A 142,495-nucleotide genomic window follows, 5' to 3' on the forward strand; every position below is an offset into this window, starting at 1 on the left:
GGCGTTCAAGGAATAGAGTGAATTGGAACGATGTGGTATACCGGGGTCGGTCGACGTGCTGTCAATGGATTGAACCAGGGCATGTGTAGCGTCTGGGGTAAACCATGGAAAGTTCTGTGGTGCCTGGATGTGGAAGGGGAGCTGTGGTTTCGATGCATTATACATGAGAGCTAGAGACTGAGTGTGAACGAATATGGCCTATGTTGTCTTTTCCTAGTGCTACCTCGCGCACATGCGTAGGGAAGGGGTTGTCTTTTCATGTGTGGCGGGGTGGCGACGAGGATGAATAAGGGCAGACAGTATGAATTATGTACTTGTGTATATATGTATATGTCTGTGTGTGTGTGTGTGTGTGTGTGTGTGTGTGTGTGTGTGTGTATATATATATATATATATATATATATATATATATATATATATATATATATTTTTTCTTTCATACTATTCGCCATTTCCCGCATTAGCGAGGTAGCGTTGAGAACAGAGGATTGGGCCATTGAGGGAATATCCTCACCTGGGCCCCTTCTCTGTTCCCTCTTTTGGAAAATTAAAAAAAAAAGAAAAAAAAAGAAAAAAAAGTGAGAGGGGAGGATTTCCAGCCCCCCGCTCCCTCCCCTTTTAGTCGCCTTCTACGACATGCAGGGAATACGTGGGAAGTATTCTTTCTCCCCTATCCCCAGGGATACACATATATATATGTATATATATATATATATATATATATATATATATATATATATATATATATATATATATATATCTTTTTTTTTTTTTTTTTTTGCTTTGTTGCTGTCTCCCGCGTTTGCAAGGTAGCGCAAGGATACAGACGAAAGAAATGGCTCAACCCACCCTCATACACATGTATATACATACACGTCCACACACGCAAATATACATACCTACACAGCTTTCCATGCTTTACCCCAGACATTTCACATGCCCTGATTCAATCCACTGACAACACGTCAACCCCGGTATACCACATCGATCCAATTCACTCTAATCCTTGCCCTCCTTTCACCCTCCTGCATGTTCAGGCCCCGATCACACAAAATCTTTTTCACTCCATCTTTCCACCTCCAATTTGGTCTCCTACTTCTCGTTCCCTCTACCTTCGACACATATATCCTCTTAGTCAATCTTTCCTCACTCATTCTCTCCATGCGCCTAAACCATTTCAAAACAACCTCTTCTGCTCTCTCAACCACGCTCTTTTTATTTCCACACATCTCTCTTACCCTTACGTTACTTACTCGATCAAACCACCTCACACCACATATTGTCCTCAAACATCTCATTTCCAGCACATCCACCCTCCTGCGCACAACTCTATCCATAGCCCACGCCTCGCAACCATACAATATTGTTGGAACCACTATTCCTTCAAACATACCCATTTTTGCTTTCTGAGATAATGTTCTCGACTTCCAAACATTCTTCAAGGCTCCCAGGATTTTCGCCCCCTCCCCCACCCTATGATCCACTTCCGCTTCCATGGTTCCATCCGCTGCCAGATCCACTCCCAGATATCAAAAACACTTTACTTCCTCCAGTTTTTCTCCATTCAAACTTACCTCCCAATTGCCTTGACCCTCAACCCTACTGTACCTAATAACCTTGCTCTTATTCACATTTACTCTTAACTTTCTTCTTTCACACACTTTACCAAACTCAGTCACCAACTTCTGCAGTTTCTCACATGAATCAGCCACCAGCGCTGTATCATCAGCGAACAACAACTGACTCACTTCCCAAGCTCTCTCATCCACAACAGACTGCATACTTGCCCTTTTTCCAAAACGCTTGCATTCACCTCCCTAACAACCCCATCCATAAACAAATTAAACAACCGTGGAGACATCACACACCCCTGCCGCAAACCTACATTCACGGAGAACCAATCACTTTCCTCTCTTCCTACACGTACACATGCCTTACATCCTCGATAAAAACTTTTCACTGCTTCTAACAACTTGCCTCCCACACCATATATTCTTAATACCTTCCACAGAGCATCTCTATCAACTCTATCATATGCCTTCTCCAGATCCATAAATGCTACGTACAAATCCATTTGCTTTTCTAAGTATTTCTCACATACATTCTTCAAAGCAAACACCTGATCCACACATCCTCTACCACTTCTGAAACCACACTGCTCTTCCCCAATCTGATGCTCTGTACATGCCTTCACCCTCTCAATCAATACCCTCCCATATAATTTACCAGGAATACTCAACAAACTTATACCTCTGTAATTTGAGCACTCACTCTTATCCCCTTTGCCTTTGTACAATGGCACTATGCACGCATTCCGCCAATCCTCAGGCACCTCACCATGAGTCATACATACATTAAATAACCCTACCAACAAGTCAACAATACAGTCACCCCCTTTTTTAATAAATTCCACTGCAATACCATCCAAACCTGCTGCCTTGCCGGCTTTCATCTTCCGCAAAGCTTTTACCACCTCTTCTATGTTTACCAAATCATTTTCCCTAACCCTCTCACTTTGCACACCACCTCGACCAAAACACCCTATATCTGCCACTCTATCATCAAACACATTCAACAAACCTTCAAAATACTCACTCCATCTCCTTCTCACACCACCACTACTTGTTATCACCTCCCCATTTGCGCCCTTCACTGAAGTTCCCATTTGCTCCCTTGTCTTACGCACTTTATTTACCTCCTTCCAGAACATCTTTTTATTCTCCCTAAAATTTAATGATACTCTCTCACCCCTAACTCTCATTTGCCCTCTTTTTCACCTCTTGCACCTTTCTCTTGACCTCCTGTCTCTTTCTTTTATACATCTCCCACTCAATTGCATTTTATCCCTGCAAAAATCGTCCAAATGCCTCTCTCTTCTCTTTCACTAATACTCTTACTTCTTCATCCCACCACTCACTACCCTTTCTAATCAACCCACCTCCCACTCTTCACATGCCACAAGCATCTTTTGCGCAATCCATCACTGATTCCCTAAATACATCCCATTCCTCCCCCACTCCCCTTACTTCCATTGTCCTCACCTTTTTCCATTCTGTACTCAGTCTCTCCTGGTACTTCCTCACACAAATCTCCTTCCCAAGCTCACTTACTCTCACCACCCTCTTCACCTCAACATTCACTCTTCTTTTCTGAAAACCCATACAAATCTTCACCTTAGCCTCCACAAGATAATGATCAGACATCCCTCCAGTTGCACCTCTCAGCACATTAACATCCAAAAGTCTCTCTTTCGCGCGCTTGTCAATTAACACGTAATCCAATAACGCTTTCTGGCCATCTCTCCTACTTACATACGTATACTTATGTATATCTCGCTTTTTAAACCAGGTATTCCTAATCACCAGTCCTTTTTCAGCACATAAATCTACAAGCTCTTCACCATTTCCATTTACAACACTGAACACCCCATGTATACCAATTATTCCCTCAACTGCCACATTACTCACCTTTGCATTCAAATCACCCATCACTATAACCCGGTCTCGTGCATCAAAACTACTAACACACTCATTCAGCTGCTCCCAAAACACTTGCCTCTCATGATGATTCTTCTCATGCCCAGGTGCATATACACCAATAATCACCCATCTCTCTCCATCAACTTTCAGTTTTACCCATATTAATCGAGAATTTACTTTCTTACATTCTATCACATACTCCCACAACTCCTGTTTCAGGAGTACTGCTACTCCTTCCCTTGCTCTTGTCCTCTCACTAACCCCTGACTTTACTCCCAAGACATTCCCAAACCACTCTTCCCCTTTACTCTTGAGCTTCGTTTCACTCAGAGCCAAAACATCCAGGCTCCTTTCCTCAAACATACTACCTATCTCTCCTTTTTTCACATCTTGGTTACATCCACACACATTTAGACACCCCAGTCTGAGCCTTCGAGGAGGATGAGCACTCCCCGCGTGACTCCTTCTTCTGTTTTCCATTTTAGAAAGTTAAAAAAATACAAGGAGGAGAGGATTTCTGGCCCCCCGCTCCCGTCCCCTCTAGTCGCCTTCTACGACACGCGAGGAATGCGTGGGAAGTATTCTTTCATCCCTATCCCCACGGATAATACACACACACACACACACATATATATATATATATATATATATATATATATATATATATATATATATATATATATATACATACATACGCACATATACACACATACACACATATACATATATATACATATGAAAAATGTAAGAAATAATCTACAAAACTGAAACTTCTAGCTTGAAATGAAATGAAAAATGAATGTCACATAATGGTTCAACCTCTGGCTATGGAAAAAAGTGGAAATGTATAATTAATTTACACAAACGTCAATAGTAGTTTTCATCAATTTAACCACTGTATCATACTGCCTGGTCCACTTCTCTTATCATGAAACAGGAATATTGGCTTATGATGTTTCTCAATTTTCTTCATTACACAAAGTACAACCATATCTTGGATACATGAGGGTAGGTAGTTGGTCATCCGCCATAATAAAGCCTTGACAGACCATATATATATATATATATATATATATATATATATATATATATATATATATATATATATATATATATATATATATATATATATATCCCTGGGGATAGGGGAGAAAGAATACTTCCCACGTATTCCCTGCTTGTCGTAGAAGGCGACTAAATGGGAAGGGAGCGGGTGGCTGGAAATCCTCCCCTCTCGTTTTTTTTTTTTTTTTTAATTTTCCAAGAGAGGGAACAGAGAAGGGGGCCAGGTGAGGATTTTCCGTCTAAGGCCCAGTCCTCTGTTCTTAACGCTACCTCGCAAACGCGGGAAATGGCGAATCGTATGAAAAAAAAAAAAAAAAAAAATATATATATATATATATATATATATATATATATATATATATTGGAAAGGATCACAATTCAATTTTGCGCGTGATCAAGATATTCCTATGAGTCCACGGGGAAAATGAAACACGATAAGTTCCCAAGTGCACTTTCGTGTAATAATCACATCATCAGGGGAGAGACAAGAGAGAAATATAACAGTCAGTTGATATATATCGAAGAGACGAAGCTAGGACGCCATTTGGTAAACATGTGATTGTCCAAAGCATACAACGAGCGTTCATAAACTTATCATTTTACAAATCTTATCAACAATAAAGTTATCTAATTAATTAATTTAACCACTGTATCATACTGCCTTGTCCAATATAATATTAAGATTATAATTCTTTGTGCATTCAGTAATAGAACATTCAATGATATTTCTCTTGGTAATAGAGTTAATAATTGAGATGGCGTTACTCCAGTCAATACAATGATCATAGTTTTTAACATGATTAAACAAGGCATTTGATTCTTGTCCCGTTCTTATATAATATTTATTTTGCTTAAGTCTAACAGAAAGATCCTTGCCAGTCTGACCAACATAAAATCTATCACAGTTTCCACAAGGTACTTTATAGATGCAACCAAGAGAATTTTCTGGTGTATTCCTGATCAAGATATTCTTTATAGTATTACTGTTGCTAAAGGCAACTTTTACATTAAAGGATTTAAGCAACATGGGAAGCAAAGTGAAATTATTATTAAAAGGGAGAACTAAAAGATTCTTGGTGTCAATGGGAGGTTTGGGCTCTACTTTATAAAATGATTTCTTTGCTAACTTAAGGGATTGATCAATGAAAGATCTAGGGTACTTTAACTTAGATCCAACAGAATTTATCTTCTCAAACTCATCATCAATAAACTCTGGACTGTAAATACGTAATGCCCTAAGGAACATAGACTGAAATGATGATAATTTAACTCTGTCATGTTGAGATGAGCAATAATGGATATATGAGCATACATTGGTGGGTTTTCTGTATATGCTAAACTTAAACTTATTTACTTGTCTATGGATCATGCAATCTAAAAATGGTAACATACCATTATTTTCATTTTCTACATTAAATTTGATGGAAGGTACTAAATTGTTAAGTAAGGGCAGAAATATTTGTAAATTTTCATTTGTTGGCCAAACACAAAGAACATCATCTACATATCTAAACCAAATTCCATTAGAAGGTAAGATATCCTTTAGTAATTTTGTTTCAAAAAATTCCATATAAAGATTACTTAGTATAGGTGTAAGAGGGTTACCCATTGCCATACCAAATTTTTGAGCATAATAATCTCCATTAAATTGAAATACACAGTCTTTTATACACAATTTTATCAGTTCAATGAAATTAGACTTTGAAACAGGTAAATGAATATCATCCAAGACATCAAATAAATATTCTAAAAGGTCATCAACTGGAACTTTAGTGAAAAGTGAGGAAACATCAAAGCTAACTAGTTTCAAAGCAAAATTAACATTGATATTGTTTAGTTTGTTGACTAAATCTACATTGTTCATGATATTAGAATTTGATACCTTACCCACTAAAGGGCTTAATGAAGAAACTAACCATTTTGACAATTTATGTGATGGAGCCTACTGAACTCACTATAGGTCTTGCTGGAAAATTCTGTTTATGTGTTTTGATAAGTCCATACATTTATGGCAATGAAGGGGACAAAGATGACAAATTTTTGATAAGAAAAATGTTAACTTTCAACAACAACTTCATTTTTTTATTGAAGTGAGAATTAACTACTTCTAAGGGATTTTTACTAAGTTTAGAATATGTTATGTTATCATTTAGAAGATCATTCATTTTAGATAAATAGTTACCTTTGTCTAAAATCACAACAGTGTTAGCCTTACCTGCTTTAGTAGTATGTATATCCTTGTCTTTTTTTAAGGTGTTAATAGCCCTTATATATCAATTAGGGCAATTAGCTTCCACTGGTTTTGACAAACTGGGATACACTAAACCCTTACAGATATCAATATCATCATTACTTAAATTACTGTATTTTTCTAAATCACAAAAAGACTTTGTGTTATCAACACAGCTGGCTTCCCGGTTAGACCAGACAAAACTTAAACCATAGCCTAATGCACACAAGGAATCTTTATCTAGTTAATATTAGACAGGTTTACCACAAAAGATGGGTTAGTGTTCTTGGTCCAGTCACTGTTTTCAATAAGATGGTCCAGCTTACGGTTTAGTGACACTTGTGGCCTATTGCGTTCTTTTCTGAATTCACTGTAACAATAGTGCACCATCCGGTTGTTCTTCCAGAGTGTCGGTACTGCCATCTGAAAGGCACGTTTCTTCTCTCTTGAAATGCGAAAAGCCTCCTTCATTTCAAGAGAAATATCATTGAATCTTCTATTATTAAATACACAAAGAATTATGATCTTAATATTAGTGATGGTCTATACAAATTAGATAACTTTATTGTTGATAAGATTTGTAAAATGATAAGTTTATGAACGCTCGTTGTATGTTTTGGACAATCACATGTTTACCAAATGGCGTCCTAGCTTCGTCTCTTCGATATATATCAACTGACTGTTATACATCTCTCTTGTGTCTCCCCTGATGATGTGATTATTACACGAAAGTGCACTTGGAAACTTATCGTGTTTCATTTTCCCCGTGGACTCATAGGAATATATATATATATATATATATATATATATATATATATATATATATATATATATATATATATATATATATATATGTATATATATATCTTTTCTTTCATACTATTTGCCATTTCCCGCGATAGCGAGGTAGCGTCAAGAACAGAGGACTGGGTCTCTGAGGGAACATCCTCACCCGGCCCCCCTCTCTGCTCCTTCCCTTGGAAAAAAAAAAAAAAAAAAAAAAAAAACGAGAGGGGAGGATTTCCAGCCTCCCGCTCCCTTCCCTTTTAGTCGCCTTCTACGACACGCAGGGAATACGTGGGAAGTATTCTTTCTCCCCTATCCCCAGGGAAATATATATATATATATATATATATATATATATATATATATATATATATATATATATATATATATATATATATATATATCACTGGGGATAGGGAAGAAAGAATACTTCCCACGTATTCCCTGCGTGTTGTAGAAGGCGACTAAAAAGGGAGGGAGCGGGGGGCTGGAAATCCTCCCCTCTAGTTTTTTTTTTTTTAATTTTTCAAAAGAAGGAACGGAGAACGAGGCCAGGTGAGGATATTCCCTCAGAAGCCCAGTCCTCTGTTCTTAACGCTACCTTGCTAACGCGGGAAATGGCGAATAGTTTGAAAGAAAAAAAAAAAAAATATATATATATATATATATATATATATATATATATATATATATATATATATATATATATATATATATGTATATATGCATATGTATATATATATATATATATATATATATATATATATATATATATATATATATATATATATATTTTTTTTTTTTTTTTTTTGCTTTGTCGCTGTCTCCCGCGTTTGCGAGGTAGCGCAAGGAAACAGACGAAAGAAATGGCCCAACCCACCCCCATACACATGCCTTGATTCAATCCACTGACAGCACGTCAACCCCGGTATACCACATCGCTCCAATTCACTCTATTCTTTGCCCTCCTTTCACCCTCTTGCATGTTCAGGCCCCGATCACACAAAATCTTTTTCACTCCATCTTTCCACCTCCAATTTGGTCTCCCTCTTCTCCTCGTTCCCTCCACCTCCGACACATATATCCTCTTGGTCAATCTTTCCTCACTCATTCTCTCCATGTGACCAAACCATTTCAAAACACCCTCTTCTGCTCTCTCAACCACGCTCTTTTTATTTCCACACATCTCTCTTACCCTTACGTTACTTACTCGATCAAACCACCTCACACCACACATTGTCCTCAAACATCTCATTTCCAGCACATCCATCCTCCTGCGCACAACTCTATCCATAGTCCACGCCTCGCAACCATACAACATTGTTGGAACCACTATTCCTTCAAACATACCCATTTTTGCTTTCCGAGATAATGTTCTCGACTTCCACACATTCTTCAAGGCTCCCAGAATTTTCGCCCCCTCCCCCACCCTATGATCCACTTCCGCTTCCATGGTTCCATCCGCTGCCAGATCCACTCCCAGATATCTAAAACACTTCACTTCCTCCAGTTTTTCTCCATTCAAACTCACCTCCCAATTGAATTGACCCTCAACCCTACTGTACCTAATAACCTTGCTCTTATTCACATTTACTCTTAACTTTCTTCTTTCACACACTTTACCAAACTCAGTCACCAGCTTCTGCAGTTTCTCACATGAATCAGCCACCAGCGCTGTATCATCAGCGAACAACAACTGACTCACTTCCCAAGCTCTCTCATCCCCAACAGACTTCATACTTGCCCCTCTTTCCAAAACTCTTGCATATATATATATATATATATATATATATATATATATATATATATATATATATATATATATATATATATATATATATATATATATATATATATATATATATTCTTTTTTTCTTTCTTTCAAACTATTCGCCATTTCCCGCGTTAGCGAGGTAGCGTTAAGAACAGAGGACTAGGCCTTTTTTGGAATATCCTCACCTGGCCCCCTCTGTTCCTTCTTTTGAAAAAAAAAAAAAAAACGAGAGGGGAGGATTTCCAGCCCCCCGCTCCCTCCCCTTTTAGTCGCCTTCTACGACACGCAGTGAATACGTGGGAAGAATTCTTAATCCCCTATCCCCAGGGATAATATATATATATATATATATATATATATATATATATATGATCCCTGGGGATAGGGGATTAAGAATACTTCCCACGTATTCCCTGCGTGTCGTAGAAGGCGACTAAAAGGGGAGGGAGCGGGGTGCTGGAAATCCTCCCCTCTCGTTTTTTTTTTTTTTTTTTTTTTTTTTTCCAAAAGAAGGAACAGAGAATTGGGCCAGGTGAGGGTATTCCCTCAAAGGCCCAGTCCTCTGTTCTTAATGCTACCTCGCTAACGCGGGAAATGGCGAATAGTTTAAAAGAAAAAGAAAAAGATATATATATATATATATATATATATATATATATATATATATATATATATTTATATATATATATATATATTTCTTTCTTTCATACTATTCGCCATTTCCCGCATTAGCGAGGTAGCGTTGAGAACAGAGGACTAGGCCCTTGAGGGAATATCCTCACCTGGGCCCCTTCTCTGTTCCCTCTTTTGGAAAATTAAAAAAAGAAAAAAGTGAGAGGGGAGGATTTCCAGCCCCCCGCTCCCTCCCCTTTTAGTCGCCTTCTACGACATGCAGGGAATACGTGGGAAGTATTCTTTCTCCCCTATCCCCAGGGATATATATATATATATATATATATATATATATATATATATATATATATATATATATATATATATATATATATATACAATTTTCACATAAAAGAAAAAAAATCGGTCGTACAAATGAGTTAGCACCCACTAATTGTGCTGCAGAACACAATCTATAGCACTGCACACTTCAATGTTCTACAGAGAGTTCATCAATAACCTAAAATTTATCACGAAGCTACACATTTCACATTCTTCGATGAATGTTAAATATTACACATCGATAACGTACGTTTCCTTATGCCACTCTGTGCGTTAGGAGGCTTGTCCTATGGAAGAAAAATGAATTGCGTTCATTAATATTCTTACAACAGCAAACGCAGTAGCACGAGGGTAAATAATTACCATTGAGGACTAGGTTAGTTCATGCCATTCTCAGCCTGCTGTCAAGACTTGGCTTTCTTAGCGTGAAAAATCTTACCAAATCATTTTCCTTCACTCTCAAAAGCACACTCGTTTTATTTCATTTCTTTTTGTCTTATGAACTTCCAAGATGTTGAAAAAAAAGAAAAAAACTTTTCACTCTTGACAGCGTTACTCCCGCAAGGCACAATTTTTTCCATCATATTTGTCGTGCAGTTAAAATTACGTGGAAAGGCATTTTGACTTTAATCTTCTGCTTTTAACTTATGTCTACCCAATATAGATAATTCTTTTTAGGGTCATATCACAGTCTTCCCGGTTCTTAAGTGCTTGTATAGAAACACATTAACAAACGCACACAAAGCACAAAACATAAAAAGAGAGGTATTTGAATATACGTCCACACACACACGAATATCAACACGAATAAACGTGTTAACAGATCATTATCTCAAGTGAGGTACATATTGTTAGGGCCATCAGAGCCAGTCGTGGGAAACGGAGTCCTTAGAGCTAGTTAGAGGGGGAGGGGAAGATGTGCTCCTCACATCCCCTTGTTAAGGTCGGGGTGATGACGATGATTCCCGAAGGTGATTGCAGGAGATGGTGGTCCTCACGATGACCACAGTGTGTGGGCTGGGTGGGGAAAATGAAAGATGAATCACGCGCAAAATTGTGATCCTTTCCAATATATATATATATATATATATATATATATATATATATATATATATATATATATATATATATATATATACAACAATGTTGTATGGTTGCGAGGCGTGGGCTATGGATAGAGTTGTGCGCAGGAGGGTGGATGTGCTGGAAATGAGATGTTTGAGGACAATATGTGGTGTGAGGTGGTTTGATCGAGTAAGTAACGTAAGGGTAAGAGAGATGTGTAGAAATAAAAAGAGCGTGGTTGAGAGAGCAGGAGAGGGTGTTTTGAAATGGTTTGGGCACATGGAGAGAATGAGTGAGGAAAGATTGACCAAGAGGATATATGTGTCGGAGGTGGAGGGAACGAGGAGAAGTGGGAGACCAAATTGGAGGTGGAAAGATGGAGTGAAAAAGATTTTGAGTGATCGGGGCCTGAACATGCAGGAGGGTGAAAGGCGGGCAAGGAATAGAGTGAATTGGATCGATGTGGTATACCGGGGTCGACGTGCTGTCAATGGATTGAATCAGGGCATGTGAAGCGTCTGGGGTAAACCATGAAACGTTCTGTGGGGCCTGGATGTGGAAAGGGAGTTGTGGTTTCGGGCATTATTGCATGACAGCTAGAGACTGAGTGTGAACGAATGGGGTCTTTGTTGTCTTTTCCTAGCGCTACCTCGCACACATGAGGGGGGAGGGGGATGTTATTCCATGTGTGGCGAGGTGGCGATGGGAAATGAATAAGGGCAAACAGTGTGAATTGTGTGCATGTCCATATATGTATATGTCTGTGTGTGTATATATATATGTGTACATTGAGATGTATGAGTATGTATATTTGCGTCTGGGGACGTGTATGTATATACATGTGTATGGGGGTGGGTTGGGCCATTTCTTTCGTCTGTTTCCTTGCGCTACCTCGCAAACGCGGGAGACAGCGACAAAGCAAAATAGTTTGGGAATGTCTTGGGAGTAAAGTCAGGGGTTAGTGAGAAGACAAGAGCAAGGGAAGGAGTAGCAATACTCCTGAAACAGGAGTTGTGGGAGTATGTGATAGAATGTAAGAAAGTAAATTCTCGATTAATATGGGTAAAACTGAAAGTTGATGGAGAGAGATGGGTGATTATTGGTGCATATGCACCTGGGCATGAGAAGAAAGATCATGAGAGGCAAGTGTTTTGGGAGCAGCTGAATGAGTGTGTTAGTGGTTTTGATGCACGAGACCGGGTTATAGTGATGGGTGATTTGAATGCAAAGGTGAGTAATGTGGCAGTTGAGGGAATAATTGGTATACATGGGGTGTTCAGTGTTGTAAATGGAAATGGTGAAGAGCTTGTAGATTTATGTGCTGAAGAAGGACTGATGATTGGGAATACCTGGTTTAAAAACGAGATATACATAAGTATACTTATGTAAGTAGGAGAGATGGCCAGAGAGCGTTATTGGATTACGTGTTAATTGACAGGCGCGCGAAAGAGAGACTTTTGGATATTAATGTGCTGAGAGGTGCAACTGGAGGGATGTCTGATCATTATCTTGTGGAGGCTAAGGTGAAGATTTGTATGGGTTTTCAGAAAAGAAGAGTGAATGTTGGGGTGAAGAGGGTGGTGAGAGTAAGTGAGCTTGGGAAGGAGACTTGTGTGAGGAAGAACCAGGAGAGACTGAGTACAGAATGGAAAAAGGTGAGAACAATGGAAGTAAGGGGAGTGGGGGAGGAATGGGATGTATTTAGAGAATCAGTGATGGATTGCGCAAAAGATGCTTGTGGCATGAGAAGAGTGGGAGGTGGGTTGATTAGAAAGGGTAGTGAGTGGTGGGATGAAGAAGTAAGATTATTAGTGAAAGAGAAGAGAGAGGCATTTGGACGATTTTTGCAGGGAAAAAATGAAATTGAGTGGGAGATGTATAAAAGAAAGAGACAGGAGGTCAAGAGAAAGGTGCAAGAGGTGAAAAAGAGGGCAAATGAGAGTTAGGGTGAGAGAGTATCATTAAATTTTAGGGAGAATAAAAAGATGTTCTGGAAGGAGGTAAATAAAGTGCGTAAGACAAGGGAGCAAATGGGAACTTCAGTGAAGGGCGCAAATGGGGAGGTGATAACAAGTAGTGGTGGTGTGAGAAGGAGATGGGGTGAGTATTTTGAAGGTTTGTTGAATGTGTTTGATGATAGAGTGGCAGATATAGGGTGTTTTGGTCGAGGTGGTGTGCAAAGTGAGAGGGTTAGGGAAAATGATTTGGTAAACAGAGAAGAGGTAGTAAAAGCTTTGCGGAAGATGAAAGCCGGCAAGGCAGCAGGTTTGGATGGTATTGCAGTGGAATTTATTAAAAAAGGGGGTGACTGTATTGTTGACTGGTTGGTAAGGTTATTTAATGTATGTATGACTCACGGTGAGGTGCCTGAGGATTGGCGGAATGCGTGCATAGTGCCATTGTACAAAGGCAAAGGGGATAAGAGTGAGTGCTCAAATTACAGAGGTATAAGTTTGTTGAGTATTCCTGGTAAATTATATGAGAGGGTATTGATTGAGAGGGTGAAGGCATGTACAGAGCATCAGATTGGGGAAGAGCAGTGTGGTTTCAGAAGTGGTAGAGGATGTGTGGATCAGGTGTTTGCTTTGAAGAATGTATGTGAGAAATACTTAGAAAAGGAAATGGATTTGTATGTAGCATTTATGGATCTGGAGAAGGCATATGATAGAGTTGATAGAGATGCTCTGTGGAAGGTATTAAGAATATATGGTGTGGGAGGCAAGTTGTTAGAAGCAGTGAAAAGTTTTTATCGAGGATGTAAGGCATGTGTACGTGTAGGAAGAGAGGAAAGTGATTGGTTCTCAGTGAATGTAGGTTTGCGGCAGGGGTGTGTGATGTCTCCATGGTTGTTTAATTTGTTTATGGATGGGGTTGTTAGGGAGGTGAATGCAAGAGTTTTGGAAAGAGGGGCAAGTATGAAGTCTGTTGGGGATGAGAGAGCTTGGGAAGTGAGTCAGTTGTTGTTCGCTGATGATACAGCGCTGGTGGCTGATTCATGTGAGAAACTGCAGAAGCTGGTGACTGAGTTTGGTAAAGTGTGTGAAAGAAGAAAGTTAAGAGTAAATGTGAATAAGAGCAAGGTTATTAGGTACAGTAGGGTTGAGGGTCAAGTCAATTGGGAGGTGAGTTTGAATGGAGAAAAACTGGAGGAAGTGAAGTGTTTTAGATATCTGGGAGTGGATCTGGCAGCGGATGGAACCATGGAAGCGGAAGTGGATCATAGGGTGGGGGAGGGGGCGAAAATTCTGGGAGCCTTGAAGAATGTGTGGAAGTCGAGAACATTATCTCGGAAAGCAAAAATGGGTATGTTTGAAGGAATAGTGGTTCCAACAATGTTGTATGGTTGCGAGGCGTGGGCTATGGATAGAGTTGTGCGCAGGAGGATGGATGTGCTGGAAATGAGATGTTTGAGGACAATGTGTGGTGTGAGTTGGTTTGATCGAGTAAGTAACGTAAGGGTAAGAGAGATGTGTGGAAATAAAAAGAGCGTGGTTGAGAGAGCAGAAGAGGGTGTTTTGAAATGGTTCGGGCACATGGAGAGAATGAGTGAGGAAAGATTGACCAAGAGAATATATGTGTCGGAGGTGGAGGGAACGAGGAGAAGTGGGAGACCAAATTGGAGGTGGAAAGATGGAGTGAAAAAGATTTTGTGTGATCGGGGCCTGAACATGCAGGAGGGTGAAAGGAGGGCAAGGAATAGAGTGAATTGGAGCGATGTGGTATACCGTGGTTGACGTGCTGTCAGTGGATTGAATCAAGGCATGTGAAGCGTCTGGGGTAAACCATGGAAAGCTGTGTAGGTATGTATATTTGCGTGTGTGGACGTATGTATATACATGTGTATGGGGGTGGGTTGGGCCATTTCTTTCGTCTGTTTCCTTGCGCTACCTCGCAAACGCGGGAGACAGCGACAAAGCAAAAAAAAAAAAAAAAAAAATATATATATATATATATATATATATATATATATATATATATATATATATATATATATATATATATATATATACGTTGAGATGTACAGGTATGTATATGTGCATGTGTTGACGTGAATGTATATACATGTGTATGTGGTTGGCTTGGGCCACTCTTTCGTCTGCTTCCTTGCACTCCCTCGCTAACGCGGGAGACAGCGACAAAGTATAATAAATAAATAAGATAGATAAGATGTGTATATATATATATATATATATATATATATATATATATATATATATATATATATTTCTTTTTATATACTTTGTCGCTGTCTCCCGCGTTAGCGAGGTAGCCCAATGAAAAAGACGTATGAATGGCCCAACCCACCCACATACACATACACGCCCACATACGCACATATACATACCCATACATTTTAACATATACATACATGTACATACATAGACATATACATATATATACATATGCACTTATCCATACTTGCTGCCCTCATTCAATCTCGTCGACACCCCGCCACATAGGAAATGACAACAAAGGCCACATTCGTTCACACTCAGTCTCTAGCTCTCATGTGTAGTGCACCGAAATCTTAGCTCCCTTTCCAAATCTAGGCCCCACAGAACTTTCTATGGTTTACCTCAGACTCTTCACATGCCCTGGTTCAATCCATTGACAGTACGTCGACCCCGGTATGCCACATCCTTCCAATTCACTCTATTCCTTCTACGCCTTTCACCCTCCAGCATGTTCAGGCCCCGATCGCTCAAAATCTTTTTCACTCCATCCCTCCACATCCAATGTGGACTCCCGCTTCTCCTCGTCCCTGCACCTCTGACACATATATCCTCTTGGTCAATCTTTCCTCACTCATTCTCTCCATGTGACCAAACAATTTCAAAACACCCTCTTCTGCTCTCTCAACCACATTCTTTTTATTACCACACATCTCCCTTACCCTTTCATTACTTACTCGATCAAACCACCTCACACCACATAGTGTCCTCAGACATCTCATTTCCAGCACATCCGCCCTCCTCCGCACAACCCTCGCAACCATATAACTTTCTTGAAACCACTATTTCTTCAAACATACCCATTTTTGCTCTCCGAGATAACGTTCTCGCCTTCCACACATTCTTTAATGGTACCAGAACCTTCGCCCCCTCCCGAACGCTGTGACTCACTTCATGGTTCCATCCGTAGCCAAATCCACTCCAAGATATCTAAAACACTTCATATCCTCCAGTTTTTCTCCATTCAGACTTACCTCCCAATAAACTTGTCCCTCAACCCTACTTAACCTAATAACCTTGCTCTTATTCACATATATTCTCAGCTTTCTTCTTTCACACACTTTACCAAACTCAGTCACCAGCTTCTGCAGTTTCTCACCCGAATCAGCCACCAGCGCTGTATCATCAGCAAACAACAACTGACTCACTTCCCAAGCCCTCTCATTCAGAACAGACTGCATACTTGCCCCTCTCTCCAGAACTCTTGCATTCACCTCCCTAACAATCCCATCCATGAACAAATCAAACAACCATGGAGACATCACGCACCCCTGCCGCAAACCGACATTCACTGGGAACCAATCACTTTTCTCGATAAAAAAAAAAACTTTTCACTGCTTCTAGCAATTTACCTCGCACACCATATTCTCTTAATACCTCCCATAGATCATCTCTATCAACTCTATCATATGTCTTCTACAGATTCATAAATGTTACATACAAATGCATTTGTTTTTCGAAATATTTCTCACATAGGTTCTTTAAAGCAAACATCTGATCCACATATCCTCTATCACTTCTGAAACCACACTGCTCTTCCCCAATCTGATGCTCTGTACATGTCTTAACCCTCTCAATCAATACCCTCCCATATGAATTCCCTGGAATACTCAACAAACCTATACCTCTGTAATTTAACCACTAACCTTTATCCCCTTTGCCTATGTACAATGGCACTATGCATGACTTCCGCCAATCCCCAGGCACTTCACCATGAACCATACACACACTGAGTATCTTCACCAACCAGTCAACAACACAGTCACCCCCTTTTTTGATGAATTCCACAGCAATACCATCCAAACACGCCGCCTTGCCGGCTTTATCTTCTGCAAAGCTTTCACTGTCTCTTCTCTGTTTACCAAACCACTCTCCCTGACCCTCTCACTTCGCACACCACCTCGACTAAAACACCCTATATCAGCCATTCTATCACCAAACACATACAACAAACCTTCAAAATGCTCACTACATCTCCTTCTCACTTCACCACTACTTGTTATTACCTCCCCATTAGCCCCCTTCACCGATGTTCCCATTTGTTCTCTTGTCTTACGCACTTTGTTTACCTCCTTCCAAAACATCTTTTAATTCTCCGTAAATTAGTGATACTCTCGCACACATACTCTCACTTGCCCTCTTTTTCATCTCTTGCAACTTCTCTTGACCTCCTGTCTCTTTCTTTTTTAAATCTCTCAGTCATTTGCACTATTTCCCTGCAAAAATCTTCCAAATGCCTCTCTCTTCTCTTTCACTGACAACCTTACTGCTTCATCCCACCACTCACTGCCCTTTCTAATCTGCCCACCTCCCACCTTTCTCATTCCACAAACATCTTTTGCGCAAGCCATCACTGCTTCCCTAAATACATCCCATCCCCCCACCGTACCGTTACGTCATATCCTCTCACCTTTTTCCTTTTTGCTCTCAATCTCTCGTGGTACTTTCTCACACAAATCTCCTTTTCAAGCTCACTTACTCTCACCCTCTCTTCATCCCATCATTCTCTCTTTTTTTCTGAAAACCTCTACAAATCTTCACCTTTCCCTCCACAAGATAATGATCAGACATCCCTCCAGTTGCACCTCTCAGCACATTAACATCCAGAAGTTTCTCTTTCGCTCGTCTATCAATTAACACGTAATCCAATAACGCTCTCTGGCCACCTCTCCCACATACATACGTATACTTATGTATATCTTTCCTTTTAAAACAGGTATTCCCAATCACCAGTCCTTTTTCAGCACACAAATCTACAAGCTCTTCGCCATTTCCATTTACAACACTGAACACTCCATGTACACCAATTATTCCCTCAACTGCCACATTACTCACCTTTGCATTCAAAACCACTGACACACTCAGCTGCTCCCAAAACACTTGCCTCTCATGATCTTTCTTCTCATGATCAGGTGCATAGGCACCAATGATCATCTATCATCTCCATCCACTTTGTTTTACTCATATTAATATAGAGTTTACTTTATTACATCTATCATGTACTCTCACAAGTCCTGCTTCAGGAGTAGTGCTACTCCTTCCCTTGCTCTTGTCCTCTCACTAACCCCTAACTTTACTCCCAAGACATTCCCAAACCACTCTTCCCCTTCACCCTTGAGCTTCGTTTCACTCAGAGCCAAAACATCCAGGTTCCTGTCCTCAAACATACTACCTATCTCTCCTTTTTTCACATCTTGGTTACATCCACACACATTTAGACACCCCAATCTGAGCCTTCGAGGAGGATGAGCACTCCCCACGTGACTCCTTCTGTTTCCCCTTTAAGGAAGTTAAAATACATTACTGCAAACCCTATGCTCAAGGAACCTGTGAATATCTAAATGTTACATTAAGAAGAGAAGGAACTGCTTACAAACCAGTACCTACAACAAAATCTCCCATTAACTAGAAGCAACTATTATAGTAATGATTATCACAAGTACACACACACACACACACACACACACACACACACACACACACACACATATATATATATATATATATATATATATATATATATATATATATATATATATATATATATATATATATATATATATATATATATATATATATATATATATATATATGTATATATATATATATATATATATATATATATATATATATATATATATATATATATATATATATATATATATATATATATATATATATATATATATATATATATATATATATATATATCGTCCCTGGGGATAGGGGAGAAAGAATACTTCCCACGTATTCCCTGCATGTCGTAGAAGGCGACTAAAAGGAGAGGGAACGGGGGGCTGGAAATCCTCCCCTCTCGTTTTTTCTTTTTCTTTTTTTTTTGTATTCCAAAAGAAGGAACAGAGAAGGGGGCCAGGTGAGGATATTCCCTCAAAGGCCCAGTCCTGTGTTCTTAACGCTACCTCGCTAACGCAGGAAATGGCGAATAGTTTGAAAGAAAGAATATATATATATATATATATATATATATATATATATATATATATATATATATATATATATATATATATATATTGTTTTTTTGCCGCTGTCTCCCGCGTTTGCGAGGTAGCGCAAGGAAACAGACGAAAGAAATGGCCCAACCCACCCCCATACACATGTATATGCATACGTCCACACACGCAAATATACATACCTACACAGCTTTCCATGGTTTACCCCAGACGCTTCACATGCCCTGATTCAATCTACTGACAGCACGTCAACCCCGGTATACCACATCGATCCAATTCACTCTATTCCTTGCCCTCTTTTCACCCTCCTGCATGTTCAGGCCCCAATCACACAAAATCTTTTTCACTCCATCTTTCCACCTCCAATTTGGTCTCCCACTTCTCCTCGTTCCCTCCACCTCCGACACATATATCCTCTTGGTCAAACTTTCCTCACTCATTCTCTCGATATGCCCAAACCATTTCAAAACACCCTCTTCTGCTCTCTCAACCACGCTCTTTTTATTTCCACACATCTCTCTTACCCTTACGTTACTTACTCGATCAAACCACCTCACACCACACATTGTCCTCAACCATCTCATTTCCAGCACATCCATCCTCCTGCGCACAACTCTATCCATAGCCCACGCCTCGCAACCATACAACATTGTTGGAACCACTATTCCTTCAAACATACCCATTTTTGCTTTCCGAGATAATGTTCTCGACTTCCACACATTCTTCAAGGCTCCCAGGATTTTCGCCCCCTCCCCCACCCTATGATCCACTTCCGCTTCCATGGTTCCATCCGCTGCCAGATCCACTCCCAGATATCTAAAACACTTTACTTCCTCCAGTTTTTCTCCATTCAAACTTACCTCCCAATTGACTTGACCCTCAACCCTATTGTACCAAATAACCTTGCTCTTATTCACATTCACTCTTAACTTTCTTCTTTCACACACTTTACCAAACTCAGTCACCAGCTTCTGCAGTTTCTCACATGAATCAGCCACCAGCGCTGTATCATCAGCGAACAACAACTGACTCACTTCCCAAGCTCTCTCATCCCCAACAGACTTCATAGTTGCCCCTCTCTCCAAAACTCTTGCATTCACCTCCCTAACAACCCCATCCATAAACAAATTAAACAACCATGGAGACATCACACACCCCTGCCGCAAACCTACATTCAATGAGAACCAATCACTTTCCTCTCTTCCTACACGTACAAATGCCTTACATCCTCGATAAAAACTTTTCACTGCTTCTAACAACTTGCCTCCCACACCATATATTCTTAATACCTTCCACAGAGCATCTCTATCAACTCTATCATATGCCTTCTCCAGATCCATAAATGCTACATACAAATCCATTTGCTTTTCAAAGTATTTCTCACATACATTCTTCAAAGCAAACACCTGATCCACACATCCTCTACCACTTCTGAAACCACACTGCTCTTCCCCAATCTGATGTTCTGTACATGCCTTCACCCTTTCAATCAATACCTTCCCATATAATTTACCAGGAATACTCAACAAACTTATACCTCTGTAATTTGAGCACTCACTCTTATCCCCTTTGCCTTTGTACAATGGCACTATGCACGCATTCCGCCAATCCTCAGGCACCTCACCATGAGTCATACATACATTAAATAACCTTACCAACCAGTCAATAATAGAGTCAGCCCCTTTTTTAATAAATTCCACTGCAATACCATCCAAACCTGCTGCCTTGCCGGTTTTCATCTTCCGCAAAGCTTTTACTACCTCTTCTCTGTTTACCAAATAATTTTCCCTAACCCTCTCAGTTTGCACACCACCTCGACCAAAACACCCTATATCTGCCACTCTATCATCAAACACATTCAACAAACCTTCAAAATACTCACTCCATCTCCTTCTCACATCACCACTACTTGTTATCACCTCCCCATTTGCGCCCTATATATATATATATATATATATATATATATATATATATATATATATATATATATATATATATATATATATATATATATATATATATATATTTTTTTTTTGCTTTGTCGCTGTCTCCCGCGTTTGCGAGGTAGCGCAAGGAAACAGACGAAAGAAATGGCCCAACCCACCCCCATACACATGTATATACATACGTCCACACACGCAAATATACATACCTACACAGCTTTCCATGGTTTACCCCAGTCGCTTCACATGCCTTGATTCACTCCACTGACAGCACGTCAACCCCGGTATACCACATCGCTCCAATTCACTCTATTCCTTGCCCTCCTTTCACCCTCCTGCATGTTCAGGCCCCGATTACACAAAATCTTTTTCACTCCATCTTTCCACCTCCAATTTGGTCTCCCTCTTCTCCTCGTTCCCTCCACCTCCGACACATATATTCTCTTGGTCAATCTTTCCTCACTCATTCTCTCCATGTGCCCGAACCATTTCAAAACACCCTCTTCTGCTCTCTCAACCACGCTCTTTTTATTTCCACACATCTCTCTTACCCTTACGTTACTTACTCGATCAAACCACCTCACACCACACATTGTCCTCAAACATCTCATTTCCAGCACATCCATCCTCCCGCGCACAACTCTATCCATAGCCCACGCCTCGCAACCATACAACATTGTTGGAACCACTATTCCTTCAAACATACCCATTTTTGCTTTCCGAGATAATGTTCTCGACTTCCACACATTCTTCAAGGCTCCCAGAATTTTCGCCCCCTCCCCCACCCTATGATCCACTTCCGCTTCCATGGTTCCATCCGCTGCCAGATCCACTCCCAGATATCTAAAACACTTCACTTCCTCCAGTTTTTCTCCATTCAAACTCACCTCCCAATTGACTTGACCCTCAACCCTACTGTACCTAATAACCTTGCTCTTATTCACATTTACTCTTAACTTTCTTCTTTCACACACTTTACCAAACTCAGTCACCAGCTTCTGCAGTTTCTCACATGAATCAGCCACCAGCGCTGTATCATCAGCGAACAACAACTGACTCACTTCCCAAGCTCTCTCATCCCCAACAGACTTCATACTTGCCCCTCTTTCCAAAACTCTTACATTCACCTCCCTAACAACCCCATCCATAAACATATATATATATATATATATATATATATATATATATATATATATATATATATATATATATATATATATATACATGTACAGAGCATCAGATTGGGGAAGAGCAGTGTTGTTTCAGAAGTGGTAGAGGATGTGTGGATCAGGTGTTTGCTTTGAAGAATGTATGTGAGAAATACTTAGAAAAGCAAATGGATTTGTATGTAGCATTTATGGATCTGGAGAAGGCATATGATAGAGTTGATAGAGATGCTCTGTGGAAGGTATTAAGAATATATGGTGTGGGAGGCAAGTTGTTAGAAGCAGTGAAAAGTTTTTATCGAGGATGTCAGGCATGTGTACGTGTAGGAAGAGAGGAAAGTGATTGGTTCTCAGTGAATGTAGGTTTGCGGCAGGGGTGTGTGATGTCTCCATGGTTGTTTAATTTGTTTATGGATGGGGTTGTTAGGGAGGTGAATGCAAGAGTTTTGGAAAGAGGGGCAAGTACGAAGTCTGTTGGGGATGAGAGAGCTTGGGAAGTGAGTCAGTTGTTGTTCGCTGATGATACAGCGCTGGTGGCTGATTCATGTGAGAAACTGCAGAAGCTGGTGACTGAGTTTGGTAAAGTGTGTGAAAGAAGAAAGTTAAGAGTAAATGTGAATAAGAGCAAGGTTATTAGGTACAGTAGGGTTGAGGGTCAAGTCAATTGGGAGGTGAGTTTGAATGGAGAAAAACTGGAGGAAGTGAAGTGTTTTAGATATCTGGGAGTGGATCTGTCAGCGGATGGAAACATGGAAGCGGAAGTGGATCATAGGGTGGGGGAGGGGGCGAAAATTCTGGGAGCCTTGAAGAATGTGTGGAAGTCGAGAACATTATCTCGGAAAGCAAAAATGGGTATGTTTGAAGGAATAGTGGTTCCAACAATGTTGTATGGTTGCGAGGCGTGGACTATGGATAGAGTTGTGCGCAGGAGGATGGATGTGCTGGAAATGAGATGTTTGAGGACAATGTGTGGTATGAGGTGGTTTGATCGAGTAAGTAACGTAAGGGTAAGAGAGATGTGTGGAAATAAAAAGAGCGTGGTTGAGAGAGCAGAAGAGGGTGTTTTGAAATGGTTTGGTCACATGGAGAGAATGAGTGAGGAAAGATTGACCAAGAGGATATATGTGTCGGAGGTGGAGGGAACGAGGAGAAGAGGGAGACCAAATTGGAGGTGGAAAGATGGAGTGAAAAAGATTTTGTGTGATCGGGGCCTGAACATGCAGGAGGGTGAAAGGAGGGCAAGGAATAGAGTGAATTGGAGCGATGTGGTATACCGTGGTTGACGTGCTGGCAGTGGATTGAATCAAGGCATGTGAAGCGTCTGGGGTAACCCATGGAAAGCTGTGTAGGTATGTATATTTGCGTGTGTGGACGTATGTATATACATGTGTATGGGGGTGGGTTGGGCCATTTCTTTCGTCTGTTTCCTTGCGCTACCTCGCAAACGCGGGAGACAGCGACAAAGCAAAAAAAAAAAAAATATATATATATATATGTATATATATATATATATATATATATATATATATATATATATATATATATATATATATATATATATATATATATATTATCCCTGGGGATAATATATATATATATATATATATATATATATATATATATATATATATATATATATATATATATATATATTATCCCTGGGGATAGGGGAGAAAGAATACTTCCCACGTATTCCCTGCGTGTCGTAGAAGGCGACTAAAAGGGGAGGGAGCGGGGGGCTGGAAATCCTCCCCTCTCGTTTTTTTTTAATTTTCCAAAAGAAGGAACAGAGAATTGGGCCTGGTGAGGGTATTCCCTCAAAGGCCCAGTCCTCTGTTCTTAACGCTACCTCGCTAATGCGGGAAATGGCGAATAGTTTGAAAGAAAGAATATATATATATATATATATATATATATATATATATATATATATATATATATATATATATATATATATATATATTTTTTTTTTTCTTCTTTTTTTCTTTTAAACTATTCGCCATTTCCCGCGTTAGCGAGGTAGCGTTAAGAACAGAGGGCTGGGCCTTTTTTGGAATATCCTCACCTGGCCCCCTCTGTTCCTTCTTTTGGAAAATTAAAAAAAAAAAAACGAGAGGGGAGGATTTCCAGCACCCCGCTCCCTCCCCTTTTAGTCGCCTTCCACGACACGCAGGGAACACGTGGGAAGTATTCTTTCTCCCTATCCCCAGGGATGATATATATATATATATATATATATATATATATATATATATATATATATATATATATATATATATATATATATATATATATATATCTTTCTTTCTTTCATACTATTCGCCATTTCCCGCATTAGCGAGGTTGCGTTAAGAACAAAGGACTGGACCTTTGAGGGAATATCCTCAAATGGCCCCCTTCTCTGTCCCTTCTTTTGGAAAATTAAAAAAAAACGAGAGGGGAGGATTTCCAGCCCCCCCCGCTCCCTTCCCTTTTAGTCGCCTTCTACGACACGCAGGGAATACGTGGGAAGTATTCTTTCTCCCCTATCCCCAGGGATAGGATATATATATATATATATATATATATATATATATATATATATATATATATATATATATATATATATATATATGTATATATATATATATATATATATATATATATATATATATATATATACATATATATATGTGTGTGTGTGTGTGTGTGTGTGTGTGTGTGTGTGTAGACGATGTGTGGATCAAGTGTTTGCTTTGAAGAATGTATGTGAGAAATACTTTGAAAAGCAAATGGATTTGTATGTAGCATTTATGGATCTGGAGAAGGCATATGATAGAGTTGATAGAGATGCTCTGTGGAAGGTATTAAGAATATATGGTGTGGGAGGCAAGTTGTTAGAAGCATTGAAAAGTTTTTATCGAGGATGTAAGGCATGTGTACGTGTAGGAAGAGAGGAAAGTGATCGGCTCTTAGTGAATGTAGGTTTGCGGCAGGGGTGTGTGATGTGTCCATGGTTGTTTAATTTGTTTATGGATGGGGTTGTTAGGGAGGTAAATGAAAGAGTTTTGGAAAGAGGGGCAAGTATGAAGTCTATTGTGGATGAGAGAGCTTGGGAAGTGAGTCAGTTGTTGTTTGCTGATGATACAGCGCTGGTGGCTGATTCATGTGAGAAACTGCAGAAGCTGGTGACTGAGTTTGGTAAAGTGTGTGAAAGAAGAAAGTTAAGAGTAAATGTGAATAAGAGCAAGGTTATTAGGTACAGTAGGGTTGAGGGTCAAGTCAATTGGGAGGTAAGTTTGAATGGAGAAAAACTGGAGGAAGTAAAGTGTTTTAGATATCTGGGAGTGGATCTGGCAGCGGATGGAACCATGGAAGCGGAAGTGAATCATAGGGTGGGGGAGGGGGCGAAAATCCTGGGAGCCTTGAAGAATGTGTGGAATTCGAGAACATTATCTCGGAAAGCAAAAATGGTTATGTTTGAAGGAATAGTGGTTCCAACAATGTTGTATGGTTGCGAGGCGTGGGCTATGGATAGAGTTGTGCGCAGGAGGATGGATGTGCTGGAAATGAGATGTTTGAGGACAATGTGTGGTGTGAGGTGGTTTGATCGAGTAAGTAACGTAAGGGTAAGAGAGATGTGTGGAAATAAAAAGAGCGTGGTTGAGAGAGCAGAAGAGGGTGTTTTGAAATGGTTTGGGCACATGGAGAGAATGAGTGAGGAAAGATTGACCAAGAGGATATATGTGTCGGAGGTGGAGGGAACGAGGAGAAGTGGGAGACCAAATTGGAGGTGGAAAGATGGAGTGAAAAGGATTTTGTGTGATCGGGGCCTGAACATGCAGGAGGGTGAAAGGAGGGCAAGGAATAGAGTGAATTGGAGCGATGTGGTATACAGGGGTTGACGTGCTGTCAGTGGATTGAATCAAGGCATGTGAAGCGTCTGGGGTAAACCATGGAAGGCTGTGTAGGTATGTATATTTGCGTGTGTGGACGTGTGTATGTACATGTGTATGGGGGGGGTTGGGCCATTTCTTTCGTCTGTTTCCTTGCGCTACCTCGCAAACGCGGGAGACAGCGACAAAGTATAAAAAAAAAAAAAAAAAAAAAAAAAAAAAAAAAAAAAATATATATATATATATATATATATATATATATATATATATATATATATATATATATATATATATTTCTGGAAATCATTATAGGCTGGTCCTGCTTAATGGGAGATTTTGTTGTAGGTACTGGTTTGTAGGCAGTTCCTTCTCTCGTCAATGTAACATTTAGATATTCACAGGTTCCTGAATGCAGTGCGACTTCGAAGCTCATCTTAGACTGAAATATTTTCTAAGGGTTTGAAGTTTATGGAAAATTGGGTGAAAATCTATTAAAGAAATAGCCGAAAAAAATCTTAAACCTTGGATGCTTTAATATGTTTGGAAATGTATTGAATAAATTTTCAAGAATTTAGAAAGGTAGTTTCCCTCAGCACTGGCATTGGTAAGAGGCATCAGTATGGAGATAACTATAACAATATTGATTCACAGTCCATTCTCTTCAATGATTCTAATTTATGTGTTGGTGTATTCCATGATATGAGTAACTTGGAAAAATGCAATATATACACGAAGAAAATCAAGGTATTAATGTGCAGTTGAAAACAGAAGAGCATCAACACGGTCTATATAATGGATCAAAACTTATAAAATGAGAGAAAATAAAGTATTTAATAATTGTTAGTGATACTCGGAGTTTATACAGCACTGCCTGCCCATAGTAAACAAAGTTTTATCGTTGGCCAGTGGAGGTCTTATTTTCTTAAATTAACTAGAAGCCAGAGAGAACTAAGACCAAGTAAGTCAAGTCCTATGACGCTGCATTGTTCTGTTTGTATATGGTAGAGGAAGTAAACGTTGCCGATCAGGGCAAGCTGGTGGGTGAAACTGAGAACACTTATTTTTACCCTCAGTCAAAACTTCATAACTAACTGAGGAAATGTGTTTATTGATGTTGCTCTGTATTTGACCCCAGTTTGGAGTAACACCGAGAGTTTCACCTCGATAAGTGTGATTTGAGTATGATGACAGTAGACACCTGGTGCTGCATCGAGGAGGACGGATCTTGCTGCTAGTGATGGTTTGTACATGTCTATTGAATGTAACACTTTAACTGGTAGAATATTAACCTGTAGATTTAGTTATAGTTGATGTGTTAACAGAAATGATTTGTGGACTTCAAGGGAATGCACTTCAGTGGACTCATTTAGTAGTAGTAGTAGTGGTAGTTATATTTGTACCTAAGCTTATATGGATCGTTTTCTTCCATCCTGTGAAGTATACATAAGTTATCTGGTGATAAAGGAAAAGTTCGATGAAGTAACGGTAAAAATAACTACCACTGCGCTAGAAATAGTTTTGGGAATTGATTTCTCGTTTTACTTTCAAAATGTTGTTATTACCTGCTGAGAGCCAGCTGGTCACTCTAACAATTTTAGCCAATAGTGGTGAGGTTTATGAAGGGGACAGAAAATGTAGGATAAATAGAAGTGGGGCATTTAGTCAACCAGATACAGACTAGTGTGTAAAATGTTTTATTGTCATGTGACTTGCCACAATACATGTTTTCGTTATCATCAAATGATTAACACTTTTCTGAAATATTTTGGTGCCCTTTTCTTTACATACACAACATGTGAGTGTTGTGAGGGTATGCAGTGCTTATGCATATATCAAATAATTCTATTTCATATGTAGATATGATATTCAAGTTCATATTAGCATTAACAGATGCTTTTTGGCACATACTTTGTAAGTTACCTTTCCAAATTTTTATATTTTGTCTCATTATTGTTTTATACGTGATGCCACATTCAAAGTATTACATATGCTGTAAGATTACTGAGGCTTTTTTTTTCATCTGAGATAACACAGGTAATTGAAGCCTTAATTAAGGCCATCGTATTAATGCTATATATATATATATATATATATATATATATATATATATTTATTATTATTATTATTTTGCTTTGTCGCTATCTCCTGCGTTTGCGAGGTAGCGCAAGGAAACAGACGAAAGAAATGGCCCAACCGACCTCCATACACAATGTATATACATACACGTCCACACACACAAATATACATACCTATACATCTCAATTTACACATATATATACACACACAGACACATACATATATACCCATGCACACAATTCACACTGTCTGCCTTTATTCACTCCCATCGCAACCTCGCCACACATGGAATACCATCCCCCCCCCTCATGTGCGCGAGGTAGCACTAGGAAAAGACAACAAAGGCCCCATTCGTTCACACTCAGTCTCTAGCTGTCATGCAATAATGCCAGAAACCACAGCTCCCTTTCCACATCCAGGCCCCACACAACTTTCCATGGTTTACCCCAGACGCTTCACCTGCCCTGATTCAATCCACTGACAGTACATCAACCCCGGTATACCACATCGATCCAATTCACTCTATTCCTTGCCCTCCTTTCACCCTCCTGCATGTTCAGGCCCCGATCACACAAAATGATTTGACTCCATCTTTCCACCTCCAATTTGGTCTCCCACTTCTCCTCGTTCCCTCCACCTCCGACACATATATCCTCTTGGTCAATTTTCCTCACTCATTCTCTCCATGTGCCCAAACGATTTCAAAACACCCTCTTCTGCTTTATCAACGACGCTCTTTTTATTTCCACACATCTCTCTTACCCTTACATTACTTACTCGATCAAACCACCTCACACCACACATTGTCCTCAAACATCTCATTTCCAGTACATCCACCCTCCTGCACACAACTCTATCCATAGCCCACGCCTCGCAACCATACAACATTGTTGGAACCACTATTCCTTCAAACATACCCATTTTTGCTTTCTGAGATAATGTTCTCGGCTTCCACACATTCTTCAAGGCTCCCAGGATTTTCGCCCCCTTCCCCCACCCTATGATTCACTTCCGCTTCCATGTTTCCATCCGCTGCCAGATCCACTCCCAGATATCTAAAACACTTTACTTCCTCCAGTTTTTCTCCATTCAAACTTTTTTTTTTTTTTTTTTTTTCCGCTGTCTCCCGCGTTTGCGAGGTAGCGCAAGGAAACAGACGAAAGAAATGGCCCAACCCACCCCTATACACATGTATATACATACGTCCACACACGCAAATATACATACCTACACTACCTACACAGCTTTCCATGGTTTACCCCAGTCGCTTCACATGCCTTGATTCACTCCACTGACAGCACGTCAACTCCGGTATACCACATCGCTCCAATTCACTCTATTCCTTGCCCTCTTTTCACCCTCCTGCATGTTCAGGCCCCGATCACACAAAATCTTTTTCACTCCATCTTTCCACCTCCAATTTGGTCTCCCTCTTCTCCTCATTCCCTCCACCTCCGACACATATATTCTCTTGGTCAATCTTTCCTCACTCATTCTCTCCATGTGCCTGAACCATTTCAAAACACCCTCTTCTGCTCTCTCAACCATGCTCTTTTTATTTCCACACATCTCTCTTACCCTTACGTTACTTACTCGATCAAACCACCTCACACCACACATTGTCCTCAAACATCTCATTTCCAGCACATCCATCCTCCTGCGCACAACTCTATCCATAGCCCACGCCTCGCAACCATACAACATTGTTGGAACCACTATTCCTTCAAACATACCCATTTTTGCTTTCCGAGATAATGTTCTCGACTTCCACACATTCTTCAAGGCTCCCAGAATTTTCGCCCCCTCCCCCACCCTATGATCCACTTCCGCTTCCATGGTTCCATCCGCTGCCAGATCCACTCCCAGATATCTAAAACACTTCACTTCCTCCAGTTTTTCTCCATTCAAACTCACCTCCCAATTGACTTGACCCTCAACCCTACTGTACCTAATAACCTTGCTCTTATTCACATTTACTCTTAACTTTCTTCTTTCACACACTTTACCAAAGTGAGTGCTCAAATTGTGAGTGAGTGAGTGCTCAAATTACAGAGGTATAAGTTTGTTGAGTATTCCTGGCAAATTATATGGGAGGGTATTGATTGAGAGGGTGAAGGCATGTACAGAGCATCAGATTGGGGAAGAGCAGTGTGGTTTCAGAAGTGGTAGAGGATGTGTGGATCAGGTGTTTACTTTGAAGAATGTATGTGAGAAATACTTAGAAAAGCAAATGGATTTGTATGTAGCATTTATGGATCTGGAGAAGGCATATGATAGAGTTGATAGAGATGCTCTGTGGAAGGTATTAAGAATATATGGTGTGGGAGGCAAGTTGTGAGAAGCAGTGAAAAGTTTTTATCAAGGATGTAAGGCATGTGTACGTGTAGGAAGAGAGGAAAGGGATTGGTTCTCAGTGAATGTAGGTTTGCGGCAGGGGTGTGTGATGTCTCCATGGTTGTTTAATTTGTTTATGGATGGGGTTGTTGGGAGGTGAATGCAAGAGTTTTGGAAAGAGGGGCAAGTATGAAGTCTGTTGTGGATGAGAGAGCTTGGGAAGTGAGTCAGTTGTTGTTCGCTGATGATACAGCGCTGGTGGCTGATTCATGGGAGAAACTGAAGAAGCTGGTGACTGAGTTTGGTGAAGTGTGTGAAAGAAGAAAGTTAAGAGTAAATGTGAATAAGAGCAAGGTAATTAGGTACAGTAGGGTTGAGGGTCAAGTCAATTGGGAGGTAAGTTTGAATGGAGAAAAACTGGAGGAAGTAAAGTGTTTTAGATATCTGGGAGTGGATCTGGCAGTGGATGGAACCATGGAAGTGGAAGTGGATCATAGGGTGGGGAAGGGGGCGAAAATCCTGGGAGCCTTGAAGAATGTGTGGAAGTCGAGAACATTATCTCGGAAAGCAAAAATGGGTATGTTTGAAGGAATAGTGGTTCCAACAATGTTGTATGGTTGCGAGGCGTGGGCTATGGATAGAGTTGTGCGCAGGAGGATGGATGTGCTGGAAATGAGATGTTTGAGGACAATGTGCGGTGTGAGGTGGTTTGATCGAGTAAGTAATGTAAGGGTAAGAGAGATGTGTGGAAATAAAAAGAGCGTGGTTGATAGAGCAGAAGAGGGTGTTTTGAAATGGTTTGGGCACATGGAGAGAATGAGTGTGGAAAGATTGACCAAGAGGATATATGTGTCGGAGGTGGAGGGAATGAGGAGAAGTGGGAGACCAAATTGGAGGTGGAAAGATGGAGTGAAAAAGATTTTGTGTGATCGGGGCCTGAACATGCAGGAGGGTGAAAGGAGGGCAAGGAATAGAGTGAATTGGATCGATGTGGTATACTGGGGTTGACGTGCTGTCAGTGGATTGAATCAGGGCATGTGAAGCGTCTGGGGTAAACCATGGAAAGCTGTGTAGGTATGTATATTTGCGTGTGTGGATGTATGTATATACATGTGTATGGGGGTGCGTTGGGCCATTTCTTTCGTCTGTTTCCTTGCACTACCTTGCAAACGCGGGATACAGCGGCAAAAAAAAATATGTATATATATATATATATATATATATATATATATATATATATATATATATATATATATATATATATAGTACGAAAGAAAAGAAAATATATATATATATATATATATATATATATATATATATATATATATATATATATATTCTTTCGTACTATTCGCCATTTCCCACGTCAGCGAGGTAGCGTTAAGAACAGAGGAATGGGCCTTTGAGGGAACATCCTCACCTGGCCCCATTCTCAGTTCCTCCTTTTTGAAAATTGAAAAAAACGAGAGGGGAGGATTTCCAGCCACCCGCTCCCTCCCCTTTTAGTCGCCTTCTACGACACGCAGGGAATACGTGGGAAGTATTCTTTCTCCCCTAACCCCAGGGATGATATATATATATATATTTTTTTTTTTTTTATACTTTGTCGCTGTCTCCCGCGTTTGCGAGGTAGCGCAAGGAAACAGACGAAAGAAATGGCCCAACCCCCCCCATACACATGTATATACATACGTCCACACACGCAAATATACATACCTACACAGCTTTCCATGGTTTACCCCAGACGCTTCACATGCCCTGATTCAATCCACTGACAGCACGTCAACCCCAGTATACCACATCGATCCAATTCACTCTATTCCTTGCCCTCCTTTCACCCTCCTGCATGTTCAGGCCCCGATCACACAAAATCTTTTTCACTCCATCTTTCCACCTCCAATTTGGTCTCCCTCTTCTCCTTGTTCCTTCCACCTCCGACACATATATCCTCTTGGTCAATCTTTCCTCACTCATTCTCTCCATGTGACCAAACCATTTCAAAACACCCTCTTCTACTCTCTCAACCACGCTCTTTTTATTTCCACACATCTCTCTTACCCTTACGTTACTTACTCGATCAAACCACCTCACACCACACATTGTCCTCAAACATCTCATTTCCAGCACATCCATCCTCCTGCCTACAACTCTATCCATAGTCCACGCCTCGCAACCATACAACATTGTTGGAACCACTATTCCTTCAAACATACCCATTTTTGCTTTCCGAGATAATGTTCTCGACTTCCACACATTCTTCAAGGCTCTCAGAATTTTCGCCCCCTCCCCCACCCTATGATCCACTTCCACTTCCATGTTTCCATCCGCTGCCAGATCCACTCCCAGATATCTAAAACACTTCACTTCCTCCAGTTTTTCTCCATTCAAACTCACCTCCCAATTGACTTGACCCTCAACCCTACTGTACCTAATAACCTTGCTCTTATTCACATTTACTCTTAACTTTCTTCTTTCACACACTTTACCAAACTCAGTCACCAGGTTCTGCAGTTTCTCACATGAATCAGCCACCAGCGCTGTATCATCAGCGAACAACAACTGACTCACTTCCCAAGCTCTCTCATCCCCAACAGACTTCATCCTTGCCCCTCTTTCCAAAACTCTTGCATTCACCTCCCTAACAACCTCATCCATAAACATATATATATATATATATATATATATATATATATATATTCTTTCGTACTATTCGCCATTTCCCACGTCAGCGAGGTAGCGTTAAGAACAGAGGAATGGGCCTTTGAGGGAACATCCTCACCTGGCCCCCTTCTCAGTTCCTTCTTTTGGAAAATTGAAAAAAACGAGAGGGGAGGATTTCCAGCCACCCGCTCCCTCCCCTTTTAGTCGCCTTCTACGACACGCAGGGAATACGTGGGAAGTATTCTTTCTCCACTATCCCCAGGGATGATATATATATATATCTTTCTTTCTTTCTTTCAAACTATTCGCCATTTCCCGCATTAGCGAGGTAGCGTTAAGAACAGAGGACTGGGCCTTGAGGGAATACCCTCACCTGGCCCAATTCTCTGTTCCTTCTTTTGGAAAACTAAAAAAAAAACGAGAGGGGGAGGATTTCCAGCCCCCCGCTCCCTCCCCTTTTAGTCGCCTTCTACGACACGCAGGGAATACGTGGGAAGTATTCTTTCTCCCCTATCCCCAGGGATATATATATATATATATATATATATATATATATATATATATATATATATATATATATATTTTTTTTTTTTTTTTTTGTCGCTGTCTCCTACGTTTGCGAGGTAGCACAAGAGGATGTGTGGATCAGGTGTTTGCTTTGAAGAATATATGTGAGAAATATTTACAAAAGCAAATGGATTTGTATGTAGCATTTATGGATCTGGAGAAGGCATATGATAGAGTTGATAGAGATGCTCTGTGGAAGGTATTAAGAATATATGGTGTGGGAGGCAAGTTGTTAGAAGCAGTGAAAAGTTTTTATCGAGGATGTAAGGCATGTGTACGTGTAGGAAGAGAGGAAAGTGATTGGTTCTCAGTGAATGTAGGTTTGCAGCAGGGGTGTGTGATGTCTCCATGGTTGTTTGATTTGTTTATGGATGGGGTTGTTAGGGAGGTGAATGCAAGAGTTTTGGAAAGAGGGGCAAGTATGCAGTCTGTTGTGGATGAGAGAGTTTGGGAAGTGAGTCAGTTGTTGTTCGCTGATGAAACAGCGCTGGTGGCTGATTCATGTGAGAAACTGCAGAAGCTGGTGACTGAGTTTGGTAAAGTGTGTGAAAGAAGAAAGTTAAGAATAATTTGCATAAGAGCAGGGTTATTAGGTACAGTAGGGTTGAGGGTCAAGTCAATTGGGAGGTAAGTTTGAATGGAGAAAAACTGGAGGAAGTAAAGTGTTTTAGATGTCTGAGAGTGGATCTGGCAGTGGATGGAACCATGGAAGCGGAAGTGAATCATAGGGTGGGGGAGGGGGCAAAAACCCTGGGAGCCTTGAAGAATGTTTAGAAGTCGAGAACATTATCTCGGAAAGCAGAAATGGGTATGTTTGAAGGAATAGTGGTTCCAACAATGTTGTATGGTTGCGAGACGTGCAGAGGAGGTTGGATGTGCTGGAAATGAGATGTTTGAGGACAATATGTGGTGTGAGGTGGTTTGATCGAGTAAGTAACGTAAGGGTAAGAGATGTGTGGAAATAAAAAGAGCGTTGTTGAGAGAGCAGAAGAGGGTGTTTTGAAATGGTTTGGGCACATGGAGAGAATGAGTGAGGAAAGATTGACCAAGAGGATATATGTGTCGGAGGTGGAGAGAACGAGGAGAAGTGGGAGACCAAATTGGAGGTGGAAAGATAGAGTGAAAAAGATCTTGATTGATCGGTGCCTGAATATGCACGAGGTTGAAAGGCGGGCAATGAATAGAGTGAATTGGATCGATGTGGTATACCGGGGTTGACGTGCTGTCAGTGGATTGAATCAGGGCATGTGAAGCGTCTGGGGTAAACCATGGAAAGTTGTGTGGGGCCTGGATGTGGAAAGGGAGCTGTGGTTTCGGGCATTATTACATGACAGCTAGAGACTGAGTGTGAACGAATGGGGCCTTTGTTGTATTTTCCTAGCGCTACCTCACACACATGAGGGGGGAGGGGGATTTTATTCCATGTGTGGCGAGGTGGCGATGGGAATAAATAAAGGCAGACAGTATGAATTATGTACATGTGTATATATATATATGTCTATGTGTGTATATATATGTGTACATTGAGATGTATAGGTATGTATATTTGCGTGTGTGGACGTGTATGTATATACATGTGTATGGGGGTGGGTTGGGCCATTTCTTTTGTCTGTTTTCTTGCGCTACCTCATGGATGCGGGAGACAGCGAGAAAGCAAAATAAATAAATAAATGATTATATATGTATATATATATATATATATATATGGGAGTGGGGGAGGAATGGGATGTATTTAGGGAATCAGTGATGGATTGCACAAAAGATGCTTGTGGCATGAGAAGAGTGGGAGGTGGGTTGATTAGAAAGGGTAGTGAGTGGTGGGATGAAGAAGTAAGAGTATTAGTTAAAGAGAAGAGAGAGGCATTTGGACGATTTTTGCAGGGAAAAAATGAAATTGAGTGGGAGACGTATAAAAGAAAGAGACAGGAGGTCAAGAGAAAGGTGCAAGAGGTGAAAAAAAGGGCAAATGAGAGTTGGGGTGAGAGAGTATCATTAAATTTTAGGGAGAATAAAAAGATGTTCTGGAAGGAGGTAAATAAAGTGAGTAAGACAAGGGAGCAAATGGGAACTTCAGTGAAGGGTGCAAATGGGGAGGTGATAACAAGTAGTGGTGATGTGAGAAGGAGATGGAGTGAGTATTTTGAAGGTTTGTTGAATGTGTTTGATGATAGAGTGGCAAATATAGGGTGTTTTGGTCGAGGTGGTGTGCAAAGTGCGAGGGTTGGGGAAAATGATTTGGTAAACAGAGAAGAGGTAGTAAAAGCTTTGCGGAAGATGAAAGCCGGCAAGGCAGCAGGTTTGGATGGTATTGCAGTGGAATTTATTAAAAAAGGGGGTGACTGTATTGTTGACTGGTTGGTAAGGTTATTTAATGTATGTAGGAGCGGGGGGCTGGAAATCCTCCCCTCTCAATTTTTTTTAATTTTCCAAAAGAAGGAACAGAGAAGGGGGCCAGGTGAGGATATTCCCTCAGTGGCCCAGTTCTCTGTTCTTAACGCTACCTCGCTAACGCGGGAAATGGCGAATAGTTTGAAAAAAAAAAAAAAAAAAAAAAATGACTCATGGTGAGGTGCCTGAGGATTGGCGGAATGCGTGTATAGTGCCATTGTACAAAGGCAAAGGGGATAAGAGTGAGTGCTCAAATTACAGAGGTATAAGTTTGTTGAGTATTCCTGGCAAATTATATGGGAGGGTATTGATTGAGAGGGTGAAGGCATGTACAGAGCATCAGATTGGGGAAGAGCAGTGTGGTTTCAGAAGTGGTAGTGGATGTGTGGATCAGGTGTTTGCTTTGAAGAATGTATGTGAGAAATACTTAGAAAAGCAAATGGATTTGTATGTAGCATTTATGGATCTGGAGAAGGCATATGATAGAGTTGATAGAGATGCTCTGTGGAAGGTATTAAGAATATATGGTGTGGGAGGCAAGTTGTTAGAAGCAGTGAAAAGTTTTTATCGAGGATGTAAGGCATGTGTACGTGTAGGAAGAGAGGAAAGTGATTGGTTCTCAGTGAATGTAGGTTTGCGGGAGGGGTGTGTGATGTCTCCATGGTTGTTTAATTTGTTTATGGATGGGGTTGTTAGGGAGGTGAATGCAAGAGTTTTGGAAAGAGAGGCAAGTATGAAGTCTGTTGTGGATGAGAGAGCTTGGGAAGTGAGTCAGTTGTTGTTCGCTGATGATACAGCGCTGGTGGCTGATTCATGTGAGAAAATGCAGAAGCTGGTGACTGAGTTTGGTAAAGTGTATGAAATAAGAAAGTTAAGAGTAAATGTGAATAAGAGCAAGGTTATTAGGTACAGTAGGGTTGAGGGTCAAGTCAATTGGGAGGTGAGTTTGAATGGAGAAAAACTGGAGGAAGTGAAGTGTTTTAGATATCTGGGAATGGATCTGGCAGCGGATGGAAACATGGAAGTGGAAGTGGATCATAGGGTGGGGGAGGGGGCGAAAATTCTGGGAGCCCTGAAGAATGTGTGGAAGTCGAGAATATTATCTCGGAAAGAAAAATGGGTATGTTTGAAGGAATAGTGGTTTCAACAATGTTGTATGGTTGCGTGGCGTGGACTATGGATAGAGTTGTGCGCAGGAGGATGGATGTGCTGGAAATGAGATGTTTGAGGACAATGTGTGGTGTGAGGTGGTTTGATCGAGTAAGTAACGTAAGGGTAAGAGAGATGTGTGGAAATAAAAAGAGCGTGGTTGAGAGAGCAGAAGAGGGTGTTTTGAAATGGTTTGGTCACATGGAGAGGATGAGTGAGGAAAGATTGACCAAGAGGATGTATGTGTCGGAGGTGGAGGGAACGAGGAGAAGAGGGAGACCAAATTGGAGATGGAAAGATGGAGTGAAAAAGATTTTGTGCGATCGTGGCCTGAACATGCAGGAGGGTGAAAGGAGGGCAAGGAATAGAGTGAATTGGAGCGATGTGGTATACTGGGGTTGACGTGCTGTCAGTGGATTGAATCAGGGCATGTGAGCGTCTGGGGTAAACCATGGAAAGCTGTGTAGGTATGTATATTTGCGTGTGTGGACGTATGTATATACATGTGTATGGGGGGGGGTTGGGCCATTTCTTTCGTCTGTTTCCTTGCGCTACCTCGCAAACGCGGGAGACAGCGACAAAGTAAAAAAAAAAAAATATATATATATATATATATATATATATATATATATATATATATATATATATATATATATATATATATATATATATATATATATATGATTTGGTAAACAGAGAAGAGGTGGTAAAAGCTTTGCAGAAGATGAAAGCCGGCAAGGCAAGGGGTTTGGATGGTATTGCAGTGGAATTTATTAAAAAAGGGGGTGACTGTATTGTTGACTGGTTGGTAAGGTTATCTAATGCATGTATGACTCATTTTGAGGTGCCTGAGGATTTGCAGAATGCTTGCATAGTACCATTGTACAAGGCAAAGGGAATAAGAGCGAGTGCTCAAACTGCAGAGGTATAAGTTTGTTGAGTATTCCTGGGAAATTATATGGGAGGATATTGATTGAGAGGGTGAAGGCATGTACAGAGCATCAGATTGGTGAAGAGCTGTGTGGTTTCAGAAGTGGCAGAGGATGTGTGGATCAGGTGTTTGCTTTGAAGAATGTATGTGAGAAATACTTAGAAAAGCAAATGGATTTGTATGTAGCATTTATGGATCTGGAGAAGGCATATGATAGAGTTGATAGAGATGCTCCGTGGAAGGTAAGAATATATGGTGTGGGAGGCAAGGTGTTAGAAGCAGTGAAAAGTTTTTATCGAGGATGTGATGCATGTGTATGTGTAGGAAGAGAGGAAAGTGATTGGTTCTCAGTGAACGTGGGTTTGAGGTAGGGGTGTGTGATGTCTCCATGGTTGTTTAATTTGTTTATGGATGGTGTTGTTAGGGAGGTGAATGGAAGAGTTTTGAAAGAGGGGCAAGTATGCAGTCTGTTGTGGATGATAGAGCTTGGAAAGTGAGTCAGTTGTTGTCTGATGATACAGTGCTGGTGGCTAATTCATGTAAGAAACTGCAGAAGCTGGTGACTGAGTTTGGTAAAGTGTATGAAAGAAGAAAGTTGAGAGTAAATGTGAATAAGAGCAAGGTTATTAGGTACAGTAGGGTTGAGGGTCAGGTCAATTGGGAGGTAAGTTTGAATGGAGAAAAACTGGAGGAAGTGAAGTGTTTTAGATATCTGGGAGTGGATTTGGCAGCGGATGGAACCATGGAAGCGGAAGTGAATCATAGGGTGGGGAAGGGGGTAAAAATTCTGGGAGCCTTGAAGAACGTGTGGAAGTCGAGTACATTATCTCAGAAAGCAAAAATGGGTATGTTTAAAGGAATAGTGGTTCCAACAATGTTGTATGGTTGCAAGGCGTGGGCTGTGGATAGAGTTGTGCGGAGGAGGGTGGATGTGCTGGAAATGAGATGTTTTAGGACAATATGTGGTGTGAGGTGGTTTGATTGATTAAATAATAATAGGGTAAGAGAGATGTGTGGTAATAAAAAGAGTGTGGTTGAGAGAGCAGAAGAGGGTGTTTTGAAATGGTGTGGTCACATGGAGAGAATGAGTGAGGAAAGATTGACCAAGAGGATATATGTGTCAGAGGTGGAGGGAACGAGGAGAAGTGGGAGACCAAGTTGGAGGTGGAAAGATGGAGTGAAAAAGATTTTGAGTTATCGGGGCCTGAACATGCAGGAGGGTGAAAGGATGCAAGGAATAGAGTGAATTGGAATGATGTAGTATACCGGGGTCGACGTGTTGTCAATGTATTGAACCAGGGCATGTGATGCGTCTGGGGTAAACCATGGAAAATTCTCTGGGGCCTGGATGTGGAAAGGGAGCTGTTGTTTTGGTGCATTATTACATGACAGCTAGAGACTGAATGTGAACAAATGGGTCCTTTGTTGTCTTTTTCTAGCGCTACCTCACACACATGAGGGGGGAGGGGGTTGTTATTTCATGTGTGGCGAGGTGTCGATGGGAATGAATAATGGCAGACAGTATGGATTATGTGCATGTGTATATATGTATATGTCTGTGTGTGTATATATATATATGTTTACGTTGAGATGTATAGGTATGTATATTTGCGTGTGTGGACGTGTGTGTATATATATGTGTATGTGGGTGGGTTGAGCCATTCTTTTGTCTGTTTCCTTGCGCTACTTCGCTAACGCGGGAGACAGTGACAAAGCAAAATAGATGATAAATATAATATATATTATCCTTGGGGATAGAGGATAAAGAATACTTCCCATGCATTCCTCTTGTGTTGTAGAAGGTGACTAAAGGGGACGGGAGTGGGGGGCAGAAAAACCCACCCCTTCTTGTATTATAGCTTTCTAAAGGGGAAACAGAAGAAGGAGTGATGCAGGGAGTGCTCATCCTCCTTGAAGGCTCAGATTGGGGTGTCTAAATGCGTGTTGATGTAACCAAGATGAGAAAAAAGGAGAGATAGGTACTATGTTTGAGGAAAGGAACCTGGATGTTTTGGCTCTGAGTGGAATGAAGCTCAAGGGTAAAGGGGAAGAGTGGTTTGGGAATGTCTTGGGAGTAAAGTCAGGGGTTAGTGAGAGGACAAGAGGAAGGGAAGGAGTAGCGCTACTCCTGAAATGGGAGTGGTGGGAGTATGTGATGGAGTGTAAGAAAGTAAACTCTAGATTGATATGGGTAAAACTGAAAGTGGATGGAGAGAGATGGGTGATTATTGGTGCATATACACCTGGGTATGAGAAGAAAGATCATGAGAGGCAAAGAGGCAAGCGTATTGGGAGCAGCTGAGTGAGTGTGTTAGTAGTTTTGATGCACGAGACCGGGTTATAGTAATGGGTGATTTGAATGCAAAGGTGAGTAATGTGCCAGTTGAGTTAATAATTGGTGCACATGGGGTGTTCAGTGTTGTAAATGGAAATGGTGAAGAGCTTGTAGATTTATGTGCTGAAAAAAAAATGCAGTCTGTTGTTGATGAGAGAGCTTGGGAAGTGAGTTAGTTATTGTTTGCTGATGATACAGTGCTGATGGCTGATTCAGGTGAGAAACTGCAGAAGCTGGTGACAGAGTTTGTTAAAGTGTGTGGAAGAAGAAAGCTGAGAGTAAATGTGAATAATAGCAAGGTTATTGGGTACAGTAGGGTAAAGGGACAAGTGAATTGGGAGTTAAGTTTGAATGGAGAAAAACTGGAGGAAGTGAAGTGTTTTAGATATCTGGGAGTGGATTTGGCACTGGATGGAACCATGGAAGCAGAAGTGAATCTTAGGGTGTGGGAGGGGGCGAAGGATCTGGGAGCATTGAAAAATTTGTGGAAGTTGAGAACGTTATCCTGGAATGTAAAAATGGGTATGTTTGAAGGAATAGTGGTTCTAACAATGTTATATGATTGCGAGGCATGGGCTATAGATCGAGTTTTGCGGAGGAGGGTGGATGTTATGGAAATGAGATGTTTAAGAGCAATATATGGTGTGAGGAGGTTTGATTGAGTGAGTAATGAAAGGGTAAGAGAGATGTGTGGTAATAAAAAGAGTGTGGTTGAGAGAGCAGAAGAGGGTGTTTTGAAATGGTTTGGTCACATGGAGAGAATGAGTGAGGAAAGATTGACTAAGAGGATATATATGTCAGAGGTGGAGGGAACAAGGAGAAGTAGGAGACCAAATTGGAGATGGAGAGATGGAGTGAAAAAGATTTTGAATGATCGGGGCCTGAACATGCAGGAGGCTGAAAGGCATGCAAGGAATAGTGTGAATTGGAACGATGTGGTATACTAGGGTCGACGTGCTGTCAATGGATTGAACTAGGGCATGTGAATCGTCTGGGGTAAACCATAGAAAGTTCTGTGGGGCCTGGATGTGGAAAGGGAGCTGTGGTTTCGGTGCATTATACATGACAGCTAGAGACTGAGTGTGAACAAATGTGGCCTTTTTTGTCTTTTCGTAGTGCTACCTCACACGCATGCGGAGGGAGGGGGTTGTCATTTCATGTGTGGCGGGATGGCAACGGGAATGAATAAAGGCAGCAAGTATGAATCATGTACATGTGTATGTATATATGTATGTGTCTGTGTTTGTATATATATGTATACGTTGAAACATATTAGTATGTATATGTGCGTGTGTGGACGTGTATGTATAGACATGTGGAAGTGGGTGGGTTGGGCCATTCTTTCGTCTGTTTCCTTGCACTACTTTGCTAACACGGGAGACAGTGACAAAATATAATAAAGAAATAAATATAAACCACATGGGAGACTGATTAAGACGCAAGAATTATTGGTCAGAATAAGGGGGAGACTCCTCTAATGGATGAAAGATTACTTTAGTGGAAATGAGCAAGGATGCATGTCAGAGGAGCCTTCCTTAAAAGGATGGAATGCACTAATGCAGTGCATCAGGGTTCTGTTTTGGGTTTGTTAATCTTCTTAGTCTGCATATATTACTTGCCAGAAGGTATGGACTCCTGCCTGAATATGTTTGCAGATGAGGCAAAGGTCATGAGGGAAGATAAAAGTAAGGAGGATTGCATCATCTTACATGGGGACCTAAACAGACTCCAAAGTTGGTCTGATATATGGTTGATGAAATTCAACCCAAGCAAATGTAAAACATTGAGAATGGGACAAAGTGAAACAGGGTTCAAAATTGTTAGTGTCTAGCAGGAAATATTATTTAGGATTCTGTGTGTGAGAAGGATTTGGGAGTCAACATTGTGTCCAACCTGATGCCAGAGTCCCATTTCAAGAGAATAGTAAAGGAGACAAAATAGTCATCTGGCTATTATCAGAATAGCTTTCAAGTATATGGTTAAGAAAATATTTTGTAAGCTTTTCTTATTGTACATAAGACCAAAGCTTGAATGTTATTCTCAAGTTTGGTCACTTTGCCTAAAGAAGCACATAGAGCCAATAGAGAAGGTTTAGAGGAGTGTATCAAAGATGGCACCAGAATTGAGAGAGCCAAGTTACAGGGAAAGACTAAAGGCTTTAGATTTGTCCACCTTAGAAGAGAGAAGTGTGAGAAGTGACCAGAACACACACTGTAAGTTTTTAAAACATCGATGATGAGGACGATGAAAAATTCTTTAAGAGATGTAGAAATAGAGCAACAAGAGGACATAGCATGAATTAAGCAAGAAACTTTTCAAAAAAGATGTAAAGAATTACTTTCATAGTATAAGTGAGCAATGGATAAATGGAATTAGGTAACTGAAGCTGTGGCAGATGGAAGACATACATGATTTTGTTATATGATGGTAGAGAATGTTCAAGGGATGGGGCCCCCATGATTGTAAGACTCTTTTCCCCCCATACATTACCAAGAGTTAATCACTCACCATCCTAAGCTGGGTACTCATTTATCTTCTATCCCTGAGAAGGGGTAAAGACATATGATATGACTGCTTCACCCAGGATTCAACTCCATCATGGCCTGACTCCAGTCAGATCCATGCTGACTAACAGTCAAAAATGCACTACAGTGTGTGTGTGTGTGTGTGTGTGTGTGTGTGTGTATGATGTGCGGGGTAGTAAATAAGTGATGTAAGAAAGTAATAGAGTATATGAAGTAAGGTAATTTGATATATACATGGTCCCTGTCCTCTGCCAATTTAGGTGAAAATGAAAATTAAAATTCACAATTTTCCCTAATGTGTGCTGACTTATTTCATGTGTTAAAATAATTTAATATTTAGTATTTTAATACTTCTCTTTTATATTTAGTATTTTAATACTTCTCTTTTAATGTTACTTAAATTTTTTTTGTATGGTACTTAGGTTCAAGATAGATTTTTATGTAAGATGTAAAACATCAAGCTGATAAAGAATAATTAACCATTTATGTGGGAAAAAATTATTGTTGCCCTCATCTATGAAACGATAAATTTTGTTTAGATCAAATTAAATAAGTTCCTGGAAAATTGAGCTGTGAACCTATTTCTAATAGGGAGTTCTAAGTTGATTTAACAGTTGATTTTCTTTCAGAAACTGGACTGTTGCTGTGACTTAAAAAAATTAAGTAATGTCCGCATTTTAGAGACTGGACTGTTGCTGAGATTTGAAAAAAATTAGGTAATGTCTATATAATAGATTATTACCTATTGGTAAGCAGTGAAGTGTAGGTCACCGTCATGACAACAACTGAGCAGAATGCTGTTAATAAATCATGGGAACTCTCCTTGTATGAACTTCACAGAACTCCCCAGGAAGCTATAACAGACAACACTGAAATTGCTGTTTCTCCACGCTCCTTACACTCTGAACTTATGTGCCCAATATGCCTGGATATGTTGAAGAATACTATGACCACAAAGGAATGCCTTCATCGATTTTGTCAGGTGAGTAAACCATAGTGCAGAGTTAGCCTTTGGTGTCTTGATGGGTCCTTGTGTTGAATTCTTTTGTTAACTTTTGGAGACTGTAAGGGTCCTTGTGTGAAGTCCTTATGTCAAACCTATTTTTATCTTTGATACAGAGTACAACTGGTATGAGGAACTCACCATAGAACATGTATGGTACAAGCCCATTTTTCCTAAGATGTATAGTCAGCAAACAGGTATTGCTGCACTTGCAGATCTTCACATTTTGAAACACAAGATGAAGAGTTTTGATATATTATACTGCCTGTTATCTTGTTATGGATTGCCAGGAACCTTTATTTGGCAATCACATTACTAAAATAGGAAAGGTGTTATTTACATTGGAAGGATGAATGGAATTAACCTCATCCTGTATTCTCTTTATCAAAATGCATTTCAAAAATCATTTTTATATTTCAGTTTTGGAATGAGTACATATAGGCAAAGTAATACACAAAATAATGTTACAATTACATTTTGAATTGTATTGTTACTGACTGTTATTGTGAATCCAAGTTTTCTCATTGAATACAAGAATTATTTAAAAAAAAACAACTGAAAATGTACTTTTGGAAAGTACATTTTGCTGATATACTCACTGCTTGTCAAATGAACATTTGAGTGTTATTACCAGCAAAAGCCAAACGGTTGAAAAGGCTTGATACCAGGGGAGAATGGCTATTTTTGTCCAGCCCATAACATCAGCTGGACTATCTGAGTTGGAGTTTGTCTCCTAATCATGTGAAATTTTATCTTCACCAGTGTCGCTGCCTGATTTCCCAATGTGTACTTGGTCATCTTGGTCATAGTCATCATCAGTTAGCTTACTGTGGCTCAGAGAGCAGTGGAAAGGCAAGAAGTAAGCCAGAGGCGAGTACCTTGTCATAGAAATCTTGCCATGCTGTCATGTGCTCATGTAAATAAATGTTTGTGCGACCATTAATTGAGTGAAATGACTCCTGCCATGCTCTTATATAGTGGGAATTATAGAAAACATATCTACAGTCCCACATGAGTAATCTTGGGATAATGATTTTCAGAATATAAGTGACCTGAGTTAACTTTAGATCATAATGATTTCAGAAATCTCAGTCTGAGTATATTCAGGGTGAAAGAGGAAGGGGTTTACAGGTATGTCTATATTCCTATTGTCTACTGTTTCTTTTAGTGAAACCTTTCTTGTATTCCCTGAGTGAAATATACTTAGATATTCAATATTTGTGAAAAAAGGGAATACAGGATATGATTAAACTGAAATGAAATATGCAGCAGTGAAAGTATATTCAGAAAATCTGGCAGAGTTGTATGACTCAAATTTCAAAACAAAAATGTTTCAGGTAAGACTTCATTTTAGTCATTGTGCTGTATTTCATTCACGTTTCATGTGATCAGATTGTTACTTGTGCCTTTCATTTTAAGTGTTTGATGGTGAATGGAATGCAGCCCTGATCCATATGATTTTTTTTTATTCAGTTATTCTATTTCTTGCCCTCCTTTCACTCTGCATTTACTATGGTAACAAAGAAGTCTTTTCACTCATCTCCACCTCCAAATTGTTCATAAATTCTGAACTCTCCTTTCACCTTCCGAACTATCCCTGGCAATCTCATACCAACACTTCTACCATGCTGTCCCAAACCATCTTCAACGAACCTTTGTGCCATCATGCATGAACGCTCGTAATATTACCACAAATCTCTTACCCTTACGTTATACTCGATAAACCTACTCAGATTACCATTTGGTCTTAATGCTCTTTTGCAATTCTTTCCTACCTTTGGAACATCTAAGGTCCTTGTGAACCTCCAACTTAAACATTTTTTTTGACAGATCAACTGATCAAACTCACTTTTGCTTCGTAGGTACGTGTTCTCCATTTTCCCAAATTTTTAGCACCAAATTTTGCCTGCCAACCCCACCCTTTAAACACTAGACTAATTGTTCCATACTGTCATCCGTCACTTTATATATTCAGAACACTTCATTCGCATATTTCTAAAATAGAAAGTACTTCCATTGGAGGATTGACCCTTAACCCCATCTGTTCCTTATAAAACCTGCTTTAAATCACATTTATATTCATTTTGTGTCCAACATTACAAAAACCATACAGTTCATGACAGTTTCTAATTGAATGCTACCTGCTGTTGGAATCATTCACATAAACAACGACTATTTCAAAAACTCCCAACCCAAACAGACTTTGAAATGCATTTTTGCAGACTCCTGTTTCAATACCTTACAACCCCATCCAAAACAAAGTTAAAAGAGACATACCAGGAGCACTGGCAACTTTACAGTCCATGAAACCAACTCACTTTCTGACGTTGAGTTTGCTCCTAACATGTAACATCTTCATCATCAAACATGTTCACTGCTTCAATCCCATTGTACCTGCACACATTGTTCTTAATCCTTCACAAGCATTCTTGCACTCAAAGATGCCTTCCCAGATCCAAAATGTAACAAACCATTGCTTTTCATAGAAATTTCCATCTGTCATTCTCAGAAAAAATTTCCGATCCACAATAATCTCTCCAGCTCTAAACCGATGCTTTACCAAATCTATGCTCTGTCCCACATGCCTTACCTCATAAATTTCAATACTGACCTGATATTCAGATCTAAAAATTTCAAACTCTATTGAGTATATTCAGGCTATTAACCTTGGGCTTCGTTCTAATTGCATTGCTCACTTTCCCTATAACCTCTTGATCCCGAGTGAAATATGATATCAATATTTAAAAATTACAACAGTCAAAAACGAACACCCTTTCTAATACATGTCCAGCTCATTCACAAACGCGCTGTTTGCTCAATCTTCGCAAACTAAAATTTCAGGCTTAGTTACAATCTATTTCTTCCTACTCATTCACTTTCCACTCGACAATATTGCACCCTTATTTCAAGCTCTGTCTGAACAATTCAACAGATCCATTATTTTTTTATATTATGTGTTAGGGAATTGTTAGGGCAAGCAGTGAAAAGTTTTTATCGAGGATGTAAGGCATGTGTATGTGTAGGAAGAGAGGAAAGTGGTTGGTTCTCAGTGAATGTTGGTATGCGGCAGGGTTGTGTGATGTCTCCATGGTTATTTAATTTGTTTATGGATGGGGTTGTTAGGGAGGTGAATGCAAGAGTTTTGTAAAGAGGGGCAAGTATACAGTCTGTTGTGGATGAGAGAGCTTGGGAAGTGAGTCAGTTGTTGTTCGCTGATGATACAGCACTGGTGACTGAGTTTGGTAAAGTGTGTGAAAGAAGAAAGCTGAGTGTAAGTGTGAATAAGAGCAAGGTTATTAGTTACAGTAGAGTTGAGGGACAAGTCAATTGGGAGGTAAGTTTGAATGGAGAAAAACTGGAGGAAGTGAAGTGTTTTAGATCTATGGGAGTGGATATGGCAGCGGATGGAACCATGGAAGTGGAAGTGAATCATAGGGTGGGGGAGAGGGCGAAAGTTCTGGGAGCATTGAAGAATGTGTGGAAGTCGAAAACATTATCTCGGAAAGCAAAAATGGGTATGTTTGAAGGAATAGTGGTTCCAACAATATGGTTGCGAGGCATGGGCTATAGATAGAGTTGTGCGGAGGAGGATGGATGTGTGGGAAATGAGATGTTTTAGGACAATATGTGGTGTGAGATGGTTTGATCGAGTAGGTAATAATAGGGTAAGAGAGATGTGTGGTAATAAAAAGAGTGTGGTTGAGAGAACAGAAGAGGGTGTTCTGAAATGGTTTTGTCACATGGAGAGAATGAGTGAGGAAAGATTGACCAAGTGGATATATGTGTCAGAGGTGGAGTGAACGAAAAGTGGGAGAGCAAATTGGAGGTGGAAAGATGAAGTGAAAAAGATTTCGAGTGATTGAGGCCTGAACATGCAGGAGGGTGAAAGGCGTGCAAGGAATAGAGTGAATTAGAATGATGTGGTATACCGGGCTCGACGTGCAATCACTGGATTGAACCTGGGCGTGTGAAGCATCTGGGGTAAACCATGGAAAGTTCTGTGGGGCCTGGATGTGGAAAGGGAGCTGTGGTTTCAGTGCATTATACATGACAGCTAGAGACTGAGTGTGAACGAATGTGGCCTTTGTTGTCTTTTCCTAGTGCTACCTTGCACACATGCGGGGGGAGAGGGGTTGTTATTTCATGTGTGGCGGGACGGCGATGGGAATGAATAAAGGCAGACAGTATGAATTATGTACATGTGTATATATGTATATGTCTGTGTGTGTATATATATGCATACGTTGAGATGTATGGGTATGTATATTTGTGTGTGAACGTGTATGTATATATATGTGTATGTGGATGGGTTGGGCCATTCTTTCGTCTGTTTCCTTGCTCTACCTCACTAATGCGGGAGACAGCGACAAAGGAAAATAAATAGAATATATTTCAAATATAAGATACCTGTCTTGTGAACATTGTTTATACATATTTCAAATATAAGATACCTATCTTGTGAACATTGTTATTCATGCTCTAAAGTCATGTGATTAAAGGAAAATTAGCTTGCTTTGGTTTGATAATTCCCTCATGAACAAAACGTGATATCTATCAGATCATCTACTGCCCTTAGCAAAACTATTGACTTTATAAAGAAACTAGTCAATCCTTTTACTTTTTTTGTACACACACAATAATTGGCACAGTAATTTGCAGTATTGATATTTCATTACAGTACAGGAATCATTGTTATTTGGGAAATGAATTATTATTTTTTTGGCCTACTGTAGTGGACTCCATAGCAGTGGAGAAAATGACACAGTTATTGATGAGGCATTAGAGATGTTTACAGAAAAATAATTTTGATATTTTCCTTTTTTTCCTGTGTTTGATATTTATTTATTTATTTTGCTTTGTCGCTGTCTCCCGCGTTAGTGAGGTAGCGCAAGGAAACAGACGAAAGAAATGGCCCAACCCACCCACATACACATGTATATATATACACGTCCACACACACAAATATTCATACCTATACATCTCAACATATACATATATATACACACACAGACATATACATATATACACATGTACATATTTCATACTGTCTGCCCTTATTCATTCCCATCGCCACCTCGCCACACATGAAATAACAACCCCCTCCCCCCTCGTGTGTGTGAGGTAGCGCTAGGAAAAGATAAAAAAGGCCACATTTGCTCACACTCAGTCTCTAGCTGTTATGTAATAATGCACCGAAAGCACAACTCCCTTTCCACATTCAGGCCCAACAGAACTTTCCATGGTTTACCCCAGACGCTTCACATGCCCTGGTTCAATCCATTGACAGCACGTCAACCCCGGTATACCACATCGTTCCAATTCTCTCTATTCCTTGCACACCTTTCACCCTCCTGCCTGTTCAGGCCCTGATCACTCAAAATCTTTTTCACTCCATCTTTCCACCTCCAATTTAGTCTCCCACTTCTCCTCATTCCCTCCACCTTTGACACATATATCCTCTTGGTCAATCTTTCCTCACTCATTCTCTCCATGTGACCAAACCATTTCAAAACACCGTCTTCTGCTCTCTTAATCACACTCTTTTTATTACCACACATCTCTCTTACCCTATTATTACTTACTTGATCAAACCATCTCACACCACATATTGTCCTCAAACATCTCATTTCCTGCACATCCACCCTCCTCCACACAACTCTATCCATAGCCCACACCTCGCAACCATATAACATAGTTGAAACCACTATTCATTCAAACATACCCATTTTTGCTTTCTGAGATAATGTTCTCGACTTCCACACATTCTTCAACGCTCCCAGAACTTTCACCCCTCCCCTACCCTATGACTCACTTTCACTTCCATGGTTCCATCCACTGCCAAATCCACTCCCAGATATCTAAAACACTTCACTTCCTCCAGTTTTCTCCATTCAGACTTACCTCCCAGTTGACTTGTCCCTCAACCCTACTGTACCTAATAACCTTGCTCTTATTCACATTTACTCTCAGCTTTCTTCTTTCACACACTTTACCAGACTCGGTCACCAGCTTCTCCAGTTCCTCACCTGACTCAGCCACCAGCGCTGTATCATCAGCAAACAATAACTGACTCACTTCCCAAGCTCTCTCATCCACAACAGACTGCATACTTGCCCCTCTTTCCAAAACTCTTGCATTCACCTCCCTAACAACCCCATCCATAAACAAATTAAACAACCATGGAGACATCACACACCCCTGCCACAAACCTACATTCGCTGAGAACAATCACTTTCCTCTCTTCCTACACATACACATGCCTTACATCCTCGATTAAAACTTTTCACTGTTTCTAACAACTTTCCTCCCACACCGTATATTCTTAATACCTTTCACAGAGCATCTCTATCAACTCTATCATATGCCTTCTCCAGATCCATAAGTGCTTCATACAAATACATTTGCTTTTCTAAGTATTTCTCACATACATTCTTCAAAGCAAACACCTGATCCACACATCCTCTACCACTTCTGAAACCACACTGCTCTTCCCCAATCTGATGCTCTGTACATGCCTTCACCCTCTCAATCAATACCCTCCCATATAATTTCCCAGGAATACTTAACAAACTTATACCTCTGTTATTTGAGCACTCACTTTTATCCCCTTTGCCTTTCTACATTGGCACTATGCAAGCATTCTGCCAATCCTCAGGCACCTCACTGTAAGTCATACATGCATTAAATAACCTTACCAACCACTCAACAATACAATCACCCCCTTTTGTGATAAATTCCGCTGCAATATCTTGCAAACCTTCTGCCTTGCCAGCTTTCATCTTCCACAAAGCTTTTACTACCTCTTCTCTGTTTACCAAATCATTCTTCCTAACCCTTTCACTTTGCACACCGCCTCGACCAAAACACCCGATATCTGCCACTCTATCATCAAACACATTCAACAAGCCTTCAAAATACTCACTCCATCTCCTCACATCACCACTACTTGTTATCTCTTCCCCATTAGCCCCCTTCACCGATGTTCCCATTTGTTCCCTTGTCTTACGCACTTTATTTACCTCCTTCCAATAATAGGAGGCATGAGTGATTTAAAGGATTGTTAATCATTTTTGATGACAGGGTGGCAGATTTAGGGTGTTTGGGTGAGGATGGTAAGCAGTGAGAGCCATGGCAAGTGATTTAGTGAAAGGAGAAGAGGTCCTAAAAGCCTTGCATGAATTGAATTGTGGGAAGCAGCTGGAGTGGATGGTATTGCAATTAAGTTTCTTAAGAAAAGGAGCAATTGTGTTGTTGATTGGTTAATTAAGATTTCCATTGTATATACAAGAATGGATCGTGGTAAGTTGCCTAAGGATTGGTGGAATGCACTTATAGTGCCACTGTATGAAGGCAAGGGGGACAAAGGTGAGTGTTCAAATTACAGAGGTAATATTTTGCTGAATGTATGTGGTAAACTGTGTGAACAAGTGGTGACTGATAAGGTGGTCGCATGCACAGAGTATCAGATTGGGGAAGAACAGTGTGGTTTCAGAAGTGGTAGAGAATGTGTGGATCAGATGTTTGCTCTAATGCTTAGAGAAACAATGATTTTCATGTGGCATTTATGGATAAAGAGAAAGATTATGATCGGGTTAATAGAGATACTTTGTGAAAGATGTTGCATATATGTGGTGTGAGGAAACCTATTATCCATGAGGAGTTTTTATCGAGAGAGTAAGGTGTTTGTGTGTGTGTTAGGACAGAGAGGAGGGTTAGTGGTTCCTGATGAAGTTGGATCTGTTTCAGGGGTGTATAGTGGCACCATGGCTGTTTAGTTTGTTTATTGATGGGTGGTGAGGGAGGTAAAGGCAAGGGTCTTGGAGAGATGGACAGGTGTGCAGTCTGTAGGGAGTGAGGGATTCTGTGAAGTGAGTTTTTGTTTGCTGATGATGTGGCACTGGGGGCATATTCAAGTGAGAAACTGCTGAAGTTGGTGTCTGAATTTGGGAGAGTGTGTGAAAAGAATAAGTTGAGAGTAAATGTGAATAAAAGCAAGATTGTTAGGTATAGCAAGTGTCACAATGATACAGGAGTTTTTTTTTTCCAGCAAAATATTTTAGCTTTTTACCTGTTATCTGTTACAGAAACCCTTCTTTATCTAAGTATAGCAAAATGAGAATGAAAGCTGAAAAAGATTGATGTGCTAGCTTCTTCCAGGCCTGTTTAGATATCTCTAGCCAGTATATCATAACATTAGTTGCCTACAGATGTCTCTTCCACATGTACAAGGTTAGTGGGGATGTCTCCCATGCAGGCTTTCCTCTGTCTTTTGTATTCCTCTAGAGTCACCCTCTAAGTCACTAATTTCGTCTTTCTCATATTCTTCTCCTTCACTTTCCTCACCAACTGATGCATATGTGTTCCTCCTGATAACACAGGTCATCTAACTATTTATGGGATTTCTATAAGGTCTCCGTGTAGGTTGACAGCTATGTTTACTGATGGCTGTAGGAGTACTTAAGATAGCTGAATTTTTTCCTTTTTTTCCATTTAGCTACATATGAGACTTCTATAAGCTACTAATGGTACAGTCAGTTGGTATAGATATTCAAACAGGTGTGGAAATAGTTAGCACATTATTTTTTGTTGGCTTTCATTCTAAGAGCGCATGAATTGTTGTTGGTTGCCATATTAGGGTTAAGCAAAACTCTTCACTTGCCCCACCTGATCATCTGACTCACCTTCCCCTTTGAAAGTTAAATCACCATCTGGTGACCTTTTTGGATTGAGGCCAATGAAGTAAGAATGGGGATTTTGGTAGCATAGTATTGTGGCTAGGTGTTCGGGGTGGTTACAACTTAGCAAATGATTCCAGCATTGTTTTTTAATGGCAGATTTTTTTCTTAATGCCCTCTGGACATTTTGAAACTATTCATCTGTATGCTTAAGAAAAGAAAGGTCTTAATTTTTAGGAAAGATATAATGCAAAATCCCTAAAGAAAGAGGCACTTTTATGTTTTAACGGATTTTTTTTTCAAACTATCTGCCATTTCTCGCGTAAGCGAGGTAGTGTTAAGAACAAAGGACTGGGCCTTTAAGGGAATATCCTCACCTGGCCCCCTTCTCTTTCCTTCTTTTGGAAAATTAAAAAAAAAAAAAAAACGAGAGGGGAGGATTTCCAGCCCCCACTCCCTCCCCTTTTAGTCGCCTTCTACGACATGCAGGGAATACGTGGGAAGTATTCTACTTGGGCATTATGTGTAAGAAGTTACACTATTTCATTTCTCTGTGGTAATCAGTGAAATGCACCTTTGAATACAATGTGTAATGATGCTTAGCATTTGGCGATGGGAACTTCTGTTGAACATAATGCGTCATAGCATGTACAGGTAAAACAGGAGGACATTTTCAATTTCTAATGAGAAAGATGTAGGTAGAGGGCTTAGAAGTCATATCTCCATGGTTTGTTCAGTTTGGGACCAGAATTGAGTATTTTGACTAAACTCACTTAGATGAAGATTGCATCACTAGAAAACTCTTTTAATGTAGTTCATGATGTTATGTATTTAAAGGAGTGCTTTTGATTAGTACAGTTTTCTTTCCAGGAATGTATCATCACAGCATTAAGGTCTGGTAACAAAGAGTGTCCAACCTGCCGAAAAAAATTAGTATCGAAAAGATCTTTACGACCGGATCCAAACTTTGATACCTTAATCTCCAAGATATACCCCAACCGTGATGAATATGAGCAACATCAGGAACGAGTTATAGCCAAGCTCAACAAAAATCATAATCATGCCTCACTGATAACTTCAATTGAAGAGGGTATCAAACTTCAGATTCTAAGCCGTCAGAAGAATCGTAAGGCCATGCAAGAGGAAGGTACCACACCAACACCAACACCATCAGCACCTTCTACTCCTACTCCTAGTGAACCTCCAAGTACTCCAACCACTACTAATACTAGTGCTGCCAGTGCTACAACTCCTACAAATGTTGCAACTCCTACAAATGCCACCACTCCAACAAATGCTGCCTCCTCGGCAGTAGGGCCCAAGGTCAAAAGGCAACGGAGGACATCAGACAATGAGTCAGGAGCAGGATCCAGTATTGATGGTAACCCTGGAGAAGAAGCTGAAGGACCAAGTGAATCTGGAGAGATAGAGCTAGTGTTTAGACCACATCCACTTGAAATGAATGAGGATAATGAACTTATAAGAGAATTGAAGGATTCTTCCATACGTTACATTAAAACAACAGCAAATGCAACTAGTAAGTTTGATTATTTTATATTAGCTGCTAATGTCCTTGCAGGTCTATGGCCTTTTGAACAGAATGGTTTTAGGAAAGTCTGGATGTATCATCTCACTCTGTAGATAGATGAAATCATACATGAAATTCATCTTGTGTGTCAAGAATATTAGTGTGTTTTGGTTACTCTTGGAAACCCAGAAAAAGATGTAAGGAAAAGTGTATAGATAAGGAAATGAGAAGGAATAGGAGTATGCATTTCCTTATAAGTATTAAATTGTCTATAACAATAGATGAAGAAGGGAAATGAGCCATTCTGATTATCATTTTTATAAATCATATATCTCTTCATGTAGGGACTCCTCTTGAAGGGATGGTTTAAAAATCTCCAGACTTATCCAAACACATGTCAGTCTATCACACCTTCCTGAATCCTCTACCCATTACACTACTAGGATGCCAACTGTCTTCCCTTCATTCTTTTCTTTGTCCATATGACTCATATATTTTCTTTACCTACCTTTCATTGTGCATACTTTTGCCATGAACAAAACAGAGAAGATATTTCGTTTAACCTACTCTCTACCACTCTGTGGAACTCTACTCTTCATGTTTACCTAACAATTTTTTCATTATTATTATTTATTTTGCTTTGTCGCTGTCTCCCGCGTTAGCGAGGTAGCACAAGGAAACAGACGAAAGAATGGCCCAACCCACCCACATACACATGTATATACATACACGTCCACACACGCAAATATACATACCTATACATCTCAATATCATCTGTAAATACCACAGGATTTCCTCAGATAACTAACTTGTTTACAAAGCCTGAATCTCAGAAATATCTGTTACATTTCAGGTTCATACAATATTCTACATACCCAAGTTAGAGTTTCCAGAATTATGCTGCCTTCACTTTCTTTATTTACTTGGCTAGGGAGTTATGGTCATCGCTTCATGTCTGTTGTCATCATTCGCTTGTAAACTTTTCAATCTCCTGTCTGTCTGTAAACATTTTGTATTTTACTCATTCACCATTATCATAGAAGCTAGATTTCAGCTTTGTTGAGCCATTATATGAGATCATCTTACTCATTCTGCTTTAGACATTTTATACTTTCTTTTCACTTTATGTCTGTTGCATTTAATACACTCTTTAGGTATTTTTGTGCATGGCAGGTTTTCCTTATTGGGTTGAGAACACCTCACAGATCATTTCTTCCCAACTTACTCTCTTTATATTAGGACTAAAATTGCTAGATTCATTTCCGTGGTTGCTTTTATTTTATCTTAGTGTGGGCCATTATAAAAACGGCCCACACTTGATGTCAGTGGCCACACAGTAATCACATGATGCAGCAGCTTAACAGGTAATGTGTGGTCTAGCTAGTGGTGAGAGCATACAAGCAGCTAGCTCTCAGAAGCAAACACAAAAGTGATACCTATAGAAGAGGGAAAGTGAGCCAACATTTCAGCAAAAGGTAAGCATGTCAAGATTTTAAGTTATCCCAGAAGTGTTCATAGGTTGGGCTGCTCTTGACTCAACTGTGTCAAGTAAAGATGTAGAGCTAGAAGCACTCTGTATGTGAAAGCAGTACATAGATCCATACAAGGATGAATCGAACCTTTTCATAATTGGAGTAACTATTTAGAAGGAAAGAAATTTTGACACCTACAGTGGAGACAGACTTAGCTATTTCCGTAATGTGGGGTTTCCGAGGTAGAGTGGATGTTACAGTAATGCCAAGTATGTTCATTGAGTCAGGAGGTGGAATTATAAAACCATTGAAGGAATGAGGAAAGTTGAGAGGAAATTTCGGTAAAGACGTGGGCAGAAAGTGGCTTTTGGAGACATTGAGATTAACCAGATTTCATCTACCCCAGTGAGATATCACACTTCCTTTGAATAGAGGGATGATTTCATCGAGGATAACATTATATGTTATTTATTTATTATACTTTGTCGCTGTCTCCTGCATTAGCGAGGTAGAACAAGAAAACAGACGGAAGAATGGCCCAACCCACCCATATACACACATATATACATAGACGTCCACACACACACATATATTTTTTTTTCTTTTATTATACTTTGTCGCTGTCTCCCGCGTTTGCGAGGTAGCGCAAGGAAACAGACGAAAGAAATGGCCCAACCCCCCCCCATACACATGTATATACATACGTCCACACACGCAAATATACATACCTACACAGCTTTCCATGGTTTACCCCAGACGCTTCACATGCCCTGCTTCAATCCACTGACAGCACGTCAACCCCAGTATACCACATCGCTCCAATTCACTCTATTCCTTGCCCTCCTTTCACCCTCCTGCATGTTCAGGCCCCGATCACACAAAATCTTTTTCACTCCATCTTTCCACCTCCAATTTGGTCTCCCTCTTCTCCTTGTTCCCTCCTCCTCCGACACATATATCCTCTTGGTCAATCTTTCCTCACTCATCTCTCCATGTGCCCAAACCACTTCAAAACACCCTCTTCTGCTCTCTCAACCACGCTCTTTTTATTTCCACACATCTCTCTTACCCTTACGTTACTCACTCGATCAAACCACCTCACACCACACATTGTCCTCAAACATCTCATTTCCAGGACATCCATCCTCCTGCGCACAACTCTATCCATAGCCCACACCTCGCAACCATACAACATTGTTGGAACCACTATTCCTTCAAACATACCCATTTTTGCTTTCCGAGATAATGTTCTCGACTTCCACACATTCTTCAAGGCCCCCAGGATTTTCGCCCCCTCCCCCACCCTATGATCCACTTCCGCTTCCATGGTTCCATCCGCTGCCAGATCCACTCCCAGATATCTAAAACACTTCACTTCCTCCAGTTTTTCTCCATTCAAACTCACCTCCCAATTGACTTGACCCTCAACCCTACTGTGCCTAATAACCTTACTCTTATTCACATTTACTCTTAACTTTCTTCTTCCACACACTTTTCCAAACTCAGTCACCAGCTTCTGCAGTTTCTCACATGAATCAGCCACCAGCACTGTATCATCAGCGAACAACAACTGACTCACTTCCCAAGCTCTCTCATCCCCAACAGATTTCATACTTGCCCCTCTTTCCAAAACTCTTGCATTTACCTCCCTAACAACCCCATCCATAAACAAATTAAACAACCATGGAGACATCACACACCCCTGCCGCAAACCTACATTCACTGAGAACCAATCACTTTCCTCTCTTCCTACACGTACACATGCCTTACATCCTCGATAAAAACTTTTCACTGCTTCTAACAACTTTCCTCTCACACCATATATTCTTAATACCTTCCACAGAGCATCTCTATCAACTCTATCATATGCCTTCTCCAGATCCATAAATGCTACATACAAATCCATTTGCTTTTCTAAGTATTTCTCACATACATTCTTCAAAGCAAACACCTGATCCACACATCCTCTACCACTTCTGAAACCACACTGCTCTTCCCCAATCTGATGCTCTGTACATGCCTTCACCCTCTCAATCAATACCCTCCCATATAATTTACCAGGAATACTCAACAAACTTATACCTCTGTAATTTGAGCACTCACTCTTATCCCCTTTGCATTTGTACAATGGCACTATGCACGCATTCCGCCAATCCTCAGGCACCTCACCATGAGTCATACATACATTAAATAACCTTACCAACCAGTCAACAATACAGTCACCCCCTTTTTTAATAAATTCCACTGCAATACCATCCAAACCTGCTGCCTTGCTGGCTTTCATCTTCCGCAAAGCTTTCACTACCTCTTCTCTGTTTACCAAATCATTTTCCCTAACCCTCTCACTTTGCACACCACCTCGACCAAAACACCCTATATCTGCCACTCTATCATCAAACACATTCAACAAACCTTCAAAATACTCACTCCATCTCCTTCTCACATCACCACTACTTGTTATCACCTCCCCATTTGCGCCCTTCACCGCAGTTCCCATTTGCTCCCTTGTCTTACGCACTTTATTTACCTCCTTCCAGAACATCTTTTTATTCTCCCTAAAATTTAATGATACTCTCTCACCCCAACTCTCATATATATACCTATAATTTCAATTGGTGAGAGTAAGTGAGCTTGGGAAGGAGACTTGTGTGAGGAAGTACCAGGAGAGACTGAGTACAGAATGGAAAAAGGTGAGAAGAATGGAAGTAAGGGGAGTGGGGGAGGAATGGGATGTATTTAGGGAATCAGTGATGGATTGGGCAAAAGATGCTTGTGGCATGAGAAGAGTGGGAGGTGGGTTGATTAGAAAGGGTAGTGAGTGGTGGGATGAAGAAGTAAGATTATTAGTGAAAGAGAAGAGAGAGGCACTTGGATGATTTTTGCAGGGAAAAAATGCAATTGAGTGGGAGATATATAAAAGAAAGAGACAGGAGGTCAAGAGAAAGGTGCAAGAGGTGAAAAAGGGCAAATGAGAGTTGGGGTGAGAGAGTATCATTAAATTTTAGGGACAATAAAAAGATGTTCTGGAAGGAGGTAAATAAAGTGACAAGGGAGCAAATGGGAACTTCAGTGAAGGGCGCAAATGGGGAGGTGATAACAAGTAGTGGTGATGTGAGGAGATGGAGTGAGTATTTTGAAAGTTTGTTGAATGTGTTTGATGATAGAGTGGCAGATATAGGGTGTTTTGGTCGAGGTGGTGTGCAAAGTGAGAGGGTTAGGGAAAATGATTTGGTAAACAGAGAATAGGTAGTAAAAGCTTTGCAGAAGATGAAAGCCGGCAAGGCAGCAGGTTTGGATGGTATTGCAGTGGAATTTATTAAAAAAGGGGGTGACTGTATTGTTGACTGGTTGGAAAGGTTATTTAATGTATGTATGACTCATGGTGAGGTGCTTGAGGATTGGCGGAATGCGTGCATAGTGCCATTGTACAAAGGCAAAGGGGATAAGAGTGAGTGCTCAAATTACAGAGGTATAAGTTTGTTGAGTATTCCTGGTAAATTATATGGGAGGGTATTGATTGAGAGGGTGAAGGCATGTACAGAGCATCAGATTGGGGAAGAGCAGTGTGGTTTCAGAAGTGGTAGAGGATGTGTGGATCAGGTGTTTGCTTTGAAGAATGTATGTGAGAAATACTTAGAAAAGCAAATAGATTTGTATGTAGCATTTATGGATCTGGAGAAGGCATATGATAGAGTCGATAGAGATGCTCTGTGGAAGGTATTAAGAATATATGGTGTGGGAGGCAAGTTGTTAGAAGCAGTGAAAAGTTTTAATCGAGGATGTAAGGCATGTGTATGTGTAGGAAGAGAGGAAAGTGATTGGTTCTCAGCGAATGTAGGTTTGCGGCAGGGGTGTGTGATGTCTCCATGGTTGTTTAATTTGTTTATGGATGGAGTTGTTAGGGAGGTGAATGCAAGAGTTTTGGAAAGAGGGGCAAGTATGAAGTCTGTTGTGGATGAAAGAGCTTGGAAGTGAGTCAGTTGTTGTTCGCTGATGATACAGCGCTGGTGGCTGATTCATGTGAGAAACTGCAGAAGCTGGTGACTGAGTTTGGTAAAGTGTGTGAAAGAAGAAAGTTAAGAGTAAATGTGAATAAGAGCAAGGTTATTAGGTACAGTAGGGTTGAGGGTCAAGTCAATTGGGAGGTAAGTTTGAATGGAGAAAAACTGGAGGAAGTAAAGTGTTTTAGATATCTGGGAGTGGATCTGGCAGCGGATGGAACCATGGAAGTAGAAGTGAATCATAGGGTGGGGGAGGGGGCGAAAATCCTGGGAGCCTTGAAGAATGTGTGGAAGTCGAGAACATTAACTCGGAAAGCAAAAATGGGTATGTTTGAAGGAATAGTGGTTCCAACAATGTTGTATGGTTGCGAGGCGTGGGCTATGGATAGAGTTGTGCGCAGGAGGATGGATGTGCTGGAAATGAGATGTTTGAGGACAATGTGTGGTGTGAGGTGGTTTGATCGAGTAAGTAATATAAGGGTAAGAGAGATGTGTGGAAATGAAAAGAGCGTGGTTGAGAGAGCAGAAGAGGGTGTTTTGAAATGGTTTGGGCACATGGAGAGAATGAGTGAGGAAAGATTGACCAAGAGGATATATGTGTCGGAGGTGGAGGGAACGAGGAGAAGTGGGAGACCAAATTGGAGGTGGAAAGATGGAGTGAAAAAGATTTTGTGTGATCGGGGCCTGAACATGCAGGAGGGTGAAAGGAGGGCAAGGAATAGAGTGAATTGGATCGATGTGGTATACCGGGGTTGACGTGCTGTCAGTGGATTGAATCAGGGCATGTGAAGCGTATGGGGTAAACCATGGAAAGTTTTGTGTTGCCTGGATGTGGAAAGGGAGCTGTGGTTTCGGGCATTATTGCATGACAGCTAGAGACTGAGTGTGAACGAATGGGGCCTTTGTTGTCTTTTCCTAGTGCTACCTCGCACACATGAGGCGGAAGAGGGATGGTATTCCATGTGTGGCGAGGTGGCAATGGGAATGAATAAAGGCAGACAGTGTGAATTGTGTGCATGGGTATATATGTATGTGTCTGTGTGTATATATATATGTGTACATTGAGATGTATAGGTATGTATATTTGCGTGTGTGGACAAGTATGTATATACATTGTGTATGGGGGTGGGTTGGGCCATTTCTTTCGTCTGTTTCCTTGCGCGACCTCGCAAACGCGGGAGACGGCGGCAAAAAATATATATATATATATATATATATATATATATATATATATATATTTTTTTTTTTTTGCTTTGTCGCTGTCTCCCGCGTTTGCGAGGTAGCGCAAGGAAACAGACGAAAGAAATGGCCCAACCCACCCCCATACACATGTATATACATACGTCCACACACGCAAAATATACATACCTACACAGCTTTCCATGGTTTACCCCAGACGCTTCACATGCCCCGATTCAATCCACTGACAGCACGTCAACCCCGATATACCACATCGCTCCAATTCACTCTATTCCTTGCCCTCCTTTCACCCTCCTGCATGTTCAGGCCCCGATCACACAAAATCTTTTTCACTCCATCTTCCCACCTCCAATTTGGTCTCCCTCTTCTCCTCGTTCCATCCTCCTCCGACACATATATCCTCTTGGTCAACCTTTCCTCACTCATTCTCTCCATGTGCCCAAACCATTTCAAAACACCCTCTTCTGCTCTCTCAACCACGCTCTTTTTATTTCCACACATCTCTCTTACCCTTATGTTACTTACTCGATCAAACCACCTCACACCACACATTGTCCTCAAACATCTCATTTCCAGCACATCCATCCTCCTGCGCACAACTCTATCCATAGCCCACGCCTCGCAACCATACAACATTGTTGGAACCACTATTCCTTCAAACATACCCATTTTTGCTTTCCGAGATAATGTTCTCGACTTCCACACATTCTTCAAGGCCCCCAGGATTTTCGCCCCCTCCCCCACCCTATGATCCACTTCCGCTTCCATGGTTCCATCCGCTGACAGATCCACTCCCAGATATCTAAAACACTTCACTTCCTCCAGTTTTTCTCCATTCAAACTCACCTCCCAATTGACTTGACCCTCAACCCTACTGTACCTAATAACCTTGCTCTTATTCACATTTACTCTTAACTTTCTTCTTTCACACACTTTACCAAACTCAGTCACCAGCTTCTGCAGTTTCTCACATGAATCAGCCACCAGCGCTGTATCATCAGCGAACAACAACTGACTCACTTCCCAAGCTCTCTCATCCCCAACAGACTTCATACTTGCCCCTCTTTCCAAAACTCTTGCATTCACCTCCCTAACAACCCCATCCATAAACAAATTAAACAACCATGGAGACATCACACACCCCTGCCGCAAACCTACATTCACTGAGAACCAATCACTTTCCTCTCTTCCTACACGTACACATGCCTTACATCCTCGATAAAAACTTTTCACTGCTTCTAACAACTTGCCTCCCACACCATATATTCTTAATACCTTCCACAGAGCATCTCTATCAACTCTATCATATGCCTTCTCCAGATCCATAAATGCTACATACAAATCCATTTCCTTTTCTAAGTATTTCTCACATACATTCTTCAAAGCAAACACCTGATCCACACACCTCTACCACTTCTGAAACCACACTGCTCTTACCCAATCTGATGCTCTGTACATGCTTTCACCCTCTCAATCAATACCCTCCCATATAATTTACCAGGAATATTCAACAAACTTATACCTCTGTAATTTGAGCACTCACTCTTATCCCCTTTGCCTTTGTACAATGGCACTATGCATGCATTCCGCCAATCCTCAGGCACCTCACCGTGAGTCATACATACATTAAATAACCTTACCAACCAGTCAACAATACAGTCACCCCCTTTTTTAATAAATTCCACTGCAATACCATCCAAACCTGCTGCCTTGCCAGCTTTCATCTTCCGCAAAGCTTTTACTACCTCTTCTCTGTTTACCAAATCATTTTCCCTAACCCTCTCACTTTGCACACCACCTCGACCAAAACACCCTATATCTGCCACTCTATCATCAAACACATTCAACAAACCTTCAAAATACTCACTCCATCTCCTTCTCACATCACCACTACTTGTGATCACCTCCCATTTGCGCCCTTCACTGAAGTTCCCATTTGCTCCCTTGTCTTACGCACTTTATTTACCTCCTTCCAGAACATCTTTTTATTCTCCCTAAAATTTAATGATACTCTCTCACCCCAACTCTCATTTGCCCTTTTTTTCACCTCTTACACCTTTCTCTTGACCTCCTGTCTCTTTCTTTTATACGTCTCCCACTCAACTGCATTTTTTCCCTGCAAAAATCGTCCAAATGCCTCTCTCTTCTCTTTCACTAATACTCTTACTTCTTCATCCCACCACTCACTACCCTTTCTAATCAACCCACCTCCCACTCTTCTCATGCCACAAGCATCTTTTGTGCAATCCATCACTGATTCCCTAAATACATCCCATTCCTCCCCCACTCCCCTTACTTCCATTGTTCTCACCTTTTTCCATTCTGTACTCAGTCTCTCCTGGTACTTCCTCACACAAGTCTCCTTCCCAAGCTCACTTACTCTCACCACCCTCTTCACCCCAACATTCACTCTTTTTTTCTGAAAACCCATACAAATCTTCACCTTATATATATATATATATATATATATATATATATATATATATATATATATATATATATATAGACTAGAGGGGACGGGAGCGGGTGGCCAGAAATCCTCCCCTCCTTGTATTTTTTTTTTTAACTTTCTAAAATGTGAAACAGAAGAAGGAGTCACGCGGGGAGTGCTCATCCTCCTCGAAGACTCAGACTGGGGTGTCTAAATGTGTGTGGATGTAACCAAGATGTGAAAAAAGGAGAGATAGGTAGTATGTTTGAGGAAAGAAACCTGGATATTTTGGCTCTGAGTGAAACGAAGCTCAAGGGTAAAGGGGAAGAGTGGTTTGGGAATGTCTTGGGAGTAAAGTCAGGGGTTAGTGAGAGGACAAGAGCAAGGGAAGGAGTAGCAGTACTCCTGAAACAGGAGTTGTGGGAGTATGTGATTGAATGTAAGAAAGTAAATTCTTGATTAATATGGGTAAAACTGAAAGTTGATGGAGAGAGATGGGTGATTATTGGTGCATATGCACCTGGGCATGAGAAGAAAGATCATGAGAGGCAAGTGTTTTGGGAGCAGCTGAATGAGTGTGTTAGTGGTTTTGATGCACGAGACCGGGTTATAGTGATGGGTGATTTGAATGCAAAGGTGAGTAATGTGGCAGTTGAGGGAATAATTGGTATACATGGGGTGTTCAGTGTTGTAAATGGAAATGGTGAAGAGCTTGTAGATTTATGTGCTGAAAAAGGACTGGTGATTGGAAATACCTGGTTTAAAAAGCGAGATATACATAAGTATACGTATGTAAGTAGGAGAGATGGCCAGAGAGCGCTATTGGATTATGTGTTAATTGACAGGCGCGCAAAAGAGAGACTTTTGGATGTTAATGTGCTGAGAGGTGTAACTGGAGGGATGTCTGATCATTATCTTGTGGAGGCTAAGGTGAAGATTTGTATGGGTTTTCAGAAAAGAAGAGTGAATGTTGAGGTGAAGAGGGTGGTGAGAGTAAGTGAGCTTGGGAAGGAGACTTGTGTGAGGAAGTACCAGGAGAGACTGAGTACAGAATGGAAAAAGGTGAGAAGAATGGAAGTAAGGGGAGTGGGGGAGGAATGGGATGTATTTAGGGAATCAGTGATGGATTGTGCAAAAGATGCTTGTGGCATGAGAAGAGTGGGAGGTGGGTTGATTAGAAAGGGTATTGAGTGGTGGGATGAAGAAGTAAGATTATTAGTGAAAGAGAAGAGAGAGGCATTTGGATGATTTTTGCAGGGAAAAAATGCAATTGAGTGGGAGATGTATAAAAGAAAGAGACAGGAGGTCAAGAGAAAGTTGCAAGAGGTGAAAAAGAGGGCAAATGAGAGTTGAGGTGAGAGAGTATCATTGAATTTTAGGGAGAATAAAAAGATGTTTTGGAAGGAGGTAAATAAAGTGCGTAAGACAAGGGAGCAAATAGGAACTTCAGTGAAGGGTGCAAATGGGGAGGTGATAATAAGTAGTGATGATGTGAGAAGGAGATGGAGTGAGTATTTTGAAGGTTTGTTGAATGTGTTTGATGATAGAGTGGCAGATATAGGGTGTTTTGGTCGAGGTGGTGTGCAAAGTGAGAGGGTTAGGGAAAATGATTTGGTAAACAGAGAAGAGGTAGTAAAAGCTTTGCGGAAGATGAAAGCTGGCAAGGCAGCAGGTTTGGATGGTATTGCAGTGGAATTTATTAAAAAAGGGGGTGACTGTATTATTGACTGGTTGGTAAGGTTATTTAATGTATGTATGACTCATGGTGAGGTGCCTGAGGATTGGCGGAATGCGTGCATAGTGCCATTTTACAAAGGCAAAGGGGATAAGAGTCAGTGCTCAAATTTCAGAGGTATAAGTTTGTTGAGTATTCCTGGTAAATTATATGGGAGGATATTGATTGAGAGGGTGAAGGCATGTACAGAGCATCAGATTGGGGAAGAGCAGTGTGGTTTCAGAAGTGGTAGAGGATGTGTGGATCAGGTGTTTGCTTTGAAGAATGTATGTGAGAAATACTTAGAAAAGCAAATGGATTTGTATGTAGCATTTATGGATCTGGAGAAGGCATATGATAGAGTTGATAGAGATGCTCTGTGGAAGGTATTAAGAATATATGGTGTGGGAGGCAAGTTGTTAGAAGCAGTGAAAAGTTTTTATCGAGGATGTAAGGCATGTGTACGTGTAGGAAGAGAGGAAAGTGATTGGTTCTCAGTGAATGTAGGTTTGCGGCAGGGGTGTGTGATGTCTCCATGGTTGTTTAATTTGTTTATGGATGGGGTTGTTAGGGAGGTGAATGCAAGAGTTTTGGAAAGAGGGGCAAGTATGAAGTCTGTTGTGGATGAGAGAGCTTGGGAAGTGAGTCAGTTGTTGTTCGCTGATGATACAGCGCTGGTGGCTGATTCATGTGAGAAACTGCAGAAGCTGGTGACTGAGTTTGGTAAAGTGTATGAAATAAGAAAGTTAAGAGTAAATGTGAATAAGAGCAAGGTTATTAGGTACAGTAGGGTTGAGGGTGAAGTCAATTAGGAGGTAAGTTTGAATGGAGAAAAACTGGAGGAAGTAAAGTGTTTTAGATATCTGGGAGTGGATCTGGCAGCGGATGGAACCATGGAAGCGGAAGTGGATCATTGGGTGGGGGAGGGGGCGAAAATCCTGGGAGCCTTGAAGAATGTGTGGAAGTCGAGAACATTATCTCGGAAAGCAAAAATGGGTATGTTTGAAGGAATAGTGGTTCCAACAATGTTGTATGTTTGCGAGGCGTGGGCTATGGATAGAGTTGTGCGCAGGAGGGTGGATGTGCTGGAAATGAGATGTTTGAGGACAATGTGTGGTGTGAGGTGGTTTGATCGAGTAAGTAACGTAAGAGTAAGAGAGTTTTGTGGAAATAAAAAGAGCGTGGTTGAGAGAGCAGAAGAGGGTGTTTTGAAATGGTTTGGGCACATGGAGAGAATGAGTGAGGAAAGATTGACCAAGGGGATATATGTGTCGGAGGTGGAGGGAACAAGGAGAAGTGGGAGACCAAATTGGAGGTGGAAAGATGGAGTGAAAAAGATTTTGTGTGATCGGGGCCTGAACATGCAGGAGGGTGAAAGGAGGGCAAGGAATAGAGTGAATTGGATCGATGTGGTATACCGGGGTTGACGTGCTGTCAGTGGATTGAATCAGGGCATGTGAAGCGTCTGGGGTAAACCATGGAAAGCTGTGTAGGTATGTATATTTGCGTGTGTAGACGTGTATGTATATACATGTGTATGGGGGTGGGTTGGGCCATTTCTTTCATCTGTTTCCTTGCGGTACCTCGCAAACGCGGGAGATAGCGACAAAGCAAAAAAATATATGTATTTTTTTTTTTTTTATACTTTATATATATATATATATATATATATATATATATATATATATATATATATATATATATTTTTTTTTTTTATACTTTGTCGCTGTCTCCCGCGTTTGCGAGGTAGCGCAAGGAAACAGACGAAAGAAATGGCCCAAACCCCCCCCATACACATGTATATACATACGTCCACACACGCAAATATACAAACCTACACAGCTTTCCATGGTTTACCCCAGACGCTTCACATGCCTTGATTCACTCCAATGACAGCACGTCAACCCCGGTATACCACATCGCTCCAATTCACTCTATTCCTTGCCCTCCTTTCACCCTCCTGCATGTTCAGGCCCCGATCACACAAAATCTTTTTCACTCCATCTTTCCACCTCCAATTTGGTCTCCCTCTTCTCCTCGCTCCCTCCACCTCCGACACATATATCCTCTTGGTCAATCTTTCCTCACTCATTCTCTCCATGTGCCCAAACCACTTCAAAACACCCTCTTCTGCTCTCTCAACCACGCTCTTTTATTTCCACACATCTCTCTTACCCTTACGTTACTCACTCGATCAAACCACCTCATACCACACATTGTCCTCAAACATCTCATTTCCAGCACATCCATCCTCCTGCGCACAACTCTATCCATAGCCCACGCCTCACAACCATACAACATTGTTGGAACCACTATTCCTTCAAACATACCCATTTTTGCTTTCCGAGATAATGTTCTCGACTTCCACACATTCTTCAAGGCCCCAGAATTTTCGCCCCCTCCCCACCCTATGATCCACTTCCGCTTCCATGGTTCCATCCGCTGCCAGATCCACTCCCAGATATCTAAAACACTTCACTTCCTCCAGTTTTTCTCCATTCAAACTCACCTCCCAATTGACTTGACCCTCAACCCTACTGTACCTGATAACCTTGCTCTTATTCACATTTACTCTTAACTTTCTTCTTCCACACACTTTACCAAACTCAGTCACCAGCTTCTGCAGTTTCTCACATGAATCAGCCACCAGCGCTGTATCATCAGCGAACAACAACTGACTCACTTCCCAAGCTCTCTCATCCCCAACAGACTTCATACTTGCCCCTCTTTCCAAAACTCTTGCATTCACCTCCCTAACAACCCCATCCATAAACAAATTAAACAACCATGGAGACATCACACACCCCTGCCGCAAACCTACATTCACTGAGAACCAATCACTTTCCTCTCTTCCTACACGTACACATGCCTTACATCCTCGATAAAAACTTTTCACTGCTTCTAACAACTTTCCTCCCACACCATATATTCTTAATACCTTCCACAGAGCATCTCTATCAACTCTATCATATGCCTTCTCCAGATCCATAAATGCTACATACAAATCCATTTGCTTTTCTAAGTATTTCTCACATACATTCTTCAAAGCAAACACCTGGTCCACACATCCTCTACCACTTCTGAAACCACACTGCTCTTCCCCAATCTGATGCTCTGTACATGCCTTCACCCTCTCAATCAATACCCTCCCATATAATTTACCAGGAATACTCAACAAACTTATACCTCTGTAATTTGAGCACTCACTCTTATCCCCTTTGCCTTTGTACAATGGCACTATGCACGCATTCCGCCAATCCTCAGGCACCTCACCATGAGTCATACATACATTAAATAACCTTACCAACCAGTCAACAATATAGTCACCCCCTTTTTTAATAAATTCCACTGCAATACCATCCAAACCTGCTGCCTTGCCAGCTTTCATCTTCCGCAAAGCTTTCACTACCTCTTCTCTGTTTACCAAATCATTTTCCCTAACCCTCTCACTTTGCACACCACCTCGTCCAAAACACCCTATATCTGCCACTCTATCATCAAACACATTCAACAAACCTTCAAAATACTCACTCCATCTCCTTCTCACATCACCACTACTTGTTATCACCTCCCCATTTGCGCCCTTCACTGAAGTTCCCATTTGCTCCCTTGTCTTACGCACTTTATTTACCTCCTTCCAGAACATCTTTTTATTCTCCCTAAAATTTAATGATACTCTCTCACCCCAACTCTCATTTGCCCTTTTTTTCACCTCTTGCACCTTTCTCTTGACCTCCTGCCTCTTTCTTTTATACATCTCCCACTCAATTGCATTTTTTCCCTGCAAAAATCGTCCAAATGCCTCTCTCTTCTCTTTCACTAGTACTCTTACTTCTTCATCCCACCACTCACTACCCTTTCTAGTCAACCCACCTCCCACTCTTCTCATGCCACAAGCATCTTTTGCGCAATCCATCACTGATTCCCTAAATACATCCCATTCCTCCCCCACTCCCCTTACTTCCATTGTTCTCACCTTTTTCCATTCTGTACTCAGTCTCTCCTGGTACTTCCTCACACAGGTCTCCTTCCCAAGCTCACTTACTCTCACCACCCTCTTCACCCCAACATTCACTCTTCTTTTCTGAAAACCCATACAAATCTTCACCTTAGCCTCCACAAGATAATGATCAGACATCCCTCCAGTTGCACCTCTCAGCACATTAACATCCAAAAGTCTCTCTTTCGCACGCCTGTCAATTAACACGTAATCCAATAGCGCTCTCTGGCCATCTCTCCTACTTACATAAGTATACTTATGTATATCTCGCTTTTTAAACCAGGTATTCCCAATCATCAGTCCTTTTTCAGCACATAAATCTACAAGCTCTTCACCATTTCCATTTACAACACTGAACACCCCATGTATACCAATTATTCCCTCAACTGCCACATTACTCACCTTTGCATTCAAATCACCCATCACTATAACCCGGTCTCGTGCATCAAAACCACTAACACACTCATTCAGCTGCTCCCAAAACACTTGCCTCTCATGATCTTTCTTCTCATGCCCAGGTGCATATGCACCAATAATCACCCACCTCTCTCCATCAACTTTCAGTTTTACCCATATTAACCGAGAATTTACTTTCTTACACTCTATCACATACTCCCACAACTCCTGTTTCAGGAGTATTGCTACTCCTTCCCTTGCTCTTGTCCTCTCACTAACCCCTGACTTTACTCCCCAGACATTCCCAAACCACTCTTCCCCTTTACCCTTGAGCTTTGTTTCACTCAGAGCCAAAACATCCAGGTTCCTTTCCTCAAACATACTACCTATCTCTCCTTTTTTCACATCTTGGTTACATCCACACACATTTAGGCACCCCACTCTGAGCCTTCGAGGAGGATGAGCACTCCCCGCGTGACTCCTTCTTCTGTTTCCCATTTTAGAAAGTTAATACAAGGAGGGGAGGATTTCTGGCCCCCCGCTCCCGTCCCCTCTAGTCGCTTTCTACGACACGCGAGGAATACGTGGGAAGTATTCTTTCACCCCTATCCCCAGGGATAGTATACATATATATATACATATACACATACACACACATACACATACATACACACATATACACACACACACACATACATATACATACATATGAAAAATGTAAGAAACAATTCAGAAAACTGAAACTTCTAGCTTGAAATGAACGAAAAACTGAATGTCACACAATGGTTCAACCTCTGGCTATGGAAAAAGGAAATGCACAACCCATCCACACAAACGTCAACAGCAGTTCTCATCAATTTAACCACTGTATCAATAAGCTTCAATGTCTAAGCTACATTTTTCTCCAATTTTCACTATTTTCTTGTCACAACACCATGTATGAAAACTATCACTCCAGTAACACAACTATAAACATTTACTTCCCCTTTAAAAAAGTTCTGGGGAAGTCTGTCTCGATACACTGCGGGAAACTCTACCACCTGGCGGGGTTTGTGTTGCAATGGTTCCCGATTCACAAACGTAGTAGCATCACACACTTAATTGCAGCATTCTCCATTATGATGGTTCTTCTCCTGCTGGCCAAATCCTGCTTCAGCAAATGCTTGTTCACTAGACTTCCTCCGTTCTGTAAGGAGCAGTCATGTCCACCACCTGCAAATAGCGCCAAGAGACAAACCAGTTGGCAAGTCCAATGTCAGCTTCGTGCCTCTGTAGCTGACCTATCAATCCATACCAAGATCCGTTTTCTAACTCCTCACCCCAGTTCTCTCCATTAGGTGGCTCCATAAACGTAAGAGTAAAGTTGAGGACTCGAGCGACTGTCTTGACAACTTCAATTTCCATACCGTAGCGGAGCAGCACCGTGCCATTCTCTGCCCGGTGGAAGAAGTTACACGGTGCAAAGTGGAACGTTGACACCTTAAGCACGGTGCCTTGTAGGTCAGACAGTTTGTCAGGGAAGAGGTCTAACTGGCGGGTGAACCTTCAAAACAAAGCAAGGGTAGCGACAACGCAGGGAGGCATAGCTACAACCTAGCTTTTTCATGCATCTTGAATATTGGGAACTACCACCATTTGTTTCATTGCCCTTGTGAGGTCCCTGGCACGCTTTTGGTCAATGAGTTCCAGATCTCGGAGCTTCAGATCAAGTTGCGTGGCTATGAGGTTGTGGTACATGTCCCCAGCACCTACTGCTTCCATGGCTTTCAGCCACTGCACTCTTTCCTCCATCTCGTTAACCAACTCAGTGAAACGATCAGTCTCGGGGTGATCACCCTGATCCTGGACCCTCGTTTCAGGCATAGGATGCTTGTTGACGCCCTCCTTTCCAAATGCAATCAGTTCCTGGCACCTTTCCTTAGACCCAGGACCATACCTGGGAGGTGGGGGAACATAATGCGTATTGGGCTCATACACTTTCATCAACTTGATAGCTTGATGGGAGCGCTTAGTTTGGATATGCGGCCGTGGCGTGCTTATGGTAGAGGATGGTCTGGCATGACGAGGAGTGGTCTGGCTGGGGGCCGCCAAGGCCCTGTGGTGAGGCAAGGAGCTGCCGCTCCCCACCCACCTCTCTATGTATCGCTGGTGTTGCAAGTTGACCGCTGCCTCCTGCAGAAGCTCAGGCGAAAAAAAAATGTATGTCCGCAATTATTCCTGATGAAGGAATTAATCATTCCATATATATATATATATATATATATATATATATATATATATATATATATATATATATATATATATATGGAGACATCACACACCCCTGCCGCAAACATACATTCACTGAGAACCAATCACTTTCCTCTCTTCCTACCCGTACACATGCCTTACATCCTCGATAAAAACTTTTCACTGCTTCTAACAACTTGCCTCCCACACCATATATTCTTAATACCTTCCACAGAGCATCTCTATCAACTCTATCATATGCCTTCTCCAGATCCATAAATGCTACATACAAATCCATTTCCTTTTCTTAGTATTTCTCACATACATTCTTCAAAGCAAACACCTGATCCACACATCCTCTACCACTTCTGAAACCACACTGCTCTTCCCCAATCTGATGCTCTGTACATGCCTTCACCCTCTCAATCAATACCCTCCCATATAATTTGCCAGGAATACTCAACAAACTTATACCTCTGTAATTTGAGCACTCACTCTTATCCCCTTTGCCTTTGTACAATGGCACTATGCACGCATTCCGCCAATCCTCAGGCACCTCACCATGAGTCATACATACATTAAATAACCTTACCAACCAGTCAACAATACAGTCACCCCCTTTTTTAATAAATTCCACTGCAATACCATCCAAACCTGCTGCCTTGCTGGCTTTCATCTTCCGCAAAGCTTTTACTACCTCTTTTCTGTTTACCAACTCATTTTCCCTAACCCTCGCACTTTGCACACCACCTCGACCAAAACACCCTATATCTGCCACTTTATCATCAAACACATTCAACAAACCTTCAAAATACTCACTCCATCTCCTTCTCACATCTCCACTACTTGTTATCACCTCCCCATTTGCGCCCTTCACTGAAGTTCCCATTTGCTCCCTTGTCTTACGCACTTTATTTACCTCCTTCCAGAACATCTTTTTATTCTCCCTAAAATTTAATGATAGGAAGGTGAATGCAAGAGTTTTGGGAAGAGGGGCAAGTATGAAGTCTGTTGGGGATGAGAGAGCTTGGGAAGTGAGTCAGTTGTTGTTCGCTGATGATACAGCGCTGGTGGCTGATTCATGTGAGAAACTGCAGAAGCTGGTGACTGAGTTTGGTAAAGTGTGTGAAAGAAGAAAGTTAAGAGTAAATGTGAATAAGAGCAAGGTTATTAGGTACAGTAGGGTTGAGGGTCAATTCAATTGGGAGGTGAGTTTGAATGGAGAAAAACTGGAGGAAGTGAAGTGTTTTAGATATCTGGGAGTGGATCTGGCAGCGGATGGAACCATGGAAGCGGAAGTGGATCGTAGGGTGGGGGAGGGGGCGAAAATTCTGGGAGCCTTGAAGAATGTGTGGAAGTCGAGAACATTATCTCGGAAAGCAAAAATGGGTATGTTTGAAGGAATAGTGGTTCCAACAATGTTGTATGGTTGCGTGGCGTGGACTATGGATAGAGTTGTGCGCAGGAGGATGGGTGTGCTGGAAATGAGATGTTTGAGGACAATGTGTGGTGTGAGGTGGTTTGATCGAGTAAGTAACGTAAGGGTAAGAGAGATGTGTGGAAATTAAAAAAGCGTGGTTGAGAGAGCAGAAGAGGGTGTTTTGAAATGGTTTGGTCACATGGAGAGAATGAGTGAGGAAAGATTGACCAAGAGGATATATGTGTCGGAGGTGGAGGGAACGAGGAGAAGAGGGAGACCAAATTGGAGGTGGAAAGATGGAGTGAAATAGATTTTGTGTGATCGGGGCCTGAACATGCAGGAGGGTGAAAGGAGGGCAAAGAATAGAGTGGTATACCGGGGTTGACGTGCTGTCAGTGGATTGAATCAAGGTATGTGTATGGGGGTGGGTTGGGCATTTATTTCGTCTGTTTCTTGCACTACCTTCGCAAAACGCGGTGAGACTGCGACACAAGCAAAAAAAAAAAAAATTTTTTTATATTTCTATATAAATTTTATATATATATATATATATATATATATTTTGAAAGACGGATGATACCGTGGTTTAAATTGATTGAAGCTGCGATTGTGTTTGTGTAAATTTTTTTTTTTTTTTTTTTTTTTTTTTTTTTCATACTAGTCGCCTTTTCCCCCCCCCACGCTGTTGAGCATGGTTAGCGTTAGAATCAGAGGATGGGCCTCTGAGGGAATAATATCTCACCTGGCCTCGTTCTCTGTTCCTTCTTGTGGAAAATCAAAAAAAAAAATCGAGAGGGGAGGTATGCCAGCCCCCGCTCCCTCCCCTGTTAGTCGCCTTCTACGTCACGCAGGGAATTAGTGGGAAGTATTCTATATTCCTATCCAGGGATAATAGATTTGGGGAATATAGATTTAACTGTTCCGGTGTTCCAGAGCCAGTGGTGGAACCTTTAGGTGACATTCATTGTTTCATGGCTTTCTAAGCTAGATGTTTAGTGTTAGTTTGGGGGGCGGTCAGAGGGGCTGAGGGTGTGGTGGGTTGGGGGGGGGGGTGAGTTTATGTGGTATTTATGTGTATGTGTGTATGTGTATATGTATATTATATATTTTTATAAATTTGGTGATCTTTATTCACTATAATACGTCTATTGAGTATTATATAAAGCTATATATGGTATGTTCGCTTTTTTCTCCCACAAAAAATAATACTAAACAAATTTTCCCCTCTCTTTACCTTTTTTCTTAACAAATCTTACCCTCTATTTTTACCCATATATAATTCATACCCTCATATCCACCCCTTCTCTCATTACTAATAAATTTCCCTTCCTTATAAAATTAAATCATATCCCTCCTACCTTTACCTTTTCATCTATTTAAATTTCCATAAATTTCTACCCTATTTTAACTTCTATCACTCTCCTTTCCTCTACTCCAATCAATCCCCTTTAATATTTCTAATATCATCATACTCCTACCAAAATCAAAAAAATACCCATCCTATATTAAAACCCACCCCCCAAAATTTTTTTTTTTAAACCACACCCCCTTTTTTTTTTTTTTTTTTCCCCCCCCCCCCCCCCCTTTTTTTTTTTTCCCCCCCCCCTTTATTTTTTTGTTTTTTGTTTTCCCCCCCCCCCCCCCCCCCCCCCCCCCCCCCCCCCCCTTTCCCCCCCCCCCCCCCCCCCCCCCCCCACCCCCCCCCCCCCCCCCCCCCCCCCCCCCCCCCCGGGGGGAGAGAGGTGGGTGATTATTGGTGCATATGCACCTGGGCATGAGAAGAAAGATCATGAGAGGCAAGTGTTTTGGGAGCAGCTGAATGAGTGTGTTAGTGGTTTTGATGCACGAGACGGGGTTATAGTGATAGGTGATTTGAATGCAAAGGTGAGTAATGTGGCAGTTGAGGGAATAATTGGTATACATGGGGTGTTCAGTGTTGTAAATGGAAATGGTGAAGAGCTTGTAGATTTATGTCCTGAAAAAGGACTGATGATTGGGAATACCTGGTTTAAAAAGCGAGATATACATAAGTATACTTATGTAAGTAGGAGAGATGGCCAGAGAGCGTTATTGGATTACGTGTTAATTGACAGGCGTGCGAAAGAGAGACTTTTGGATGTTAATGTGCTGAGAGGTGCAACTGGAGGGATGTCTGATCATTATCTTGTGGAGGCTAAGGTGAAGATTTGTATGGGTTTTCAGAAAAGAAGAGTGAATGTTGGGGTGAAGAGGGTGGTGAGAGTAAGTGAACTTAGGAAGGAGACCTGTGTGAGGAAGTACCAGGAGAGACTGAGTATAGAATGGAAAAAGGTGAGAACAATGGAAATAAGGGGAGTGGGGGAGGAATGGGATGTATTTAGGGAATCAGTGATGGATTGCGCAAAAGATGCTTGTGGCATGAGAAGAGTGGGAGGTGGGTTGATTAGAAAGGGTAGTGAGTGGTGGGATGAAGAAGTAAGAGTATTAGTGAAAGAGAAGAGAGAGGCATTTGGACGATTTTTGCAGGGAAAAAATGGAATTGAGTGGGAGATGTATAAAAGAAAGAGACAGGAGGTCAAGAGAAAGGTGCAAGAGGTGAAAAAAAGGGCAAATGAGAGTTGGGGTGAGAGAGTATCATTAAATTTTAGGGAGAATAAAAAGATGTTCTGGAAGGAGGTAAATAAAGTGCGTAAGACAAGGGAGCAAATGGGAACTTCAGTGAAGGGCGCAAATGGGGAGGTGATAACAAGTAGTGGTGATGTGAGAAGGAGATGGAGTGAGTATTTTGAAGGTTTGTTGAATGTGTTTGATGATAGAGTGGCAGATATAGGGTGTTTTGGTCGAGGTGGTGTGCAAAGTGAGAGGGTTAGGGAAAATGATTTGGTAAACAGAGAAGAGGTAGTGAAAGCTTTGCGGAAGATGAAAGCCGGCAAGACAGCAGGTTTGGATGGTATTGCAGTGGAATTTATTAAAAAAGGGGGTGACTGTGTTGTTGACTGGTTGGTAAGGTTATTTAATGTATGTATGACTCATGGTGAGGTGCCTGAGGATTGGCGGAATGCGTGCATAGTGCCATTGTACAAAGGCAAAGGGGATAAGAGTGAGTGCTCAAATTACAGAGGTATAAGTTTGTTGAGTATTCCTGGTAAATTATATGGGAGGGTATTGATTGAGAGGCTGAAGGCATGTACAGAGCATCAGATTGGGGAAGAGCAGTGTGGTTTCAGAAGTGGTAGAGTATGTGTGGATCAGGTGTTTGCTTTGAAGAATGTATGTGAGAAATACTTAGAAAAGCAGATGGATTTGTATGTAGCATTTATGGATCTGGAGAAGGCATATGATAAGACTTGATAGAGATGCTCTGTGGAAGGTATTAAGAATATATGGTGTGGGAGGAAAGTTGTTAGAAGCAGTGAAAAGTTTTTATCGAAATGTAAGGCATGTGTACGTGTAGGAAGAGAGGAAAGTGATTGGTTCTCAGTGAATGTAGGTTTGCGGCAGGGGTGTGTGATGTCTCCATGGTTGTTTAATTTGTTTATGGATGGGGTTGTTAGGGAGGTAAATGCAAGAGTTTTGGAAAGAGTGGCAAGTATGAAGTCTGTTGGGGATGAGAGAGCTTGGGAAGTGAGTCAGTTGTTGTTCGCTGATGATACAACGCTGGTGGCTGATTCATGTGAGAAACTGCAGAAGCTGGTGACTGAGTTTGGTAAAGTGTGTGGAAGAAGAAATGAGTTTGGTAAAGTGTGTGGAAGAAGAAAGTTAAGAGTAAATGTGAATAAGAGCAAGGTTATTAGGTACAGTAGGGTTGAGGGTCAAGTCAATTGGGAGGTGAGTTTGAATGGAGAAAAACTGGAGGAAGTGAAGTGTTAGATATCTGGGAGTGGATCTGGCAGTGGATGGAACCATGGAAGCGGAAGTGGATCATAGGGTGGGGGAGGGGGCGAAAATTCTGGGGGCCTTGAAGAATGTGTGGAAGTCAAGAACATTATCTCGGAAAGCAAAAATGGGTATGTTTGAAGGAATAGTGGTTCCAACAATGTTGTATGGTTGCGAGGCGTGGGCTATGGATAGAGTTGTGCGCAGGAGGATGGATGTGCTGGAAATGAGATGTTTGAGGACAATGTGTGGTGTGAGGTGGTTTGATCGAGTGAGTAACGTAAGGGTAAGAGAGATGTGTGGAAATAAAAAGAGCGTGGTTGAGAGAGCAGAAGAGGGTGTTTTGAAGTGGTTTGGGCACATGGAGAGAATGAGTGAGGAAAGATTGACCAAGAGGATGTATGTGTCGGAGGTGGAGGGAACGAGGAGAAGAGGGAGACCAAATTGGAGGTGGAAAGATGGAGTGAAAAAGATTTTGTGTGATCGGGGCCTGAACATGCAGGAGGGTGAAAGGAGGGCAAGGAATAGAGTGAATTGGAGCGATGTATACCGGGGTTGACGTGCTGTCAGTGGATTGAATCAAGGCATATGAAGCGTCTGGGGTAAACCATGGAAAGCTGTGTAGGTATGTATATTTGCGTGTGTGGACGTATGTATATACATGTGTATGGGGGGGTTGGGCCATTTCTTTCGTCTGTTTCCTTGCGCTACCTCGCAAACGCGCGAGACAGCGACAAAGTATAAAAAAAAAAATAAAAATATATATATATATATATATATATATATATATATATATATATATATATATATATATATATATATATATATATATATATGGTGATAGGGGAGAAAGAATACTTCCTACGCATTCCTCACATGTCGTAGAAGGCGACTAAAGGGGACGGGAGCGGGGGGCCAGAAACCCTCCCCTCCTTGTATTTTAACTTTCTAAACAGGGAAACAGAAGAAGGAGTCACGCGAGGAGTGCTCATCCTCCTCAAAGGCTCAGATTGGGGTGTCTAAATGTGTGTGGATGTAACGAAGATGAGAAAAAAGGAGAGATAGGTAGTATGTTTGAGGAAAGGAACCTGGATGTTTTGGCTCTGAGTGAAACGAAGCTCAAGGGTAAAGGGGAAGAGTCGTTTGGGAAAGTCTTGGGAGTAAAGTCAGGGGTTAGAGAGAGGACAAGAGCAAGGGAAGGAGTAGCACTACTCCTGAATCAGGAGTTGTGGGAGTATTTGATAGAGTGTAAGAAAGTAAATTCTAGATTGATATGGGTAAAACTGAAAGTTGATGGAGAGAGATGGGTGATTATTGGTGCATATGCACCTGGGCATGAGAAGAAAGATCATGAGAGGCAAGTGTTTTGGGAGTAGCTGAATGAGTGTCTTTGTGGTTTTGATGCACAAGACCGGGTTATAGTGATGGGTGATTTGAATGCAAAGGTGAGTAATGTGGCAGTTGAGGGAATAATTGGTATACATGGAGTGTTCAGTGTTGTAAATGGAAATGGTGAAGAGCTTGTAGATTTATGTGCTGAAAAAGGACTGGTGATTGGGAATACCTGATTTAAAAAGCGAGATATACATAAGTATACGTATGTAAGTAGGAGAGATGGCCAGAGAGCGTTATTGGATTACGTGTTAATTGATAGACGCACGAAAGAGAGACTTTTGGATGTTAATGTGCTGAGAGGTGCAACTGGAGGGATGTCTGATCATTATCTTGTGGAGGGGAAGGTGAAGATTTGTGGGGGTTTTCAGAAAAGAAGAGAGAATGTTGGGGTGAAGAGAGTGGTGAGAGTAAGTGAGCTTGGGAAGGAGACTTGTGTGAGGAAGTACCAGGAGAGACTGAGTACAGAATGGAAAAAGGTGAGAACAAAGGAGGTAAGGGGAGTGGGGGAGGAATGGGATGTATTTAGGGAAGCAGTGATGGCTTGCGCAAAAGATGCTTGTGGCATGAGAAGTGTGGGAGGTGGGTTGATTAGAAGAGGTAGTGAGTGGTGGGATGAAGAAGTAAGATTGTTAGTGAAAGAGAAGAGAGGCATTTGAACGATTTTTGCAGAGAAAAAATGCAAATGAGTGGGAGAGGTATAAAACAAAGAGGCAGGAGGTCAAGAGAAAGGTGCAAGAGGTGAAAAAGAGGGCAAATGAGAGTTGGGGTGAGAGAGTATTATTAAATTTCAGGGAGAATAAAAAGATGTTTTGGAAGGAGGTAAATAAAGTGTGTAAGACAGGGGAGCAAATGGGAACTTCAGTGAAGGGGGCTAATGGGGAGGTGATAACAAGTAGTGGTGATGTGAGAAGGAGATGGAGTGAGTATTTTGAAGGTTTGTTGAATGTGTTTGATGATAGAGTGGCAGATATAGGGTGTCAGATGAAAGCCGGCAAAGCAGCAGGTTTGGATGGTATTGCAGTGGAATTTATTAAAAAAGGGGGTGACTGTATTGTTGACTGGTTGGAAAGGTTATTTAATGTATGTATGATTCATGGTGAGGTGCCTGAGGATTGGCGGAATGCTTGCATAGTGCCATTGTACAAAGGCAAAGGGGATAAGAGTGAGTGCTCAAATTACAGAGGTACAAGTTTGTTGAGTATTCCTGGTAAATTATATGGGAGGGTATTGATTGAGAGGGTGAAGGCGTGTACAGAACATCAGATTGGGGAAGAGCAATGTGGTTTCAGAAGTGGTAGAGGATGTGTGGATCAGGTGTTTGCTTTGAAGAATGTATGTGAGAAATACTTAGAAAAACAAATATATTTGTATGTAGCATTTATGGATCTGGAGAAGGAATATGATAGAGTTGATAGAGATGCTTTGTGGAAGGTTTTAAGAATATATGGTGTGGGAGGCAAGTTATTAGAAGCAGTGAAAAGTTTTTATCGAGGATGTAAGGCATGTGTACGTGTAGGAAGAGAGGAAAGTAATTGGTTCTCAGTGAATGTAGGTTTGCGGCAGGGGTGTGTGATGTCTCCATGGTTGTTTAATTTGTTTATGGATGGGGTTGTTAGGGAGGTGAATGCAAGAGTTTTGGAAAGAGGGGCAAGTATGAAGTCTGTTGGGGATGAGAGAGCTTGGGAAGTGAGTCAGATGTTGTTCGCAGATGATACAGTGCTGGTGGCTGATTCATGTAAGAAATTGCAGAAGCTGGTGACTGAGTTTGGTAAAGTATGTGAAAGAAGAAAGTTAAGAGTAAATGCGAATAAGAGCAAGGTTATTAGGTACAGTAGGGTTGAGGGTCAAGTCAATTGGGAGGTTTGTTTGAATGGAGAAAAACTGGAGGAAGGAAAGTGTTTTAGATATTTTGGAGTGGATCTGGCAGCGGATGGTACCATGGAAGCGGAAGTGAATCATAGGGTGGGGGATGGGGCAAAAATTCTGGGAGCCTTGAAGAATGTTTGGAAGTTGAGAACATTATCTCAGAAAGCAAAAATGGGTATGTTTGAAGAAATAGTCGTTCCAGCAATGTTGTATGGTTGCGAGGCGTGGGCTATGGATAGAGTTGTGTGCAGGAGGGTGGATGTGCTGGAAATGAGATGTTTGAGGACAATATGTGGTGTGAGGTGGTTTGATTGAGTAAGTAATGTAAGGGTGAGTGAGATGTGTGGAAATAAAAAGAGTGTGGTTGAGAGAGCAGAAGAGGGTGTTTTGAAATGGTTTGGTCACATGGAGAGAATGAGTGGGGAAAGATTGACCAAGAGGATATATGTGTCAGAGGTGGAGGGAACGAGGAGAAGTGGGAGACCAAATTGGAGGTGGAAAGATGGAGTGAAAAAGATTTTGAGTGATCGGGGCCTGAACATGCAGGAGGGTGAAAGGCGTGCAAGGAATAGAGTGAATTGGAATGATGTGGTATACCGGGGTCGACATGCTGTCAATGGATTGAACCAGGGCATGGGAAGCGTCTGGGGTAAACCATGCAAAGTGTGTGGGGTCTGGATGTGGAAAGGGAGCTGTGGTTTCGGTGCATTATTACATGACAGCTAGAGACTGAGTGTGAACGAATGGGGCCTTTGGTGTCTTTCCTAGCGCTACCTCGCACACATGAGGGGGAAGGGGTTGTTATTCCATGTGTGGCGAGGTGGTGATGGGAACAAATAAAGGCAGACTATGAATTATGTACATGTGTATATATGTATATGTCTGTGTGTGTATATATATGTGTACATTGAGATGTATAGGTATGTATATTGTGCATGTGTGGACATGTATGTATATACATGTGTATGTGGGCGGGTTGGGCCATTCTTTCGCCTGTTTCCTTGCGCTAATTCGCTAACACGGGAGACAGTGACAAAGCAAAATGAAATATAAATAAAGCAAAAATGGGTATGTTTGAAGGAATAGTGGTTCCAACAATGTTGTATGGTTGCGAGGCGTGGGCTATGGATAGAGTTGTGCGCAGGAGGATGGATGTGCTGGAAATAGAGATGTTTGAGGACAATGTGTGGTGTGAGGTGGTTTATTCGAGTGAGTAACGTAAGGGTAAGAGAGATGTGTGGAAATAAAAAGAGCGTGGTTGAGAGAGCAGAAGAGGGTGTTTTGAAGTGGTTTGGGCACATGGAGAGGATGAGTGAGGAAAGATTGACCAAGAGGATATATGTGTCGGAGGTGGAGGGAGCAAGGAGAAGAGGGAGACCAAATTGGAGGTGGAAAGATGGAGTGAAAAAGATTTTGTGTGATCGGAGCCTGAACATGCAGGAGGGTGAAAGGAGGGCAAGGAATAGAGTGAATTGGAGCGATGTGGTATACCGGGGTTGACGTGCTGTCAGTGGATTGAATCAAGGCATGTGAAGCGTCTGGGGTAAACCATGGAAAGCTGTGTAGGTATGTATATTTGCGTGTGTGGACGTATGTATATACATGTGTATGGGGGGGGTTGGGCCATTTCTTTCGTCTGTTTCCTTGCGCTACCTCGCAAACGCGGGAGACAGCGACAAAGTATTAAAAAAAAAATATATATATATATATATATATATATATATATATATATATATATATATATATATATATATATATATATATATATATATATCCCATCCCATTTTAGAAAGTTAGTACAAGGAGGGGAGGATTTCTGGCCCCCCGCTCCCGTCCCCTCTAGTCGCTTTCTACGACACGCGAGGAATACGTGGGAAGTATTCTTTCACTCCTATCCCCAGGGATAAGATTGGGGAAGAGCAGTGTGGTTTCAGAAGTGGTAGAGGATGTGTGGATCAGGTGTTTTCTTTGAAGAATGTATGTGAGAAATACTTAGAAAAGCAAATGGATTTGTATGTAGCATTTATGGATCTGGAGAAGGCATATGATAGAGTTGATAGAGATGCTCTGTGGAAGGTATTAAGAATATATGGTGTGGGAGGAAAGTTGTTAGAAGCAGTGAAAAGTTTTTATCGAGAATGTAAGGCATGTGTACGTGTAGGAAGAGAGGAAAGTGATTGGTTCTCAGTGAATGTAGGTTTGCGGCAGGGGTGTGTGATGTCTCCATGGTTGTTTAATTTGTTTATGGATGGGGTTGTTAGGGAGGTAAATGCAAGAGTTTTGGAAAGAGGGGCAAGTATGAAGTCTGTTGGGGATGAGAGAGCTTGGGAAGTGAGTCAGTTGTTGTTCGCTGATGATACAGCGCTGGTGGCTGATTCATGTGAGAAACTGCAGAAGCTGGTGACTGAGTTTGGTAAAGTGTGTGGAAGAAGAAAGTTAAGAGTAAATGTGAATAAGAGCAAGGTTATTAGGTACAGTAGGGTTGAGGGTCAAGTCAGTTGGGAGGTGAGTTTGAATGGAGAAAAACTGGAGGAAGTGAAGTGTTTTAGATATCTGGGAGTGGATCTGGCAGCGGATGGAACCATGGAAGCGGAAGTGGATCATAGGGTGGGGGAGGGGGCGAAAATTCTGGGGGCCTTGAAGAATGTGTGGAAGTCGAGAACATTATCTCGGAAAGCAAAAATGGGTATGTTTGAAGGAATAGTGGTTCCAACAATGTTGTATGGTTGCGAGGCGTGGGCTATGGATAGAGTTGTGCGCAGGAGGATGGATGTGCTGGAAATGAGATGTTTGAGGACAATGTGTGGTGTGAGGTGGTTTGATCGAGTGAGTAACGTAAGGGTAAGAGAGATGTGTGGAAATAAAAAGAGCGTGGTTGAGAGAGCAGAAGAGGGTGTTTTGAAGTGGTTTGGGCACATGGAGAGGATGAGTGAGGAAAGATTGACCAAGAGGATATATGTGTCGGAGGTGGAGGGAGCAAGGAGAAGAGGGAGACCAAATTGGAGGTGGAAAGATGGAGTGAAAAAGATTTTGTGTGATCGGGGCCTGAACATGCAGGAGGGTGAAAGGAGGGCAAGGAATAGAGTGAATTGGAGCGATGTGGTATACCGGGGTTGACGTGCTGTCAGTGGATTGAATCAATGCATGTGAAGCGTCTGGGGTAAACCATGGAAAGCTGTGTAGGTATGTATATTTGCGTGTGTGGACGTATGTATATACATGTGTATGGGGGGGGTTGGGCCATTTCTTTCATCTGTTTCCTTGCGCTACCTCGCAAACGCGGGAGACAGCGACAAAGTATAAAAAAAAAAAAAAAAAAAAGACGTCTGAATGCAAGACCGATTTCGACGGTGAAGGCCTGCACTGTGGCTGAGAGATTGACTTGAGGAGGCAGAAGTGATATTGTGACAGTGATTGTGTCAGCGTCGCCTCGCCGCAGTGTATCGAGACAGACTTCCCCAGAACTTTTAAAGGGGAAGTAAATGTTTATAGTTGTGTTACTGGAGTGATAGTTTTCATGCATGGTGTTTTTGACAAGAAAATAGTGAAGTTGGAGAAAAGTGTAGCTTGGACATTGAAGCTTATTGATACAGTGGTGGAATTGATGAGAACTGCTATTGACGTTTGTGTGAATAAATTGTACATTTCCTTTTCCATAGCCAGAGGTTGAACCATTATGTGACATTCATTTTTTCATTCATTTCAAGCTAGAAGTTTCAGTTTTCTAAATTGTTTCTTACATTTTTCATATGTATATATATGTATGTGTGTGTGTGTGTATATGTGCGTATGTATGTGTATGTGTGTATGTGTATATGTATATATATATGTATATTATCCCTGGGGATAGGGATGAAAGAATACTTCCCACGTATTCCTCGCGTGTCGTAGAAAGCGACTAGAGGGGACAGGAGCGGGGGGCCGGAAATCCTCCCCTCCTTGTATTAACTTTCTAAAATGGGAAACAGAAGAAGGAGTCACGCGGGGAGTGATCATCCTCCTCGAAGGCTCAGAGTGGGGTGCCTAAATGTGTGTGGATGTAACCAAGATGTGAAAAAAGGAGAGATAGGTAGTATGTTTGAGGAAAGGAACCTGGATGTTTTGGCTCTGAGTGAAACGAAGCTCAAGGGTAAAGGGGAAGAGTGGTTTGGAAATGTCTGGGGAGTGAAGTCAGGGGTTAGTGAGAGGACAAGAGCAAGGGAAGGAGTAGCAATACTCCTGAAACAGGAGTTGTGGGAGTATGTGATAGAATGTAAGAAAGTAAATTCTCGATTAATATGGGTAAAATTGAAAGTTGATGGAGAGAGGTGGGTGATTATTGGTGCATATGCACCTGGGCATGAGAAGAAAGATCATGAGAGGCAAGTGTTTTGGGAGCAGCTGAATGAGTGTGTTAGCGGTTTTGATGCACGAGACCGGGTTATAGTGATGGGTGATTTGAATGCAAAGGTGAGTAATGTGGCAGTTGAGGGAATAATTGGTATGCATGGGGTGTTCAGTGTTGTAAATGGAAATGGTGAAGAGCTTGTAGATTTATGTGCTGAAAAAGGACTGATGATTGGGAATACCTGGTTTAAAAAGCGAGATATACATAAGTATACTTATGTAAGTAGGAGAGATGGCCAGAGAGCGTTATTGGATTACGTGTTAATTGACAGGCGTGCGAAAGAGAGACTTTTGGATGTTAATGTGCTGAGAGGTGCAACTGGAGGGATGTCTGATCATTATCTTGTGGAGGCTAAGGTGAAAATTAGTATGGGTTTTCAGAAAAGAGGAGTGAATGTTGGGGTGAAGAAGGTGGTGAGAGTGAGTGAGCTTGGGAAGGAGACCTATGTGGGGAAGTACCAGGAGAGACTGTGTACAGAATGGAAAAAGGTGAGAACAATGGAAGTAAGGGGAGTGGGGGAGGAATGGGATGTATTTAGGGAATCAGTGATGGATTGCACAAAAGATGCTTGTGGCATGAGAAGAGTGGGAGGTGGGCTGTTTAGAAAGGGTAGTGAGTGGTGGGATGAACAAGTAAGAGTATTAGTGAAAGAGAAGAGAGAGGCATTTGGACGATTTGTGCAGGGAAAAAATGCAATTGAGTGGGAGAAGTATAAAAGAAAGAGACAGGAGGTCAAGAGAAAGGTGCAAGAGGTGAAAAAAAGGGCAAATGAGAGTTGGGGTGAGAGACTATCAGTAAATTTTAGGGAGAATAAAAAGATGTTCTGGAAGGAGGTAAATAGGGTGCGTAAGACAAGGGAGCAAATGGGAACTTCAGTGAAGGGCGTAAATGGGGAGGTGATAACAAGTAGCGGTGATGTGAGAAGGAGATGGAATGAGTATTTTGAAGGTTTGTTGAATGTGTCTGATGACAGAGTGGCAGATATAGGGTGTTTTGGTCGAGGTGGTGTGCAAAGTGAGAGGGTTAGGGAAAATGATTTGGTAAACAGAGAAGAGGTAGTAAAAGCTTTGCGGAAGATGAAAGCCGGCAAGGCAGCAGGTTTGGATGGTATTGCAGTGGAATTTATTAAAAAGGGGGGTGACTGTATTGTTGACTGGTTGGTAAGGTTATTTAATGTATGTATGACTCATGGTGAGGTGCCTGAGGATTGGCGGAATGCGTACATAGTGCCATTGTACAAAGGCAAAGGGGATAAGAGTGAGTGCTCAAATTACAGAGGTATAAGTTTGTTGAGTATTCCTGGTAAATTATATGGGAGGGTATTGATTGAGAGGGTGAAGGCATGTACAGAGCATCAGATTGGGGAAGAGCAGTGCGGTTTCAGAAGTGGTAGAGGATGTGTGGATCAGGTGTTTGCTTTGAAGAATGTATGTGAGAAATACTTAGAAAAGCAAATGGATTTGTATGTAGCATTTATGGATCTGGAGAAGGCATATGATAGAGTTGATAGAGATGCTCTGTGGAAGGTATTAAGAATATATGGTGTGGGAGGAAAGTTGTTAGAAGCAGTGAAAAGTTTTTATCGAGGATGTAAGGCATGTGTACGTGTAGGAAGAGAGGAAAGTGATTGGTTCTCAGTGAATGTAGGTTTGCGGCAGGGGTGTGTGATGTCTCCATGGTTGTTTAATTTGTTTATGGATGGGGTTGTTAGGGAGGTAAATGCAAGAGTCCTGGAAAGAGGGGCAAGTATGAAGTCTGTTGGGGATGAGAGAGCTTGGGAAGTGAGTCAGTTGTTGTTCGCTGATGATACAGCGCTGGTGGCTGATTCATGTGAGAAACTGCAGAAGCTGGTGACTGAGTTTGGTAAAGTGTGTGGAAGAAGAAAGTTAAGAGTAAATGTGAATAAGAGCAAGGTTATTAGGTACAGTAGGGGTGAGGGTCAAGTCAATTGGGAGGTGAGTTTGAATGGAGAAAAACTGGAGGAAGTGAAGTGTTTTAGATATCTGGGAGTGGATCTGTCAGCGGATGGAACCATGGAAGCGGAAGTGGATCATAGGGTGGGGGAGGGGGCGAAAATTTTGGGAGCCTTGAAAAATGTGTGGAAGTCGAGAACATTATCTCGGAAAGCAAAAATGGGTATGTTTGAAGGAATAGTGGTTCCAACAATGTTGTATGGTTGCGAGGCGTGGGCTATGGATAGAGATGTGCGCAGGAGGATGGATGTGCTGGAAATGAGATGTTTGAGGACAATGTGTGGTGTGAGGTGGTTTGATCGAGTAAGTAACGTAAGGGTAAGAGAGATGTGTGGAAATAAAAAGAGCGTGGTTGAGGAGCAGAAGAGGGTGTTTTGAAATGGTTTGGGCACATGGAGAGAATGAGTGAGGAAAGATTGACCAAGAGGATATATGTGTCGGAGGTGGAGGGAACGAGGAGAAGAGGGAGACCAAATTGGAGGTGGAAAGATGGAGTGAAAAAGATTTTGTGTGATCGGGGCCTGAACATGCAGGAGGGTGAAAGGAGGGCAAGGAATAGAGTGAATTGGAGCGATGTGGTATACAGGGGTTGACGTGCTGTCAGTGGATTGAATCAAGGCATGTGAAGCGTCTGGGGTAAACCATGGAAGGCTGTGTAGGTATGTATATTTGCGTGTGTGGACGTATGTACATGTGTATGGGGGGGGGGTTGGGCCATTTCTTTCGTCTGTTTCCTTGCGCTACCTCGCAAATGCGGGAGGCAGCGACAAAGTATGAAGAAAAAAAAAAAAAAAAATATATATATATATATATATATATATATATATATATATCTAGGAAAGCAAAAATGGGTATGTTTGAAGGAATAGTGGTTCCAACAATGTTGTATGGTTGCGAGGCGTGGACTATGGATAGAGTTGTGCGCAGGAGGATGGATGTGCTGGAAATGAGATGTTTGAGGACAATGTGCGGTGTGAGGTGGTTTGATTGAGTAAGTAACGTAAGGGTAAGAGAGATGTGTGGAAATAAAAAGAGCGTGGTTGAGAGAGCAGAAGAGGGTGTTTTGAAATGGTTTGGTCACATGGAGAGAATGAGTGAGGAAAGATTGACCAAGAGGATATATGTGTCGGAGGTGGAGGGAACGAGGAGAAGAGGGAGACCAAATTGGAGGTGGAAAGATGGAGTGAAAAAGATTTTGTGTGATTGGGGCCTGAACATGCAGGAGGGTGAAAGGAGGGCAAGGAATAGAGTGAATTGGAGCGATGTGGTATACCTGGGTTGACGTGCTGTCAGTGGATTGAATCAAGGCATGTGAAGCGTCTGGGGTAAACCATGGAAAGCTGTGTAGGTATGTATATTTGCGTGTGTGGACGTATGTATATACATGTGTATGGGGGTGGGTTGGGCCATTTCTTTCGTCTGTCTCCTTGCGCTACCTCGCAAACGCGGGAGACCGGCAAAAAAAAAAAAAAAAATATATATATATATATATATATATATATCTTTTTTTCCTGGGGATAGGGGACAAAGAATACTTCCCACGTATTCCCTGCGTGTCGTAAAAGGCGACTAAAAGGGGAGGGAGCGGGGGGCTGGAAATCCTCCCCTCTCGTTTTTTTTTTTTTTTTTAATTTTCCAAAAGAAGGAACAGAGAATTGTGCCAGGTGAGGGTATTCCCTCAAAGGCCCAGTCCTCTGTTCTTAACGCTACCTCGCTAATGCGGGAAATGGCGAACAGTTTGAAAGAAAGATATATATATATATATATATATATATATATATATATATATATATATATTTTTTAATTTTCCAAAAGAAGGAACAGAGAAGGGGGCCAGGTGAGGATATTCCCTCAAAGTCCCAGTTCTCTGTTCTTAACGCTACCTCGCTATCGCGGGAAATAGCGAATAGTATGAAAACAAATATATATATATATATATATATATATATATATATATATATATATATATATATATATATATATATATATGGTCGAGGTGGTGTGCAAAGTGAGAGGGTTAGGGAAAATGATTTGGTAAACAGAGAAGAGGTAGTAAAAGCTTTGCGGAAGATGAAAGCCGGCAAGGCAGCAGGTTTGGATGGTATTGCAGTGGAATTTATTAAAAAAGGGGGTGACTGTATTGTTGACTGGTTGGTAAGGTTATTTAATGTATGTATGACTCATGGTGAGGTGCCTGAGGATTGGCGGAATGCGTGCATAGTGCCATTGTACAAAGGCAAAGGGGATAAGAGTGAGTGCTCAAATTACAGAGGTATAAGTTTGTTGAGTATTCCTGGTAAATTATATGGGAGGGTATTGATTGAGAGGGTGAAGGCATGTACAGAGCATCAGATTGGGGAAGAGCAGTGTGGTTTCAGAAGTGGTAGAGGATGTGTGGATCAGGTGTTTGCTTTGAAGAATGTATGTGAGAAATACTTAGAAAAGCAAATGGATTTGTATGTAGCATTTATGGATCTGGAGAAGGCATATGATAGAGTTGATAGAGATGCTCTGTGGAAGGTATTAAGAATATATGGTGTGGGAGGAAAGTTGTTAGAAGCAGTGAAAAGTTTTTATCGAGGATGTAAGGCATGTGTACGTGTAGGAAGAGAGGAAAGTGATTGGTTCTCAGTGAATGTAGGTTTGCGGCAGGGGTGTGTGATGTCTCCATGGTTGTTTAATTTGTTTATGGATGGGGTTGTTAGGGAGGTAAATGCAAGAGTTCTGGAAAGAGGGGCAAGTATGAAGTCTGTTGGGGATGAGAGAGCTTGGGAAGTGAGTCAGTTGTTGTTCGCTGATGATACAGCGCTGGTGGCTGATTCATGTGAGAAACTGCAGAAGCTGGTGACTGAGTTTGGAAAAGTGTGTGGAAGAAGAAAGTTAAGAGTAAATGTGAATAAGAGCAAGGTTATTAGGTACAGTAGGGTGAGGGTCAAGTCATTTGGGAGGTGAGTTTGAATGGAGAAAAACTGGAGGAAGTGAAGTGTTTCAGATATCTGGGAGTGGATCTGGCAGCGGATGGAACCATGGAAGCGGAAGTGGATCATAGGGTGGGGGAGGGGGCGAAAATCTTGGGAGCCTTGAAGAATGTGTGGAAGTCGAGAACATTATCTCGGAAAGCAAAAATGGGTATGTTTGAAGGAATAGTGGTTCCAACAATGTTGTATGGTTGCGAGGCGTGGGCTATGGATAGAGTTGTGCGCAGGAGGATGGATGTGCTGGAAATGAGATGTTTGAGGACAATGTGTGGTGTGAGGTGGTTTGATCGAGTAAGTAACGTAAGGGTAAGAGAGATGTGTGGAAATAAAAAGAGCGTGGTTGAGAGAGCAGAAGAGGGTGTTTTGAAATGGTTTGGGCACATGGAGAGATGAGTGAGGAAAGATTGACCAAGAGGATATATGTGTCGAGGTGGAGGGAACGAGGAGAAGATGGAGACCAAATTGGAGGTGGAAAGATGGAGTGAAAAAGATTTTGTGTGATCGGGGCCTGAACATGCAGGAGGGTGAAAGGAGGGCAAGGAATAGAGTGAATTGGAGCGATGTGGTATACCGGGGTTGACGTGCTGTCAGTGGATTGAAGCAGGGCATGTGAAGCGTCTGGGGTAAACCATGGAAAGCTGTGTAGGTATGTTTATTTGCGTGTGTGGACGTATGTATACATGTGTATGGGGGGGGGGTTGGGCCATTTCTTTCGTCTGTTTCCTTGCGCTACCTCGCAAACGCGGGAGACAGCGACAAAGTATAATAAAAAAAAAATAAAAAATATATATATATATATATATATATATATATATATATATATATATATATATATATATATATATAATAAAAATGTGTATATTATTAATATTATCACTCATATATCATCTTTATTAATCTTTCCTCACTCATTCTCTCCATGTAACGAAACCATTTCAAAACACCCTCTTCTGCTCTCTCAACCATACTCTTTTTATTACCACACATCTCTCTTACCCTTTCATTACTTACTCGATCAAACCACCTCACACCACATATTGTCCTCAGACATCTCATTTCCAACACATCCACCCTCCTCTGCACAACCTTATCTATAGCCCACGCCTCAAAACCATATAACATTATTAGAACCACTATTCCTTCAGACTTACCCTTTTTGCTTTCCGAGATAATATTCTTGCCTTCCACACATTCTTCAATGCTCCCAGAACTTTCGCCCCCTCCCCCTCCCTGTGACTCACTTCCACTTTCATGGTTGCATCTGCTGCCAAATCCACTCCCAGATATCTAAAACACTTCATTTCCTCCAGTTTTTCTCCATTCACACTTACCTCCCAATTAACTTGTACCTCAACCTACTGTACCTAATAGCCTTGTTCTTATTCACATTTACTCAACTTTCTTCTGTCACACACTTTACCAAACTCAGTTACCAACTTCTGCAGTTTCTCACTTGAATCAGCCACCAGCACTGTATCATCAGCGAACAACAACTGACTCATTTCCCAAGCCCTCTCATCCACAACAGACTGCATACTTGTCCATCTCACCAAAACTCTTGCATTCACCTCCCTAACAACCCCATTCATAAACAAATTAAACATCCATGGAGACATCACACACTCCTGCTGCAAACCGACATTCACTGAGAACCAATTGCTTTCCTCCCTTCCTACACGTACATATGCCTTACATCCTTGATAAAAACTTTTGACTGCTTCAAGCAACTTGCTTCACACACCATATACGCTTGATACCTTCCACAGAGCATCTCTGTCATATGCCTTCTCCAGATCCATAAATGCTACATACAAATCCATTTGCTTTTCTAAGTATTTCTCACGTACATTCTTCAAAGCAAACACCTGATCCACACATCCTCTACCACTTCTGAAACCACACTGCTCTTCCCCAATCTGATGCTCAGTACATGCCTTCACACTCAATCAATACCCTCCCACATAATTTTCCAGGAATACTCAACAAACTTATACCTCTGTAATTTGAACAGTCACATCTATCCTCCTTGCCTTTGTACAATGGCACTATGCTTGCATTTCGCCAATCCTCCGGCACTTCTCCTTGAGCCATACATGCATTGAATATCTTCACCAACCAGTCAATAGCACAGTCACCCCCTTTTTTTTAAGAAATTCTACTGCAATACCATCCAAACCTTCTGTCTTGCCGGCTTTCATATTCCGCAAAGCGTTAACTACCTCTTCTCTGTTTACCAAATCATTCTCCCAAACCCTCTCACTTAGCACACCATCTCGACCAAAACACTCTATATCTGCCACTCTATTATCTAACACATTCAAGAAACCTTCAACATACTCACTCCATCTCCTTCTCACATCACCTTTACTTCTCATTACCTCCCCATTAGCCCCTATCACCGATGTTCCCGTTTGTTCTCTTGTCTTCGCACTTTATTTACCTCTTTCCAAAACATCTTTTTATTATTTGATTTTTTTTATTATACTTTGTCACTGTCTCCCGCGTTAGCGAGGTAGCACAAGGAAATTGACGAAAGAATTGCTCAACCCACCCACATACACATGCATATGCATACCCATCCACACACACACACACTTACATACCGATACATTTTACTGTATACATATATATACATACACAGTCATATACATATATACACATGTAAATAATTCATACTTGCTGCCTTCCTTCATTCCCGTCACCACCCTGCCACACATGAAATGACAACACCCTCCCCTGCATGCATGCAAGGTAGTGCTAGGAAAGGACAACAAAGGCCACATTCTTTCATACTTAGTCTCTAGCTGTCATGTATAATGCACCGAAACCACAGCTCCCTTTCCACATCCATGCCCCACAGAACCTACCATGGTTTACCCCAGACGCTTCACATGCCCTGGTTCAATTCATTGACAGCATGTTGACATTGGTACACCACATCATTCCAATTCACTCTATTCCTTACACGCCTTTCACCCTCCTACATGTTCAGGCCCCGATTGCACAAAATCTTTTTTGCTCCATCCTTCCACCTCCAATTTGGTCTCCCACTTCTCTTCGTTCCCTCCACCTCTGACACATATATCCTTTTTGTCAATCTTTCCTCACTCATTCTCTCCATGTGACCATAACATTTCAAAACACCCTCTTCTGCTCTCAACCACGCACTTTTTATTACCATGCATCTCTTTTACACTATTATTACTTACTCGATCAAACCACCTCACACCACATAGTGTCCTCAAACATCTCATTTTCAACACATCCACCCTCCTCTGCACAACTGTATCTATAGCCCATGCCTCGCAACCATATAACATTGTTGGAACAACTATTCCTTCAAACATACCCATTTTTGCTTTCTGAGATGATGTTCTCACCTTCCACACATTTTTCAGTCCTCCCAGAACGTTCTCCCCCTCCTCCACCCTGTGAATCACTTCTGCTTCCATGGTTCCATCTGCTGCCAAATCCACTCATAGATATCTAAAACACTTCACCTCCTCCAGTTTTTCTCCATTCAAACTTACCTCCCAATGGACTTGTCCCTCAACCCTACTGTACCTAATAACCTTGCTTTTATTCACATTTACTCTCAGCTTTCTTCTCTCACACACTTTACCAAACTCAGTCACCAGCTTCTGCCGTTTCTCACCCGAATCAGCCACCAGTGCTGTATCATCAGCGAACACTAACTGACTCACTTCCCAAGCCCTCTCATCCACAACAGACTGCATGCTTACCCGTCTCTCCAAAACTCTTGCATTCACCTCCCTAACAAACCCATCCATAAACAAATGAAATAACCATGGAGACATCATGCACCCCTGCATCAACATTCACTGAGAAACAATCACTTTCCTCTCTTCCTACTCGTACACATGCCTTACATCCTCGATAAAAACTTTTCACTTCTTCCAACAACTTGCCTCCCACCCTATATATTGTTAATACCTTCCAAAGAGCATCTCTATCAACTCTTATCATTTGCCTTCTCCAGATCCATAAATGCTACATACAGATCCATTTGCTTTTCTAAGTATTTCTCACATACGTTCTTCAAAGCAAACACCTGATCCACACACCCTCTACCACTTATGAAACCACACTGCTCTTCCCCAATCTGATGCTCTGTACATGTTTTCACCCTCTCGATCAATACCCTCCCATAAAGTTTCCCAGGAATACTCAACAGACTTATATCTCTGTAATTTGAGCACTCACCTTTATCCCCTTCGCCTTTGTACTATGGCACTATGCATGCATTCCGCCAATCCCCAGGCACCTCACCATGAGTCATCCATACACTAAATATCCTTACCAACCAGTCAACAACACAGTCACCCCCTTTTTTAATAGATTGTACTGAAATGCCATCCAAACCAGCTGCCTTGCCAGCTTTCATCTTGTGTAAAGCTTTTACTACCTCTGGTCTGTTTACCAGATCATTCCCTCTAACCCTCTCACTTTGCACTCCACCTCGACCAAAACACCCTATATCTGCCACTCTATCATCTAACACATTTACCAAACCTTCAAAATATTCACTCCATCTCCTTCCCTCAGCACCACTACTTGTTATTACCTCCCCCCTTAGCCCCCTTCACTGATGTTCCCATTTGTTGTTTTACGCATTTTATTTACCTCCTTCCAAAACATCTTTTTATTCTCCCTAAAATTTAATGATACTCTCTCAGCCTAACTCTCATTTGCCCTGTTTTTCACCTCTTGAACCTTTCTCTTGACCTCCTGCCTCTTTCTTTTATACATCTCCCAGTCATTTGCACTGTTTCTCTTCAAAAATCGTCCAAATACCTCTCTCTTCTCTTTCACAAATAATCTTACTTCTTCATCCCACCACTCACTACCCTTTCTAATCTACCCACCTTCCACGCTTCTCATGTCACAAGTATCTTTTGCGCAAGCCATCACTGCTTCCCTAAATACACCCCATTCCTCCCCCACTCCCCTTACGTCCTTTGCTCTGACCTTTTTCCATTCTGCACTCAGTCTCCTGGTACTTCCTCACACAAGTCTCCTTCCCAAGCTCACTTATTCTCATCACTCTCTTCACCCCAACATTCTCTCCTCTTTTCTGAAAACCTCTACAAATCTTCACCTTCATCTCTACAAGGTAATGATCAGACATCCCTCCAGTTGCACCTCTCAGCACATTAACATTCAAAAGTCTCTCTTTCATGCACCTATCAAGTAACACGTAATCCAATAATGCTCTCTGGCCATTTCTCCTACTTACATACGTATACTTATGTATATCTCTCTTTTTAATCCAGGTATTCCCAATCACTAGTCCTTTTTCAGCACAAATTTACAAGCTCTTCCCCATTTCCATTTACAACACTGAACACCCCATGTACACCAATTTTTTCCTCAACTGCCACTTTACTCACCTTTGCATTCAAATCACCCATCACTATAACCCGGTCTCATGCATCAAAACTACTAACACACTCACTTAGCTGCTCCCAAAACCCTTGCCTCTCATGATCTTTCTTCTCATGCCCAGGTGCATAGGCAGCAATAATCACCCATCTCTCTTCATCCACTTTCAGTTTTACTCATATTAATCTAGAGTTTACTTTCTTACACTCAATCACATACTCCCATCACTCCTCTTTCAGAAGTAGTGTTACTCCTTCCCTTGCTCTTGTCCTCTCACCACCCTCTGAATTTACTCCCAAAACATCCCCAAACTACTCTTCCCCTTTACCCTTGAGCTTCATTTCACTCAGAGGCAAAACATCCAGGTTCTTTTCCTCAAACATGCTACCTATCTCTCGTTTTTTTCTCATCTTGGTTACATCCACACACATTTAGACACCCCAATCTAAGCCTTCGAGGAGCACTCCCCGCGTGACTCCTTCTGTTTCCCCTTTTATAATTTAATGAGTTGTGATAAACGCTGAATGGGAATTGGAGGAAGGAGAGTTTTTCCAAGTAAGTCTGTTCCTTTCCCTGTATACATTTATTAGGAAGATGTATCATGAACAACATTTTTTTGGGGATGCTTGAATGCAAGGTATTGCTAGCAAACAAACGAAGTTTGGCCCATCCATTCATATACACATGTTATTAATTTTTTATACTTTGTTGCTGTCTCCTGCGTCAGAGAGGTAGCACAAGGAAACAGAGGAAAGAATGGCCCAACCCACCTGTACACAAATTTGTACACATAAACGCCCACACATGCACATATATATGCTTATACATTTCAACGTATACATACATATACATACATAGACATATACATATATACACATGTACATATTCATACTTGCTGCCTTCATACATTCCTGTCTGCACCCCGCTACACATGAAATGGCACCCCCTCCCTCCGCACGCGTGCGAGGTAGCACTAGGAAAAGACTACAAAGGCCACATTCGTTCACATTCAGTCTCAGTCATGTAATGCACCAAAACCACAACTCCCTTTCCACATCCAGGCCCCACAAAACTTTCCATGGTCTACCCCAGACGCTTCACATTCTCTAGTTCAATCCATTGATAGCACTTCGACCCTGGTATACCACATCGATCCAATTCACTCTATTCCTTGCAAGCCTTTCACCCTCCTGCATGTTCAGACCCCGATCTCTCAAAATCTTTTCCACTCCATCCTTCCACCTACAGTTTGATCTCCCACTTCTTGTTCCCGCCACCTCTGACACATATATCATCTTTGTTTATCTTTCCTCACTCATTCTCTTTATGTGACCAAACCATTTCAATCCACCCTCTTCTGCTCTCTCAACCATACTCTTTTTATTACAACACATCTCTCTTACCCTTTCATTAATTACTCAATCCAACCACCTCACACCACACATTGTTCTCAAACATCTCATTTCCAACACATCCACCCTCCTCCGTGCAACCCTATCTATAGCCCACGCCTCACAACCATGTAACATTGTTAGAACCACTATTCCTTCAGACATACCCGTTTTTACTTTCCGAGATAATATTCAAGCCTTCCACACATTCTTCAATGCTCCCAGAACTTTTGCCCCCTCCCCCCTCTGTGACTCACTTCCGCTTCCATGGTTCCATCTGCTGCCAAATCCACTCCCAGATATCTAAAACACTTCACTTCCTGCATGTTTTCCATTCAGACTTACCTCCCAATTGACTTGCCCCTCAACCCTACTGTACCTAATAACCTTCCTCTTATTCACATTTTACTCTCAGCTTGCTTCTTTCACACACTTTACCAAACTCAGTTACCAACTTCTGCAGTTTCTTACCTGAATCAGCCACCAGAATTGTATCATCAGCGAACAACAACTGACTCACTTCCCAAGCTCTCTCATCCACAACAGACTGCATACTTGCCCCTCTCTCCAAACTCTTGCATTCACCTCCCTAACAACCCCATCCATAAACAAGTTAAACAACCATGGAGACATCACGCACCCCTACTGCAAATCGACATTCAGTGAGAACCAATCACTTTCCTCTCTTCCCTCTCGTACACATGCTTTACATCCTTGGTAGAAACTTTTCACTGCTTCTGGCAACTTGACTCCCACAGCAAATACTCTTGATACCTTCCACACAGCATCTCTATCAACTCTATCATATGCCTTTTCCAGATCCATAAATGCTACATACAAATCCATTTGTTTTTCTAAGTATTTCTCACATACATTCTTCGAAGCAAACACCTGAACCACACATCCTGTACCACTTCTGAAACCACACTGCACTTCCCCAATCTAATGCTCGTCCTTCACCCCCTCAATCAATACCCTCCCATATAATTTCCCAGAAATACTCAGCAAACTTATACCTTTGTAATTTCAACACACATTTATCCCCTTTGCCTTTGTACAATGGCACTATGAATGCATTTTGCCAATCCTCAAGCACTTCAACATGAGCCAATGGCACTATGAATGCATTTTGCCAATCCTCAAGCACTTCAACATGAGCCATACATACATTGAATATCCTCACCATCCAGAAAACAACACAGTCACCCCCTTTTTTTTTTTAATAAATTCCACTGCAATACCATCCAAATCCACTGCCATGCTTTCTTTTGTCTTCCACAAAGCTTTCACTACCTCTACTCTGTTTACCAAATCATTCTTCATGATCCTCTCATTTCACACACCACCTCAACCAAAACCCCCTATATCTGCCATTCTATCATCAAAGACATTCAACAAACCTTCAAAATAGTCACTCCATCTCCTCACATCACCACTACTTGTTATTACCTTCCAATTAGCCCCCTTCACTGATGTTCCCATTTGTTCTCTTGTCTTTTGCACTTTATTAACCTCTTTACAAAACATCTTTTTATTCTCCCTAAAATTTAATGATACACTCTCACCCCAACTCTCATTTGCCCTCCTTTTCACCTCTTGCACCTTTCTCTTGACCTCCTGCCTCTTTCTTTTATAAATCTCCCAATCATTTGCACTATTTCCCTGCAAAAATCATCCAAATGCCTCTGTCTTTTCTTTCACTGATAATCTTTCTTCATCCCGCCACTCACGACCCTTTCGAATCTGCCCACCTCCCACGCTTCTCATGCCACAAGCATCTTTTGCATAAGCCATCACTGCTTCCCTAAATACAACCCATTCCTGCCCCACTCCCCTTATGTCATTTGCTCTCACCTTTTTCCATTCTCTGCTCAGTCTCTCCTGGTACTTCCTCACACAAGTCTCCTTCCCAAGCTCACTTATTCTCACCACTCTCTTCACCCCAACATTCTCTCTTCTTTTCTGAAAACCTCTACAAATCTTCACCTTCGCCTCCACAAGATAATGATCAGACATCTCTCCTGTTGCACCTCTCAGCACATTAACTCGAATAGTCTCTCTTTCACGCACCTATCAATTAATACATAATCCAATAATGCTCTCTGGCCATCTCTCGTACTTACATACATATACTTATGTATATCTCTCTTTTTAAACCAGGTATTCCCAATCGCCATTCCTTTTTCAGCACACAAATCTACAAGCTCATCACCATTTCCATTTACAGCACTGAACACCCCATGTACACCAATTATTCCCTCAACTGCCACCTGCATTCAAATCACCCATCACTATAACCCGGTCTCATGCATCAAAACTACTAACACACTCACTCAGCTGCTTCCTAAACACTTGCCTCTCATGATCTTTCTTCTCATGACCAGGTGCATAAGCACCAATAATCATCCATCTCTCCATCCACTTTCAGTTTTACCCATATCAGTCGAGAGATTACTTTCTTACTCTCTATCACATACTTCCACAACTCCCACAACAACTGTTTCAGGAGTGGTGCTACTCCTTCCTTTGCTCTTGACCCCGCACCAACCCCTGAATTTACTCCCAAGACATTCCCAAACCACTCTTCCCCTTTACCCTTGAGCTCTGTTTCACTCAGAGCCAAAACATTCAGGTTCCTTTCCTCAAACATACTACCTATCTCTCCTGTTTTCTCATCTTGGTTACATCCACACACATTTAGACACCCCAATCTGAGCCTTCGAGGAGGATGAGCACTCCCTGCATGACTCCCTCTTCTGTTTCCCCTTTTATGATTTTATGAGCTGTGGTAAACGCTGAATGGGAATTGAAGGAAGGAGAGTTTTCCAAGCCCAATAAAACTGATCCCTTGCCTGAATACATTTATTAGCAGTCTGAAAATGAACAGGAAGATGGATCATGAACATTTTTTTTGGGGTGCTTGAATGAGAGGTATTTCTAGGAAACAAAGTTTAGCCCATCCACTCATATACACTGTCTAGTGCATTAGAGAGGTAGCGCAAGGAAACCCACCCATATACACATTTATGTACATAAACGCCCACACATGCACATAAACATACCTATACATTTGAACGTATACATACATATACATACACAGAGATATACATATATACTCATTTACATATTCATACTTGCTGCCTTCATCCATTCCCATCGCCATCGCCACACATGAAATGGCCCCCCTCCCTCCGCATGCTTGTGAGGTGGCACTAGGAAAAGACTACAAAGGCCACATTCGTTCACACTCAGTCTCTATCTGTCATGTGTAATGCACCGAAACCACAACTCCCTTTCCACATCCACTCCCCACAAAACATTCCATGGTTTACCCCAGATGCTTCACATTCCCTGGTTCAATCCATTGACAGCACATCGACCCAGGTATACCACATCGTTCCAGTTCACTCTTTTCCTTGCACGCCTTTCACCTTCCTGTATGTTCAAACCCTGATCGCTCAAAACTCTTTTTCACTCCATCCTTCCTCTTCCAATTTGGTCTCCCATTTCTCGTTCCCTCCACCTCTGACACATATATCCTCTTTCTCAATCTTTCCTCACTCATTCTCTCCATGTCACCAAACCATTTCAATGCACTTTCTTCTGCTCTCTCAACCACACTCTTTTTATTACCACAATTCTTTCTTACCCTTTCATTACTTAATCAAACCACCTCACACCACATATTGTCCTCAAACATCTCATTTCCAACACATCCACCCTCCTCTGCACAACATATCTATAGCCCATGCCTTGCAACCATATAACACTGTTGGAACCACTATTCCTTCAAACATACCCATTTTTGCTGTCTGAGATAACGTTCTCGCATACCACATTCTTCATCAGTCCCAGAACCTTTGCCCCCTCCCCCGCCCAGTGGCTCACTTCCACTTCCTTGGTTCCATCTGATGCTAAGTCCACTCCCATATATCTAAAACACTTCACTACCTCCAGTTTTTCTCCATTCAAACACACCTCCCAGTTGACTTGTCCCTCAACCCTACTGAACTAAGTAACCTTGCTCTTATTCACATTTACTCTCAGCTTTCTTCTTTCACACACTTTACCAAACTCAGTCACCAGCTTCTGCAGTTTCTCACCTGAATCAGCCATCAGCGCTGTATCATCACTGAACAACAACTGACTCACTTCCCAAGCCCTCTCATCCACAATAGACTGCATACTTACCCCTCTTTCCAAAACTCTTGCATTTACCTCCCTAACAACCCCATCCATAAACAGCTTCACCCTCACCCTCATACCTTCACCCTCTCTTAATCAATATCCTCCCATATAATATCCCAGGAATACTCAACAAACTTATACCATTGTAAATTGAACACTCGCCTTTATCCCCTTTGCTGTTATACATTGGCGCTATGCATGCATTCCGCCAATCCTCAGGCACTTCACCGTGAACCATACATACATTGAATATTCTCACCAACACAGTCACCCCCCTTTTTTAATAAATTCCACTGCAGTACCATCCAAACCCACTGCCTTGCCAGCTTTCATCTTCCACAAAGCTTTCACTACCTCTACTCTATTTATCAAACCATTCTCCCTGACCCTCTCACTTCGAACACTACCTCGACCAAAACACCCTGTACCTGCCACTCTTATCATCAAAAACATTCAACAAACCTTCATAATACTCACTCTATCTCCTTCTCACTTCACCACTACTTGTTATTACCTCCCAATTAGCCCCTTCATTTGTGTTCCCATTTGTTCTCTTGTCTTATGCACTTTATTTATCTCCTTCCGAAACATCTTTTTATTCTCCCTAAAATTTAACAATACTCTCTCACCCCAACTCTCATTTGCCCTCTTTTTCACCTCTTGCACCTTTCTCTTGACCTCCTCCCTCATTCTTTTATACATTTCCCGGTCATTGCACTATTTGCCTGCAAAAATTGTCCAATTGCCTCTCTCTTCTCTTTCACTAACAATCTTACTTCCTCATCCCACCACTCGCTACCCTTTCTAATCTGCCCACCTCCCACCTTTTCATGCCAGAAGCATCTTTTGCCCTAGCCATCACTGCTTCCCTAAATACATCCCATTCCTACCCCACTCCCCATATGTCATTTGCTCTCACCTTTTTCATTCTGCACTCAATCGCTCCTGGTACTTCCTCACACAAGTCTCCTTCCCAAGCTCACTTGCTCTCACTGCTCTCTTCACCCCAACATTCTCTCTTCTTTTCTGAAAACCTCTACAAATATTCACCTTTGCCTCCACAAGATAATGATCAGACATCCCTCCAGTTACCCCTCTCAGCACATTAACATCTAAGTCACTTTCACGCACCTAACACTTAACATGTAATCCAATAATGCTCTCTGCCCATCTCTTCTACTTAGAGATGCTCTGTGGAAGGTATTAAGAATATATGGTGTGGGAGGCAAGTTGTTAGAAGCAGTGAACAGTTTTTATCGAGGATGTAAGGCATGTGTATGAGTAGGAAGAGAGGAAAATGATTGCTTCTCAGTGAATGTCGGTTTTCAGCAGGGGTGCGTGATGTCTCCATGGTTGTTTAATTTGTTTATGGATGGGGTTGTTAGGGAGGTGAATGCAAGAGTTTTGTAAAGAGGGGCAAGTATGCAGTCTGTTCTGAATGAAAGAGCTTGGGAAGTGAGTCAGTTGTTGTTCAGTGATGATACGGTGCTGGTGGCTGATTCATGTAAGAAACTGCAGAAACTGGTGACAGAGTTTAGTAAAGTGTGTGTGAAAGAAGAAAGCTAAGAGTAAATGTGAATAAGAGCAAGGTTATTAGGTACAGTAGGGTTGAGGGACAAGTCAATTGGGAGGTTTGTTTGAATGGAGAAAAACTGGAGGAAGTAAAGTGTTTTAGATATCTGGGACTGGATTTGGCAGCGGATGGTACCATGGATGCGGAAGTGAGTCATATGATGGGGGAGGGGGTAAAAGTTCTGGGAGCATTGAAAAATGTATGGAAGTCGAGAACATTATCTTGGAAAGCAAAAATGGGTATGTTTGAAGTTCCACCTCCGAAAATCTCTATAAAATTTCACCGTTGCCTCCAAATAGTGATCAGACATCCCACCAGTTACCCCTCTTAGCACATATATATCCAAAATTCATTCCTTTTAAGGAAGGTATCCGTACTCTTTTCAAGTCGCTGTTGCATCACTAGCATGAATGTTGTGTTCACTCTTGATCACCCTACTAGAAAAAAAAGACATATATAGAATGGAGTGAGTGGAAAGGTAAGCTTCCAGGTTGATTTCTGGACTGAGAAGCAATACCAGTGAAAGCTGGCTAATGACTTGAATATGTGTAGCTTGGAAAACAGGAAGGTTAAAAGATGGTAGAATACAGGTATTCAAATTTATTAAGGTCTTCAGTAATCTTGATCTAATAAGCTTCTTAAAGATAGATTTACTTTTGATTTCACTAGTAGTAATGAATACAGTTGTGTGGGCAAATGTTTTACCTCATATGCAGCAAAGGACTTTTTCTTCAACAGGGTTGTTGACATGTGGAATGATTTATGAATTACAGTGGTTGAAAGTAGTACCTTAGTTACATTTAAAGATAGACTTGAATATTTTGTTTTCACCTGTGACTGACATTATTTGCACTTCTCGTATGAAAAGCACTTTTCTACTCTTTGAAATATTTGTATGCCTTTCTACTGTTACTACAGTAATTTCTGAGTTTTCTGATCCCTTCTGCTATCACAAACAGCCTCATTAGGACCAAGTGGTCTGTTGCGATTTGAATTCCTTTGTATTTCTAAGTTAGTGCAGTTGCTGTATGCTGATAATGCTGTGTTGTTTACTGAATCAGAAGAGGAATTGGATAGGGTGCTAGATCTTTGAAGATACATGAAGATGGAGGGTACTGAAAATAAGTGAAAATGAAAATAAAATTTTAGGCTCTGAAAAAGATGGGACTTCAGAGTGATATCATTTTGAATGGTGAATAACTTGAAGTTTTGATGAGTTTCAGTATTTGGGAATGAGGTTTAACAAGAATGGTAGTAGGAAAGCTTTTAGAGAGAATTTAGTCTTGTATGAAAGAAAAAATGGGAATATTTTGAAAGCTGTGGTGAATGAAAAAAAATTTTATTGTCAAAAGCTTACTTGAATAAAGGATAACTTGTCCTGACTTTGGCGAAAGAATATGAAGCCCAGGTTTGTGCAGGTCTTGATTTATAAAAGGTTGGAGCAGTGAAGGTAGATAATTTGTATAGCTGGAATTACAAGAATAGAAAGACTAAAGAATGAAGATATGAGGTTGTGTGATGTGAAGAAATTAGGTGAAAGGCACATAGGTGAATGTTCAGAGGATATGGTGTGTTATGTAGAATGTGTAGCAGATGATAGGGTGGTCAGATGTAGTTTGGTATTGTTGAAGATATAATGAGGGGAGACAGACAGCCACAAAATGGGTGGATCCATCCTTTGAGAATTTAGATTATGGATAGAGGGATTTCAGATGATGCCAGAGGAATGATTTAGGATTGAATATATTAGAAGCACTTTGTTCGGAAGTGGTCTAAGCGGAGAATTAAGTCTCAAACAACCTTAGTGTGCAAAGTGAATGTGTATCAAACACTCCTTTTAGCATGGCAGTTCATGTTTCACTTCAGCACATTGGGCATGGTAAAAGATGTGATGACTGATTTGAGAGATCTGATGTTTATGATCCTCCCCATGGAAATGGGTAGTAGATAGATAAATAAATAGATATCAATAACCATTATAGAACATTCCACAAAAGCTTCACATTTCAAAGGTATACTAGATGTTACAGTAAATTTAACCATTTTTTCTCCTCTTACAGTTGATCACTTATCTAAGTACCTTGCCATGAGACTGACGCTAGCAAACCGTACGGGGGAATTGGAGACAGAACTTCCTTCATCGCTCAACAATTTTTGCATCTACATTGCTCCAACACCAGATCAGTATATTGGTGTTGGTGGCTCACTCACCTTAGAGCAAATAAATGAAAAGTATTGGAGAGTAAACAAACCCATGGAAATGTTTTATTCATGGAAGAAAAACTGAAAGGTGAAATAAAGTTTTTGAAATTGTGTATCCATTGGATTTTATATCATAAATATGGGCCAAAAAATGTGTGAAAGATTGACTGGAGTTGAAAACTAAAGATGGTTAAACCTGTTTTATTGCTTATATATAGGAAAAATTACTTCAGATATTGAGATCTCAAGCTTCAGATTTTGAAGATGTTGATTAAAAAGCTTCAGATTTTGAAGATGTTGATTAAAAAAGAATATGTATAGCAAAATGCTGCTATTTGCAACATGGGAGTGTGAATAAGAATACAGGGTTGTGTATAACACTGCACTTTTTGGTTACGTAAGGTTATTGACATTAGAATGGTATATTTATCAGCATAGCTAGGATATTTTTCACCAAAAACAATTGTGTATTCCAGTCCAAAGCTTTTTATGTATTGTGATGAACATTATGCCTTAGGATCTGGATGGTGATTGTTTTTAATTGGTGGCAATGTATTATTTCTGAGATTTGTGTACTTGAAACATGGTTTTATGGGATTACACTTGTATGGCACCAGAATTTTGTATCTCACTTAAGACAGGTTTCCATTATTCATATTCATGAATTTTGTTTGCTTGATTAAGTTGATCATTGACCAATATTTTCTACCCTTTCTTTTTGGGAAAGGCTCATAATCTTTTCTCCTAAGTGTATTCTTTAGAGATCATTCACAGATTTAACTCTCTTTGGAAGAAAATTACAGCAATAGGCACTGAGATATTAACAGCAGGACCAAGGCAGTAGCTGAATAGGAGTTTGGTTGGTAAACCTTTATTGAACTTATCTCTTCAGACTCTCAAAGTCCAACTTGGGACAGTCTACTAAGAATTAGCAATATAAATTGCCTATATCATGTTGTATAGAAGATTGTATAGTAGGCTGAATAAATTTGCAGAGACCTGACAAGTATTTTGTAGGGCAAGATATTTGGTAAAAAACTTGCTTCCAACCTTATGATGTAGCTCCCACTGTCACTCAAATGAGACCTCCCTACCCCCATCATGCCACTCCTCACCTCCCCACTCCCCTTCCATCTTAGCCACCTCAGTCTGAAAGCAAAGGCTTTTCATGTCTGACTCTTTCTGTACATCTGTAGTGAAGAGGATATCATTAGATATTGTAATACATAAATTTCTTTCTTATAACAAAATGAGCATTGAATTAAAAAAGCAAGAAGATTTTTCTGCTTGCCTGTGAATGTCACCTTAGCAACACGTTACACCTGTTCCCTGACCACCTGGCCAGCTACAGTCGCCCCACCAAGTCATGTAATAGCAATGGGAACTGTTTCCCTGAACTGCTTCATAAATCTGCAATGTCAACAAGCCCAACATTTACCACCACAGGACTAAAGAGTGACATAAACATCAAATAAAGTTAACTTGCCTTCAGTTGGCCTGAAATCCTTCACCAATTTTCCACCTTTGATTAAGTATTAACAGTTGTGAAACAAGGTTGAAAATATCAAGAAATAAGTCAACAACACAGCCTCATTTCTTCTTATTTTAACCACCAAAACAACAAATGTAGATCATGGCCAAGGTAGTAGTACGTTACAAATTAATTCCTTTCTCCAATTGTTTCCCATGCCTCCATCTTCTTGAAATTGTTATCTCCCCTCCCATGGTCCTGTCCCCCAGGCAGCTATTATATGATAAACATTTTCTATTTTGTCAGGATCACAAAAAAAATCTTTCATATCCATAAGGATTTTCATTTGTAGCTAATTGAAGACATTTTAGAAATGATGATTCGCATATATATCTCTGTGAATCAAAGATGATGGATTAAAATGTGTTATTACAAATAAAGTCTTGAAAATAATGCTTGGTAATCCACAGAGGGAAACAGAAAGAAAATGAAGTACTAGTCTTAGCATGACACAACAATCGAAGGGACAGCCTGTTTGCAGGATTTTGAAGTAAAGTAAACTCTTAAGTGATTTGGAGATATTAATGGATTGACAAAACAGTAAAGGTGGATTCAGCTGCTAGAATGACATGGAACACTTCCATAGTTTGTGATATTCATCATGGAATGAGAACACGGAATGATGAATGAATATGGTAGGGAAGATGAAAGGAAGGGTGTAGACTGGAATTTTATAGGAGTAAAGGAAGAATTTTAGTAAGCAATTGGAAGTTGATGTTGGTGTCATTAGGTAGGCCAATCATATCTTAGATGGTATATAGGACCACAGTGCAAGTGGACTGCTATTTTTAGATAGCAGTTGATGTTGGTGTCATTAGATAGGCCAATCATATCTTAGATGGTATATAGGACCACAGTGCAAGTGGACTGCTATTTTTAAATGCCATATTAGTTAGAGGAGAAGTGAGAGGAATGGGTTTGGAGATTAGTGGTTATAGGTTAGTATGGGAAGAGGTTTGGGGTAGCATAGAAATTGGTTGATTTAGGGTAGAGGGGTTTAACCTGTAATAGGGGAAATGTAGGAGTAGGATGAAGGAGGGGTAGTATGAGGAAGGGGGAACAGTTAAGGAATAAGGTGACATTAAATGAGAACTTGTTATCCTTGGGAATAAAATTTGTTTTATAGCACATATAGTATCTGGTCTAGGTAGAGTAGAGCCATGGCATAAACTGAGAGAACCAACACCACCTCCACTATTTCAGTATACTTCTCTGCATCATGGCCAACTCTCCCAATCCATACAGCTGGATTCACCACCACAAGTTACATGTAATGTGGTTGCTTCTGGTGGCTTGGTGAATGTTCTTTTGGGAGTTTCTTGTATAATTTGGTGGCCAGCAGTATATTTGCCCATGTATGGTAGAGGAAGTTTACTCATCTGAGAATATATACTTTCTCAGAACTCCAGACCCTCACTTATTTAGCACTGTGCAAAACTGAGCCTGTTCATAGTTTGTCTCTCATTCAACCTTTTTTTGATGGTGGTAGTTTTATGATGGAAGCCAGCTTTGTGAAGGTATGCCAAGTGGAACTAGACACTGGGAGTTAAAAGTGGTCCTAGACAGCTACAGCATTAAAGAGAGAATGTGCTGCCACCTCCACAAGGATTTGTTGGTCGTCTGCAGGTTTTCTCTTCATACATGCACCTGACCTCAGACTTATTGCATAGATTCTCCTACTCATCCTGTCTTCTTCACCTTTTGTAAACTGTAGCCTGCAAAACACCATGTAACCTTGCTATGACAGTAGCAGAGAGCCTGTCCTGCTCCATTCATGTAATTTTTCTTTTGCAGGTCATTTTTGCATGTAGTTGTTCCATCCAGCCTGATAATCTAAACTTCATGCTGTTCAGTTATATATATTCTGATATCAGAGCATGGCAGTAGTCTTTGGCAGTACCTCAGTTTGTGTTATCACAGTGATAATTGAAACAACACTGTTTTGAGCACTGTTTTCATCGGCAGGTGAAAATGATTATGCTGGGTGAGGCAGGGAGGGAAGAGGGTATGGAGATAGCGAGGGCAGCAGGGATGCCAGATTGGGCAAAAAGTAGCAGATTGGGCTTCTTATGAAGGCTACACACTACTTAGATTTTTGATCCGCGACTTACTGCTTATTAGGCTGCTTCGAATTATATTTGGGCTAGTTCTGAACATGATTGGGCTATTTCTATCCGTACTTTTAGTGATGATAATGATAGTAAAGAAAGCATTAGGTATTGAGAGTATTTGATAGAGTGTAAGAAAGTAAACTGGGAAAAACTGAAAGTGGATGGAGAGAGATGGATGATTATTGCTGCTTTATGCACCTGGGCATGAGAAGAAAGATCATGAGAGACAAGTGTTTTGGGAGCAGTTGAGTGAGTGCGTCAGCAGTTTTGATGCACGAGACCGGGTTATAGTGATAGGTAATTTGAATGCAAAGGTGAGAAATTTGGCAGTTGAGGGAATAATTGGTGTACGTGGGGTTTTCAGTGTTGTAAATGGAAATGATGAAGAGCTTGTAGATTTGTATGCTGAAAAAGGACTGGTGATTGGGAATACCTGGTTTACAAAGAGAGATATACATAAGTATATGTATGTAAGTAGGAGAGATGGCCAGAGAGCGTTATTGGATTACGTGTTAATTGATAGACACGTGAAAGAGAGACTTCTGGATGTTAATGTGCTGAGAGGTGCAACTGGAGGGATGTCTGATCATTATCTCGTGGAGGCAAAGGTAAAGATTTGTAGAGGCTTTCAGAAAAGAAGAGAGAATGTTGGGGTGAAGAGAGTGGTGAGAGTAAGTGTGTTTGGGAAGGAGACTTGTGTGAGTAAGTACCAGGAGAGACTAAGTGCAGAATGAAAAAGGTGAGAGCAAAGGACATAAGGGGAGTGGGAGAGGAGTGGGATGTATTTAGGGAAGCAGTGATGGCTTGCGCAAAAGATACTTGTGGCATGAGAAGTGTGGGAAGGGGGTACATTCGAAAGGGTAGTGAGAGGTGGGATGAAGAAGTAAGATTATTAGTGAAAGAGAAGAGATAGGCATTTGGATGATTTTTGTAGGGAAATAGTGCAAATGACTGGGAGATGTATAAAAGAAAGAGGCAGAAGTGCAAATGACTGGGAGATGTATAAAAGAAAGAGGCAGGAAGTCAAGAGAAAGGTGCAAGACGTGAAAAAGAGGGCGAATGAGAGTTGGGGCGAGAGAGTATCATTGAATTTTAAGGAGAATAAGATGTTTTAGAGGAAGGTAAATAAAGTGAGTAAGAGAAGAGAACAAGTGGGAACATTGGTGAAGGGGGCTAATGGGGAGGTAATAACAAGTAGTGGTGATGTGAGGAGATGGAGTGAGTATTTTGAAGGTCTGCTGAATGTGTTAGATGATAGAGTGGCAAATATAGGGTGTTTTGGTCGAGGTGGTGTGTGAAGTGAGAGAGTTAGAGAAATGATTTGGTAAACAGAGAAGAGGTAGTGAAAGCTTTGTGGAAGATGAAAGGCAGCGGGTTTGGATGGTATTGTAGTGGAATAATAAATTCCACTACAATACCATCCAAACCTGCCGCCTGTGACTGTGTTGTTGACTGGTTGATAAGGATATTTAATGTATGTATGGCTCATGGTGAAGTGCCTGAGGAATGGCGGAATGCATGCATAGTGCCATTGTACAAAGGCAAAGGGGATAAAGTTGAGTGTTCTAATCACAGTAGTATACATTTGTTGAGTATTCCTGGGAAAATATATGGGAGGGTATTGATTGAGAGGGTGAAGGTATGTACAGAGCATCAGACTGGGGTAGAGCTGTGTGGTTTCAGAAGTGGTAGAGGATGTGTGGATTAGGTGTTTTCTCTGAAGAATGTATGTGAGAAATACTTAGAAAAACAAATGGATTTGTATGTAGCATTTATGGATCTGGAAAAGGCATATGATAAGAGTTGATAGAGATGCTCTGTGGAAGGTATTAAGAATATATGGTGTGGGATGCAAGTTGCTAGAAGCAGTGAAAAGTTTTTATCAAGGATGTAAGGCATGTGAATGAGTAGGAAGAGAGGAAAGTGATTGGTTCTCAGTGAATGTTGGTGCAGGGGTACGTGATGTCTCCATGGTTGTTTGATTTGTTTATGGCTGTGATTGATAGGGAGGTAAATGCAAGAGTTTTGGAGAGAGGGGCAAGTATGCAGCCTGTTGTGGATGAGAGGGCTTGGGAAGTGAGTCAGTTGTTGTTCGCTGATGATACAGCACTGGTGGCTGATTCGTGTGAGAAACTGCAGAAGTTGGTAACTGAATTTGGTAAAGTGTGTGAAAGAAGAAAGCTGAGAGTAAATGTGAATAAGAGCAAAGTTATTAGTTACAGTAGGGTTGAGGGACAAGTCAATTGGGAGGTAAGTTTGAATGGAGAAAAACTGGAGGAAGTGAAGTGAAGTGTTTTAGATATCTGATAGTAGAATAGGCAGCAGATGGAACCATGGAAGCGGAAGAGAGTCACAGGGTGGGGGAGGTGGCAAAAGTTTTGGGAGCATTGAAAAATGTGTGGAAGGCGAGAACATTATCTCAGAAAGCAAAAATGGGTATGTTTGAGGGCATAGTGGTTCCAACAATGTTATATGGTTGCGAGGCATGGGCTTGTGCAGGGTTGTGCAGAGGAGGGTGGATGTGTTGGAAATGAGATGTTTGAAGACAATATGTGGTGTGAGGTGATTTGATCGAGTAAGTAATGGAAGGGTAAGAGAGATGTGTGGTAATAAAAAGAGTGTGTTTTGAAATGGTCTAGGCACATGGAGAGAATGAGTTAGGAAAGATTGACAAAGAGGATATACGTGTCAGAGGTGGAGGGAACGAGGAGAAGTGGGAGACTAAATTGTAGGTGGAAGGATGGAGTGAAAAAGATTTTGAGCGATCGGAGCCTGAACATGCAGGAAGGTGAAAGGTGTGCAAGGAATAGAATGAATTGGAACGATGTGGTATAGCAGGGTAAACCATGGAAAGTTTTGTGGGGCCTGGATATGGAAAGGGACTGTGGTTTCGGTGCATTATACATGACAGCTAGAGACTGAGTGTGAACGAATGTGGCCTTTGTTGTCTTTTCCTAGCACTACCTTGCATGCCTTGCATGCATGCGGGGGGAGGGTGTTGTCATTTCATGTGTGGCAGGGTGGCGACAGGAATGAATAAGGGCAGCATGTATGAATTATGTACATGTCTTTGTATGTATATATATGTATACCTTGAAATGTATAGGTATGTATATGTGCGTGTGTGGATGTGTATGTATATACATGTGTATGTGGGTGGGTTGGGCCATTCTTTCGTCTGTTTCCTTAAGCTACCTCGCTAATGTGGGAGACAGCAACAAAGTATAATAAATATGAATATATATTATTAAGTGGTGCAACTTCATGCACCTGTCCCCTTTATTTGTGCCAGTGTCCTTGGCAAATTTATTGTGCACCCCATGCTCATCCTGTGAACGGAAGTGCAGAAGGATTACAGGGGTCACAAAGGGTCTAAGTGAGACCCCAGTTGGTTGATGTTACAAAAGATGTTGCAATTCATACTTCAGTACATACAGTACATAGTTTCATAAAGTAAGTTTTACCAAGTAGATGCAAAAAGTGGATACAAACTTGAAATGTCAGGTATTTTGTTATTAAACAATATAGTGTGACATTTCTTGCGGGGTTTGTTTAGATCTATCCTTAAGATTATTCGTTTTTTCACATTCTAAGACATAGTCTCCCCTCGGAGGCTTGGACCTGACATAAAAACGTATCACTTATGACTCGCCCCTCCTATTTTATATCTTCAGTGGGAAGTGCTCCAGTGGCATCATATAACCATGGAATGGAATGACATTTTTTGCAGGTGATGTGGCAACAACTGGATCACTGTTTTGGACAAAAGCACTAACAGTAGAAAATGCAGGTGGAGATATTGTACTGAAAGACCTTGCACAATATGCACTAAAAGCATACAGCCTGCCAATAAGTAATGGTCTAGTTGAGCAGGTGTTTTCACAAGGTACATCAGTGAAAACTTAGTTAACATCAATATTTAGAATATAAACAAGCCTTGTACTAAATGAAACAAGCTGTTCATCATTTGAACCAACAAAGGACATGTTAAGGTATGGCTCATCAATCTGTAGAAAAGAGGAAGGGATACAGAAGAGGAATATTAAGAATAAAAAAAAGCATTGTACTAAATGAAATAAGTTATTCATCATTTGAACCAACAAAGGACATGTTAAGCTATGACTCATCAATCTACAGAAAAGAGGAAAGGGATACAGAAGAGAAAAATAGCCTGTTGAATGCAAATCTTTAAATAAAATAAGATGCAAGACTATATTTCCTTAGTTAAAAGAGGAAAGAAAACATTAAGTTGAAAGGAAAATATCTATGTTAAAACAAAATAAAAAGGAAGACATAAAGGGAAAATAAAACTTATTAGATAAGACAATAAGAAAGATGTCAGTATAAACTCAAGAAAACAATTGTTAAAAAATATTTTAAAACTACAAGAAAGTACATTGTTTGTAAACTCAAAAAGAAAACAAGCAAAATAGAAATGAAATGAAGCAAAGAAAAAACGAACAAGGATGAAATGAATATGAAGCCAGAGAAGTGCCATAGGAAAAGTGCAAGCAAGAGGAAACTAAAAATATGAATGGAGACTGATAAATACAAGTATTAGTTGAAGTAGTAGTACTTATCTGTATTGGGTTACCTAGTGTTGAAATTCACTACTTTTGAAGTGTGTTTACACTACTTTTTTGTTAGAAAAATATGGCATCAGGACAGTGAAAGATGGAGGTAATTATAACATATCAGGCCTTTTGGCAACCACCATGTGACTGCTGATGAGGAATGTATGGTTTAGATTCTCAACTCTTGCATTAACAGCAACACACTTGTATATTTTAATGAATCTCTCTCTCTCTCTCTCTCTCTCTCTCTCTCTCTCTCTCTCTCTCTCTCTCTCTCTCTCTCTCTCTCTCTCTCTCTCTCTCTTTCAAATAATGCACTTGTAAGAGTAAAGAAGAAATTATAAGCATTATTAGCAGATCTCTTACCCAACCACATACTTGCCAGGTCTCTCTCCATAATTAGTTAAGTATAACTGTCATAATACTGAACTGAACATTATATTACAAATATGCATACTTAAGAGTAATGTAAAATGTTCCAGTATACAATTATTGCTGTAGCTAATAATTCACTTAGGTTTTTTCATTAGTAAATGCTTTCAAAGGTAATGTGTGTTCCAGGATTTGTCTTCAGCAACTGACACTTATGTACAGTAAATTTTGGTAAGAAGACATTAAACATTTGAATTAATCAAAACAAATTGATAAAAACTTATTTATTGAAGATATATCTCAAATAATTTAAGTAAGATTTTTATTCATGTAAACGAATGAGATTTAGTTACAAAATTATTCAGAGTAATTACAAAAGATACAGGAGAAATATAATGGAAGCTATTACAGTATTAGTGTTAGACAGTTGTACTTACATGTTTTACGTAAAAGTCACAACAGTCTGCCACTAACGAAAATTTTTATCATAAGTTTTGCAATGCATTTAAATGATTTTTACTCTAATTTATTTGATAGATATTAACTTTCTGGGAATAAGGGAGAAAGAATACTGCCCACTTATCACATGCATGTTGTAGGTGAGAAGAGGGGTGGGAGTGGGGAGCTGGAAAGTCTCCCATCTTTTATTACTTTCCAGTAAAAGCAACACAGGAAAGAGCCAAATGAGAATCTTTTCTCATCAAAGGCTCAGTCATTTGTTCTGGATGGTGCCTCACACATGTACAAAAAGCAATTAAGTTTGAAAGAAAGAAAAGAAAACTAAACTTAGTGAATATACAGTCAAACATTTTGAATTCAGCATCACTGAAGTCTAGCAGTTGTTTCATTTCTGGAATTTTGGGTTAGTTTTTGGTTTTGGAGATGTGTTCCTCCAGAAAACTTTGGCCCCATGATGTAATAAGAACATAATTGAGAATGTAGAAATTTTTTGAATCGCAGTTATTAATGTGAAAAGAATGCCATTATTGTTTCAAGAGTAAAAATGCCACCATATGACAGCACATATATTTTGATAAACCATGTTCCCCCAATGTGTTTTTCATATACCTGATATTGTTCACTTTAACACATAATGTATTTTTGTTACTGTTGTAAGTATAAAGAATGAATTACAAATAATTCAACACATATTGTATATCTTACCTTAATGTCATCACCAGATCTGTTGCCCTGCTCTTTTCTTGTTGGGTCTCTGCAAATTTGTTCAGTCAGCTTTACACTAATTGGTTGAACTGGCATCATATTAAATTGAATGAAGCTGTATTTACAAATATGAATACTTAAAATTATAGTGTAAAATGTTGTTATACAAAATTCTTACCAAGATTTTTACATTAGTAAATGCTTTCTCAGGCAATGTGTATTCCATGATTGGTCTCTAGCAGCTGACACTTTATCGTATTAAACATGTTTGAATTAATCCAAATGCTTTGGTAAAAGTATGTTAACTGTAGTATCTCAAACAACTTTGATATATATATATATATATATATATATATATATATATATATATATATATATATATATATATATATATATATATATTTTTTTTTTTTTTTTTTCAAACTATTCGCCATTTCCCGCGTTAGCGAGGTAGCGTTAAGAACAGAGGACTGGGCCTTTGAGGGAACATCCTAACCTGGCCCCCTTCTCTCTTCCTTCTTTTGGAAAAAAAAAAGAGAGGGGAGGATTTCCAGCCACCCGCTCCCTCCCCTTTTAGTCGCCTTCTACGACACGCAGGGAATACGTGGGAAGTATTCTTTCTCCCCTAACCCCAGGGATAATATATATATATATATATATATATATATATATATATATATATATATATATATATATATATATATATATTTTTTTTTTTTCATACTATTCGCCATTTCCCGCATTAGCAAGGTAGCATTAAGAACAGAGGACTGGGCCTTTGAGGGAATATCCTCACCTGGCCCCCTTCTCTGTTCTTTCTTTTGGAAAAAAAAAAAAAAAAAGAGAGGGGAGGATTTCCAGCCCCCCGCTCCCTTCCCTTTTAGTCACCTTCTACAACACGCAGGGAATACGTGGGAAGTATTCTTTCTCAGACAAACATTGTCTGATATTTTGTGCAAAGAAGTTCAGGAATTTGCCAGATTTTCTGCAGATTATCACCTCCTTGCACAAGCTATTTATTGTCAACTAGAACTGAAGAATTTAGTTAAAGAAAACTGTCACAAAGTCCCTAAACTCTTCATTTTGTACATACCATATATATATATATATATATATATATATATATATATATATATATATATATATATATGTATATATATATATATATATATGTATATATATATATATATATACACATACACACATACACACATACACACACACAGACATACACACACACACACTTGCCCGCCCCCACCCACTCCTGGCGCCATCCTGCCCCACAGGAAACAGCATTGCTACCTCACTCCATCATCCAGTGATAATGAAGAGCAGAGCCAACTGCGAACAGGCAAACCCAACCTAAGGAGACTCAACCCTGTGAATGATTCACAGTCATCAATGCTAACCACTATGCCATGGAGGCCCATGAAAACCATTCTCTCTTAGTACCTCTGCACACAAGCATTTTTCCAAGCTCACACATTTCATTAACCAATTCCCACCCATGTCATTTTCCCTTTCTACAGTCAGTATAGACATTTACACTTTCATCAAACAAAAAGTAATTAAACATCCTATCAGCGACCCCCTTCATCACATTCACATCTAAAAGTCACTCCCTTGTATGCCTATCAAATAGTACATAATCCAAAAATTATGTACAAATAATTCTCTCTCATCAAATCTACAAGCAAGTTATTGTGCAAGGAAGGATTTTGTTCTAACCAATTCTTATGTCTAGTAACAGGCACTGTAGTTCACTTGTGTTCTCCAAGAGTTTTTCATACTTGTTTGCCAATTCCCATGTTAGCAAGGAAATGCTAGAAATAGACAAAGAAAAGCCCTCATTCACTTACACCCATTTTCTAGCTGTCAAGTGTAACTATTACCAATGAAAAAAAAATCTTATTCAAATGTTTTGTTACTTCAAATCACTACAAATGATATGGTCCATGTAACTGACCCTACAACTGGTCAGGCTGATGAGCCAGAAACAGATAAAACTGGACCCAAAGACCAGGGAAGCATCAACAAAATAAGCATTATCTGAGTTAGACTGCTTTCATATTAAGTAACAAGATGTTAGCACTGCTGCCTAAAATCAGGAGATGGCACTGGCACATGTTCCTGGGGCATAACCAAATACAGCCATAAATTCATGGGAGAAATGGCAGTGAGGAGGCAGGATTCACTTTTCCAAATCAATTTGGCAAGGAAAATGAGATATGGCAATTAAAAAATCATTTGTTTAAAGTTTAAATTAAATAAAGTTAAACTAAGACTTTAACTTTGGTATATGCAATATGTAAAGATTTTAGCTTTGGTGTATGCAACATATGCAGATTTAGAAAGGGTATATGATAACCATCAGAAAGGTCTGTGTGGCTTGGCTGTGAATAGGGGGCACCAGTTTTGGTTCAGTGTGCATGACAGATATACAGCAGTTGTGAGTAAATGAAGCCAACCTTTATCTGTTCCTAGTACTACTTACAAAATGTAAGATACAACAAACAAATATGTGATATTACAGGTCTGTCATGACGTTATAATGAACAGAAGTACAACTGAAAATACGAGGAAAAACAAACCACAGAAGAAATGGAAATTAGCTTTTGGAAGATTGATTGCAGCCAAAGATATTTCAAAAATGGAAGCCGGAGGAATAATTTGCAATAAAATGAAATGGAAACAAATTTTGCGTGGATATTGGGGAACAGAGACTGCAATCACACTTGACAGCAACTGACCGTGTAGAATGAAAAAGAAATAGGCAGTTACAATTGTGTGGAAATCAGATTTTACCTAAACATATTAGATATGGGCTGAGGATGTACATGAGGGATGTGAAGGGTTGTATATGTACCTGATCCACCCCGGGAATTGGTACGAGTTATGTAAAAACATGATACAGCTAATTACTATCACTCAACTACAGCTCAAAAGTTATACTGGGAATCAAAACGCCATATATATATATATATATATATATATATATATATATGCCTGAGGATTGGCGGAATGCGTGCATAGTGCCATTGTACAAAGGCAAAGGGGATAAGAGTGAGTGCTCAAATTACAGAGGTATAAGTTTGTTGAGTATTCCTGGTAAATTATATGGGAGGGTATTGATTGAGAGGGTGAAGGCATGTACAGAGCATCAGATTGGGGAAGAGCAGTGTGGTTTCAGAAGTGGTAGAGGATGTGTGGATCAGGTGTTTGCTTTGAAGAATGTATGTGAGAAATACTTAGAAAAGCAAATGGATTTGTATGTAGCATTTATGGATCTGGAGAAGGCATATGATAGAGTTGATAGAGATGCTCTGTGGAAGGTGTTAAGAATATATGGTGTGGGAGGCAAGTTGTCAGAAGCAGTGAAAAGTTTTTATCGAGGATGTAAGGCATGTGTACGTGTAGGAAGAGAGGAAAGTGATTGGTTCTCAGTGAATGTAGGTTTGCGGCAGGGGTGTGTGATGTCTCCATGGTTGTTTAATTTGTTTATGGATGGGGTTGTTAGGGAGGTGAATGCAAGAGTTTTGGAAAGAGGGGCAAGTATGAAGTCTGTTGGGGATGAGAGAGCTTGGGAAGTGAGTCAGTTGTTGTTCGCTGATGATACAGCGCTGGTGGCTGATTCATGTGAGAAACTGCAGAAGCTGGTGACTGAGTCTGGTAAAGTGTGTGAAAGAAGAAAGTTAAGAGTAAATGTGAATAAGAGCAAGGTTATTAGGTACAGTAGGGTTGAGGGTCAAGTCAATTGGGAGGTAAGTTTGAATGGAGAAAAACTGGAGGAAGTGAAGTGTTTTAGATATCTGGGAGTGGATCTGGCAGCGGATGGAACCATGGAAGCGGAAGTGGATCATAGGGTGGGGGAGGGGGCGAAAATCCTGGGAGCCTTGAAGAATGTGTGGAAGTCGAGAACATTATCTCGGAAAGCAAAAATGGGTATGTTTGAAGGAATAGTGGTTCCAACAATGTTGTATGGTTGCGAGGCGTGGGCTATGGATAGAGTTGTGCGCAGGAGGATGGATGTGCTGGAAATGAGATGTTTGAGGACAATGTGTGGTGTGATGTGGTTTGATCGAGTAAGTAACGTAAGGGTAAGAGAGATGTGTGGAAATAAAAAGAGCATGGTTGAGAGAGCAGAAGAGGGTGTTTTGAAATGGTTTGGGCACATGGAGAGAATGAGTGAGGAAAGATTGACCAAGAGGATATATGTGTCGGAGGTGGAGGGAACGAGGAGAAGTGGGAGACCAAATTGGGGGTGGAAAGATGGAGTGAAAAAGATTTTGTGTGATCGGGGCCTGAACATGCAGGAGGGTGAAAGGAGGGCAAGGAATAAAGTGAATTGGATCGATGTGGTATACCGGGGTTGACGTGCTGTCAGTGGATTGAATCGGGGCATGTGAAGCGTCTGGGGTAAACCATGGAAAGCTGTGTAGGTATGTATATTTGTGTGTGTGGACGTATGTATATACATGTGTATGGGGGTGGGTTGGGCCATTTCTTTTGTCTGTTTCCTTGCGCTACCTCGCAAACGCGGGAGACAGTGACAAAGCAAAAAAAAAAAAAAAAAGAAAAAAAAATATATATATATATATATATATATATATATATATATATATATATATATATATATATATATATATATATATATATATGTATCCCTGGGGATAGGGGAGAAAGAATACTTCCCACGTATTCCCTGCGTGTCATAGAAGGCGCCTTAAAAGGGGAGGGAGCGGGGGGCTGGAAATCCTCCCCTCTCGTTTTTTTTTAATTTTCCAAAAGAAGGAACAGAGAAGGGGGCCAGGTGAGGATATTCCCTCAAAGGTCCAGTCCTCTGTTTTTAACACTACCTTGCTAGCGCGGGAAATGGCAAATAGTTTGAAAAAATATATATATATATATATATATATATATATATATATATATATATATATATATATATATATATATATTTTTTTTTTTTTGCTTTGTCGCTGTCTCCCGCGTTTGCGAGGTAGCGCAAGGAAACAGACGAAAGAAATGGCCCAACCCACCCCCATACACATGTATATACATACGTCCACACACGCAAATATATATATATATATATATATATATATATATATATATATATATATATATATATATATTTTTTTTTTTTTCCGCTGTCTCCCGTGTTTGCGAGCTACCGCAAGGAAACAGATGAGAGAAATGGCCCAACCCACCCCCATACACATGTATATACATACGTCCACACACGCAAATATACATACCTACACAGCTTTCCATGGTTTACCCCAGACGCTTCACATGCCCCTTTTTTAATAAATTCCACTGCAATACCATCCAAACCTGCTGCCTTGCCGGCTTTCATCTTCCGCAAAGCTTTTACTACCTCTTCTCTGTTTACCAAATCATTTTCCCTAACCCTCTCACTTTGCACACCACCTCGACCAAAACACCCTATATCTGCCACTCTATCATCAAACACATTCAACAAACCTTCAAAATACTCACTCCATCTCCTTCTCACATCACCACTACTTGTTATCACCTCCCCATTTGCACCCTTCACTGAAGTTCCCATTTGCTCCCTTGTCTTACGCACTTTATTTACCTCCTTCCAGAACATCTTTTTATTCTCCCTAAAATTTAATGATACTCTCTCACCCCAACTCTCATTTGCCCTTTTTTTCACCTCTTGCACCTTTCTCTTGACCTCCTGTCTCTTTCTTTTATACATCTCCCCCTCAATTGCATTTTTTCCCTGCAAAAATCTTCCAAATGCCTCTCTCTTCTCTTTCACTAATAATGTTACTTCTTTATCCCACCACTCATTACCCTTTCTAATCAACCCACCTCCCACTCTTCTCATGCCACAAGCATCTTTTGCGCAATCCATCACTGATTCCCGAAATACATCCCATTCCTCCCCCACTCCCCTTACTTCCATTGTTCTCACCTTTTTCCATTCTGTACTCAGTCTCTCCTGGTACTTCCTCACACAAGTCTCCTTCCCAAGCTCACTTACTCTCACCACCATATATATATATAGGGAAAATGATTTGGTAAACAAAGAAGAGGTAGTAAAAGCTTTGCGGTAGATGAAAGCCGGCAAGGCAGCAGGTTTGGATGGTATTGCAGTGGAATTTATTAAAAAAGGGAGTGACTTTATAGTTGATTGGTTGGTAGGTTTATTTAATGTATGTATGATTCATGGTGAGGTGCCTGGGGATTGGCGGAATGAGTGCATAGTGCCATTGTACAAAGGCAAAGGGGATAAGAGTGAGTTCTCAAATTACAGAGGTGTAAGTTTGTTGAGTATTCCTGGTAAATTATATGGGAGGGTATTGATTGAGAGGGTGAAGGCATGTACAGAGCATCAGATTGGGGAAGAGCAGTGTGGTTTCAGAAGTGGTAGAGGATGTGTGGATCAAGTGTTTGCTTTGAAGAATATATGTGAGAAATACTTAGAAAAGCAAATGGATTTGTATGTAGCATTTATGGATCTGGAGAAGGCATACGATAGAATTGATAGAGATGCTCTGTGGAAGGTATTAAGAATATATGGTGTGGGAGGCAAGTTGTTAGAAGCAGTGAAAGGTTTTTATCGAGGATGTAAGGCATGTGTACGTGTAGGAAGAGAGGAAAGTGATTGGTTCTCAGTGAATGTAGGTGTAGGTTTGCCGCAGGGGAGTGTGATGTCTCCATGGTTGTTTAATTTGTTTATGGATGGGGTTGTTAGGGAGGTGAATGCAAGAGTTTTGGAAAGAGGGGCAAGTATGAAGTCTGTTGTGGATGAGAGAGCTTGGGAAGTGAGTCAGTTGTTGTTCGCTGATGGTACAGCGCTGGTGGCTGATTCATGTTCAGGCCCCGATCACTCAAAATCTTATTCACTCCATCTTTCCACCTCCAATTTGGTCTCCCACTCCTCGTTCCCTCCACGTCCGACACATATATCCTCTTGGTCAATCTTTCCTCACTTATTCTCTCCATCTGCCCAAACCATTTCAAAACACCCTCTTCTGCTCTCTCAACCACGCTCTTTTTATTTCCACATATCTCTCTTACCCTTACATTACTTACTTGATCAAACCACCTCACACATCTCATTCCCAGCACATCCACCCTCTCCGCACAAATCTATCCATAGCCCACGACTCGCAACCATACAACATTGTTGGAACCACTATTCCTTCAAACATACCCATTTTTGCTTTCCGAGATAATGTTCTCGACTTCCACACATTCTTCAAGGCTCCCAGGATTTTCGCCCCCTCCCCCACCCTATGATTCACTTCCGCTTCCATGCTTCCATCCGCTGCCAGATCCACTCCCAGATATCTAAAACACTTTACTTCCTCCAGTTTTTCTCCGTTCAAACTTACCTCCCAAATGACTTGACCCTCAACCCTACTGTACCTAATAACCTTGCTCTTATTCACATTTACTCTTAACTTTCTTCTTCCACACACTTTACCAAACTCAGTCACCAGCTTCTGCAGTTTCTCACATGAATCAGCCACCAGCGCTGTATCATCAGTGAACAACAACTGACTCACTTCCCAAGCTCTCTCTTCCCCAACAGACTTCATACCCGCCCCTCTTTGCAAAACTCTTGCATTCACTTCCTTAACAACCCCATCCATAAACAAATTAAACAACCATGGAGACATCACACACCTCTGCCGCAAACCTACATTCACTGAGAACCAATCAATTTCCTCTGTTCCTACACTTACACATGCGTTACATCCTTGATAAAAACTTTTCACTGCTTTTAACAACTTGCCTCCCACACCATATATTCTTAGTACCTTCCACAGAGCATCTCTATCAACTCTATCATATGCCTTCTCCAGATCCATAAATGCTACATACAAATCCATTTGCTTTTCTAAGTATTTCTCATATACATTCTTCAAAGCAAACACCTAATCCACACATCCTCTACTACTTCTGAAACCACACTGCTCTTCCCCAATCTGATGCTCTGTACATGGCTTCACCCTCTCAATCAATACCCTCCCATATAATTTACCAGGAATACTCAACAAACTTATACCTCTGTAATTTGAGCACTCACTCTTATCTGCTTTGTCTTTGTACAATGGCACTATGCAAGCATTCCGCCAATCCTCAGGCACCTCACCATGAATCATACATACATTAAATAACCTTACCAACCAGTCAACAATACAGTCACCCCATTTTTTAATAAATTACACTGCAATACCATCCAAACCTGTTCCCTTGCCAGCTTTCATCTACTGCAAAGCTTTTACTACCTCTTCTCTGCTTACCAAATCATTTTCCCTAACCCTCTCACTTTGCACACCGCCTCGACCAAAACACCTTATTTCTGCCACTCTATCATCAAACACATTCAACAAACCTTCAAAATACTTACTCCATCTCCTTCTCACATCACCACTACTTGTTATCACCTCCCCATTAGCCCTCTTCACTGAAGATCCCATATATATATATATATATATATATATATATATATATATATATATATATATATGCTATATTTTGCTTTGTCACTATCTCCCGCATTAGCGAGGTAGCACAAGAAAACGGACCAAAGAATGGCCCAACCCACCCGCATACACATGTATATACATGCACGTCCACACGCGTAAATATACATACCTATACATCTCAATGTACACATATATATACACACACAGACATATACATATAGACACATGTAGATAATTCATACTGTCTGTCTTTGTTTTTTCCCATCACCACCTCACCACACATCGAATAACAACCCCCTCCCCCCTCATGTGTGCGACGTAGCACTAGGAAAAGACAACAAAGGCCCCATTCATTCACACTCAGTCTCTAGCTGTCATGTAATAATGCACCAAAACCACAACATCCATACAACATTGTTAGAACCACTATTTCTTCAAACATACCCATTTTTGCTTTCCGAGATAATGTTCTTGACTTCCAAACATTCTTCAAGGCTCCCAGAATTTTCGCCCCCTCCCCAACCCTATGATTCACTTCCGCTTCCATGGTTCCATCCGCTGCCAGATCCACTCCCAGATATCTAAAACACTTTACTTCCTCCAGTTTTTCTCCATTCAAACTTACCTCCCATTGACATAACCCTCAACCCTACTGTACGTAATAACCTTGTTCTTATTCACATTTACTCTTAACTTTCTTCTTTCACACACTTTACCAAACTCAGTCACCAGCTTCTGCAGCTTCTCACATGAATCAGCCACCAGCGCTGTATCATCAGCGAACAACAACTGACTCACTTCCCAAGCTCTCTCATCCACAACAGACTTCATACTTGCCCCTCTTTCCAAAACTCTTGCATTCACCTCCCTAACAACCCCATCCATAAACAAATTAAACAACCATGGAGACATCACACACCCCTGCCGCAAACCTACATTCACTGAGAACCAATCACTTTCCTCTCTTCCTACACGTACACATGCCTTACGTCCTTGATAAAAACTTTTCACTGCTTCTAACAACTTGCCTCCCACACCATATATTCTTAGTACCTTCCACAGAGCATCTCTATCAACTCTATCGTATGCCTTCTCCAGATCCATAAATGCTACATACAAATCCATTTGCTTTTCTAAGTATTTCTCACATACATTTTTCAAAGCAAACACCTGATCCACACATCCTCTTCTGAAACCACACTGCTCTTCCACAATCTGATGCTCTGTACATGCCTTCACCCTCTCAATCAATACCCTCCCATATAATTTACCAGGAATACTCAACAAACATACCTCTGTGATTTGAGCACTCATTTTTATCCCCTTTGCCTTTGTACAGTGGGACTATGCAAGCATTCTGTCAATCCTCAGGCACCTCACCATGAATCATACATACATTAAATAACCTTACCAACCAGTCAACAATACAGTCACCCCCTTTTTTAATGAATTCCACTGCAATACCATCCAAACCATATATATATATATATATAGAAGTTATAACAGTGAAAATATTAAGAGAAAGAGTGAGTGAAACTTATTGACTTTGGTACAGACAAAGATTATCTGACTAGCAGCAAACTGCATAAGCGCCTTGAACATAACCGCACATCCTGCTCTTTTCATAGTACCTTTAACATTCTTTTTTAGACATATTCAAATGCTTGCTTTTACTTTGGATGTGGTGAATAACAGGGTACCAGGGAATATAAACAAATGTATTTTGCCAGTTAATGGCATACAAGTCAAATAGGATTTTCAGTAAGATTGAGATATGCAGGATAGGTACAGAAATACATCAAGATATGCAGACATATTTTATGAAAAGATTCATTTACACCATACAAATATAAAGGTCACATTTTCCCAGTCTGTTGCAAGTTGTTACACTGTACCCTAATTCTAGTGTCATAGTCTTAAATGACACAAGTGGGTTGGTCACAAGCTGAGACATAGATATAAAAGGGGACCTGTAGTTGTATATTAACATTATTGTTATTATAACAAAAGAAATTATTATTGTTATTATAGTATTACTATTTAATTTGGGATGGGAGAAAGAATATGACCCTCATATCCTTTACATGTCATAAAAGGTGATTATAAAGGCTGGAATACCTTTCTTTTTATATTATTACTTTTTGAAAGTGGGAGCTGAGGAAGTAGCCAAGAAGGGATTTTCCTGAAAGGCTCCGGCATATTATTGATGCTGTCTTGCTTGGGTGTGAAACTGCAAACAGTTATTAAAAGAAAATAATTATTACACTGTTATTATTATTACTGTTATAATTAGCATTGATATTATTATGTAACTTGGTGCCCCCTCATGGGGTGCCTGTTGCATTGAGGCTGCAAGCTACATTGGAATGGCATAAAGTGGGTTCCTTTAGGGCAAGGTCATCAGTGATGCTGTACTCCATTCTGTCTGCTCATGATACATCCTCTTCAAAGGTGGAAATCCTCCCTTATTATATTATTGCTCTCCCAAAAGTGAGAATAGGTAGGAACTAAGGACTTTTCCTCAAAGGTCAGGGGCCTTTTCCTGACACTGCTTTTCTATGGCAGGAAACAGCTGACAGGTATTTACAGAAATTAAAATTGTTAATATTTGCATTATTATTATTCTTAATTGTTATCATTGTTATTATTGTTGTTATTATTATTATTATTAATATTATTATTATTATTATTATTATTATTATTATTATTATTATCCCTGGGGATAGGGGAGAAAGAATACTTCCCACGTATTCCCTGCGTGTCGTAGAAGGCGACTAAAAGGGGAGGGAGCGGGTGGCTGGAAATCCTCCCCTCTCATTTTTTTTTTTAATTTTCCAAAAGAAGGAACAGAGAAGGGGGCCAGGTCAGGATTTTCCCTCTAAGGCCCAGTCCTCTGTTCTTAACGCTACCTCGCAAACGCGGGAAATGGCGAATAGTATGAAAAAAAAAATATATATATATATATATATATATATATATATATATATATAGGGAGCGGGGGGCTGGAAATCCTCCCCTCTCGTTTTTTTTTTTTTCCCAAAAGAAGGAACAGAGGAGAGGTCCAGGTGAGGATATTCCCTCAAAGGCCCAGTCCTCTGTCCTTAATGCTACCTCGCTATCGTGGGAAATAGCGAATAGTATGAAAAAAAAAAAAAAAAAAAAAAAAAAATATATATTTATATATATTTTTCTAAGTATTTCTCACATACATTCTTCAAAGCAAACACCTGATCCACACATCCTCTACCACTTCTGAAACCACACTGCTCTTCCCCAATCTGATGCTCTGTACATGCCTTCACCCTCTCAATCAATACCCTCCCATATAATTTACCAGGAATACTCAACAAACTTATACCTCTGTAATTTGAGCACTCACTCTTATCCCCTTTGCCTTTGTACAATGGCACTATGCACGCATTCCGCCAATCCTCAGGCACCTCACCATGAGTCATACATACATTAAATAACCTTACCAACCAGTCAACAATACAGTCACCCCCTTTTTTAATAAATTCCACTGCAATACCATCCAAACCTGCTGCCTTGCCGGCTTTCATCTTCCGCAAAGCTTTCACTACCTCTTCTCTGTTTACCAAATCATTTTCCCTAACCCTCTCACTTTGCACACCACCTCGACCAAAACACCCTATATCTGCCACTCTATCATCAAACACATTCAACAAACCTTCAAAATCCTCACTCCATCTCCTTCTCACATCACCACTACTTGTTATCACCTCCCCATTTGCGCCCTTCACTGAATTTGGATTTGTATGTAGCATTTATGGATCTGGAGAAGGCATATGATAAAGTTGATAGAGATGCTCTGTGGAAGGTATTAAGAATATATGGTGTGGGAGGCAAGTTGTTAGAAGCAGTGAAAAGTTTTTATCGAGGATGTAAGGCATGTGTACGTGTAGGAAGAGAGGAAAGTGATTGGTTCTCAGTGAATGTAGGTTTGCGGAAGGGGTGTGTGATGTCTCCATGGTTGTTTAATTTGTTTATGGATGGGGTTGTTAGGGAGGTAAATGCAAGAGTTTTGGAAAGAGGGGCAAGTATGAAGTCTGTTGGGGATGAGAGAGCTTGGGAAGTGAGTCAGTTGTTGTTCGCTGATGATACAGCGCTGGTGGCTGATTCATGTGAGAAACTGCAGAAGCTGGTGACTGAGTTTGGTAAAGTGTGTGGAAGAAGAAAGTTAAGAGTAAATGTGAATAAGAGCAAGGTTATTAGGTACAGTAGGGTTGAGGGTCAAGTCAATTGGGAGGTGAGTTTGAATGGAGAAAAACTGGAGGAAGTGAAGTGTTTTAGATATCTGGGAGTGGATCTGGCAGCGGATGGAACCATGGAAGCGGAAGTGGATCATAGGGTGGGGGAGGGGGCGAAAATTCTGGGGGCCTTGAAGAATGTGTGGAAGTCGAGAACATTATCTCAGAAAGCAAAAATGGGTATGTTTGAAGGAATAGTGGTTCCAACAATGTTGTATGGTTGCGAGGCGTGGGCTATGGATAGAGTTGTGCGCAGGAGGATGGATGTGCTGGAAATGAGATGTTTGAGGACAATGTGTGGTGTGAGGTGGTTTGATCGAGTGAGTAACGTAAGGGTAAGAGAGATGTGTGGAAATAAAAAGAGCGTGGTTGAGAGAGCAGAAGAGGGTGTTTTGAAGTGGTTTGGGCACATGGAGAGAATGAGTGAGGAAAGATTGACCAAGAGGATATATGTGTCGGAGGTGGAGGGAACGAGGAGAAGAGGGAGACCAAATTGGAGGTAGAAAGATGGAGTGAAAAAGATTTTGTGTGATTGGGGCCTGAACATGCAGGAGGGTGAAAGGAGGGCAAGGAATAGAGTGAATTGGAGCGATGTGGTATACCGGGGTTGACGTGCTGTCAGTGGATTGAATCAAGGCATGTGAAGCGTCTGGGGAAACCATGGAAAGCTGTGTAGGTATGTATATTTGCATGTGTGGACGTATGTATATACATGTGTATGGGGGTGGGTTGGGCCATTTCTTTCGTCTGTTTCCTTGCGCTACCTCGCAAACTTTTTTTTTTTTTTTTTTTTTTTTTTTTTCCAAAAGAAGGAACAGAGAATTGGGACAGGTGAGGGTATTCCCTCAAGGCCCAGTCCTCTGTTCTTAACGCTACCTCGCTAATGCGGGAAATGGCGAATAGTTTGAAAGAAAGAAGAAAGAAAAGAAAGATATATATATATATATATATTTAGGGGTGTGTGATGTCTCCATGGTTTAATTTATTTATGGGTGGGGTTGTTAGGGAGGTGAATGCAAGAGTTTTGGAAAGAGGGGCAAGTATGAAGTCTGTTGGGGATGAGAGAGCTTGGGAAGTGAGTCAGTTGTTGTTCGCTGATGATACAGCGCTGGTGGCTGATTCATGTGAGAAACTGCAGAAGCTGGTGACTGAGTTTGGTAAAGTGTGTGAAAGAAGAAAGTTAAGAGTAAATGTGAATAAGAGCAAGGTAATTAGGTACAGTAGTGTTGAGGGTCAAGTCAATTGGGAGGTAAGTTTGAATGGAGAAAAACTGGAGGAAGTAAAGAGTTTTAGATATCTGGGAGTGGATCTGGCAGCGGATGGAACCATGGAAGCGGAAGTGGATCATAGGGTGGGGGAGGGGGCGAAAATCCTGGGAGCCTTGAAGAATGTGTGAAAGTCGAGAACATTATCTTGGAAAGCAAAAATAGGTATGTTTGAAGGAATAGTGGTTCCAACAATGTTGTATGGTTGCGAGGCGTGGGCTATGGATAGTGTTGTGCGGAGGAGGATGGATGTGCTGGAAATGAGATGTTTGAGGACAATGTGTGGTGTGAGGTGGTTTGATTGAGTAAGTAACATAAGGGTAAGAGAGATGTGTGGAAATAAAAAGAGCGTGGTTGAGAGAGCAGAAGAGGGTGTTTTGAAATGGTTAGGCACATGGAGAGAATGAGTGAGGAAAGATTGACCAAGGGGATATATGTGTCGGAGGTGGAGGGAACGAGGAGAAGTGGGAGACCAAATTGGAGGTGGAAAGATGGAGTGAAAAAGATTTTGTGTGATCGGGGCCTGAACATGCAGGAGGGTGGAAGGAGGGCAAGGAATAGAGTGAGTTGGAGCGATGTGGTATACAGGGGTTGACGTGCTGTCAGTGGATTGAATCAAGGCATGTGAAGCGTCTGGGGTAAACCATGGAAAGCTGTGTAGGTATGTATATTTGCGTGTGTGGACGTATGTACATGTGTATGGGGGGGGTTGGGCCATTTCTTTCGTCTGTTTCCTTGCGCTACCTCGCAAACGCGGGAGACAGCGACAAAGTATAAAAAAAAAAAAAAAAAAAAAAAATATATATATATATATATATATATATATATATATATATATATATATATATATATATATATATATGTGTGTGTGTGTGTGTGTGTGTGTGTCTCCTGCGTTAGCGAGGTAGCACAAGGAAACAGACGAAAGAATGGCCCAACCCACCCACATACCCATGTATATACATACACGTCCACACACGCATATATACATACTTATACATCTCAATGTATACATATATATACACACACAGACATATACATATATACACATGTACATAATTCATATTGTCTGCCCTTATTCATTCCTGTCGCCACCCTGCGACACATAAAATGAAAATCCCCCCCCGGCATGTGCACGAAATCGTGCTGGGAAAGACAACAAAGGCCAGATTCGTTCACACTCGTTCTCTAGCTGCCATGTATAATGCTCCGACACCACAGCTCCTTTTCCACATCCAGGCCCCGCAGAACTTTCCATGGTTTACCCCAGATGCTTCCCATGCTCTGGTTCAATCCATTGACAGCACGTCAACTCCGGTATACCACATCGTTCCAGTTCACTCTATTCCTTGCACGCCTTTCACCCTCCTTCATGATCAGGCCCCGATCACTAAAAATCTTTTTCACTCCAACTTTCCACCTCCAATTTGGTCTCCCAATTCTCCTCGTTCCCTCCACCTCTGACACATATATCCTCTTGGTCAATCTTTCCTCACTCAGTCTCTCCAGGTGACCAAACCATTTCAAAACACCCTCTTCTGCTATCTCAACCACACTCTTTTTATTACCACACATCTCTTTTACCCTTCAATTACTTACTCGATCAAACCACCTCAAACCACATATTGTCCTCAGACATTTCATTTCCACACATCCACCCTCCTCCACACAACCCAATCTATAGCCCATGCCTTGCAGCCATATAACATTGTTGGAACAACTATACCTTCAAACATACCCATTTTTGCTCTCCGAGATAACGTTCTCGCCTTCCACACATTCTTCAATGCAATCCAGAAACTTCGCCCCCTTCCCCACCCTGCGACTCTCTTCCGCTTCCATGGTTCCACCTGCTGCTAAATCCACTCCCAGATATCTAAAACACTTCACTTCCTCCAGTTTTTTCATTTAAACATACCTCCCAATATATATATATATATATATATATATATATATATATATATATATACGAATAAAGTGTATATGAACGCGCACCTTCATAGAACATACAAAGCTCCATCAGCCAGGATCGAACCTGGGACCCCTTGTGCAAGAGGCAGACATGCTAACCGCTCGGCTAAGGGACTGTAAAATACTAAATAACTATTCGAATTACTAAGTACTCAAATACCCTTCGTCTCACTATGGTGTGCAACGGGGTCTATCAATAGACCCCGTTGCTCACCATAGTGAGACGAAGGGTATTCGAGTAGCTAGTATTTCGAATAGTTGTTTTCTATTATACAGTCTCTTAGCCGAGCGGTTAGCATGCCTGCCTCTTGTACACAGGGTCCCAGGTTCGATCCTGGGTGATGGAGCTTTGTATGATATATATATATATATATTTTTTTTTTTTTTTCATACTATTCGCCATTTCCCGCGATAGCGAGGTAGCGTTAAGAACAGAGGACTGGGCCTTTGAGGGAATATCCTCACCTGGCCCCCTTCTCTGTTCCTTCTTTTGGAAAATTAAAAAAAAACGAGATGGGAGGATTTCCAGCCCCCCGCTCCCCTCTCTTTTAGTTGCCCTCTACGACACGCAGGGAATACATGGGAAGTATTCTTTCTCCCCTATCCCCAGGGATATATATATATATATATATATATATATATATATATATATATATATATATTTATTTTATTTATTTATTTTGCTTTGTTGCTGTCTCCCGCGTTAGCGGGGTAGCACAAGGTAACAGACGAAAGAATGGCCCAATCCACCCACAATCACATGTACATACATACAAGTCCACATGCGCAAATATACACACCTATACATCGCAATGTATACATATATATACACACAGACATATACATATATACACATGTACATAATTCATACTGTCTGCCTTTATTCATTCCCATCGCCACCACGCACAACATGAAATAACAACCCCCTCCCCCCTCATGTGTGCGAGGTAGCGCTAGGAAAAGACAACAAAGGCCACATTCGTTCACACTCAGACTCTAACTGTCATGTAATAATGCACCAAAACCACAGCTCCCTTTCCACATCCAGGTCCCACAGAACTTTCCATGATTTACCCCAGATGCTTCACATGCCCTGGTTCAATCCATTAACAGCATGTTGACCCCAGTATACCACATCGTTTCAATTCACTCTACTCCCTGCACGCCTTTCACCCTCCTGCATGTTCAGGCACCGATCACTCAAAATCTTTTTCACTCCATCTTTCCACCTCCAATCTGGTTTCCCACTTCTCCTTGTTCCCTCCACTTCTGACACATATATCCTCTTGGTCAATCTTTCCTCACTCATTCTCTCCATGTGACCAAACCATTTCAAAACACCCTCTTCTAGTCTTTCAGCCACACTCTTTTTATTATCACACATCTCTCTTACCCTTTTATTACTTACTCAATCAAACTACCTTACACCACATATTGTCCTCAAACATCTCATTTCCGACACATCCACCCTCCTCCGCACAACTCTATACATAGCCCATGCCTCGCAACCGTATAACATTGTTGGATCCACTATTCCTTCAAACATACCCATTTTTGCTTTCCAAGATAATGTTCTTGACTTCCACACATTTTTTAACACTCCCAGAACTTTCGCCACCTCCCCCACCCTATGATTCACTTCCGCTTCCATGGTTCCATCCGCTGCCAAATCCACTCCCAGATATCTAAAGCACTTCTCTTCCTCCAGTTTTTCTCCATTCATACTGACCTCCCACTTGACTTGTCCCTCAACCCTACTGTACCTAATAACCTTGCTCTTATTCACATTTACTCTCAGCTTTCTTCTTTCACACTCTTTACCAAACTCAGTCACCAGCTTCTGCAGTTTCTCACACAAATCAGCCATCAGCACTGTATCATCAATGAACAACAACTGACTCACTTTCTAAGCTCTCTCATCCACAACGGACTGCATACTTGCCCCTCTTTCCAAAACTCTTGCATTCACCTCCCTTACAACTCTATCCATAAACAAATTAAACAACCATGGAGACATCACACATCCCTGCTGCAAACCTACATTCACTGAGAACCAATCACTTTCCTCTCTTCCTACACGTATACATGCCTTACATCCTCAATAAAAGCTTTTCACTGCTTCTAACAACTTGCCTCCCACACCATATATTCTTAATATCTTCCACAGAGTATCTCTATCAACTCTGTCTTTGCCTTCTCCAGATCCATAAATGCTACATACAAATCCATTTGCTTTTCTAAGTATTTCTCACATACATTCTTCAAAGCAAACACCTGATCCAGACATCCTCTACCACTTCTGAAACCACACTGCTCTTCCCCAATCTGATGCTCTGTACATGCCTTCACCCTCTCATATAATTTCCCAGGAATACTCAACAAACTTATACCTCTGTAATTTGAGCACTCATTTTTATCCCCTTTGCCTTTGTACAATGGCACTATGCAAGCATTCCGCCAATCCTCAGGCACCTTACCATGAGTCATACATACATTAAATAACCTTACCAACTAGTCAACAATACAGTCACCCCCTTTTTTAACAAATTCCACTGCAATATCATCGAAACCCACCACCTTGCCAGCTTTCATCTTCCGCAAAGCTTTTACTACCTGTTCTCTGTTTACCAAATCACTCTCCCTAACCCTCTCACTTTGCACACCACCTCAACCAAAACACCCTATATCTGCCAGTCTATCATCAAACACATTCAGCAAACCTTCAAAATACTCACTCCATCTCCTCACATCACCACTACTTGTTATCACCTCCCCATTAGTCCCCTTCACAGAAGTTCCCATTTGTTCCCTTGTCTTACGCACTTTATTTACCTCCTTCCAAAACATCTTTTTATTCTCCCTAAAATCTAATGATCCTCTGTCACCCCAACTCTCATTTGCCCTCTTTTTCACCTCATACACATTTCTCTTGACCTCCTGCCTCTTTCTTTTATACATCTTCTAGTCATTTGTATTATTTCCCTGCAAAAATCGTCCAAATGCCTCTCTTCTCTTTCACTAATAATCTTACTTCTTCATCCCACCACTCACTACCCTTTTTAATCTGCCCACCTCCCACATTTCTCATGCCACAAGCATCTTTGGCACAAGCCATCACTGCTTCCCTAAATATATCCCATTCCTCCCCCCTCCCCTTACCTCCTTTGTTCTCACCTTTTTCCATTCTGTACTCAGTCTCTCCTGGTACTTCCTCACACAAGTCTCCTTCCTAAGCTCACTTACTCTCACCACTCTCTTCACCCCATGGGGAAAATGAAACATGATAAGTTCCCAACATTCTCTCTTCTTTTCTGAAAACCTCTACAAATCTTCACCTTTGCCTCCACAAGACAATGATCAGACGTCCCTCCAGTTGCACCTCTCAGCACATTTACATCCAAAAGTCTCTCTTTCGCGCGCCTATGAATTAACACGTAAACCAATAATGTTCTCTGGCCATCTCTCCTACTTACATACGTATACTTATGTATATCTCTCTTTTTAAACCAGGTATTCCCAATCACCAGTCCTTTATCAGCACATAAATCTACAAGCTCTTCACCATTTCCATTTACAACACTGAACACCCCATGTACACTAATTATTCCCTCAACTGACACATTACTTACGTTTGCATTCAAATCACCCATCACTATAACCCGGTCTCGTGCATCAAAACTACTAACACACTCACTCAGCTGCTCCCAAAACACTTGCTCCTCATGATCTTTCTTCTCATGCCCAGGTGCATATGCACCAATAATCACCCATCTCTCTCCATCCACATTCAGTTTTACCCAAATCAATGTAGAGTTCACTTTCTTACACTCTATCACATACTCCCACCACTCCTGTTTCAGGAGTAGTGCTACTCCTTCCCTTGCTCTCGTCCTCTCACTAACCTCTGACTTTACTCCCAAGACATTCCCAAACCACTCTTCCCCTCTACCCTTAAGCTTTGTTTCACTCAAAGCCAAAACGTCCAGGATCCTTTCCTCAAACATACTTCCTATCTCTCCTTTTTTCTCATCTTGGTTACATCCACACACATTTAGACATCCCAATCTGAGCCTTCGAGGAGGATGAGCACTCCCCGCAGGACTCCTTCTTCAGTTTCCCCTTTTAGAAATCTAAAATACAAAGAGGGGAAGGTTTCCAGCCCCCTGCTCCCGTCCCCTCTAGTCGCCTTCTACGACACGTGAGGAATGTGTGGGAAGTATTGTTTGTCCTCTATCCCCAGGGATATATATATATTTATTTATTTTGCTTTGTCGCTGTCTCCCGTGTTAGCAAGGTAGCGCAAGGAAACAGACGAAAGAATGGCCCAACCCACCCACATACACATGTATATACATACACGTCCACACACGCAAATATACATACCTATACATTTCAACGTATACATATATATATACACACACAGACATATACATATATACACATGTACATAATTCATACTGTCTGCCTTTATTCATTCCCATTGCTACCCCGCCACATATGAAATAAAAACCCCCTCCCGCCTCATGTGTGCGAGGTTGCGCTAGGAAAAGACAACAAAGGCCACATTCGTTCACACTCAGTCTCTAGCTGTCATGTAATAATGGACTGAAACCACGGCTCCCTTTCCACATCCAGGCCCCACAGAACTTTAAATGGTTTACCCCAGACGCTTCACATGCCCTGGTTCAATCCATTGACAGCACGTCGACCCTGATATACCACATCGTTCCAATTCACTCTATTCTTTGCACACCTTTCACCCTCCTGTATGTTCAGGCCCCGATCATTCAAAATTTTTTTCCTTCCATCTTTCCACCTCCAATTTGGTGTCCCACTTCTCGTTCCCTCCACCTCTGACACATATATCCTCTTGGTCAATCTTTCCTCACTCATTCTCTCCATGTGACCAAACCATTTCAAAACACCCTCTTCTGCTCTCTCAACCACACTCTTTTTATTACCACACATCTCTCTTGCCCTATTATTACTTACTCGATCAAACCACCTCACACCACATATTGTCCTCAAACATCTCATTTCCAGCACATCCACCCTCCTCCACACAACTCTATCTATAGCCCAAGCCTCGCAGCCATATAACATTGCTGGAACCACTATTCCTTCAAACATACCCATTTTTGCTTTCCGAGATAATGTTCTCGACTTCCACACATTTTTCAATGCTTCCAGAACTTTCGTCCCCTCCCCCACCCTATTATTCACTTCCGCCTCCATGGCTCCCTCCACTGCCAAATCCACTCCCAGATATCTAAAACACTTCACTTCCTCCAATTTTTTCCATTCAAACTTACCTCCCAATTGACTTGTTCCTCATCCCTACTGTATTTAATAACCTTGCTCTTATTCACATTTACTCTCAGCTTTCTTCTTTCACACACTTTACCAAACTCAGTCACCAGCTTCTGCAGTTTCTCACACGAATCACCCACCATTGCTGTATCATCGGCAAACAACAACTGACTCACTTCCCAAGCTCTCTCATCCACAACAGACTGCATACTTGCCTCTCTTTCCAAAACTCTCGCATTCACCTCCCTAACAACCCCATCCATAAACAAATTAAACAACCATGGAGACATCACACACCTCTGCTGCAAACCTACATTCACTGAGAACAAATCACTTTCCTCTCTTCCTACACGAACACATGCCTTACATCCTCGATAAAAAGTTTTCACTGCTTCTAACAACTTGCCTCCCACACCATATATTCTTAATACCTTCCACAGAGCATCTCTATCAACTCTATCATATGCCTTCTCCAGATCCATAAAAGCTACATACAAATCTATTTGCTTTTCTAAGTATTTTTCACGTACATTCTTCAAAGAAAATACCTGATCCACTCTGTACATGCCTTCACCTTCTCAATCAGTACCCTCCCATATATATACCCTCCCAGCAGAAGCTAGTGACTGAGTTTGGTAAAGTGTGTGAAAGAAGAAAGCTGAGAGTAAATGTGAATAAGAGCAAGGTTATTAGGTACAATGGGTTTGAGGGACAAGTCAATTGGGAAGTATGTTGGAATGGAGAAAAACTGGAGGAAGTGAAGTGTTTTAGATATCTAGGAGTGGATTTGGCAGCGGATGGAACCATGGAAGCAGAAGTAAGTCACAGGGTGGTGGAGGGGGCGAAAGTTCTGGGAGCGTTGAAAAATGTGTGTAAGGTGAGATCATTATCTTGGAAAGCAAAAATGGGTATGTTTGAAGGAATAGTGGTTCCAACAATGTTATATGGTTGTGAGGTGTGGGCAATAGATAGGGTTGTGCATTGGAGGGTGGATGTGTTGGAAATGAGATGTTTGAGGAGGTTTGATCGAGTAAGTAATGAAAGAGTAAGAGAGATATGTGGTAATAAAAAGAGTGTGGTTGAGAGAGCAAAAGAGGGTGTATTAAAATGGTTTGGTCACATGGAGAGAATGAGTGAGGAAAGATTGAGAAAGAGGATATATGTGTCAGAGGTGGAGGGAACGAGGAGAAGTGGGAGACCAAATTGGAGGTGGAAGGATGGAGTGAAAAAGATTTTGAGCAATTGGGGCCTGAACATGCAGGAGGGTGAAAGGCATGCAAGGAAGAGAGTGAATTGGAACGATATGGTATACTAGGGTCGACGTGCTGTCAATGGATTGAACCAGGGCATGTGAAGCGTTTGGGGTAAACCATGGAAAGTTTTGTGGGGCCTGTACATATATATATATATCAGTGATGGATTGCGCAAAAGATGCTTGCGGCATGAGAAGAGTGGGAGGTGGGTTGATTAGAAAGGGTAGTGAGTGGTGGGATGAAGAAGTAAGATTATTAGTGAAAGAGAAGAGAGAGGCATTTGGACGATTTTTGCAGGGAAAAAATGCAATTGAGTGGGAGATGTATAAAAGAAAGAGACAGGAGGTGAAGAGAAAGGTGCAAGAGGTGAAAAAGAGGGCAAATGAGAGTTGGGGTGAGAGAGTATCATTAAATTTTAGGGAGAGTAAAAAGATGTTCTGGAAGGAGGTAAATAAAGTGCGTAAGACAAGGGAGCAAATGGGAACTTCAGTGAAGGGCGCAAATGGGGAGGTGATAACAAGTAGTGGTGATGTGAGAAGGAGATGGAGTGAGTATTTTGAAGGTTTGTTGAATGTGTTTGATGATAGAGTGGCAGATATAGGGTGTTTTGGTCGAGGTGGTGTGCAAAGTGAGAGGGTTAGGGAAAATGATTTGGCAAACAGAGAAGAGGTAGTAAAAGCTTTGCGGAAGATGAAAGCCGGCAAGGCAGCAGGTTTGGATGGTATTGCAGTGGAATTTATTAAAAAAGGGGGTGTTTGTATTATTGACTGGTTGGTAAGGTTATTTAATGTATGTATGACTCATGGTGAGGTGCCTGAGGATTGGCGGAATGCGTGCATAGTGCCATTGTACAAAGGCAAAGGGGATAAGAGTGAGTGCTCAAATTTCAGAGGTATAAGTTTGTTGAGTATTCCTGGTAAATTATATGGGAGGGTATTGACTGAGAGGGTGAAAGCATGTACAGAGCATCAGATTGGGGATGAGCAGTGTGGTTTCAGAAGTGGTAGAGGATGTGTGGATCAGGTGTTTGCTTTGAAGAATGTATGTGAGAAATACTTAGAAAAGCAAATGGATTTGTATATAGCATTTATGGATCTGGAGAAGGCATATGATAGAGTTGATAGAGATGCTCTGTGGAAGGTATTAAGAATATATGGTGTGGGAAGCAAGTTGTTAGAAGCAGCAAAAATTTTTTATCGAGGATGTAAGGCATGTGTACGTGTAGGAAGAGAGGAAAGTGATTGGTTCTGAGTGAATGTAGGTTTGCGGCAGGGGTGTGTGATGTCTCCATGGTTGTTTAATTTGTTTATGGATGGGGTTGTTAGGGAGGTGAATGCAAGAGTTTTGGAAAGAGGGGCAAGTATGAAGTCTGTTGTGGATGAGAGAGCTTGGGAAGTGAGTCAGTTGTTGTTCGCTGATGATACAGCGCTGGTGGCTGATTCATGTGAGAAACTGCAGAAGCTGGTGACTGAGTTTGGTAAAGTGTGTGAAAGAAGAAAGTTAAGAGTAAATGTGAATAAGAGCAAGGTTATTAGGTACAGTAGGGTTGAGAGTCAAGACAATTGGGAGGTAAGTTTGAATGGAGAAAAACTGGAGGAAGTAAAGTGTTTTAGATATCTGGGAGTGGTTTTGGCAGTGGATGGAACCATGGAAGCGGAAGTGGATCATAGGGTGGTGGAGGGGGCAAAAATCCTGGGAGCCTTGAAGAATGTGTGGAAGTCGAGAACATTATCTCGGAAAGCAAAAATGGGTATGTTTGAAGGAATAGTGGTTCCAACAATGTTGTATGGTTGCGAGGCGTGGGCTATGGATAGAGTTGTGCGCAGGAGGGTGGATGTGCTGGAAATGAGATGTTTGAGGACAATGTGTGGTGTGAGGTGGTTTGACCGAGTAAGTAACGTAAGGGTAAGAGAGATGTGTGGAAATAAAAAGAGCGTCGTTGATAAAGCAGAAGAGGGTGTTTTGAAATGGTTTGGGCACATGGAGAGAATGAGTGAGGAAAGATTGACCAAGAGGATATATGTGTCGGAGGTGGAGGGAACGAGGAGAAGTGGGAGACCAAATTGAAGGTGGAAAGATGGAGTGAAAAAGATTTTGTGTGATCGGGGCCTGAACATGCAGGAGGGTGAAAGGAGGGCAAGGAATAGAGTGAATTGGATCGATGTGGTATACCGGGGTTGACGTGCTGTCAGTGGATTGAATCAGGGCATGTGAAGCGTCTGGGGTAAACCATGGAAAGCTGTGTAGGTATGTCTATTTGTGTGTGTGGACGTGTATGTATTTACATGTGTATGAGGGTGGGTTGGGCCATTTCTTTCGTCTGTTTCCTTGCGCTACCTCGCAAACGCAGGAAACAGCGACAAAATATATATATATATATATATATATATATATATATATATATATATATATATATATATATATATATATATATATATATATTTTTTTTTTTTTTTTTTCATACTATTCGCCATTTCCCGCATTAGCGAGGTAGCGTTAAGAACAGAGGACTGGGCCTTTGAGGGAATATCCTCATATGGCCCCCTTCTCTGTTCCTTCTTTTGGAAAATTTAAAAAAAAAATGAGAGGGGAGGATTTCCAGCCCCCCGCTCCCTTCCCTTTTAGTCGCCTTCTACGACATGCATATATATATATATATATATATATATATATATATATATATATATATATATATATATATATATATATATATATATATATATATCTTTTTCTTTCAAACTATTCGCCATTTCCCGCATTAGCAAGGTAGCGTTAAGAACAGAGGACTGGGCTTCTGAGGGAATATCCTCACCTGGCCTCGTTCTCTGTTCCTTCTTTTGGAAAATTAAAAAAAAAAAAAAAAAAAACGAGAGGGGAGGATTTCCAGCCCCCCGCTCCCTCCCCTTTTAGTCGCCTTCTACGACACGCAGGGAATACGTGGGAAGTATTCTTTCTCCCCTATCCCCAGGGATAATATATATATATATATATATATATATATATATATATATATATATATATATTTTTTTTTTTTTTTTTTATACTTTGTCGCTGTCTCCCGCGTTTGCGAGGTAGCGCAAGGAAACAGACGAAAGAAATGGCCCAACCCCCCCCCCATACACATGTACATACACACGTCCACACACGCAAATATACATACCTACACAGCTTTCCATGGTTTACCCCAGACGCTTCACATGCCTTGATTCAATCCACTGACAGCACGTCAACCCCTGTATACCACATCGCTCCAATTCACTCTATTCCTTGCCCTCCTTTCACCCTCCTGCATGTTCAGGCCCCGATCACACAAAATCTTTTTCACTCCATCTTTCCACCTCCAATTTGGTCTCCCTCTTCTCCTCGTTCCCTCCACCTCCGACACATATATCCTCTTGGTCAATCTTTCCTCACTCATTCTCTCCATGTGCCCAAACCATTTCAAAACACCCTCTTCTGCTCTCTCAACCACGCTCTTTTTATTTCCACACATCTCTCTTACCCTTACGTTACTTACTCGATCAAACCACCTCACACCACACATTGTCCTCAAACATCTCATTTCCAGCACATCCATCCTCCTGCGCACAACTCTATCCATAGCCCACGCCTCGCAACCATACAGCATTGTTGGAACCACTATTCCTTCAAACATACCCATTTTTGCTTTCCGAGATAATGTTCTCGACTTCCACACATTCTTCAAGGCTCCCAAAATTTTCGCCCCCTCCCCCACCCTATGATTCACTTCCGCTTCCATGGTTCCATCCGCTGACAGATCCACTCCCAGATATCTAAAACACTTCACTTCCTCCAGTTTTTCTCCATTCAAACTCACCTCCCAATTGACTTGACCCTCAACCCTACTGTACCTAATAACCTTGCTCTTATTCACATTTACTCTTAACTTTCTTCTTCCACACACTTTACCAAACTCAGTCACCAGCTTCTGCAGTTTCTCACATGAATCAGCCACCAGCGCTGTATCATCAGCGAACAACAACTGACTCACTTCCCAAGCTCTCTCATCCCCAACAGACTTCATACTTGCCCCTCTTTCCAGGACTCTTGCATTTACCTCCCTAACAACCCCATCCATAAACAAATTAAACAACCATGGAGACATCACACACCCCTGCCGCAAACCTACATTCACTGAGAACCAATCACTTTCCTCTCTTCCTACACGTACACATGCCTTACATCCTCGATAAAAACTTTTCACTGCTTCTAACAACTTGCCTCCCACACCATATATTCTTAATACCTTCCACAGAGCATCTCTATCAACTCTATCATATGCCTTCTCCAGATCCATAAATGCTACATACAAATCCATTTGCTTTTCTAAGTATTTCTCACATACATTCTTCAAAGCAAACACCTGATCCACACATCCTCTACCACTTCTGAAACCGCACTGCTCTTCCCCAATCTGATGCTCTGTACATGCCTTCACCCTCTCAATCAATACCCTCCCATATAATTTACCAGGAATACTCAACAAACTTATACCTCTGTAATTTGAGCACTCACTCTTATCCCCTTTGCCTTTGTACAATGGCACTATGCACGCATTCCGCCAATCCTCAGGCACCTCACCATGAGTCATACATATATTAAATAACCTTACCAACCAGTCAACAATACAGTCACCCCCTTTTTTAATAAATTCCACTGCAATACCATCCAATCCTGCTGCCTTGCCGGCTTTCATCTTCCGCAAAGCTTTTACTACCTCTTCTCTGTTTACCAAATATATATATATATATATATATATATATATATATATATTTTTTTTTTTTTCTTTCTTTCTCCCCTATCCCCAGGGATATATATATATATATATATATATATATATATATATATATATATATATATATATATATATATATATATATATATATATGGTAAGCTTATGTAAATAAATGAGAGCTTGTTGCGAAAATAAATCATCAAACTAATTACCAAAGTTATAAGAGGAGTATAACAAGACATAACAATATTAGTGGTTGTCAGTTGTATTTACATTCAGTTTAGAATTCACACCAGTTTGCCATTAATATCATAACATCTGTAATATTCGTATTGTAATTTTCGCATTTCATTTGAATTATTTTGTACTTGTATGCAATTCATTAGATGAATATTAACTTATTAAATGTATTGTTAGTGGAATTGCTTTCCTAGAGAAAACTTAGACCAAAGACAATAAAAACATACTTGAGAATGTAAGAAATTTATACATTTTTGTAATTTACTATTCTTTCTTTTATATTTCGATGCTGTTTCCCACCTAAGTGAGGGAGTGGCCAGTAAAGATGACTGAGCTGTAGGTAAGAATTCCATTCTTGGCTTTTTCCACTGTTCTTTCTTTTGGAAAGTCATAATACTGGACAGAAGGACTTCCAACCTT

At 40.9% G+C, this 142,495-nt stretch overlaps 2 protein-coding genes across 4 annotated transcripts; one reads left to right on the forward strand and one right to left on the reverse strand.

The window, feature by feature from the left end:
- Window positions 1–27,370: 27,370 nt before the first annotated feature.
- Window positions 27,371–113,293, forward strand: Sce (E3 ubiquitin-protein ligase Sce). 3 transcript variants are annotated; one of them, XM_071665073.1, is made up of 6 exons: window positions 27,374–27,498; window positions 27,676–27,780; window positions 44,136–44,488; window positions 45,272–45,379; window positions 54,055–54,721; window positions 104,645–113,293. In XM_071665073.1, the coding sequence occupies exons 3-6, from the start codon at window positions 44,282–44,284 to the stop codon at window positions 104,869–104,871; spliced, it is 1,209 nt and encodes a 402-aa protein (XP_071521174.1). In that variant the 5' UTR covers window positions 27,374–27,498; window positions 27,676–27,780; window positions 44,136–44,281; the 3' UTR covers window positions 104,872–113,293. The 3 variants fall into 3 exon arrangements, with proteins under 3 accessions (XP_071521175.1, XP_071521174.1, XP_071521176.1); XM_071665074.1 differs by lacking the exon at window positions 27,676–27,780 and having other exon boundaries at window positions 27,371–27,498; XM_071665075.1 differs by lacking the exon at window positions 45,272–45,379 and having other exon boundaries at window positions 27,375–27,498.
- LOC139750145 (UPF0193 protein EVG1-like) lies at window positions 71,339–72,119 on the reverse strand (the record flags this gene model as incomplete). Its single annotated transcript, XM_071664472.1, has 1 exon — window positions 71,339–72,119. A coding segment is annotated over one exon (591 nt), but the record flags the coding sequence as incomplete, so codon positions are not given.
- Window positions 113,294–142,495: the final 29,202 nt, after the last annotated feature.

Source organism: Panulirus ornatus, chromosome 9 (genome assembly GCF_036320965.1).
Source record: "Panulirus ornatus isolate Po-2019 chromosome 9, ASM3632096v1, whole genome shotgun sequence".
NCBI lineage: Eukaryota > Metazoa > Arthropoda > Malacostraca > Decapoda > Palinuridae > Panulirus > Panulirus ornatus.

Coding starts and splice junctions, on each gene's coding strand:
- Sce (XM_071665074.1), top strand. CDS start 44,282: ATGACAACAACTGAGCAGAATGCTGTTAATAAATCATGGGAACTCTCC. Junction 45,380..54,054: donor AGGCAAGAAGTAAGCCAGAG/GCGAGTACCTTG, acceptor TTTTCTTTCCAG/GAATGTATCATCACAGCATT. Junction 54,722..104,644: donor AACAACAGCAAATGCAACTA/GTAAGTTTGATT, acceptor CTCCTCTTACAG/TTGATCACTTATCTAAGTAC.